This window comes from Scyliorhinus torazame, chromosome 14 (genome assembly GCF_047496885.1).
Source record: "Scyliorhinus torazame isolate Kashiwa2021f chromosome 14, sScyTor2.1, whole genome shotgun sequence".
Classification (NCBI taxonomy): Eukaryota; Metazoa; Chordata; class Chondrichthyes; order Carcharhiniformes; family Scyliorhinidae; genus Scyliorhinus; species Scyliorhinus torazame.
Window position 1 is genome coordinate 127435848 of NC_092720.1, and position 144179 is coordinate 127580026.

The 144179-nt window shown below is 48.0% G+C and overlaps 1 protein-coding gene across 7 annotated transcripts; it reads left to right on the forward strand.

The window, feature by feature from the left end:
* Nucleotides 1–918: 918 nt before the first annotated feature.
* On the forward strand, nucleotides 919–92454 carry LOC140390027 (histone deacetylase complex subunit SAP130-like). 7 transcript variants are annotated; one of them, XM_072474862.1, is made up of 22 exons: nucleotides 919–1026; nucleotides 4160–4289; nucleotides 21285–21359; nucleotides 22376–22635; nucleotides 29188–29355; nucleotides 29482–29614; nucleotides 33107–33234; nucleotides 34816–34940; nucleotides 36266–36410; nucleotides 37450–37540; nucleotides 43885–43989; nucleotides 45731–45872; nucleotides 46586–46716; nucleotides 53324–53629; nucleotides 63173–63347; nucleotides 64198–64302; nucleotides 66804–67165; nucleotides 69150–69404; nucleotides 70395–70520; nucleotides 71703–71806; nucleotides 89331–89444; nucleotides 90631–92454. In XM_072474862.1, the coding sequence occupies exons 1-22, from the start codon at nucleotides 997–999 to the stop codon at nucleotides 90787–90789; spliced, it is 3369 nt and encodes a 1122-aa protein (XP_072330963.1). In that variant the 5' UTR covers nucleotides 919–996; the 3' UTR covers nucleotides 90790–92454. The 7 variants fall into 7 exon arrangements, with proteins under 7 accessions (XP_072330963.1, XP_072330964.1, XP_072330968.1 ...); XM_072474863.1 differs by having other exon boundaries at nucleotides 63176–63347; XM_072474867.1 differs by having other exon boundaries at nucleotides 22376–22497.
* Nucleotides 92455–144179: the final 51725 nt, after the last annotated feature.

The following is a 144179-nucleotide window of genomic DNA, read 5'->3' on the forward strand; positions in this document are numbered from 1 at the left end:
GCGGGACGGCCGGCATTCTCAAAGCCGGTCGCAGCCAGCATTTTAAAAGCCGGCCGTGGCCATTGGTCACTTCCCCCCGCGATCGGGAGTGCCACGACCGATGGCCCCTCGACCCTCTCCACGATCCACCCTGAGTTTGAAAATGACTGTTGTAAATAGTACACGCGGCTGCCACTGTGCATCGGCGTTGAATTTTTGTGGAAGGGATGCCAATCAAGTGGGCTGCTTTGTCCGGGATGGTGTTGAGCTTCTTGAGCCTTGTTGGAGCTGCACTCATCCAGGCAAGTGGAGAGTATTCCATCACACTCCGGACTTGTGTCTTGTAGATGGTGGACAGGTTTGGGGGAGTCAGGAGGTGAGTTACTCAGCACAGTAATTCCTAGCCTCTGACCTGCTCTTGTAGCTACAGTATTAACGTGGGTAGTCCAGTTAACATTCTGATCAATGGTAACCCCCAAGATGCTGATAATAAGTGAGGGATTCAGCTCTGGTAATGCCATTGAATGTCAAGGGGCGATGTTTGTCTCTGCATTGCAATTTCAATCGGTGTCCAGGGTCCTCTTGGCAAAGCCGCATTGGGAAAGACTAAAGCAAACACTGCAAATACTGGAAATCTGAAATAAAACCAGTAATCGTTGGAAGTCCTCAGCATCAGTGAAAACAAAAACTGAATTAACATTTCGGGTTAACGATACTTGATCAAAACAGTTCTTTCTCTAACCTCTGACCTCTAGCGACTGCCCGCCAATTTGCTCAGCAAACGGGAAGACTACAGCTCCCAGACGGCCGCGCGCAGACATGCCTCGTCACTGGCTGTCATGGCAACAGCGGTCAATTCTCACCAATGGGAGCCGCCGACAGTCCAGCCAACTCGTAGCCAATGGGAGCAGGTCGTGCTCGTCGCTGCGTCGCCCTGGCTCGGATTCCCGTCCAATCAGAAGGCGGGGTGCTCCGGGGCTCCGCCAATCAAGGCGGCGGTTGTTTGCACCGTCGTCGATGGCTCTCGGAGTCTGGGGAAGCGAAAAGGTGAGAGAGTGACCTGGAGAGGAGAGTCTGACACAGCAACCCGCCTGCCCGCCCGGGAGAACAAATTGAGGCGAGGATCGGCTCCCGACAGAGGTACAGACATCAGGCCCCGGGCAGTGACAGGGAGACACACAGTGAGCACTGGGCACTGTTAATGTGAGAGGAAGAGAAATGCACTGAGGCCCCGATGAGAGGGAGACAGATCAGCCCTGGGCAGTGGTGGTGGTGGTGGACAGGCAAACATCTCTCACTGCTCCACCATCCGTGACTGCACCCTCACTCGTCGAAGCTTCAAGCTCTGAAGTACTCTATAACCCTGCACCTCTTTTTTTCTCCTTTGGAGTACTCCTTCGAGCTTCTCTCTCTGACCAAGCTCTTGGGCACCCAATACCTCCTCATGTGGCTCGGTGTCAAACTTTCTTTTAAAATACCCATGTGCAGGGCCTTGAGATCTTTAATTAGGTTAAAGTTGCTTTCTGTATGTAAGTTGTCGTGGGTGGCACTAGGAGTCCCCGGCTGGTAAGGGGAGTGCAGGTGGACCGAGTCCCTGGGCAGTGGACAGCTAGATGTGGAGGGAGTCTTCTAGTGTGGAGGGGAGGTGTGAAAAGTGAATCTGTAGTGAAGGACATGTGCCTGTGCTGGATCTTTACCAATTTGACCCCACACCTGAGCCTTTTCCCTGTTATGAACATGCAAATTAGAAGCAGGCCTAGGTCATTCATGCACTGCATATCAGTCCTCTTGGAGTACCTGTCCAATTTTCTTTAAATCTGATTCTGCCACCCTGTTAGGTGTGTTATGCCATCCTGGGCATGTGCCTGGTCAATTCCATCCCCATGTGCCATGGAGTCAAAACACAAGTGAATTAACCAATAATTCTTATAAAAATCCCCGGAGTCTTTGGTCCTTGGCTGCCCAATAATTACAGTAACCAGGTTTGTAAGTTGAAACACAATTACTGTTTATTTAATAATCTTTATTATTGTCACAAGTAGGTTTACATTAACACTGCAATGAAGTTACTGTCAACAGGATTAATGGTGAGATATGCAATGAATGCAATGGAATTCCAACAAGCTAACCAACCCCCTTTAACTGCCCCTCCCTCTACCTACACACACAAGACAGACAAACAGGAGGGAAAAGGGTAAACATAATAAGGATGAAGTGGGTAGCACTGTTGCTTCACAGCTCTGGGGTCCCAGATTCGATTTACGGCTTGTGTCACTGCCTGTGTGGAGTCTGTACGTTCTCCCTGTGTCTGCGTGGGTTTCCTCCGGGTGCTCCGGTTTCCTCCCACAAGTCTCGAAAGATATGCTGTTAGGTAATTTGGTCATTCTGAATTCTCCCTCTGAACCCGAACAGGTGCTGGAATGTGACGACTAGGGGCTTCTCACAGTAATTTAATTGCAATGTTAACGTAAGCCTACTTGTGACAATAAAGATTATTATTATTAAAAGAATGGGGAAATAAGGTAACAAACAGGAAGGACCCTTACAGGTGGTACATCTAGATCTTTACCCTCTGTGTTCCATTCTAGTTTTCTTTGTGCCAACTATTCTAAATCTATGATCTCTGGTTCTTGACTGACTTTACAGAGGAAACAACTTCCCATCTACTCCACTGAAACCCCCCATAATTTTAAACATCCTTATTAATTCTCTTAACCTCATCTTTTTCTAAAGAGAACAATCCCAGCTTCTCAATCTCTCTCATAACTGAAGGCAAACCATACTGGTAAACCTCGTCTGCTCCCTTAGGAAGGCCTTGACATCCTTGAAGTCCAGTGTCTGGAATTGAACACAGTACCCCAGCTGAGGCCTAAAGGTTTGGCATTGTCTAATTTTATCAAAATTCTCAGTGATAGCAGGGATGATGTATTTCTGTTAAGTAGGGAAACTGAGGGTAGCACGGTGGCACAGTGGTTAGCACTGGTGCCTCACGGTGCCAAGGTCCCAGGTTTGATCCTGGCTCTAGGTCACTGTCCGTGTGGAGTTTGCTCATTCTCCCTGGGTTTCGCTCCCACAACCCAAAGATGTGCAGGCTAGGTGGATTGGCCACGCTAAATCGCCCCTTAATTGGAAAAAATGAATTGGGTACTCTAAATTTTTTTTTAAAAGGTGAGGAAACTGAGATTGTTCTCCTTGGAGCAAAAGTGGTTCGAGGGAGATCTATTGATCGACCAGATAGAGAAAACGTTTCCGCTGGCAGGAGGGTTGGTAATTAGATGACACTGGTTTGAAGTTTTTGGCAAATAAGCCACAGTGGAGAGAAAATATGTTTTTACACTGCGATTTGTTGTGATCTGGAATGTGCGGTCTAATAGCTTTTTCAAAGGGGAATTTGAAAAAGATAACATTTTCAGTGTTCCAGGGAAAGAGCGAGGGGAACTAATTGAATTGTTCCTTCAAAGACCCTGCATGGGCACAATGTTTGGTTCAATGAATTGGTCCCTTAGACTTTGGAATGTATTGTGCCCTCACAGAAACGAGGCTTGCCGATGTCCTTGCTCTAAACAGAGATAGCACTGTGTTGAAATCTCAGATTCGGATGAACATTGAAATTTCACCCTTGGATATTTTCCTTATCGATGGAAAATTTTCTGGAAGCTGTACCTTTTGCTGAGTGAGCAGGCCTGCAAAGAGGGAGCCTGCAACATATCACGTGTTCTTTCTGACCAGTGGGCACTGCAAGGGATAGCTTGTCCAGTAGATTCAACCAATAAGGGTACGATTTTGATTGAATTTTTTTCTCAAACTAGCTACATCTAAATTTATTCTATTAATTGGAATCATAGAGTGATGCAGCACAGACTGTCAATCGAACTATAGTGTCTGTGCCAGCTCCTCAACAGAAAAGGGGCATTTGTAGAGTATTTTATTCTGTCGATGAAAATTCTCAGTGATGGCATGGATGACCCTACTTGACAAACAAAGATCAGCTTGCAGCAATTTGCAGTATGATTTGTTTTACGATTTTGAAAGGAATTCTATAGATCTGCCTTTTGGTGGTTCTTTGTAAGTTGTACATTATCAAATGACATACGCATTTCATGACCAATGAAAATGAAACTTAGTTTCTCCCAACCCATTTTTCATTCTGCGTAACTACCTCCCTGATGTTTTATTCCAGGATCCAATGAGTACCCAGCAATTTCCAAGGCCTGGAGTGCCTGTGTCAAGCTTGGGAGTGGGCCTGCCTTCTGTCACCAGTATGCAGAATAGCAGTGGTCCAGGGGCACCGGGCAACAACACCATAACAGGTACGTGGAAACCATCTTTCATTAGTCTCAGCGTACATTAAATGAATATGTAGGAAATGACTTGAAACCAGCATTAGCCTGGCACTTTCTCATGTTACTCAAACATCCCCAAACCAAAATCCCTTTGAAGTGGGATATAGGCATTGCTGTCTAGGGCAGCATTTTTTGCCCATCCCTAGTTGCCCTTCAGAAGGTGGTGGTGGTGAGCTGCTTTCTTGAACAGCTTCAGTCCATGTGTGTAGGTATACACACACTGCTGTCAAGGAGGGAGTCCCAATATTTGGCCCAGCAATAGTGAAGGAATGGCGATATATTTCCAAGTCCAGTTGTGAGTGACTTGATGGGGAACGCCCAGTTGGTGGTGTTCCCACGTATCTGCTGCTCTTGTCCTTCTGGATGTAGCGATCTTGGGTTTGGAGATGACTTCAATGAAAAATGAAAATCGCTTATTGTCACAAGTAGACTTCAAATGAAGTTACTTTGAAAAGCCCCTAGTCGCCACATTCCGGCACCTGTTCGGGGAGGCTGGTACACCCACCCACAGTGGGTGAGCATGACAGCCATTTTGTGCCTAGGAATTCCTCACAAGCAGAAAGAAGATGGATGAACCATTAATCTCTTGCAAATTTGTAGGATTTTTACAATTTTAGTTGAATTGAAGCCTTAAATTTACACATACAAGGTAACATCTGAAACAGGAAAGGGTAACTTGTTAATGTTCTGAACTGAGTGATAAATCTGTACTAACCCTTGATCCAATAATAATCTTTATTAATGCCACAAGTAGGCTTACATTAACACTGCAATGAAGTTACTGTGAAAAGCTGCTAGTCGCCACATTCCGACACCAGTTTGGGTACCCTAAGGGAAAATTCAGAATGTCCAATTCACCAAACAAGCACATCTTTCGAGACTTGTGGGAGGAAACCGGAACACCCGGAGGAAACCTACGCAGACATGGGGAGAACGTGAAGACTCCGCACAGATAGTGAACCAAGCCGGGAATCGAACCTGGGACCCAGGCGCTGTGAAGCAACAGTGCTAACCACTGTGCTACCCCACTAACTTTCCTCTTTCAGATTCTTTAAAAAATATATATTTTAATTCAAATTTTCAATATTTTAACACAGAATAAACACAAACCCAACCCCACCCCCCCCCCCCACCCAACCTTTGATAGCAACCAGATGCCCAAAGTGTAAGATAAACAAACTCCATCTCTTGTGGAACCCCTCATGTGCCTCTCTCAGAGCACATTTCACCGTCTCCAAGTACAGGAATTCCATTAGATCCCGCAACCATGCCGAGACACGGGGAGGAGAAGCTGACCACCACCTCGCAGAACTTGTCTGCGAGTGAGCAATGAGGTGAAGGCTAAGACATTTGCCTCGCACCCGTCTGCAACTGCAGCAGCTCTGACACCCCAATGAGCCCTCCACAGGACCAGTCCAAATCTATGTATAGGACCTAAAAAACGACCCCCAAAATTTCTCCAACTTCGGGCAGGACCAGAACACATGAACATGATTAGCTGCCCCACCCCGCACCGTTTGCAGCTATCCTCCACCCACTCAAACAGCCCACTCATCCTCGCCTTTGTTAAGTGCACCCTGTGCACCACTTTTAATTGAATCAACCCTAGCCTCGAGCACGAGGTTGAGGCATTTATCCTCCACAGCACCTCACGCCATAATCCCACCTCCAATGCCATCCTCCGCTCCTCTTCCCCCTTTGCCTTAATCCCTTCCATGGATACCTTGTCTCCTCCATGATCCTACCATAAATCGCCAAAATGACTCCACCCTCCAGACTCATCGTCGATAGCAGCTCCTCCAGCAACAAAGCGGACGGTGCAACAGGAAAGTTTTTAGAATACCTTTCTTGTGAAGTTCCGCACCAGCATGTATCTGAAGCCCTCTTGCTGGAGCCCATACTTCACCCCCAACTCCAAGCTTGCGAACCGCCCCTCCACAAACAAATCCTTCATCTCCTTCACCGCTCTCTCCTCCCATTCCCGGAAACTCGCATCTATCCTCCCTGGCTCAAACCAATGATTCTCTCTTATTGGCATCACCCTCAAGCCTGCCCTCAACTTAAAGTGCTGCCGGAATTGCCTCCAAATCTTCAGCATGACTACCACCACAGGACTCCCCGAATACTTTCCTGGGCAAACCGTAGCAACCTTTCATACAGGACCTCCCAACTGCTGCCATCTTTGGCGCACTGCTTTCATTATTCTAGCCACCTTCCCTGCCCATACAAACAACGAGACCAGCCTAACCATCCCCTTAAAAAATTACTTCAATAAAAATACCGGCAGAAACTGAAACAAAAAATGCAGCAAAATATTAATCTTCACGTCCAGACTTATACTCAGAGGTCATGGGCTCAAATCCTGCCATGGCAGCTAGTGGAATTTAAATTGAATTACTTGCTAAAGTCTGGAATTGAAAGCTAATCCCAATAATGGTGACCATGAAGCTATCATCAATTGTTATAAGAGCCCAAAAGGTTCACTAATGTCCTTTAGGGAAGAAAATCTATTGTCCTTGCCTGATCTGTTCTCTACAAAACTCACACAAGCAATGTGGTTGAATCTTAAATGAAATGACCAAGCAAGTATGCAGTTCCAGGGCAATTAGGGATGGGTAACAAATGCTAGCCTTCCCAGCATTGTGCTCATTCCGTGAAAGAAAAAAAGTTTCAACAATTTTTGGTGTTTAAAAATACCTTCAGCATTATTTTTTTTTAGAGTACCCAATTCATTTTTTCCAATTAAGGGGCAATTTAGTGTGGCCAATCCACCTAACCTGCACATCTTTGGGTTGTGGGGGCAAAACCCACGCAAACACGGGAAGAATGTGCAAATTCCACACGGACAGTGACCCGGCGCCAGAATCGAACCTGGGACCTCAGCGCCCTGAGGCTGCAGGGCTAACCCACTGTGCCACCGTGCTGCCCTCCGCATAATTTTTTTAATTGAAAATGTTTTTAATGACGTTTTCCATTTTATACAATACAAAATAAACTATTCTGTTTGGACCAGATACAATTTAGAGCTTCAACATTATGTTTCTGTCTATCTATGCTGGATAATGTTTTTTTTTTCATTTTCTTTCTATAAATTTAGAGTACCCAATTCCTTCTTTCTAATTAAGGGGCAATTTAGCGTGATCAATTCACCTACCCTGCACATCGTTTGGGTTGTGGGGGCGAAACCCACGCAAACACGGAGAGTATGCAAACTCCACACGGACAGTGACCGAGAGCCGGGATCGATCCTGGGACCTCGGCACTGTGAGGCAGCAATGCTAACCACTGCGCCACCGTGCTGCCACTGGATAATGTTTTCTTTTAAATTTAGAGTACCCAATTCATTTTTTCCAATTAAGGGGCAATTTAGCATGGCCAATCCACCTACCCTGCACATCTGTGGGTTGTGGGGGTGAAACCCACGCAAACACGGGGAGAATGTGCAAACTCCACACAGACAGTGACCCAGAGCTGGGATCGAACCTGGGACCTCAGCGCCGTGAGACAGCAGTGCTAACTACTGGATAATGTTTAATTAGCATTGAGAATAATGGGGTTACGTATGCACTTGAAGGAGCTTAGTGTATTATGTTGGTTTCGGTTCAGAGTGAAGCAGGGTGAGGATTCCCTTTCGGAGGGCAGCTCACCATAGAACGATCGTGGGGTGTTAGTGACGAACTTTCATTGAATAAGAGTGCAGTTTACATTTATATAGTATCTTGAGTAGTAAAACACCCCAGTGTGCTTCACAGGAATATTGTCAATTTAAAATTTGGGGTGCTTCCAGTGCTTGAATTGGTGAAGTGCATATATCTTGGAGACTTTAGGAGGTTAGCCCATAAGACATTGGAGCAGAATTAGGCATTTGGCCCATTGCCGTTCAATCATGACTGGTATGTTCCTCATCCCCATTCTCCTGCCTTCTCCCTAAAACCCCTGAGCTCCATATTAAGCAAGAAGTCCCTTTATTTATCAAGAACACCAGATTTATGCTCGAGATACTGTTACCTAGAGGGCTACAGACCAAGAGTTGGATGGTGAAATCAGGCAGAGTAGTTCTTTGCACTTAAGAACTAAGAACAGGAGCAGGCAATTTAGCCTCTCGAGCCTGCTCCACCATTTAATATGATCATGGCTGATCTCATCCTTGCATCATCTCCACCGTCCTGCCTGTTCTCAATAACCCTTCAACCCATCGACAATTAAAAATCTGTCTTGCTCCTCCTTAAATTTACTTACTGTCCCAGCATCCCCCGCACCTTGGGGTAGCAAATTTCACAGATTCACAACCCTTTGGGTGAAGTAGTTTCTCCTCTTCCCTGTTTTACATTTGTTGCCCTTATCCTGAGACTATACCTGTCGTTCTAGAATGCCCCATCAGAGAAAGAACAAAGAAAAGCACAGCATAGGAACAGGCCCTTTGGCCCTCCAAGCCTGTGCCGAACATGCTGCCCGTCTAAACTAAAATATTCTACACTTCCTGGGTCCCTCTATTCACATCCTATTCATGTATTTGTCAAGATGCCCCTTAAATGTCACTATCGTCCCTGCTTCCACCACCTCCTCCAGCAGCGAGTTCCAGGCACCCACTACCCTCTGTGTAAAAAAAACTTGCCTCGTACATCTCATCTAAACCTTGCCCCTTAAACCTATGCCCCCTAGTAATTGACCCCTCTACCCTGGGAAAAAGCCTCTGACTATCCACTATGTCTATGCCCCTCATAATTTTGTAGACCTCTATCAGGTCGCCCTCAATCTCCGTCGTTCCAGTGAGAACAAACCGAGTTTATTCAACCCTCCTCATAGCTAATGCCCTCCGTACCAGGCAACATTCTGGTAAATCTCTTCTGCACCCTCGCTAAAGCCTCCACATCCTTCTGGTGGTATGACGACCAGAATTGAACACTATACTCCAAGTGTGGCTTAACTAAGGTTCTATGCAGCTGCAATATAACTTGCCAATTCTTATACTCCATGCCCCGGCCAATGAAGGCAAGCATGCCGTATGCCTTCTTGACTACCTTCTCCACCTGTGTTGCCCCTTTCAGTGACCTGTGGACCTGTACACCTAGATCTCTCTGACTTTCAATACTCTTGAGGGTTCTACCATTCACTGTATATTCCCTACCTGCATTCGACCTTCCAAATGCATTACCTCACATTTGTCCGGATTAAACTCCATCTGCCATCTCTCTGCCCAAGTCTCCAAACGATCTAAACCCTGCAGTATCCTCTGACAGTCCTCATCGCTATCCGCAATTCCACCAACCTTTGTGTCGTCTGAAAACGTACTAATCAGACCAGTTACATATTCCTCCAAATCATTTATATATACTACGAACAGCAAAGGTCCCAGCACTGATCCCTGCAGAACACCACTAGTCACAGCCCTTCAATCAGAAAAGTACCCTTCCATTGCTACTCTCTGCCTTCTATGACCTAGCCAGTTCTGTATCCATCTTGCCAGCTCACCCCTGATCCCGTGTGACTTTTGTACCAGTTTGCCATTAGGGACCTTGTCAAAGGCCTTACTGAAGTCCAGATAGAAAACATCCACTGCCCTACCTGCATCAATCATCTTTGTGACCTCTTCGAAAAACTCTTATCAAGTTAGTGAGACACGGCCTCCCCTTCACAAAACCATGCTGCCTCTCACTAATACGTCCATTTGCTTCCAAATGGGAGTAGATAATGTCTCAAAGAATTCGCTCCAGTAATTTCCCTACCACTGACGTAAGGCTCACCGGCCTGTAGTTCCCTGGATTATCCTTGCTACCCTTCTTAAACAAAGGAACAACATTGGCTATTCTCCAGTCCTCCGAGACATCACCTGAAGACAGTGAGTATCCAAAGGTTTCTGTCAAGGCCTCAGCAATTTCCTCTCTAACCTCCTTCAATATTCTGAGGTAGATCCCATCAGGCCCTGGGGACTTATCTACCTTAATATCTTTCAAGACGCCCAACACCTCGTCTTTTTGGATCTCAATGTGACCCAGGCTATCCTTCTCCAGACTCAACATTCCTTCACCAATTCCTTCTCTTTGGTGAATACTGATGCAAAGTATTCATTTAAGGTGCAAGGGGCAAATCGTGTTTGACTAATTTGCTAGAGTTCTTCGAAGGTGTAACAAGCAAAGTGGATAATGGGGATCCTGTAGATTTAGTATATCTGGACTCCGGGAAGGCATTTGAGAAGGTGCCGCCCAGGTTAATTCACAAGGTTAGATCAAATGGGATTGGGTATTTTATTAGCTTTGATAGAAGAGACAGACGACAGAGAGTCAGGATACTGGGTCGTTTTCTGGATGGAAAGATAGAACTAGCAGGGTGCCATAGGGTTTGGTCCTTGGGCCCCAGCTATTTACAATCTATATTAATGACTTGTATACAGGGATAGAAGTATCTATAGCCAAATTTGCAGTTGACACAAAAATAGGTGGGACAGTAAGTTGCAATGAGGAAATAACAACCATACAAATGGATATAGATAGAGTAGGAGAGTGAGCCAAAATGTAATAGACGGAGTATAACGTGGTTAAGTGTGAGGTCATGCATTTTGGTTGGAAAAATGGGAGGGCAACTTATTAACGAAATGGGGAGAGATTTTGGGGTGCTCCGGTGCAGGGGGATCTGGGTGTCCTCGTACATGAGTCACAGAAAACTAGCATGCAGGTGCAGCAGATAATAAGGAAAGCAAATGGAATGTTGGCATTTATAGCTAAAGGAATAGAGTATAAAAGGTAAGGATAGGATGGGAATAGAGGGATACGGACCCAGGAAGTGTAGAAGATTTTAGTTTAGACGGGCAGCATGGTCAGCACGGGCTTGGAGGGCCGAAGGGCCTGTTCCTGTGCTGTACTTTTCTTTGTTCTTTTGTTCTTTGATTTGCCCTTTATAAAACCATGCTGACTCTGGATTGAGTTTTGACTTTCCAAATGTCCTGATATTACTTATGAGATGGGGAGGGGTGAGGCGATGGGGAGATTTGAAGAAGAGGATGCAAATTTTAAAATCAGGTTGTTGCCGGACTGTGTTGGACTCGATGCAAATTAGGATTGGGAAGCAGAGTTTTGAATGAGCTCTAGGTTATGACGAGTGAGACAATAGATTATGCGTGTTTGTGGAGGAGTGAGAGGTATCTCATTCTAAGCATTCTTGTATTCCTACCTTGACAGCCAGCTCATGAATCTGTAGCAAGCTGATGGGTACATGATGGTAGATATCAATGATGGATGCTAGACTGGTGGTATTCTGGTGATGACACTGAACTGGCCGCTAGGGTAAATTGCAAAATTGGAATTCATTAAATTGGGTAATCTCTTCAATAAACCAGCTGATTCACTACTGTATTTCAGAAAATGGAACCCGCCATACCTCTGCCAGCTGGCTCACAATGTGGTTCGCTCTAAATATCCTTACAGATGAGATACCAAACCACTATTGTCTGAGCAGCCAAAGTGCCCTAGATCCTGAGTAGAAGTATCTGAAATTTTACTTCTTTGATTTCTGCTTGTCCTTATAGTAACATCCTTTGCTGAGCCAGAAGCTAGTGAGCACAAGGGCTCCAGAGCTTGACCTCCTAATCTAGACTGGTATTTCAGTGTACTGCTGAGTGATTGCTGCATTATCAAAGGGGATGTTTTTCATACAAGATGTTAAAAATGTACATTCAGTGGGCGGCACGGTGGCGCAGTGGGTAGCACTGCCGTCTCACGGCGCCGAGGTCCCAGGTTTGATCCTGGCTCTGGGTCACTGTCCGTGTGAAGTTTGCACATTCTCCCCGTGTTTGCGTGGGTTTCTCCCCCACAACCCAAAGATGTGCAGGGTAGGTGGATTGGCCACAATAAATTGCCCCTTAAATGGAAAAAATGAATTGGGCACTCTAAATTTATATTAAATAATGTGAATTCAGGGAAATGCAAGAGATCTGCGTGGCTAATTCTCAGAAGAGCAAGCAGCTCTCAGTTTTCTGGCCAAAGTTCTTCCCCTAAGCACACGAGAAACAGATTAACTGAGACCTTGCTACATGCAAATTGGCTGCCTACATGGTGACTACATTTTAAAGCATAATCCATTATCTGTAAATGTTGAAATATTCTGAAGGCATAAAAGATGCTAAATTAATACATATTTTTAGTTGGGGTATTTCTTTTTTAAAAAAAATGTTTATTAAGAATTTTTCAACAAGATTTTCAACCATACAAACCCTCACCCCCCCCCCCCCCCCCCCCCGTTACAAAAAGAGAAGTCGCCTGGCAATACATAAACATATCAAATCAACATAATACAGAACTTTGTACATTGGACTCCTCCCGCACATATCGACTTTCCCAAACGTTTATGTATTTTCTTGCTCAAGTGCCCCTAGGGAAAAAAAACCTTCCCCGTCCACCCTTCTCCCCCCCCCCCCCCCCCCCAAAAAGAGATGTCCCCCCTTCCCCTGGGTTGCTGCTGCTGCTGACCGAACTTCATCTAACGCTCTGCGAGATAGTCTAGAAACAGTTGCCACCGCCTGGAGAGCCCCTGCACAGACCCTCTCGAGGCAAACTTTATCCTCTCCAACTTGATAAACCTTGCCATGTCATTTATCCAGGCTTCCACACTGGGGGGCTTCGCATCTTTCCACACTAACAAGATCCTTCGCCGGGCTACCAGGGAAGCAAAGGCCAGAATGCCGGCCTCTTTCGCCTCCTGCACTCCCGGCTCGTCCGCCACTCCAAATAGTGCTAGCCCCCAACTTGGCTTGACCTGGACTTTCACCACCTTAGATATAGTTCTCGCAACACCCCTCCAGAACCCATCCAGTGCCGGGCACGACCAGAACATATGGGCGTGGTTTGCCGGGCTTCCTGAGCACCTCCCACACCTGTCCTCCACCCCAAAGAACCTACTCCGCCTCGCCCCCGTCATATGCGCTCTGTGAATAACCTTAAACTGTATCAGGCTAAGCCTGGCACACAAGGAAGAAGAATTAACCCTACTCAGAGCATCAGCCCACAGACCCTCTTCCAGCTCCTCCTCCCATTTACCCTTCAGCTCCTCTACCAAAGCCTCCCCCTCTTCTTTCATTTCCTGGTATATCGCCGACACCTTGCCCTCTCCGACCCATACGCCCAAAATCACCCTGTCTTGAATCCCTTGTGCCGGGAGCAGCGGAAATTCCCTCACCTGCTGCACACAAACGCCCTCACTTGCATGTACTTGAACGCGTTTCCCGGGGGTAGCCCAAACTTCTCCTCCAGCGCCCCTAGGCTCGCAAACGTTCCATCAATGAACAGGTCCCCCATTCTTCTAATCCCTGCCCAATGCCAGCTCTGAAACCCCCCGTCCATCCTTCCTGGGACAAACCGATGGTTACACCTGATCGGGGACCACACCGAGGCTCCCATCGCACCCCTGTGTCGTCTCCACTGGCTCCAGATCTTTAGCGTTGCCGCCACCACCGGACTCGTGGTGTACCTTGTCAGCGAGAGCGGCAGCGGTGCCGTCACCAGCGCCCCCAGGCTCGTTCCTTTGCAGGACGCCATCTCCAGCCTCTTCCATGCCGCCCCCTCTCCCTCCATCACCCACTTACGGATCATCGCCACATTGGCTGCCCAGTAGTAGCCACCCAGATTCGGCAACGCCAGCCCTCCTCTATCTCTCCTACGCTCCAGAAGCCCCCTCCTTACCCTCGGGGTCTTATTCACCCACACAAAACCCATGATGCTCCTGCCTACCCTCTTAAAAAAGGCCTTGGTGATCACAATTACAAGGCACTGGAACACAAAATGAAACCTCGGGAGGACCACCATTTTAATCGACTGTACTCTTCCCACTAGCGAGAGTGGCAACATGTCCCATCGTTTGAAGTCCTCCTCCATCTGCTCCACCAGCCGCGTCAAATTAAGTTTATGCAGGGCCCCCCAACTCATAGCTATTTGGATCCCCAAGTACCGAAAGCCCCTTTCCGCCCTCCTCAACGGTAGATCGTCTATCCCACTTCCCTGGTCCCCTGGATGCACCACAAAGAGCTCACTTTTCCCTACATTGAGCTTATAGCCCGAAAAGTCCCCAAACTCCCTTAGAATCTCCATGACCTCCACCATCCCCTCCACTGGATCCGCCACATACAGCAACAGGTCGTCTGTGTACAGCGACACTCGATGCTCCTCTCCCCCTCGGACCACCCCCTCCATTTCCTGGACTCCCTTAATGCCATGGCCAAAGGTTCAATTGCCAATGCAAACAACGGGGGGGACAGGGGGCACCCCTGCCTTGTCCCTCGATACAGCCGAAAATACTCCGACCTCCGCCGATTCGTAACCACACTTGCCACCGGGGCTCTATATCGGAGCTTAACCCAGAACCCAGCTAATAAACCCTCCCCCGAACCCAGACCTCCGCAACACTTCCCAGAGGTACTCCCACTCTACTCGGTCAAAGGCCTTCTCCGTGTCCATAGCTGCCACTATCTCCGCCTCTCCCTCCACCGATGGCATCATTATCACGTTTAGGAGCCTCCGCACATTGGTGTTTAGCTGCCTGCCCTTTACAAATCCCGTCTGGTCCTCGTGAATCACCCCCGGGACACAGTCCTCGATCCTCGTAGCCAGCACTTTTGCCAGCAACTTAGCATCCACGTTGAGGAGCGAGATCGGCATGTACGACCCACATTGCAGTGGGTCCTTATCCCGCTTCAGGATCAAAGAGATCATCGCCGCCAACATTGTCGGGGGCAGGGCCCCCCCCCCCCCCCCCCCTCCCTTGCCTCATTGAAAGTCCTCACCAGCAATGGGGCTAACAGGTCTACGTACTTCCTATAGAACTCAACCGGGAACCCATCCGGTCCCAGGGCCTTCCCTGCCTGCATGCTCCCCAGTCCTTTAATCAGCTCCTCCAACCCAATTGGCACCCCCAAACCAGCCACCTCCTGCTCCTCCACCCTCGGGAACCTCAGTTGGTCCAAGAATCGTCGCATCCCCTCTTCCCCCGCTGGGGGCTGCATTCTGTACCGCTCCTCATAGAAGGCCTTGAATGTCTCATTTACTTTCAAGCGCACTCCGCACCGTAGTTCCCCTACCATCCTTGACTCCCCCTATCTCCCTCGCTGCCATCCTCTTACGGAGCTGATGTGCCAGCATCCGGCTCGCCTTCTCCCCATACTCATACGTCGCCCCCTGTGCTTTCCTCCACTGTGCCTCTGCCTTCCCTGTGGTCAACAGGTCGAACTCCGTCTGGAGGCTTCGCCTCTCCCTGAGTAGTCCCTCTTCAGGGGCCTCTGCATATCTCCTGTTCACTCTTAAAATCCCCCCCACTAACCTCTCCCTTTCCCTGCCCTCTCTCTTCTCCCTATGAGCCCTCATGGAGATTAACTCTCCCCTGACCACCACCTTCAGCGCCTCCCACACTACCCCCACCTGCACCTCCCTGTTGTCGTTGGCCTCCAAATGCCTTTCAATGCACTCCCGCACACCACCTCATCTGCCAGCAGTCCCACATCCAACCGCCACAGCGGGCGTTGGTCCCTCTCCTCTCCCAACTCCAGTTCCACCCAGTGCGGGGCGTGGTCTGAAATGGCTATGACCGAATACTCCGTTCCCTCCACTTTCGGGATCAGTGCCCTGCCCAGAACAAAAAAATCTATCCGGGAGTAGGCTTTGTGTACATGGGAGAAAAAATAAAATTCTCTGGCCAGAGGCCTAGCAAATCTCCACGGATCCACTCCCCCCATCTGGTCCATAAACCCCCTAAGCACCTTGGCCGCAGCCGGCCTCTTTCCAGTCCTAGATCTGGAGTGATCCAGTGCTGGGTCCAACACCGTGTTGAAATCCCCACCCATTATCAAGCTTCCTACCTCCAGGTCCGGAATGCAGCCCAACATACGTTTCATGAATCCAGCATCGTCCCAGTTCGGGGCGTATACATTTACCAATACCACCCACGTCCCCTGCAACTTCCCGCTCACCATCACGTATCGACCTCCATTGTCCGCTACTATGTTCTTGGCCTCAAACGACACCCGCTTCCCCACCAGTATTGCCACCCCTCTATTCTTCGCATCCAGCCCCGAATGGAACACCTGTCCTACCCATCCCTTTCTTAACCTAACCTGGTCTGCCACCTTCAGATGTGTCTCCTGAAGCATGACCACGCCTGCCTTCAGTCCCTTTAAGTGTGCGAACACTAGGGCCCTCTTAACCGGACGATTTAGGCCCCTCACATTCCACGTTATCAGCCGGATTGGGGGGCTCCCCCCCCACCCACCTGCCGACTAGCCAACTCCTATTTTAGGCCAGTGCCGTGACCGCGCCTCCCGCACCCTCCAGTCCCCCAGACGGGGAACCCCCGTCCCGACCACCTCTTCCGTTTTCAGTTCCCCCTCGGCCAATGCAGCAGCAACCCTATTTCCCCCCCCCCCCCCGCTAGATCCGGATCTAGCTCTTTTGCTTCCCCCATAATACTTCCGTAAGTCAGCTGGCTCCTGCTGACCCCGGCTTCCCCCCCCGCTCCGGTGTGTAAATCCCTCCTCCTCCTTGCGCTCCTCCATCCCCCCCCCCCCTTCCCTAACGCGGGAAAAATCCCGCGCTCTCCTGAGCCAGCCCCGCCCCCTGTGGCGCAGCTCCTGTTGTGGCCTTATCCCAATTCCCCCATCCCCGGGTCTCACCTCCCTCCAGCACCGGCGCCCACATTCCCCACAGTCTCCCCATCAAATCTCTTCCCCCCCCCATCCCCATCCAACGTCCCACCCGTGAAACATTATTGACACATATTTACAACCCTGTATACAGTCAACATCTCCCCCACAACCACAGACCCTCAGTTTGAGTCCCAATTTTTCCGTTTGGATGATGGTCCAAGCCTCTTCTGGCGTTTCAAAATAGTGGTGTCGATCCTTAAATGTGACCCACAGTCGCGCTGGCTGCAGCATTCCGAATCTCACCCACTTTCTGTGCAGCACCGCCTTGGCCCGATTGAAACCAGCTCTCCTCTTTGCCACCTCCGCGCTCCAGTCCTGGTAGACTCGGATCACTGCATTCTCCCATCTACTGCTCCACTCTTTCTTGGCCCATCTCGGGACACTCCTCTCTGTCCGCGAAACGATGGAACCTCACCATTATCGCCCTTGGCGGCTCGCCGGCCTTGGGTCTCCTCGCCAGGACCCGGTGAGCCCCTTCTAGCTCCAGGGGGCTCGGAGAGGCCTCCGCACCCATCAGCGAATGGAGCATCGTGCTCACATACGCCCCGGCATCGGCCCCCTCCGCCCCTTCAGGGAGACCCAGAATCCAGAGATTCTTCCTCCTCGACCTTTCTCCAGGTCCTCGAATCTCTCGGCCCACCTCTTGTGCAGCACCTCGTGCGCCTCCATCTTCACCACCAGGCCCAAGTTCTCGTTGGTTTTGTCCCTCACCTCTCGGAGCTCTATCTTCTGGGTCTTCTTCAGCCCCTCGATCGCCGTCAGCAGTGGCGCCAGCACCTCCTTTTTAAGCTCCTCCACGCAGTGCCTGAGAAACTCCTGCTGATCCGGCCCCCATGCTGCTCGATCTCCGCCCTCCGCCATCTTGTTTTTCCCCCTCGTTTCTGCCGCTGCTCCAAAGCCACTTTTTCATCCACTCCACTTCTGGTCCCCTCCATACACGACGGAAGGGGGACCTTGCTCTCACCTTCCCACATGGGAATCGGTCGAAAAATTTCCGATGGGGCTCCTCTGGAGAGCCCAAAAGTCCGTTCTAGCGGGAGCCGCCGAAATGTGCGGCTTAGCTCCGCATCGCCGCAACCGGAGGTCCATTGGGGTTTTTCTGAACATTGGCCATCATTAGCTGCTCTGAGTCTCTGTAGGGGAGAGAATGGATGGCAGCATGAATGAGATGGCTGAGTGGGCTCCAATTGAATAGTTTGCATTAATTAAGCTATTTTGCTGGTAGGGACAGCTGGTTTTCAAACAGTCGTGCCAGATTGGCTTCAGCAGTCACAGGATGTGGAATTTTACCCTCTTGAAGAGAACGGAGAGGTCACTCTCAGTCTTGCTTTTTGGCTTGAACAGTTTTTCTTGAGGAGCCTCGTCATCTTTTCTTCGAAAAACCTTTGGCGGGTAGGATCAAGGAAAACCCCAAGGCCTTTTACACATATGTGAGAAATATGAGAATGACTAGAGCGAGGGTAGGTCCGATCAAGTACAGTAGTGGGAGATTGTGTATTGAGTCTGAAGAGATAGGAGAGGTCTTGAACGAGTACTTTTCTTCAGTATTTACGAATGAGAGGGGCCATATTGTTGGAGAGGACAGTGTGAAACAGACTGGTAAGCTCGAGGAGATACTTGTTGGGAAGGAAGATGCGTTGGGCATTTTGAAAAACTTGAGGATAGACAAGTCCCCCGGGCCTGACGGGATGCAGCCAAGGATTCTATGGGAAGCAAGAGATGAAATTGCAGGGCCGTTGGCAATGATCTTTTCATCCTCACCGTCAACAGGGGTAGTACCAGGGGATTGGAGAGTGTCGAATGTCATGCCCCTGTTCAAAAAAGGGAATAGGGATAACCCTGAGAATTACAGGCCAGTTAGTTGTACTTCGGTGGTAGGCAAAGTATTGAAAGGGTGCTGAGGGATAGGATTTCTGAGCATCTGGAAAGACACTGCTTGATTAGAGATAGTCAGCATGGATTTGTGAGGGGTAGGTCTTGCCTCACAAGTCTTATTGAATTCTTTGAGGAGGTGACCAGCATGTGGATGAAGGTAAAGCAGTGGCTGTAGTGTACATGGATTTTAGTAAGGCATTTGATAAGGTTCTCCATGGTAGGCTTATGCGGAAAGTAAGGAGGCATGGGATAGTGGGAAATTTGGCCAGTTGGATAACGAACTGGCTAACCGATAGAAGTCCGGGAGTGGTGGTGGATAGCAAATATTCAGCCTGGAGCCCAGTTACCAGTGGCGTACCTCAGGGATCAGTTCTGGATCCTCTGTTGTTTGTGATTTTCATTAATGAATGAGGGAGTTGAAGGATGGGTCAGTAAATTTGCAGACGATACGAAGATTGGTGGAGTTGTGGATAGTGAGGAGGGCTGTTGTCGGCTGCAAAGAGACATAGATAGGATGCAGAGCTGGGCTGAGAAGTGGCAGATTGAGTTTAACCCTGAAAAGTGTGAGGTTGTCCATTTTGGAAGAACAAATATGAATGCGGAATACAAGGTTAACAGCAGAGTTCTTGGCAATGTGGAGGAGCAGAGAGATCTTGGGGTCTATGTTCATTGATCTTTGAAAGTTGCCACTCAAGTGGATAGAGCTGTGAAGAAGGTCTATGGTGTGCTAGCGTTCATTAGCAGAGGAACTGAATTTAAGAGCCGTGAGGTGATGATGTAGCTGTGCAAAACCTTGGTAAGGCCACATTTGGAGTACTGTGTGCAGTTCTGGTCGCCTCATTTTAGGAAGGATGTGTAGGCTTTGGAAAAGGTGCAAAGGAGATTTACCAGGATGTTGCCTGGAATGGAGAGTAGGTCTTACGAGGAAAGGTTGAGGGTGCTAGCCCCTTTTCACGTTAGAACGGAGAAGGATGAGTGGCGACTTGACTGAGGTTTATAAGATGACCAGGGGAATAGATAGAATAGACAGTCAGAGACTTTTTCCCCGGGTGGAACAAACCATTACAAGGGGACTTAAATTTAAGGTGAATGGTGGAAGATATAGGGGGGATGTCAGAGGTAGGTTCTTTACCCAGAGAGTAGTGGGGGCATGGAATGCACTGCCTGTGGAAGTAGTTGAGTCGGAAACATTAGGGACCTTCAAGCGGCTATTGGATAGGTGCATGGATTACGGTAGAATGATGTGGTGTAAATTAATTTGTTCTTAATCTAGGACAAAAGTTTGACACAACATCGTGGGCCGAAGGGCCTGTTCTGTGCTGTATTGTTCTATTTTCTAATGCCATCTCCATTCCTGGACTCAACCAGGCATTGATTGCAATGGCTTATGCAGTGCTTCTCTCTCTAAATTCAGATAATTTCAGAAGCAGCGCCCTCTGGTTTGGGCGCATGAGAATCAAATCGGATATAATTAGTATTTTTGCTTAATTTTAAAGCTCTGCATTTAACGTTTTAGGAATATTTTAATTTCTCTAGTAAATCCTTGCCTTTAGGTGGGCTGACATGGTCACAGGAGGAAACTTTGTCCTAGCCAATGTATTTCCATCAACAACCACAATTAAAACCAATTATCTGTTCATTATCACATTGCTGTTTGTGGGGCTTCTCCTGTGTGCAAATTTGCTGCCCCATCCCCTTTATTATAATTATGACTACACTTCACCAAAAGTTTTCAGTTGGCTGGAAACTACTTTGGGACTTTCCAAAGGCAACTCTTTTTTTTGTTTTGTTTTGGAACTGGTTAGGATAATAGAGGTCGAAGTGTTTGGTTGAGTGAAGATGGGCGGAACGGGGATCCCTATCCTCAGTTAACCTGTAGTAGCTGAAAATAGAGCAGTGAAGTCACACTGCTGATTGATTTCTTCATCTAAATCAGGCCTTTCTAAACTGCTTTCCAATACAATCTAATTTTAACATTTGAAAATTAAGGTGACCTCCAGACTGCAACAAAAACAAAACGGCAAGAAAGTGCATGTATAATAGATCAACATAAAACATCTATAAATGTGAGGAGCTGTGGGAAATCCCAGGCCATCGGTGGCTGACTGTTGCAGGTTGCTAATTCTGCGTCCACCTACATCTCCGCCACTCCCGGAAGCTTTTAATGTATAGTAGATTAATATGTTTATAATCACAGCATGTCTGATCAGGACCGTCACAGTATAGTAGATTAATATGTTTACATCACAGCATGTCTGATCAGAACCGTCACAGCTAATCAAAGTGTCCAACGCTGGGAGTTCATCTTGTGATTGGTTACTTCTAACTGCCAGGGCAATATGAGATTAACATGATTTTATTTCTTGTGACCCCCATTTACTGTTTCTGCGTTCCCACCCACAACTAAGGAGCCGCTGATCTAAAGCCTGGAGACTGGCCAGTGGGGTTATGTTATCGCGTAGCAATCCACCTACCCGGAGAATGTGAGTTCAAATCCTGCCATGGTAGTTTGAGAATTTGAACTCTGCCTAAAACAAAATCTTGAAATAAAAAACTGGTATTGGTGAAAGTGACAATGAAGCTGTTGTATTGTTCGTGGAATCATTGAATCCCTACAGTGCTGAAGGAGGCCATTCAGCCCATCAAGCCTGCACCGACCCTCTGAAAGAGCACTCAACCCAGGTTCACGCCACCGCCCTATCACGTAACCCCATCTAACCTGAACATCCCTAGACACGAAGGGGCAATTTAGCATGGCCAATCCATCTAACCTGCACTTCTTTGTACTGTGGGAGGAAACCGGAGCACCTGGAGGAAACCCACATAGACATGGGGAGAAGAGGGTGGCATGTGGCAGAGTGGTTCGCACTCGGACTGCTGCATTGAGGACCTGGGTTTGAATCCCGGCCCTGGGCCACTGTCTGTGTGGAGATTGCACATTCTCCCCGTGTCTGCGTGGGTTTAACTCCCATAACCCAAAGCTGTGCTGGTTAGCTGGATTGGCCACGCTAAATTGCCCCTCAATTGGAAAAAGAAAAATAATTGGCTACTCTAAATTAAAAAAAAAAAAAGACATGGTGAGAAGGTGCAAACTCCACACAGTCACCCAAGGTTGGAATTGAATCTGGGTCCCTGGTGCTGTGAGGCATCAGTGCTAACCACTGTGCCACCATGCTGTCCCAAATGTCAGCTGTTTTGTTAATATCCTGCAGGATGGAATCTTGCCATCCTTGACTAGTCTGGCCTCAGTGGTTGTTTTTAACTACTGTCTGAGGTGGCTGAGCAGGTTACCTCATTGCTTCAAGAAGACAGTACGCCACACCACTTGGGGCAACTCAAATGGGGCAATAAACGAGTCTTGCAAGCAACCCCTATATTTCAACACAAATAGTTTAAAAACTGGTGCGAGGGGTATTTTCTCAAAAGCGTTGGGGGTCAATAAAGCCACTTGTTGATAGTTTACTATATGGGTTAACCGTTATTTTCTGTTTACTTCCAGCTGGCAGTGAGGAGATGAATCGGGATTTGGAACACTTGCCCCGTGAGCATCCTAACCCTATATCTTCACTGCCATTCCGAGATGAGAAACAGGAGACGGTGGTGGTTAGGCCATACCCACAGGTACAGGTGCAGACGCATTCACAACCATTACCAGCAGCCCAGCACCATATGCAGCCTGGTGTGCCTGTAACTCTGAGTGCTCCTCCCACGCACCTAGCACAGACCACTCAGCTTTCCTTCCCAGAAGGACTAATGAAGGTATGCAGTCATCTTTTAACAGCCATTAACAGAACCCTCTAGGTTTGGATTTGAGATGGAAGGACAACCATGCTCTTGTTTGCTGTCAATGTTCCATTTATCATGTATCAGTGGGTTAGTTTTGAGGATCAGCAGCAGGTTGGTTTGGGATGTGGCAGCTCTCTGGTTGTGTGGCCAGTTCTCTGCAACTGGTTATTGTCTCTCTACATTTTGCTCGGGGCTTAGATGATTAGCTAATCTGGTCGAGTTGGATAAACTTGGCTTGCACTCACTTAAGTTTGGCCCATTAAGGCATGATCTAATCGGAGTGCTTTAAACTAATAAAAGGATTTGTTATGGTGGATACAGGGAAACGGTTTGGGGGAACATCAAGAACAAGCTGGCATCGCCTTCAAATTAGGGCTACTCCATTATGAAGTGAAATTGGGAAACAATCTCTTGCAGAGGGTAGTGGAAAGCTGTAACTCTCAGGGCAAAGCTGCAGATGTTGGAGGACAATTGGAATCTTCCAGACCAAGATTAATAGATTTTTTGGGTTTGTTAAGGAAAGAATATGGAATTAAAGCAGATAAATGGAGATGAAGTACAGATCAGTCCCAAAGTAAATGGTGGAGAAGTCTTAAGGGGCTGAGTGACGACTTCTGTTCCTCATGTCTGCAGACCTGCTCCAAAGTCAACACATTTGGCACCAAGTCATCTTCAAGTTTTAGCATCATCAAGCGTGGCATTGTAGCTGCATGTAATTGTAAATCCTCGTAAGAGTTGTGTGCTTGAAAACGTTGGTTCTTTCCAACCCTTCAGAACACTGTCAGGCTGCCTCAATTATTTCTGAATGACTCGTGCATCTGGCGATGTTGCTCGTGGTGAGTCAAAGAATATGGCAACTCTATTTGAAACATGTTTTTCCTTGAGGAATGATTCCAAGAAAGAGCATGCTTTTTTAATTAACTGTTGTAAAATAATGACTTTTTATTTGTGCTAGGGACACTTAAAGTATTATTCACGCAGTAAATTACTTAATATATTAGAGTTTTCCAGGACCCTGTTTGAATATAATGTAAGATCCAGTAAGGCATAATCCTGGTTGGAATTTGTTAACTTTGGAGTTAAATGCTCCTGGTAGTCGAATCCATGACTTCACTAAGACATGGGAACGGCAGAGGAGTAGGCCATTCAGCCCATCGGGTGACTTTTGCCATTCAATACGATCATGGTGGATCATCCAATTCAATGCCTTTTTCCCCACACAACCCCAGATGTTTCTTGCCTGACAACATTAACGGCGAGCTTTTATTTTAATCCTTGTCTGTGTGTTTCAATAAGTGACACACTCTTATTTTAGTTCTCAACTAGGGCTGACTGATTCTTGGAGCCCAGTGTAACTAAGCCAGCCCTATATTGTTTCCAGTGGTGAGTAAATGAAACTGTTCCCAAAAGTCTGACAAACTGGTTGCCACATAATAAATAACAACAGCCGTGTTTCTGATATGTTCTGTCGTGAGAGGTACTTTAAAAGTTGTATGTAAGCAGCAAATGGTCTGCAATTGGATTGCGCTGATGGTATTTTCCTCCCATGTTTGTCTTGTGGGTAGAGGGAGAGAGATTGGGGTAGATTCGCTGCTAGTTTCCTTTTGCTGTTGGATACAGGTAGAAACTTACTTGCCTTCACTGCGTCCCTTTCAAACCCACCTTCCTGGCACACAATGTGGTCTAAAATGTGTTGCCCACATGCAAATTGGTTTAAAACTGCCCCCTTTTTTGCCTCCTGCTGTCTGCCCTGATTGGGCATTCAGCTCATTTGTTTGTAGCTGAGTGTTCAGCATTCACAGGACTGTGAAAGGTGTCTTGGAGGAAGAATGCTCAAAGGGTCTGTCCTGGCTCTCAGAGGCTGATTATGCACCGGTACCAGCTCAACTGAAATGGAACATGTTTTGCAGAATGCTCAGCAGCTGCTTCCTTTCTCCCACCATGCCAACTCTAAGGGGATTGTGATAACCCTGCTCTACATATCCCATGTAAAAATGACCCCTGCACCAGAATTTCCGTCCAACTGACGATCACCATCTGAATGTTCAGGCTAATGTCACATGCAGAATTCTACCTTCACGATTCAAAGTCTTGAATTACTTCAAAACTCTTTATTAGCTATCTAGCAGGGCAGAAGGAAGCCATTCAGCCCATCGAATCTTCACCGACCCTCTGAAAAAGCACTCTATCTAAGCACAATCCCCCACTTTATACCCGTAACCTCACATAACCTGCACATCTTTTGACACTAAGGGGCAACTTTAGCATGGCCAACCCACCTAACCTGCACTTCCTTGGGCTGCAGAAGGAAGCCGGGGTACCCGGAAGAAACCCACACAGTCATGGGGATATCATGCAAGCTCCACACTTTCATCCAAGGTCAGAATCAAACCCAGGTCTCTGGCGCTTTGAGGCAGCAGTGCTAACCACCGTGTCACTGTGCTACCCACAATAACTCCCTGTAATTAGTTTTGAATTTCATATTAGTCCTCCCTTTCTCTCCTGGAGGCCTCTTTTGATGCCGCATCTGTGCCTCACACTCTGGAACCTTTTATTTTGCTCGAGATTTGCAGCCAATTCTCATTCTAATTTCATCTTGCACCAAACTTTCCAAAAGTAATTATTAATTTGTTATGAATGGAACACCGATCTAATTTCCTCACCCCAGCCCAGTAGAGTTGTGTTAAGGCCAGTTGTAGGCCTCTGCAGCTCTCCTGGCCATAGAGCAAGAACCTGGGATGATCTTCTTTAGCTCCACACATTACCAACTGGGAGGACCCCTCTCCCTTTTTAATATTTAGAACATAAGAACTAGGAGCAGGACTAGGCCATCAGGCCCCTCGAGCCTGCTCCGCCATTCAATGAGATCATGGCTGATCTTTTGTGGACTCGGCTCCACTTTCCGGCCCGAACACCATAACCCTTAATCCCTTTATTCTTCAAAAAACTATCTATCTTTATCTTAAAAACATTTAATGAAGGAGCCTCAACTGCTTCACTGGGCATAGAATTCCATAGATTCACAACCCTTTGGGTGAAGAAGTTCCTCCTAAACTCAGTCCTAAATCTACTTCCCCTTATCTTGAGGCTATGCCCCCTAGTTCTGCTTTCACCCGCCAGTGGAAACAACCTGCCCGCATCTATCCTATCTATTCCCTTCATAATTTTATATGTTTCTATAAGATCCCCCCTCATCCTTCTAAATTCCATTGAGTACAGTCCCAGTCTACTGAACCTCTCCTCGTAATCCAACCCCTTCAGCTCTGGGATTATCCTAGTGAATCTCCTCTGCACACCCTCCAGTGCCAGTACGTCCTTTCTCAAGTAAGGAGACCAAAACTGAACACAATACTCCAGGTGTGGCCTCACTAACACCTTATACAATTGCAGCATAACCTCCCTAGTCTTAAACTCCCTCTAGCAATGAAGGACAAAATTCCATTTGCCTTCTTAATCACCTGTTGCACCTGTAAACCAACATTTTGCGACTCGTGCAATAGCACACCCAGGTCTCTCTGCACAGCAGCATGTTTTAATATTTTATCATTTAAATAATAATCCCTTTTGCTGTTATTCCTACCAAAATGGATAACCTCACATTTGTCAACATTGTATTCCATCCGCCAGACCCTAGCCCATTCACTTAACCTATCCAAATCCCTCTGCAGACTTCCAGTATCCTCTGCACTTTTTGCTTTACCACTCATCTTCGTGTCGTCTGCAAACTTGGACACATTGCCCTTGGTCCCCAACTCCAAATCATCTGTAAATTGTGAACAATTGTGGGCCCAACACTGATCCCTGAGGGACATCACTAGCTACTGATTGCCAACCAGAGAAAACACCCATTAATCCCCACTCTTTGCTTTCTATTCATTAACCAATCCTCTATCCATGCTACAACTTTACCCTTAATGCCATACATCTTTATCTTATGCAGCAACCTTTTGTGTGGCATCTTATCAAAGGCTTTCTGGAAATCCAGATATACCACATCCATTGGCTCCCCGTTATCTACCGCACTGATAATGTCCTCAAAAAATTCCACTAAATTAGTTAGGCATGACCTGCCCTTTATGAATCCATGCTGCATCTGCCCAATGGGACAATTTCCATCCAGATGCCTCTCTATTTCTTCCTTGATGATAGATTCCAGCATCTTCCCTACTACCGACGTTAAGCTCACTGGCCTATAATTACCTGCTTTCTGCCTACCTCCTTTTTTTAAACAGTGGTGTCACGTTTGCTCATTTCCAATCCGCTGGGACTCTTCTCTGTATTAAATTCTATTTCTGCCTGTTTTAATGAGGAAATGCTGACCACATTATTAGGACCTTGGGGGTAGCTGGGCGAAATGACCGAGTGAGTCTGCTGGTGTGAGTGAGTTGAATTAATACCTATAGCATTATGTTAGATTGACCACTGTCAAGCTCTAATTCTTCCAAGTCAGTTCCCACTTGATGCCATCAGCATTTAGATTTATGATTATTTACGGCCCAAACAGGCCAGTCTGCCTGACATGTCCATGATGGCTTTCCGTGAAGCAATCCAGTCAGTTCCACTCCCCTGCTTGATTGCCATAGTCCTGCGGGTTTATTTCCTTCAAGCGCTTATCCAAGTTCCTTTTGAAATCATTGGTCATCTCTACTTCCACCATCCTCATGGGCAGCAAGCTCCAGGTCCTTACCACTCGCATTCTTCGTCAGATTCCCCCGCATCTCTTGCCCAAATCCTTAAATCTGTGTCTGCCTACCTTGTACATCAGCTAATGGGAACAACTTTTCTTTTTCCCTCTTATCCAAATCTGTCATAATGTTGTACATCTCTGACAAATCTCACCTCAATCTCCTTTGCTCCAAGGCGAACAATCCCAGCTTCTCCAACTGTAACCTTGTCGCTAAGATCCCCCATCCATGCAACCACTCTGGTAAATCTCATCTCCACCCTCTCAACCACCCTGACATCTTCCTACAGTGTGGTGACCAGAACTTGGGTACGATATTCTAGTTGGGCCTAACCAGAACTTTATAAAGGTTCAGCATAAATTCCCAGTTTTGTGCTCAATGCCTCTATGAAGCCCAGCATCTCGTATGCTTTGCTAGCCACTCAATATGTCCTGCCATTTTCAAAGATATCTGCACATGCACTCTCGGGTCCCTCTGTTCCTTTTTAAAATTTTTCCAATTAAGGGGCAATTTAGCTTGGCCAATCCACCTACCCTGCACATCCTTGGGTAGTGGGAGGATGTGCAAACTCCACATGGACAGTGACCCGCGGCCGGGACGAACCAGGACCCTCTGCGCCGTGAGGCAGCAGTGCTAAACCAGTGCGCCATCATGCCGCCCCGGGTCCCTCTGTTTATACACACGGTCTAGAATTGTGCTGTTAAGCCCATATTGCTTCTCCTTCCTGCCTTCTGCCAAAGTGCATCACCTGACAGATTTTTAAATTCATTTGAGGGGCCTAGGTGTAACTGGCTAAGCCAACGTTCATTGATATATCCATAATTGCCCTTGAGAAGGTGGTGGTGAGCTGTCATCTTGAACCACTGCAGATCCTGAGGTGTAGGTGCACCCACAGCGCTATTAGGGAGGGAGTTCCAGGATTTTGACCCAACAACAGTGAAGGAACAGCGATATATTTCCAAGTCAGGATGGTGAGTGGCTTGGAGAAGGGCCTCCAGGTGGTGGTGTTCCGTGGCAGAGGGAGTGAATGTTTGTGGAGAGGTGCCAATCAAGTGGGCTGCTTTTTCTGGTTGGTGTCAAGCATCTTGCGTGTTGTTGGAGCTGCACTCATCCCTGCAAGTAGGGAGTATTCCCACACACCCCTGACCTGTGCCTTGTAGATTGTGGACGGGTTTTGGGGAGTCAGGATGTGAGTTACTCACATGCTCTGGTTCTGATCAATGATAACCCCCCCTCGCCCATAGTGGGGGATTTAGTGATGGTAATGTCAAGGGGCGATGGTTAGAAATTTGTATAGCCCCATCCTCCAGTGAGTTGTTTAATTGTCCACCGCCATTCACGACTGCATGTGACAGGACTACGGAGCTTAGATCTGATTTGCTGGTTATGGGATTGCATAGCTCTGTGTATTACTACTTTTGCTTTTTGGCGCACAAGTAGTCCTGTGTTGTAACTCCACCAGGTTGACTCATTTTTAGGTTTGCCTGATGTTGTTCCTGGCATGCCTTCCTGCACTCTTCTCTGTATTAAATTCTATTTGCATCTGCCACTTGCCAGTTCATTCTGTCAGTCTATCTATGTCATTTAGCAGGTGACTCATATAATTCTCACTGTTGTGATTCAAATATATGGTTTGATGATTCTCTGAATTACTGTTAACACAGCTGAGTCACTTCTTGCAGCTGTTCTGAGACACAACACCCATGGTAAGGTCTGTTCTGCCCACAGACACACACAGTGAAAATTTTAAATGAGCAAAAGTCTTCCCGGTTTCTCCCAACCCCAGTATTGTTATTTTTGTTTTTCTGCGCAAAATCAGATTGTTTTTTTATTTTCACAGACAACACTGAAGACGCCCTTGCCCAGTCGACCCATTGCTCCGGCTCCGTCATCTGGCCTAGGACACTTGACTGTTCCTCCGAAGGTTTCAGGACATGTAACTGTTAGCATGGATACTGGTGTACCACAGGCCTCTGCAATCCCTGTAGCTACAATCAGTGGGCAGCAGGTAAGAGCACAAATCTTATATAACATCAATTCACAGGAATGCCCAGCACACTCAACAGGAACAAGCCATTCTGTCAAACTCCCATTTCAGTTACTGCGTCTTGATTCTGAATTATATCCTTCCCAGGGGCATCCGAACATCCCTCATCTGATGGGCACCAATGTGCAAATGTCAATCATCCGAAACTCAGTTCCAGCTTCACTCCATATTGGACCATCCTCAGCACAGACACAGATGTTCTCATCCCATGTGCCTAGAGGTAATATATTGTGTCTTCTGTGTGTGTGGCGTGGCGTGCGTAGTGTGGTGGGAGGGGCGGGGGGCAGGTTTGTTTGAAAAAGGAGTATAGGTGTTGGATTGTTCAAGCTAACTCTGGCCCCCATACTACCCGCATCCTCTGTCTCCCATCAAAGTTCAGTTCTCCCCCGGTTTATGTTCTTTAATAATGCCATTAGCCTATTCTGGGGATTTAAAATAATACTACCGGCCTTCAAATGCCACCTACAGTTTCGCCGGGTACACACCCTGAACCTGTTCGGCCATCGATAAAGCACCGTCTTAGCCCTGTTAAACCCAGCACACCTTTTCGGCAGCTCAACTCAATGTCCTGATTTATTCGGACCTTGTTCCCCTCCCATTCGTAGTTCCATTTCTCCCTGGCCCACCGCAGGATCTTCTCTTTCTCCACAAACTTGTGGAGCCTTACAATCATCGCCTGTGGCGGCTCCCTCACTCTTGGCTTCTGTCTTAGGGACCTGTGTGCTCTATCCACCTCTGGGGACTTGTCCAGCACTGCCTCTGCCACCAGCACCGCCAGCATCATCCAGATGGGGCAGCACGGTGGCACAGTGGTTAACACTGTTGCTTCACAGCTCCAGGGTCCCAGGTTTGATTCCCGGCTTGGGTCACTGTCTGTATGGAGTCTGCACGCTCTCCCTGTGTCTGCGTGGGTTTCCTCCGGGTGCTTCGGTTTCCTCCCACAAGTCCCGAAAGATGCGCTGTTAGGTAATTTGGACATTCTGAATTTTCCCTCTGTGTACCCGAACAGGAGATGGAATGTGGCGACTTGGGGCTTTTCACAGTAACTTCATTGGAGTGTTAATGTAAGCCTACTTGTGACAATAAAGAAATAAAGATAAAGAGATGTATCTCATAGCACTCGTGTCTTCCACACTTTCAGGCAGGCCAGCGATACGCAGGTTCTGCCTTCTAGACCTGTTCTCCTACTCCTCTACTTTTGCTCTTAACAACTTGCAAAGGTCCCCCAGGAGCCCCACCTCCGCCTCCAATGCCACCACCCGATCACTATGGTCAGACATGACCCTCTCCATCTCCCTGATCTGCGACCCCTGTGCCTCCAAGCACTTCCCGACTCTCCATCGAGCCTTTCAAGGGTCCAAGCGCTCCTACATTGGCCTTTGATCGGTCTTCTGCATCTCCTTTCTTTGTTGGCGGTACTCCTCTCTGATGAATTGCTGCTCCATCTGGCGTTTTCCAACATGCGGCGACCCTTCACCCTCTGTCATCTTTCCAATTGTTGCTGCGCCACAGGTCTCTTCCAATTCCTTTGCCAGGTCTTTAACCTTCTGCTGGGCCTGACAACCAACAGACATGCCACTCCCGGGGGGAACTTTTCCTCCACACCTTTCCCATCAGAATTCTCCCGTCTTTGGGTAAAAAGGGCTCAAATCCGCACCTTTGAGCCGGAGCTGCCCTGTGTGCGACCACTTACTCCATGGTCGCCACCGGAAGTCACTCATGAGGCCTCCATAAGGTGTCCACCACCATTAACTCTTGTGCCTCTGTGCCTGAACAGCACTCTCAATGCCAGCCGTCCCATCCTACTACTCCGCCCCCTCTACACCTATCTAGACCAAAGAAAGAAAAGAACTAAAACCCTACCCTCCTCTTTCCATCTCATCACCCACATTTCTTCCGTTTACTAGCTTTCCCGCCTGTATGGTGGCCCCCACATGAGGCCCTCAACCTTCCCTGGACCCGCCACATCACCCACACCCGACCCATCATTAACTCTGTCCCACCCTCCACATCTCCCCAAACCCAGAACAAATAACTCCCAACATTAAAAAGAAAACAGGGAGGAGAAGAATAGAGAAAGGGAAAAGGAGAAACACGAAGAAAAAATAGTCAACAATATCAACAACACGGTTCAAACCCAGTCAAACATATTTGCAAACTCCCGATCCTCTGGTCACGTAAAAACTTGCTTGGTTCCTCTGCAGTGTCCACATAAGACTCCAAATTCCAAAATGTGACCCATAAACGAGCCAGGTACAGAACCCTGGCTTTCACGCCTTCTTTATGTAGGATCGCCTTGACCCTATTGAATCTGCCCTGACGCTTAGCGAGTTCCGTGCCCCAATCAGGGTAGACCCGGATTGCGCTTCCCTCCCACATACTGTTCTTTGTCTGTCTGGCCCACCTCAGAATTTTCTCCTTGTCCAGGAAACTGGTCTGTGATTCTGGCCAGGTCTTCAGAGGTTTCAAACCTCCGTTTTTTAAATTGTAACGTTAGAAAGTCCACCAGCTGATCGGTGGACCATTGGGTCGGAAGCGCTGACTCCAAGTCTGCCGCCATTGCACCTTCGACCATGCTCTCCAAGGCCTCGAGGTCTGCCTGCAGCCGTTTTGTTCCCCTGCTAATCTTGGGAGGGTGAATACTGGACATAGTTTACTGAACATAGTTTAAAATAGAGTCGCTTTCTACCTTTTAGAGTTTGAAAAACAATCCAGCCACGTTCAGCTGCCCGATCGGGGTTACTGGGTTCAAATACAATTCCCCGCGTGGGAGCCACCATGTTCGTGACTGTCTGCAACGTGGCCGCCACAGGAAGTCTTCTTCAAGCCAAAACTGCAAACCCATCTACATATAGAACCTGTTCTTGACTGATCTCTGGAACAGACTGCTGTTTAAATGTTAATCATGCTCGTCAAACTTGACCGCCCTGTTAGTGTTGTCCCCATGGTATGTGTCATGATATTCAAACACACACATCATGATAGACACACCAACAGACAAATCAGAACACACAACACCACAACCAATGACAGAAAGATATAAAAGCACAGACACGACCCCCGGTGGTCAGTATTAGCTGCAGAGGAGAACCAGGACACATCTGTTACCAAACACAGTCAGGGAGACAGCACGTGCAGAGTATCCAGAACGAACTGTATTATAAGAGTTATAATAAAATAGAGTTGTACCACATACAACTGTGTTGGCTCATCTGTGCACCAGAGCACCCAACACCACATGGTAACTATTATAAGAGTTATAATAAAATAGAGTTGTACCACATACAACTGTGTTGGCTCATCTGTGCACCAGAGCACCCAACACCACAGTATGAATGCTGTGGGTTAAAGCCCCACCATGTTGACACTTCAGTGAAGTGGTGAGGCAAGCGCTGCATGTCATCTCTGAATGAAAGGTTAAACTGAGGCCACATCTGCCTGCACAGGTACCCAGGTAAATTGGAAAAATTATTATTATAATTATAAACTCCCAATTTGCAAAGAGAAGCGCATGTATCTCCTGGTGCCTTGATCCACTTGTATTCCTTAACTAATGCATTATATTCATTTGTTTTATCTATTTGCATGACTATTCTGTGTCAACTCTGCAATCAATGCACTTCAAATAATTAATTGCAGGTTCGGTCCCTTTAGATGCATCCAAGTGGCTGATGAGGTGCAGCTTTTTGAAATGACATGTTATCCTTTATAGGTGCAGCAGTCGCAGCAGCAATATCAAGTTCTAAAGTAACTACAGTCCTGCGTCCTGCTCCAGCACCGTTACCAACAGCTGGGAATCCTCAGACTGCTGTGCAGCACTCTCTGCACCTACCTATACAGGTAAACATTCACTTGTAAATAGTGAGTTCCTTTTAAACTAAAATCTTTATCGTGATGGAGCTGCAGTATGATTGAGTGAATCTCACCTTAAAGTTTAACTTTTAAACACTAAAGACTCTTCCTTGGACTGTTGAATGTTAAGTCTGGTATGAGGTGTGATTCTCTCCGACTCTATCTAAAACCACCTTGATAAGCTGTCAGCAGAACACAAGCACCCCGACTGCCTTAGCGTCCCTGGTTGACCATTTCTGAACGGCGTTTTCTGCAGATGCCTGGTTGATGGCCAATTATGTTTTTTCACCCCCTGTTTAAGTGTCCACCTCATCACGTACAGTAGCCTGCAACCCTTCTCTACACCTTCATCAGCTCCAAGGCAGATTCCTGCAGTGACTTCCTTCAGTGGCTTCTCAACTCTACCTTACACGACCGTCAACACATCCACATCTATACCTTCTTGGGCCACGTTCCACCCAACTCGTGGGCAGCACGGTAGCACAGTGGGTAGCACTGTTCCTTCACAGCTCCAGGTTCGATTCCCAGCTTGGGTCACTGTCTGTGTGGAATCTGCATGTTCTCCCCTGGTTTGTGGATTTTCTCCGGGTGCTCCAGTTTCCTCCCACAAGTCCTGAAAGACGTGCTGTTAGGTAATTTGGACATTCTGAATTCTCCCTGTACCGAACAGGCGCCAGAATGTGGCAACTAAGGGTTTTTCACAGTAACTTCATTGCAGTGTTAATGTATGCCTACTTGTGTCAATAAAGATTATTACTTTTATTATTAACCCGTAACACTGTCTGTGTTAAGCACTTCTTTTCTGAGGGTAGTGAATCTATGGAATTCTTTACCGCAGAGGGGTGTAGAGGCTGGATCATAAAGTATGTTGAAGGCTGAGATAGATAGCTTTTTAATAAGTAAGGGAATCCAGAGTTATGATGCTAAGGCAGGAAAGTGGAGTTGAGAATCATCTGATCAGTCATGATCTCATTGGTGGAGCAGACTCGATGGGCCAAATGGCCTACTTCATCTCCTACATCTTATGATCTTATTGCTGGCTTCCTGTGGACTTTCCAGTTTTCAAACATCCACCAAATTGACAAGACTCTTTATGCTGGTTTTATTTTTGGAACCCTCTTTGGGATGTAATTGACAGCAGGGGGAGCAGTGAACACATCTGCCTGGTTGCATTGTGCAGATTGGCCAGCAACTATTAGGGAATTTGTCGCCCATGTGGCTCTTATCTCTCTCACTGAAGGAAGACTTGTGCGCAACAGAATTATGATCTGGAAATCACTATCTGAAAGGGTGGTGGAAGAACGTTCAATGGTAACTTACAAAAGAGAATTAGATGTTTATTTGTAAAGGGAAAAAAAACAGGGCTTTGGGGAAAGCAGGGGAATGGAACTAAATTAACAGTTCTATTAAAGAGCCACCACAAACGCAATGTGTCAAATGGCCTCCTGTGCTTTGAGTCCATGAATGGTTAACCTCCAACTTGTGACCCATTTTGTACAGTTTGACATGTTGTGGCATTGCCTCCGCATTTAAATGAGTTAAATTTGAACCTGGCTTTTTGTTTTGCAGTCTCGTCCTCCTTCCACCACCTCTACAGCAATTCCTCCGGCTGTGGTGGCAACAGTATCTGCGACCCGAGCACAGTCTCCTGTCATTACAACAGCAGCAGCTCATGGGACAGATGTAGCACACAGGTAATTTAAGAAAGAAAATGGAGCCAAGGAAGGATTTCTTATGTAATGACTCTGCATGGCAAAGAGAGAGCTTGGGTTTATAGAGTGCTCTTTACATCTTCAGGGTGTCTGTGCTTGAATTATCTTAACACTGATATGTTACAGTCCTTGTATTCAAATACTGCATTTCAACTTGCTTGAAATGTCACCTTTTGCTTCCAGAAGACTTGTGACTGTTGATGTTGGAGGCTGTCCAACGTTTTTACAACCTCACAAGAGAAATGAGTCTGGGAACATTGATAGGGTTCTCAGGCTCATTCCTTCTCTGGCTGTTGTAACTTGATTCGAGTTGTCATGAACAGTTCTGCACTTCTAACATGTAAATGTGGAGTTTTGGAAATTGACCTGTAACCGGGTCTGTTAATTTGTAATGCTGAATATTGTAATGAGATTCTGAAAAATGCACAGGGCCAGAATTCTGTTCGAATAAAACTGCAAATTGTGGCATTCTTTATGGGTTTGGTGGGGAAGTGTTCCTGCAATCCTTCAAGGGTCGTAAAAAATGCACAGCCCTCTCCTGCCTTCAGGGATTCTGAATGGGAGAGATGTTGAGATATAGATTACTGCTGTCGTGATCTGAAGATTTAACTGCCGTACCAGTAACAGGCATAAATCATTAGGCATTGTTTTTAATACATCAGCAATTTTTCCTGCATTACCTGGTTACTGTGCAGAGCAACATTACAGCTATGCAAACCTCTGATTAGACCCCACCACTTAAAAGTATTGCATTTAGTTCTGGCTGCTGCATCTCAGGAAGGATATGTTGGCCTTGAGGGGCTGCAGCACAGATTTACCAGAATGGTACTGGGCTAAAAGAGTTCAATTGTGAACATCTATTTCTGTAGCATAGACAACATATGCATTCCTTTGAATGTAAAAGATGAAAGGATGGCCTAATTGAAGTGTTTAAATTGATTAAAGAATTTGTTGGGGTCGACAAAAACTATTTCCTCTGCTGGGCCAGTCTTGAACAATGGGACATAACCTTAAAATTAGAGCTGTGTTGTTCAGGGTGATACTGGGAAGCATTTCTCACAAAGTGTAGTGGACTCTCCTCCCATAAAAAAACAATTGAAAATGAGAAAATGAAGTATTACGGGTTACAGAGCCAAGGCGGATAGATGGAGCTTAGATACAGATCAGCTACAATCTAACTGAACAAGCTCCAGAGGCTGCATGACCTCCTCCTGTTCCTATATTCCAAAGCTAGTTATTTGTCAGTAAATATTCAAATAATCTGTTGCCTAATTTGTTATTTTTCTCCATCCCATCCCCTTTTGTAGACCAGCACTGACCATTCAGCCTCACCCATCCGCTGCTACGATTAGCATCCAACGCACTCAGCAAGCCAGAGATACAACAGCTCGAATCACATTACCGTCCCACCCTGCAGTGGCTGCCCAGAAACCACAGCTTCACATAACACAGGTAAAGAGTTCCTTCTATATCGCTTTGTTGCACAAGCTGCTACCAGGAATAATCCCTATCCCCTCTACCCGCACCTTCACACTCGCCCATTTCCCCATGAAACTCTTCCACTTTGACCCAAGTTAGATGTATTGTTCCAGAAATGGGATGTTTTTGTAAAATGGGCAATCACTACTTTAGAGTCAATTCATTTGTAATTTAACCAGAAGTCTGAGAGTGCACTGATTTTAATGCCTTGTCCTCAAATCATTAAGTCACTTAAGTACCTTTAAACCAAGTTCTTGTTTGTTAGCAAGTGAGATGATTATAAATGTTTTAAATTATAAATATTTTAAGACCTCATGCATTTAAGGTATAACTCTTCTGAGAGCTTTGTGCGTTTAATTTGGAGTGGATGCCTAGTTCATTGTGCGTAAGCTGATGACCACTTTCCTGAAACAATTCCCCGATACCTTTCCAAATGGGAAACCTTTGTAGGGCTGTAGTGAAAGAGTAAGAAGCAGAACAAATTGGATAGATCTCTCAAAGAACTGGCACAGGCACAAAGACTGAATGGGTCCCTGCTCTGCTGTGTACGCCTATGAATATTGACTTTAGTTCTCTCAAATACAGGGGTTTCCCTGTGCTTATTTGTAGGGCAGATCCTGCAGCACCAGGGTCGTTCTTAACTTATCATTTGTGGCTCTTCAACCATCATTGATTGCATTCCGAATGGAATGGAAGGCTTATACAGATCAGCAATACTGGAAAACATTGATTTTGCTGTTCGAAGCAGATGTCCTTCAGCCGCACCTGCTGTGGCCAGTGAGCAGCAACAACACTACCTCGATGCTGCAGCTGGCAACAGTCAATCCCTGCAAATGAAAGATGTGGTTGAGCTGGCTTGGAATTCTTGTTTCATAGCTTGTGAAATATTTTGTGTTTATCTCAAGATGACTCCCTTCCTGTTGTTAGTCAGCCAGTGGAAAATAGCAAATTGAAACTGGAGCTTGTAATGTTGTCGGCCTCCAATACCAACCAGGCGCTTCTCTTTCAACAGAAAACAATGTTCAGTACCGGGACACCGGTTGCTGCTGCTACTGTGGCACCCATACTCTCCACAAATTCAATCCCCTCTACCACAGGTCAGGGTGAGTACCTGGTTTCTGAAAAAAATCTCAATGTATTTATGCATTTGCTCTCGATTTAATTTTAGACTGACCAATAGCAGTTGATTGCTCTTTAAAATAAAGGTACCTAAGATAAGATGTGCAGGAGAGTGGTAAGTACTCCACCTCAGTGACAGTCACACCGTGTCTTTTAATAAGTCACGTATTGAGACATTTTAAGGTAGTTACTACCTTTCAAATCAAATCAAGATTCAAACTTTCAAATCTTCACAGGCCCAAAGCAAAGCATCTCTAGGCACATTTTAAAAAGTAACCTCTTGGGTGAGTTGACTAAACAATAAAAGTTCAGCTACTTGCTAATACCTTCCATCACATTTTTTCGGATTGAGTTTCCTTGGCCTCAATTCTATTGAAGTCCTCAACTAGGTTTGTGTGCACTGTTGCAGTACTGAAACAGCTCTTAAGGGCAGCACGGTGGCGCAGTGGGTTAGCCCTGTTGCCTCACGGTGCTGACGCCCCAGGTTCGATCCCAGCTCTGGGTCACTGTCTGTGTGGAGTTTGCACATTCTCCCCGTGTTTGCTCCCACAACCCAAAGATGTGCCGACGAGGTGATTGGCCATGCTAAATTGCCCCTTTATTGGAAAAAGTGGATTGGGTACTCTAAATTTATTTAGAGCTCTTCTCAAAATCACAAATAGCATCCCGTGTGACTGTGACTAAGGTAAATTATCTATCCTCATCCTTCCTGGCCTTTCACCCTTTGAAACGTTTGACCATAGCATCCTCCTCCAATGCCTTTCTGCTGTAGTCCACTTGGGTGGGACTGCACTACCCTGGCTCTATTCATATCTAATTGTAGCCAGAGAGTCATCTGCAATGGTCCTCCTTCAACTTTTGAACCATTACGTCTGGCATCCCCCACAAGTCTATCCTAGGCTCCCCTCCTATTTTCATCAACATTCCTCTTGGCGATATCTTCTGAAAAGTAAGGATCATTTAAAATGAAATGAAAATCACTTATTGTCACAAGTAGGCTTCAAATGAAGTTACTGTGAAAAGCCCCTAGTACATTCCGGCGCCTGTTCAGGGAGGCTGGTACGGGAATTGAACCGTGCTGCTGGCCTGGTCTGCTTTCAAAGCCAGCGATTTTAGCCCTGTGCTAAACAGCCCCTTAGTGCTAAACAGCCCCTTATAATTTTCCAATTATATGCTGACAACCAGCTCCATCTCCCCACCACCCCTCTCGATCCCTCTATTATTTGTAAATCATCAGACTGCTTATCCTGCATTCAGTACTAGATGAGTAGAAATTTCCTCCAATTCAATATTGGGAAGACCAAAGCTTTTGGTTTCGATGTCACTCCAAATTCCATTCTCTTACCACTAACTCAGTCCTTCTCCTTTGCAATTAAAAAAAAAAAAATAAACTTTTTCTTTGTGTTTCATGCTGAGATGAGCTACCTTATTTCTGAGCTACCTTATCTCTGCGCTATCACTAAAATGTCCCATTCCAACCTTGGGTAACATTACCTGACTCTGCCCTGCCTCAACTCATTTGCTGAAGCCTCTTCTATATCGTTGGTACTTCGAGATTTGACTATTCCTAAGCACTCCTGGCTGGTCTACTCATTCTACCCTCTGTAAATTGAGGTTATCTAAACTCTATTGCCCATGCCTTTACTTGGACCCATGAGCTTGCTGATCTACACTGGCTCTGGCTCCCAGTTAAGCAGCACCTTAATTTTAAAATTTCCATCCTTGTTTTAAAATCCCTCTATACCCCTGCTCTCTCCTATCTCTCTATACTGCTCCAACCCATAAACAAGATAACTGCACTCATCTAATTCTGGCCTCTTGAGTCCCCCAGTTCCACTGTTATTGGCTGCGTCTTCAGCTGCCTGGACCTTAAACTCTGAAATTCCCTCCCTACACCTCTCTTTCCCCTAATTCACTCCTTGGAAGCTTGCTACTTTCACAAGGTTTTTGGTAATCTGCCCTAATATCTGTTTACCTGACATGGTGTCAAATTTGCTTTTTAACACACGTGAAGCCCCTTGAGATTGACGTTGTTATATCGATGCAGGTTGTTGTGGTGTTGGGTAATTCGTGACACTGCTTCTCAATAACTATGCAAAGATCATTTATAACCCCCAGGAAAGAATCCCACGTGTCAGTTTTTTTAAATTTTTTTAAGTGTTTTTATTCTCCTTTTTCACATTTTCTTCAAAATTTGCCCTAACCAGTAAACAGTAATGGACACAATGTCAAATCCCTTATTAACAACAACAATTCCATCCTCCCACCAACCCCCTCACAACAGCCCGCATGACAATATAAGCATCAAATAAAGAAAACCCAGAAAAGGGATCAGGAATCGCCCATGGTTAATATTAACCTAGATAGTCCGTCCCCCTGTCCCCCCACCCACTAATATTCAAGGCCATCCAATCCCTGAAAATGTACAATGAATGATACACATGAATTGTAAACACCCCCCCCCAGACTCCTCCCCTCCACTTCCTCTCGAAAACACCTCACCCAGTATCGGTCCCTTGAAAACACAACCCCAGCATAAACACACATGCCCCAAAGAACCATCATTGCAAAGGAAAGTCCCAACTCTTACCTTGTCCAAATAGACAGTGCCGACTCATTTAGTACATACAACAACATGCAGTGAAAAGATAAAGCTACATACTCTCCTACCAACCCCCTAACCTCAGTACAAGACCAGTCCAAAGTCCCATTTCTCAGTTCTGCCACCGCCCTTCTGCCTTCACAAACACCTCCACCGCTTCCACTGTCTCAAAATAAAAGTCTTTGGACTTGTAAGTCACCCTCAACTTAGGTTGTTCCACTATGCCGTACCGCACCTTGCTGTTATACAGTTCCATCTTCACTCGGCTGAAGGCCGCCCGCCTCCTCACCAACTCCACTGTAAAGTCCTGGTATATGCGTATACCAACTCCAGTCCACTGCACCTTCTGCTTTGCCCAGCACAGGACCTTCTCCTTCACGTGGTACCTACAGAAACAAGCAGTCACTACTCTTGGCGGCTCACTCGCCTTTGGTATAGGCCTCCACGACCTATGAGCCCGATCCAGTTCATATTGAGAGGGATCTTCCCCCTCCCCCAATAGCTCCGATAACATCGTGGCAAAATACACCGTCGACCTCGGGCCTTCCACCCCTTCGGGCAGACCCATGATCCTCAGATTCTGCCGCCTGGATCTGTTTTCCACGTCTTCCATTTTGGTTCGCAAATCCTTGTTGGTCTCTATTGCCCTCTGCAGCTCCTTCCCCATCGACGTGAGTTGATAACTGTGTTGCGATAGTGCCTCTTCCACTTCCTTCAATGTCTCACCCTGCTCCCGCAACTCAGCTGCTGCACTCGATACCGCCGCCCTCCCCGGTGCAATTGCCTCCTCCACCAGCACTTTCAATACCGTGCACCATCACCGTCCTCATCGCTTCCATGTGTTTTGTAAACTGTTTTTCAAGTACCACGGCCATCGCCTCGGTCATCCTTTCTGCCGTGAGCAGTGCGGCCTCACCCGGCGCACTAGCCTCCGCCTTCCTTCCAGTTTCTGAGCCGACCTTTCCACCCACCGGTGGACCTCATTAGCCCTCTTTTTCACGGCCGTTTTTCTTTGAGATTTGGACATCTCTCTTCTCTGTGCCTTCCTACCCTTGTTTAATCAAAAGTTGCTTCTGGGACGAGGCATCAAAACTCCGAAAAATCAATTCTCGGGTGGGAGCCCTGCAACCGCCACCGGAAACATCCCACGTGTCAGTTAATGGTATCAATGAGGGGCCCTGCACAAGCTCAATTTGACACGGTTGGTGGAGCAGATGGAGGAGGACTTCAAGAGATGGGATATGCTGCCACTTTCCCTGGCGGATAGGGTGCAGTCGGTTACGGTGACGGTCCTCCCGAGGTTCCTGTTTGTGTTCCAGTGCCTACCCATCCTAATCCCCAAGGCTTTTTTTAAACGGGTAAGCAGGAGTATTATGAGATTCGTATGGGCGAATAAGACCCCGAGGATGAAGAGGGTGTTTTTGGAGCGTAGCAGGGACAGGGGGGTGCTGGAGCTGCCAAATCTATGTGGCTATTATTGGGCAGCTAATGTGGTGGTGATCCGTAAGTGGGTAATGGAGGGAGAGGGGGCGGCGTGTAAGAGGCTAGAGGTGGTGTCTTGTGTGGGTACGTGTCTGGGGGCACTGGTGATGGCACCATTGCCACTTCCACCAACCAGGTACACCACGAGTCCGGTGGTGGCGGCGACTCTGAAGATCTGGGGGCAGTGGAGGCGCCATGGGGGCCTCGGTCTGGTCCCCGATACGAGAGAAACATAGGTTCGTTCCGGGTAGGATGGATGGGGGGTTTCTGAGCTGGCATCGGGCTGGGATTAAAAGAATGGGGGACCTATTCATCGATGGGACTTTTACGAGCCCAGGGGCGCTGGAGGATAAATTTGGGTTACCTCTCAGGAATGCTTTTAGGTACATGCAAGTGAGGGCGTTTGTGAGACGGCATGTGAGTGAATTTCCGCTGCTCCCTGCACGAAGGATTCGGGACAGGGTGATTTCGGGTGTATGGGTGGGAGAAGGCAAGGTCTTGGCGATCTTTCGGGAGCTGCAGGAGGCGGTGGAGGCCTCGGTGGAGGAGTTAAAGGGTAAATGGGAGGAGGAGCTGGATGAAGATCTGTGGCTGATGCCCTGAGTAGGGTTAATTCTTCCTCCTCTTGCGCCAGGCTCAGACTAATACAGTTCAAAGTTGTCCATAGGGCGCATATGACAGGGGCGAGGATGAGTAGGTTTTTGGGGGTGGAGGACAGATGTTTGAGATGTTCGGGGAGCCCAGCAAATCATGCCCATATGTTCTGGATGTGCCTGGTTCTGGAGGTGCTTTGCGAGGGCTATGTCCAAAGTTGTGAGCACCCAGGTCAAGCCAAGCTGGGGGATAGCATTATTTGGGATATCGGACGAGCCGGGCGTGCCTGGGGCCGAAAGAGGCTGGAGTTCTGGCCTTTGCGTCCCTGGTAGCCTGGCGAAGGATCCTACTAATGTGGAGGGATGCGAAGTCCCCAAGCATGGAAGCTTGGATTAACGATATGGCAGGGGTCATCAAGCTGGAAAGGATAAAGTTTGTCATACGAGGGTCTGTGCAGGGGTTCGCCAGGCGGTGTCAGCCGTTCCTGGACTTTCTTGTGGAACGTTAGGTGGAGGTCAACAGCAGCAACCCAGGGGGGGAGGGGCATTTGGTTTATCTGTTTGGCTTAGGTTAGAGTGGGGTGTTTTTCCTTACTGGCGTGTTTATTTGTTAAATGGGGGTTATTGTATTTTGGTGGAAATCTCATGTACAATTTTTGCTTGTTTTGTGCGTTATTCTTTTTTTTTCTGGTTGGGAGTGTTTTGTTGAAAATTGTTGAAAATTTGAATAAATATATATATATTTTTTAAATGGTATCAATGACCTTTTATCAAGTCATGAAGTGGCTAGTGAGGACATAGGTTATTGGAACTTCAAAACATATGCCTGGTTCCAGTATAATGGTCTGCTTCAAGACTTTACAGATGACTTAAAATGGAATGAGTGTTATTTGAACAGTTTCTGATTTCAGTCAGTTCATTTTGGGTTATGGAGCAAATTAAGATTAGTGTAGCCAATTGCCAGTGATAAAATCCAGGTGCAGCCACACAGGTTGTAACCTTGACCTTGAAGCTGTCACAAAGTGCGAATGGAATGCTGACGAGCCTCAAGTTAGACACTAGATAGGAAAGACGATAATCTCAATGAAGGCATTAATTCGACCTAGTGGTTGACTTATTCATATTGAGCATTGTCTATTTTAATTTGATTTTTAGTACTTGCATTCTGTGTTTATGCTGCACATCAATGCTGGATAACTTATCATTAACACTTTTTTTTAAAGTAGCTGGATTTAATTGTGAAAGGAGAGTGTAAGCATTGATTCTTCTCTGATCTTGGGAAAGTCTTTTGTGAAACACAGTTAAATGGCTAGAATAATGTTTAGCTGATTTTCTGCAATGTCTTTACCTTTGCAATGCGTAATATATTTTGAGTTTGCAACAGAAAAAGCAAAGTCTGTGAAATGTTATAATAAGGGGACAATGAATCCAAGAAAATCAAAATCCAGCCCATCGGTATTTTTAAAACCTGACTTCCATACGATAAAACGAAAGTTGGGAAAAGGCTGTCATTTCTCGTGTGTCTACCTTTCAAACTGGATCTAGTCTTTATTGCTCTAAGAGTTTGTCTTATTTGGGAATAGGTGTGATTGGTTGCCTGCTAACTTTCTTAATATTTTCTCGATTCACAATCCCTTCTCTTCCTTTCCAGGTGGTGTTTCCCATGCTCAAGTGACGAGCAGTACAATTGTTAACATGACAATGGCCTCCCACACACCGCATGCCCCTGTAGTCACCACTTCAACTATTCCTGTCGGTGAGTGAAAGCAAGTGGTCCAATTGCCAAATTAAACGCAAAGTGCAATATTGAAGCAAACCCTGACCTCATCGAGCCTGGGTTTGCATGCAGACATATAAACCATTCACATGTAAACTTGAGGTTTCTGTTCAGAATTCTGGGTGCTTTGTATTGACAGAGCTCTGCCTCCAGGGAGAAGTGGAGGAGTAATGTTCTGATGAGCCTCTCGCAATCTTCTCTCACCCATTCAGTAGGAATTGTATTCATTAATTCCCTAGAATAATCCTACTGTATTGGTTTGTGATCCTATAACAGGACCAAGTACAATTGCAGGTTAAAATTGACTACTTCGCATATGAGAAAGGAAGTTTGGAAACATAGAAAGTTTATGGCACCGAAACATACCATTCAGCCATCGTGTCTCTGACGACTGAAAAAGAACCATCAAGTCTATTCCCAAGGGGATATGCTGGAAAATCTCAGCAGGTCTGGCAGCATCTGTAGGGAGAGAAAAGAGCTAACATTTCGAGTCCAGATGACCCTTTGTCAAAGTTAAAAGACTTAGAAAGTGGAAAATATTCATACTGTGGGGTGAGGGAATGAAAGATGAGTCATAGCCACATAAACCAAGGGAACAGGGTGCTAATAGCCACAGAATCCAAGGTTGGTGTAGTTTCCTCTGGTTTCTGTGGCTATTAGCACCCTGTTCCCTTGGTTTATGTGGCTATGACTCATCTTTCATTCCCTCACCCCACAGTATAAATATTTTCCACTTTCTATGTCTTTTAGCTTTGACAAAGGCTCATCTGGACTCGAAACGTTAGCTCTTTTCTCTCCCTACAGATGCTGCTGGACCTGCTGAGATTTTCCAGCATTTTCTTTTTGGTTTCAGATTCCAGCATTTGCAGTAATTTGCTTTTTTTCGCAGTAATTTGCTTTCATCAAGTCTATTCCCACCTTCCAGCTCGTGGTCCATACCCCTGTCTGTTACGGCATATCAAGTGGATAAATATGGGTTTATCTTTCTGCCATCCTTCCAGGCAGTGAGTTCCAGATCATAGAAGCCCTACAGTGCAGCAGGAGTCCATTTGGCCCATTGAGTCTGCACTGACCCTTCAAATGAGTCTCTACCCATGTCCACCTGCTCCATCCTGCCCTATCCCTGCAACCCCATAAATAACCTGCACATCCCTGGACACTAAGGGGCAACTTAGCATGGCCAATCCACATATTCCATATATCTTTGGACTGATCTCCAGCACCCCCTCAATGAAACAAGTTCACAACTCCCCTCTAATCTGTTGTCATTTACTTTAAATCTATACCTCCTAATAATTCCCTCAAAGGGAAAAATGCCCTTCCTATGCACTCTATCTAGACCCTGTATCACTAAATCTCTCCATGGCCTGTCAAGGAAAACAACCCCAGCCTAGCCAATCTTTCCCCATGTCTAGAATTCTCAATTCCTGGCAATATCCTCATAAATCTTCATATTGCTCCAGTGCAAACACATGCTTCCTGTAATGTGATGACCAGAACTGTGCGCAGAATGTTGCACTGAAAATCCCTTTCGAGGTATGTTGAGCAGGAACTCATTGCCATTTCTTAATTTGGATCGAGGGTTGGTTTGATGGGATGCACGTGTAAGTTTGCTTGTTCATCTGCTGTAACTTTGGAAGAGTCGCGGTAACCTTGGAAAACTAGCACAAGCAGAAGGGAATGCAATCTCTAATGTACATCATCTTGTGTTGTGTTGCAGCAAAGGTTGTTCCTCAGCCAATAACGCACACTTCCCCACGGATCCAACCTGACTATACAACAGAAAGGGGCAACCTGATCTCCATACCGGGTCATAGGGCCTCGCCTAACCCTGTTACTATGGAAACACGAACTGAGAACAGGTAAGCTGTCAGGCCGAATGATACTCTTCAGTGTTTCAGTAGGTAGGTTAGAAGCACAAGCAACTATTTTGTGGCTGCATGTCCAGCATTCTCATTGCATTCGACTGTCTAGATTTTCCTCCTTGTTTTCTCCTTCTGTCCCCGATGCCAATCCTCCAGGGTGCTAACTTATTCCCATGCACACGTGTCGGGTGATATCTGACCCGAGTGACACTTCAGTGTAGTACGAAGGGGCAAAAGTCCACCGTGGTTTGCGTTCCTGAATACTATCCAGTGACCCTGTTGTAAAATGTGGCTGAGGGTAGTAGTGAACTCGCCCATCCCACTTCCACCACACCAGACAATACAACAAATCTTTATTGTCTCAGCTGGCAACTTGGATCGGCGACAGATTTGATTTACGAACATCTGAAATAGGAGCTGAAATAGGCCATTCGGCCCCTCGACCCTAGTCTGCCACTTTGATAAGATCATGGCTGAACTGTTTGTGTTTCAAGTTCTGCATTTCCATCTACCCCGATAACCTCTGGTTCCCTTGCCTAACAAGAATCTTATCTACCTCCAAAGTGAAGCAAGTGGAGGTACTGAAACCTATATAGAAGTTCAATTCAAAAGTTCAACGGTCTAGTCCTAGTTTGAATTGTGAAACCTGCTTGGAGTTGCTGCTAATTAAGGTTAATTCACTGTTCTCATTCCTTTTCCCCTGCATCCAGGCAAGTACCTGTGCAGTTCCAGTATTATCTGCCAGCTTACCCACCATCAGCTGCAATCCCTGGCTACCAAACAGTGGCGCACACCTTTACCCCAATAACTAGCACAGTGTCCACTATACGGCAATACCCAGGTATGGATATACTGTATTCATTCATTGGTGTTTTTACTGCAGTGACCAGATAAGAATACATGTAAAACAAAGAGCTGTCGGGGCATTTTGTGAATTTAAACAAAAACAAATGGTTGGAAATATGCAGGTCATGCAGCAACTGTGGAGAGAAAAAACAAAATTAATGTTTCAAGTCGATGACCAGTTCTGATGAAATGTGATAGACCTGAGGGAGTGCAGAGAAGGTTTACTAAATTGATTCCTGGGATGGCTGGACTGATGCATGAGGAGAGACTGAGTCGGTTAGGATTATGTTCGCTGGAGTTCAGAAGAATGAGGGGGGACCTCGTGGGTTATCCATTTTGGACCAAAAAAGGATGGAGCAGAGTACTTTCTAACTGGAAAGAGATTAGGTACAGTGGATGTCCAAAGAGACTGGGGAGGGGGGGGGGGGGGAGGGAGGGGGGGGGGGGGTTGGGGGGGTTGTTCAGGTGCATAGCTCCTTAAAATGCCACGAACAAGTGCAGAAAATAATCCAAAAGTCTAATGGAATCTCTAGAGGATTGGAGTATAAAGAGAGGTTATGCTGCAGCTATGCAAAACACTGGTTAGACCCCACTTTGGGTACTGTGAGCAGTTCTGGGCACCACACCTTAGGAAGGATATTTTGGCCTTGGAGGGAGTGCAATGTAGGTTTACTAAAATGATAACCTGGACTACAGGGGTTAAATTACCAGGAGAGATTACACAAATTAGGCCTGTTTTCGCTAGAATTTAGAAGGTGATCTGACCAAAGTATTTAAGATTTTAACAGAGAAAGAAAGGGTAGATCTCCACTGGTTGGAGATTCTAAAACTAGGGAGCATAGTCTAAAAATTGGGGCTAGATGGTTCAGGAGAGATGTTGGAAGCACTTCTTCACTCAAAGGGTAGTAGAGGTTTAGAACTCACTCCCACAAACAGCAGTTGAAGCTAGATCAGTTGTTAAATTTAAATCCAAGATAGATATATTTTATTAAGCAAAGATATTAAGGGATATGGGCCAGCGGCCGGTATGTGGAGCTAGGCATCAGGGGCGAGATTCTCCGACCCCCCCCCCCCCCCCCCCCCCCCCCCCCCCCCCCCCGGCCAGGTCGGAGCAGGTCGGAGAATCGCCGGGGGCTGGTGTGAATCCTGCCCCCGCCGGTTGCCGAATCCTCCTCCACCGGATATTCGGCAGGGGCGGGAATCGGGCCACGCCGGTTGGCAGGCCCCCCCGCGCGATTCTCCGGCCTGGATGGGCCGAAGTCCCGCTGCTAAAATGCCTGTCCCGCCGGCGTAGATTAAACCACCTACCTTACCGGCGGGACAAGGCGGCGTGGGCGGGCTCCGGGGTCCTGGGGGGGGCGCGGGGCGATCTGGCCCCGGGGGGTGCCCCCACGGTGGCCTGGCCCGAGATCGGGGCCCACCGATCCGCGGGCGGGCCTGTGCAGTGGGGGCACTCTTTTCCTTCCGCCTTCGCCACGGTCTCCACCATGGCAGAGGCGGAAGAGACTCCCTCCACTGCGCATGCGCGGGAATACCGTCAGCGGCCGCTAACGCTCCCGCGCATGCGCTGCGTGGAGATGTCATTTCCGCACCAGCTGGCGGGGCACCAAAGGCCTTTTCCGCCAGCTGTCGGGACGGAAATTCGTCCGGCGCGGGCCTAGCCCCTTAAGGTTGGGGCTCGGCCCCCCAAGATGCGGAGCATTCCGCACGTTTGGGGCGGCGCGATGCCCGACTGATTTGCGCCGTTTTGGGCGCCAGTCGGCGGACATCGAGCCGATACCGGATAATTTCGCCCCAGATCTCATTAAATGGAAGGACAGGCTCAAGGGGCTCAATGGCCTACTCCTGTTCCTATGTTCTATAGAAACCTGTAAAATTCTAACAGGACCAGACAGGGTAGATACGGTAAGGATGTTCCCAATGGTGGGGGTGTCCAGAACCAGGGATCATAGTCTAAGGATATGAGGTAGACCATTTAGGATTGAGATGAGGGGAAATTTCCTCACGCAGAGAGGTGAGTCTGTGGAATTCACTACTTCGTAAGTAGTTGAGGCCAGAACGTTCTATGTTTTCAAGAAGTAGTTAGATATAGGTCTTGGGGCTAAAAGGATCAACGGATATCTGTGTGTGTGGGGGGGGGAATAATGGGAACAGGTTACTGCATTGGATGATCAGCCATGATCATATTGAATGTGGGGAGCAGGCTCGAAGGGCCAAATGGCCTACTACTACTCCTGTTTCATGTTTCTATGTTAACTCTGTTTCTTTCTCAACGGTTGCTGCCTTACTTGCCGAGAATTTCCAGGATTTTCTGTTTATATTTCAGATTTCCAGCATCCCCAGTATTTTGCTTTTGTATTGCTGGAAGTTGATAGCTGGGTAAACGCTTAAGAAAATGCGAGAGTGCGTCATTAAGATTTTAATTCAGTTTTTTCAGTAGTTTTCAATGACATGAATTCCCCTCATAAATGGGCATGCTTGAAGCTATACTGTATTGACCTCACAAAGACAACAAAATCCACTTAAAAAGATAGCAACACTTACTAGATTGTAAATTTACAATATCTTTCAATTTAGAAGCAAGGTTCTTTTTGAAAGTCTGCATGATTGATTTATCTGACCTAGTTTCCTGCAGTAATATATCACTATGGAGAGGTGTTTTATAATTATACAACAATTAGTGTTCATGTGTAATTTCAATTTCACAATAATTAGCTTGTACATCCAACAACTGTTTTGAAGATTTTGCCTGTGATCTTTGCATTATTCTCCTGAAGTGAATAAAACCCCTTCCCACTTGCCATTGTAATGAAACAATATTGTAATTTTTTTTCATAATTATGTGGGAAAATTGCTTGATGTCTTTCGCTGTTTTATAGAAAAGTACAATTGCAATTCAGTATAGATTCAGAGTTGCAGTCGAGATAAGACTGTTGTAATATTTTACGTGTGAGATTCCAGTTTGTGACAAGTGTACTGCCCTTCATGGACAATGTTGCACCCTCCTTGTTAATGGAGATCCTGTTATCTTAAGTTTACAGCATTTCTTTGTAAAGTCATTTTCAGTGTGGGCGAGACTATATACTCATGTTCTTGCATCTCCAGTAAACCCTGGGAAATGACATAAAACTGAATAAATTCTATTGTCAAAAATATATTGTGTATATTTAAATCACAGTTTAAAAATACTGCATGTTAAATAAATTTTTAATTTGCGCAAGTGGCTGTTCACCTTGTCAGGCACGTCATCCCTGAATTTTGTTCTCGCTAGACAGGCAAATCTGCTTGTGATCTAGCTGGGGTGACTGGGGAGTAATCAGGAGAGGTCCCTGAAGGGCAGCTCTGGTGAGTAATCCCCTAACAGATGAAGTGATGTTAAAACTGAGACTAAAACAGAGAAAGCTGAAAAGACTCCGGTTTGGCTGCATTCGTAGGGAGAGTAAAGAGAGTTAATGTTTTGAGTCCACATGACCCTTGTTCAGAACTAGAGAGGGAAAAATGTGCTGGATTATATGCTGTATAAGAGGAGGTGGAATAGTGATTAGCGGGAAATGGAGAGATTGTAACAAAGATGTAGCAAAACTTAAGAAGTGACAGATGGGCAGGAGAGGGAGGGAAGGGTTTTGCAAAGATTGGAATTTTAGAAAAAGCTTAAAATGGAGGTCACAGTCTAGTCCTATGGAGATGTAGTCTTGCTACATCTTTGTTGCATCTCTCCCAGCTCCCACTAATCTCTGTTCCAGCTGTTCCACCCCCTATTGTACAGTATATAATCCTTTAGTTCTGAAGAACAAAAGAACTAGGAGCCAGGAGTAGGCAATTCAGCCCCTCGAGCCTGCTTCAACATTCAATACGATCATGGCCAATCTCTCTTTCTCTCTCTTTCCCCCCCCCCCCCCCCCCCCCGTATTGAATCTGCTAACAGTTTAGTTTTCTCCGAAGGAGTCGATAAACGGTTACCACCTCTGGACGAACAATACCATTGATCCTCTCAGGGTGAACTTAATTTTCTCAAGTCTGAGAAACCCAGCCATGTCGCTAACCCAAACCCCAGATTTTGGGGGCTTCGAGTCCCTCCATGCTAATAAGACATAACCCTTCAACCCTTTATGAATTAAAATTCTGTCTAACTCCTCAAGTTTACTCAATGTCCCGGCATCCCCTGCTCTGTGCAGTAGTGAGTTCCACAGATTCACGATCCTTTGAGAGACGTCATTTCTCCTCATCTCTGTTTTAAATCTGCTACCCCCTTATCCTAAAATGGAGTTCTGTGGACTCAAAACTTTGTAACTCTTTTCTATTTCTGCAAATGCTGCCAGACCTGAGTTTTTCCAGCAGTCTGCTTTTGCTCCAGATTCCAGCATCCGCAGTATTTTGCTTTTATTAAACCCGAGACTGTCTCTTTTCTTTGACTTGTGCTGCTATTCAAAAATATTTCAATGCTTTAAATTAAGGCAATTTTATGTGCATTTTGTATTTTTAAAATATTTGTTTTAGATTGTAATAGCCTAAACATTTTGGATGTGAACTAAGTTTGGCATGTGCTAAATGTTATCTGAAGACCTTGTAAATCAATTAATGTCATCAAAATTATTATTTGAATAACCGTTTAGAGTGTTGCTCATTTTAGCCTTAGTTTATTTGCTCTAATTCTGTCACCTTTGCTCATGAGTCACCAGGTCTCTTTCTGATACCGCCATGTGGTTCAAGTCCGAGTAATGATTAATAATGCAACACGCCGCTTAGTAAGAGTTAAATCAACGCTCATTTATTATATACAGCAATTAATACTTATACAATAATTCTACTTCTAAACTACTACCTACCACTAACAGGCCAATACTTAACTTTGGAAATGGCCCACCAGGTCAGGGAAACGAATGGTCTTTCGAATGGGTTCTGAGCCTGCGGGATTCAAAAGCTGGTACAGGTTGATAGGCAGGAGTGTCTATCTGGTAGCGATCGTTGGAGTAAAACTTACGTTCTTTTTCAGCAAAGGTCTCGAAGGGTGCGGAGAGGAGAAGAAGGGTCGAGTTGAACTTGGCCCCTATTCTTATCGTCCCCAGGGGCTTCCCGCCTCTCGGGGCGGACCTTGTGCCTGGTTCCAAGTGATTGGGCTTGGTCCCAATCACTTGGTTCGATATGCTCCAATACTGGAGCAATTCCTTGATCGAGGGATGGTTGTTTACCTTTCTTTGTGTCAGTCCCTGCTGGCGCCGAAAGGTCTGGGTCGGCTTTGAGTTGCTAATTTGTAGCAATTGTTCCCGGGGATGGCTGATTACTATGCAGATGGCTGGGGTGTTGTGATGTTGATGGCTGCAGGTATCGGTCTGGACTGACTTCCCCAGAGGCGAATACACTGTTTTACGTGCAGCTGTCTGTTTGAGTCCTGTTGGCTGATTTTCCCATCAGCCTCTTCCATTCGCCATTTTAAATCGGGGTTTGACCATTCTAATCGGGAGTCAGCCATTTTATATGGCTACAAGAGTCACTTTACACACAGCGGTTGAAGGAGACCGAGGAAGGATGTGGTAGTTTTACCCAGGCAGGTGTTGTGTCCTTGCACATTTAAGTTTTGAAAACCGACCAAACACTTTTTCTTTGAGGATTGGGAGTTGCTAATTCTGCTTTATTTTCCCTTTCTGTAGCTGAACTTTAACCTGAATTAATACAACGGAAATCCCTTTTAATAAAGCCATCAGCTCTTAACAAGCAAAGATTGAGATAGATTGCTCGCAGGATGTAATGTGGAATTTCTTCCTACTAAATTTAGCAATTGAAAGAAATTCAACCATCATTCCATATTTTCTTGGACACAGTGACAAAAATGACGACTTTGTTTGCCTGTTCAGAACCATCACTCGCCTCGTGACTGGAACCATGGCATAATTTGGTCATTAGTCCCTAGTACCAGTCACAGTTAATCAACATGGCTAATTGCTCCAAAAGGTAAATATAGCAGAGGGACAAATAGCATGTCAAACTTGCTGATTTTAAAATGACTTATTTCTGCAATCTCAAGCTGCCATTTCCTTTCACACTTTAGTGAGTTTTATGCACTCTCTCTGAACTTGTTTACTGGTGTTTATTCATTTCATTTGATTTTACAAGTCCACATCTGTTTGGCAAGTGAGGTGGAAATAAAAGGAAGGTTCCATTGTGTTGGAGGTGTTTATAAACCCATTTTATGCGTCCATAATTGGCACAGTGGGCAGGGTGATGGGGCAGGCAGCTGCATGTTGGGCAATGAAATCATAACTAGTAAAAAAAAAAGCATCTTATAATTGTTGCTGCTTTTGTGCACAAGGGAAAGCTTTGACTTTGTCCATGTTGACAACTAAGAGCAAGGACTGGGCCATTTTTATGATTTTTACATAACTAATTAATATACGCTTACCACGAATTGATTTGCAGCGTTATGGAGAAAAATCATGGTGCAGGACTGAATTGGTGAGTGTTTTCAAAGAGCCAACATAGGCACAACAGGCTGATTGGCCTTCTGCACTGTAGCATTCTATGATTCTACACCTCTTTGTAAAAACACAAGCCTCTGAATAAGTTAGTTGTTTCTTTTTAAGACTAATATTCAATCTCCATCTCAGTTTCAGCACAAGCACCAAGCTCTGTGTCTGCAGCAGCAATCGCAGCTCAGGCAGGTGTGGGTGTGGCCTCCACTGTCCATCTCAACCCCATGCAGCTGATGACTGTGGACACCACACATGCACGTCACATCCAGGGGCTCCAGCCTGCATCGATCAATGCCCAGGGGCTACAGCCTACTTCAATTGGCCCCCAAGGGATTCAGCCAGCTCCACTTGGGACACAGGGAATTCAGTCAGCGTCCATTGGCACCCAAGCTATGCAAACTGCATCACTCGGCCCTCAACAGAATGCTGAGAACAAACCAGGTAAATAGGAAGCTGCGTTTTGAGTTATTAATGGGCTTGACTGCATCACTGTACAGAAAAGGGAAACAATTACTAGCAAACGGACATCTTGAATGTCTGAAAGGATGAAGCAATTATGACTGAATTCTTAACTTTGTAATAACTTGCACTATATTTTGCTCTCCATTAATTTTTAACAGAGGTGCAGGAAAAGTGAGGGCTTTAGTGGGTAGGTGCAGACTCAATGGGTCGAATGGCCTCCTTCTGCACTGTATGTTCTATGACATCTATAAGACCTTTTTTTAACCAAACTTTCGGACGTCTGTCTTTTTAAAACAAAAAAATGTTTATTCAAGGTTTACAATAAATTTTTACAAAACACTCCAAAAAGGAAAGAAAATATACATAAGAAAAATAAAAAGGGAGGCCTTACGCCATCCCCTCCAACAACTTAAACCCCTAAACATTAAACTATCTAACAAACTAAGAACAAAAATGGGGCAAACGCCCCTTACAATAATAAAAACAAGCCACCTCCTCCCTGGGTTGCTGCTGCTCTTGACCTCCACCTAACGTTCCGCGAGAAAGTCTAGGAACGGTTGACGCCGCCTGGAGAACCCCTGCACAGACCCTCGCAAGGCAAACTTTATCCTCTCCAACTTGATGAACCCTGCCATGTCATTAATCCAAGCCTCCACGCTTGGGGGTTTCGCATCCATCCACATTAGTAGGATCCTCCTCCGGGCTACCAAGGACACAAAGGCCTGAACTCCGGCCTCTTTCGGCTCCTGTACTCCCGGCTCATCTGATACCCCGAATATTGCTATCCCCCAGCTCGGTTTTACCTGAGTGTCTAAGACCTTGGACATAGCCTTTGCGAAGCCCCTCCAGAACCCCTCTAGCGCTGGGCACGCCCAGAACATATGGGCGTGATTTGCTGGGCTCCCCGAGCACCTCACTCATCTGTCCTCCACCCCAAAAAACTTGCACATCCTTGCCCCTGTCATATGTGCCCTGTGAACCACTTTGAACTGGACCAGGCTAAGTCTTCCGCAAGATGAGGAGGAGTTAACCTTGCCCAGGGCCTCCGCCCACAAGCCCTCATTCAGTTCCTCGCACAGCTCCTCCTCCCACTTGCCCTTAAGCTCCTCCACCGAGGTTTCCTCCGCCTCTTGCAACCCCTGATAGATCGCCGAGACCTTGCCCTCTCCCACCCATACACCCGAGGTCACCCTGTCCTGAGTCCTCCGTGCGGGATGCAGTGGAAATTCCCTTACCTGCCTTCTCACAAACGCCCTCATCTGCATGTACCTAAAAGCGTTTCCGGGGGGTAGCCCAAATTTCTCCTCCAGCGCCTGCAGGCTAGCAAAAGCCCCGTCGATCAATAGGTCCCCCATCCTTTTAATTCCCGCCCGATGCCAGCTTAGGAATCCGCCACCTATCCTGCCCTGTGCAAACCTATGATTATTCCATATTGGGGACCAAATTGAGGCCCCCAACTCACCCCACTGCCCCCAGATCCTCCGTGTCGCCGCCACCACCGGGCCCGTGGTGTACCACGTTGGCGGTAGCGGCAAAGGTGCCGTCACCAGCGCTCCCAAGCTAGTACCCACGCATGACGCCGCCTCTAATCTTTTCCACGCCACCATCCATCACCCATTTCAGAATCATTGCCACATTGGCTGCCCAGTAATAACTACACAGTTTCGGTAGCGCCAGCCCATCCCTGTCCCGACTACGCTCCAGAAACAGCTTCTTGACCCTCGGGGTCTTTCTTGCCCATACAAACCCCATAATGCTCCTGCTGACTCGCTTAAAAAAGGCCTTGGGGATGAGGATGAGCAGGCACTGGAACACAAACGTCCCGTCCTCAAACAGGTCCTTCAGCTTCCTAATTCCTGCTCGCTGCCAACATTGAAATCCCCCATCCTCCCCGGGACGAACCTGTGGTTATTCCTTATCGGGGACCACACCGAGGCACCCGTCGCTCCCCTGTGTCGTCTCCACTGCCCCCAGATCTTCAAGGTCGCCACCACCACTGGGTTTGTGGTGTACCTTTTCGGGGAGAATGGTAGCGGCGCCGTCGCCAGCGCTTTTAGGCTCGTTCCCTTACAGGACGCCATCTCCAACCTTTTCCACACCGCCCCTTCTTCTTCCCTCATCCACTTACAGACCATCGACACATTGGCGGCCCAATAGTAGTCACTCAGACTCGGCAGTGCCAATCCGCCTCTGTCCCTACTGCGCTGCAGGAACCCCCTCTTTACGCTCGGGGTCTTTCCCGCCCACACAAAGCTCATAATGCTCCTGTCTATTTTTTTTAGAAAGGCCTTTGTAATCAGGATGGGGAGGCACTGAAACACGAAAAGAAACCTTGGGAGGACCACCATTTTAACCGCCTGTATTCTGCCCGCCAATGACAGGGGCACCATACCCCACCTCTTAAAGTCCTCCTCCATCTGCTCTACCAGTCGCGTCAGGTTAAGTTTATGTAGGGTTCCCCAGTTCCTGGCCACTTGAATCCCCAGGTATCGAAAATTCCTTGCTACTCTCCTCAGCGGCAGAGCATCTATCCCCCTGCCCTGTTCCCCGGGGTGCATCACAAACAGTTCGCTCTTTCCCATATTTAATTTGTATCCCGAGAACTCTCCAAAGTCCCTGAGTATCTGCATTACCTCTGGCATCCCCTCTACCGGGTCCGCCACATATAGCAGTAAATAGTCTGCATATAGTGACACTCGATGTTCCTCTCCTCCTCTAAGCACCCCCTCCACTTCTTAGAGTCCCTCAGCGCTATGGCCAATGGTTCAATTGCCAACGGGGACAGGGAGCACCCCTGTCTTGTACCCCTATGTAATCGAAAGTATCCCGATCTTTGCCTGTTTGTAACGACGCTTGCCACCGGGGCCCCGTACAGGAGTCTAACCCATCTAATGAACCCCTCCCCGAACCCAAATCTCTTCAGCACCTCCCACAAATAGTCCCACTCCACCCTATCGAATGCCTTCTCTGCATCCATCGCCACCACTATCTCTGCCTCCCCCTCCGGTGGGGGCATCATCATCACCCCCAGCAACCTTCGTATGTTGGCATTCAATTGCCTCCCTTTAACAAACCCTGTCTGGTTGTCATGTACCACCCCTGGGACACAGTCTTCCTTAGCCTCATTAAAGGTTCTCGCCAAAAGCGGGGCCAGCAGGTCCATATACTTCCTATAAAATTCCACCGGGAACCCATCTGGTCCCGGGGCCTTCCCTGCTTGCATGTTCCCAATTCCTTTGATCACCTCATCCACCTCAATCTGCGCCCCCAGACCTGCCACCTCCTGCTCCTCCACTCTCGGGAACTCTAGCTGGTCCAAAAGGTGTATCATTCCCTCTTTCCCCTCCGGGGGTTGGGACTTATACAGCCTCTCATAAAATGTCTTGAACACCTCGTTCACTTTCCCTGCTCTCTGCTCCATCTTTCCCGTTTCGTCCCGAACTCCTCCAATCTCTCTCGCCGCCCCCCTCTTCCGAAGTTGTTGGGCCAGCAGCCGGCTCGCCTTTTCCCCATATTCATATTGTATCCCCTGTGCCTTCCTCCACTGTGTCTCTGCCTTTCCCGTGGACAGCAGGTCAAACTCCGTCTGTAATCTTCGTCTTTCCCTGTATAGCCCTTCGTCTAGGGCCTCCGCATACTTCCTATCCACCCTCAAAATTTCTCTGTTTCTTTACCCTCTTGTTTCCCCTTGTGGGCTCTGATGGAAATCAGCTCTCCTCTAACCACCGCCTTCAGCGCTTCCCATACTACCCCCACCTGGACCTCCCCGTCGTCATTGACCTCCAGGTATCTTTCGATACATCCCCTCACCCTTCCATATACCCCCTCGTCCGCCAGTAGTCCCATGTCTAATCGCCAGAGTGGGCGCTGCTCCCTTTCCTCTCCTAGCTCCAGATCCACCCAATGCGGGGCGTGATCTGAAACGGCTGTAGCTGAGTACTCCGTTTCTGCCACTTTCGGGATCAGCGCCCTTCCCAAAACAAAAAAGTCTATCCGGGAGTTGACCTTATGGACGTGGGAGAAAAAGGAAAACTCTTTTTACCCATCGGTCTGGCGAATCTCCACGGATCTACTCTTTCCCCCCCCCCCCTTTTGATCCATGAATCCCTTAAGCACCATGGCCGCTGCCGGCCTTCTCCCGGTCCTGGATCGGACCGGTCCAGCCCTGGGTCAAGCACTGTGTTGAAGTTCTTCCCCCCCCCCCCCCCCAATTAACAAGTTTCCCGCCTCCAGGTCTGGGATACGTCCCAGCATTCGCTTCATGAATCCCACGTCATCCCAGTTAGAGGCATATACGTTCACCGGCACAACCGCCTCACCCTGCAATCTGCCACTAACCATCACATACCTGCTCCCACTATCCACCACTATGGTCTTAGCCTCGAACGATACACGTTTCCCCACCAGTATTGCCACCTATCTGTTTTTCGCATCCAACCCTGAGTGGAATACCTGTCCCACCCATCCTTTCCTTAGTCTAACCTGATCCGCCAACTTCAGGTGCGTCTCCTGGAGCATAACTACGTCCGCCTTCAGTCTCTTTAAGTGCGCAAACACCCTTGCCCTCTTAATCGGCCCATTTAAACCTCTCACATTCCACGTGATCAGCCGGGTTGGGGGGCCATTTACCCCCCCCCCCCCCCTCGTCGACTAGCCATCCCCTTTTTTAAGCCATCTCCTCACCCAGGTCTCACGCACCCGCCTGTCCCCCAGACGGCGCCCTCCCGTCCCGACCACCTCGTCTCGTATCAGCTCCCCCTTACCCTCAGCAGCAGCAACCCAGTTAATCCCCCCCCCCCCCCCCCCCCAGATCCCCCTCTAGCTTGATTACTCCCCCCCCCATATTGCTTCCGGAAGTCAGCTAACTCTGGCTGACCTCGGCTTCCCCCGTTCATCCTTTGACCTCCCTGCGTGTGAGGCTCCCTTCCTTCCTGCGCCCTTATTCCCGCCATAATTTCCATAGCGCGGGAAAATACCCGCGCTTTCCTCTCGGCCCCGCCCCTAATGGCGCAGTTCCCTCATTCCCCTTCCCTGTCCCCTTTTCCACCGGCGCCCACATTTCTTCGTGTCTCTCCCCCCCCCCCCCCCCCCCCCCATCCCATCGGGGGGGAGGAAAATTTCCCCGTCCAACATTATTATACATTAGCCCTCCCCTCTCCCCACTTTACATTTCTGTGCCACCACCTCGCTACCTCTCTCCGGACATCAATTTCTCAAGTCTAGTCCAATTTCTCTTCCTGAATGAATGTCCATTCCTCCTCCGCCGTCTCGAAGTAGTGGTGTTTGCCCTGATGTGTGACCCACAATCTCGCCGGCTGCAGCATCCCAAATTTGACTTTCTTCCTATGGAGCACCGCCTTGGCCCGGTTGAAACTCGCCCTCCGCACTCCAGTCTTGATACACGCGTATCACCGCGTTCTCCCACTTGCTCCTCCATGTCTTCTTCGCCCAACTCAGGACCATCTCCCTGTCCCTGTCGCGATGGAACTTCACCACTATTGCTCTTGGTGTTTCCCCTGCCTTTGGTCTTCTCACGAGGACCCGGTACGCTCCCTCCACTTCCAGGGGGCCCGTTGGGGCCTCAGCTCCCATTAGAGTATGGAGCATCGTACTCACATACGCCCTAGCATCAGCTCCCTCTGTTCCTACGGGGAGACCTAAAATCCGTAGGTTCTTCCTCCTCTAGCTGTTCTCCAGGGCTTCCAGCCTTTCTATGCACCTCTTATGTAGTGCCTCGTGCGTCTCCGTTTTTACCACCAGGCCCTGTATCTCATCTTCGTTCTCTGCTGCCTTTGCCTTCACTCCACAGAGCTCCATCGCCTGGACCTTTTGCGTTTCCTTTAGTCCCTCGATTTCCAGTAACATCGGCGCCAGCACCTCTTTCTTGAGCTCCTCCCCACATCGTCGGAGGAACTCCTGCTGTTCCGGGCCCCATACCATCTGGGCTCCCTCGGCTGCCATCTTGCTTCTCCCTTCTCTTCTCTGCCGCTGCTGCAAAGGATCCTCCGCAATCTGGCCACTACTGTCGCTCCTTTCCATCCACACCTGGGGGGGACTCCTTCCTTTGTCACCTCACACTGGGTTTGGCCGCAAAAAATTTCCGTTGGGGCTCCCGATAAGAGCCCAAAAGTCAGTTGAAACGGGAGGTGCCGATACGTGCGGCTTAGCAGTGCATCGCCGCAACCGGAAGTCCAACCGCGCCAAATTAAGCTTATGCAGAGCCCCCCCAACTCTTGACCACCTGGATACCCAAATATCGGAAACTCCTCTCCGCCCTCTTAAGCGGCAGCTCCTCCAGCCCCCTTTCCTGCCCCCTCGCATGCAACACAAAGAGCTCACTCTTCCCCACGTTAAGCTTGTAGCCTGAGAAGTCCCCAAACTCCCTAAGGATCCGCATGACCTCTACCATCCCTTCCACTGGATCTGCGATGTACAAAAGCAGGTCATCAGCATACAACGAGACCCGATGTTCCTCCCCTCCCCGGACCAACCCCCTCCAGTTTCTAGATTCCCTCAACGCCATGGCCAGCGGCTCAATTGCCAAAGCAAACAACAGGGGGCACCCCTATCTCGTCCCAGGGTACAACCTAACATATTCTGATCTCCGCCTGTTCGTAAATACACTCGCCACCGGGGCCTGGTATAACAATTTGACACACCCTATGAACCCCTCCCCAAACCTGCCAAGCACTTCCCATAGGTACTCCCACTCCACCCGATCAAAGGCCTTCTCCGCGTCCATTGCCACCACCACTTCTGCCTCCCCACCCTCCGGGGGCAGCATAATCACATTCAGGAGCCTCCGCACATTTGCATTTAACTGTCTGCCCTTCACAAACCCCATCTGGTCCTCGGCACAATCCAGGGCACAATCCTCAATCCTTGTGGCTAGGACCTTTGCCAGCAACTTGGCATCGACATCAAGGAACGAGATCGGCCTATACGAGCCACACTGCAGCGGGTCCTTGTCCCGCTTAAGGATCAGCGAGATCAGCACCCGAGACATTGTCGGGGGGAGAATCCCTTCCTCCCTCGCCTCGTTAAAGGTTCTCACCAGCAGCGGACCCAGCAGATCCACAAACTTCCTCTGGACGTCTATTTTAATAAGTCTTTATATGACATAATTGTTGACATTTGTTTGATAATGCTCCTGTGAAGTGTGTTGCAAAATTTAAAGATGCTTTGCAACTACAAGTTGTTGTTAGCCCTTTCAAACAGCAGAGACAGTTTGTCAAACAGCTTTCTCCTCTGCTGTTCAATTGTGATTCTTGTAATCTATTGGTTTGTGTAATTTATTCCATGCAGGTATTTGAGCTTGGCCCTGCTAGCTTGGATGCCTCTTATAGTTCAACTGTGTGTTCCGAATGTGATAATTACACTGAAGGTTTAATCAACATGTTGGATATGGCCTGGCAGTGGTTATATTACTGGACTAATATTCCAGAGGAAAAACTTGCTAACAAATAGTGTCTTTATAATAGCAGAATGTCACATATTTCGCAGGTGACTTATCAGACAAAACTTTATATTGAACCAAGAGAAATTAGGACAAGTGAAAAAAAGTTTGGGCACAGAAGTATGTTTAAAAGGGAACTTGAAGGAGGTGAAAGAGGTCGAAAGGTGGAAAGGATGGCACGGTAGCACAGTGGTTAGCACAGTTCGATTCCCGGCTTGGGTTACAGTCTGTGCGGAGTCTGCACGTCCCTGTGTCAGTGTGGGTTTCCTCCCGGTGCTCCGGCTTCCTCCCACAAGTCGTGAAACATGTGCCTGTTTGGTGAATTGGACATTCTGAATTCTAGCTCAGTGTACCCGAACAGGCGCCGCAGTGTAGCGACTAGAGGATTTTCACAGTAACTTCATTGCACTGTTTTTTAAAATAAATTTAGAGTACCCAATTAATTTTGTCCAATTATGGGCAATTTAGCCTGGCCAATCCACCTACCTTGCACATCTTTGGGTTGGGGGGGGGGGGGGGGGGGGCGAAACCCACGCAAACACTGGGAGAATGTGCAAACTCCACACGGGCAGTTAACCAGAGCCGGGACCGAACCTGGGATCTCGGCGCCGTGAGGCACAAGTGCTAACCACTGTGCCGCCATGCTGCCCTTCATTGCAGCGTTAATGTAAGTCTATTTGTGACACTAATAAAGATTATTATTATTCGGGTTAAGGGAGAAAATTGCGACGTTTGGGCCCTAGACTCTACTGGTGATGTGAAGGGAACCAGGATGTTCAAGTGGCCAGAGTTGGAGAAAGATGGGCTGGAGGAGTTTAGTAAATGGGGAGGTGCGGGACGATGGAAAAATTTGAAAACTAGGATGTGAATTTTAAAATCGAGGCATTGGTGGGCTGGGTGCCATTGTAAACCAGAAAACCAAGGATGCTAGGTAAATGGGGCTTGATGCAAATTGGGATATGGGCAACCGAGTTTTGGATGAACACAAATTCAGAGGTGTCAATATAAGGGGCCAGTCAGGACAGCCTTGGAAATAGTGGATGTTACAAAAAACCATGGTTGAAGGATATAAGCAGTAGATAAGCTGAGGCAGTGGGGAAAGCGAATAATTGTACGGAGCTGGAGTTAGATTGACTTGCTGGTGGGGGAGTGTGAAGCTGGAAGCTCACCTTGGGCTCAAATAAGACAGAGGCGCAGAACAATCTGGTTTAGCTGAGACATTGGCTAGAGAGGGGATGGAATCATTGGTGAGGGAACAATATTTGTGGCATAGTCAGAAGGGGGCCTCAATCTTATTGTTTTAACTGAAGGACGTTTTAGTTCATCCGAGACTGGATGTTGGCCAAGCAGTCTGACACAGGCACTCCTGGGGAGGTTGAGAACGGTGGTGATGAACTAAAGCTGGTCATTGTCAGTATGTTGCCAAGTTCTCCCCAGCAGTCACCTAAGAAGTATTTATCTTTCAACCAACATCACCAATGCAGTTTATCCTGTCATTATCAGATTGTGGGATTGTATTGTGCATATATTGGCTGCCATGTTTCCCAAATTACAACAGTATCTGCAATTCAAAAAACACATCATTGGCTCTAATGTGCTTTGGGAAATTGTGCAAACATTTAATTTTATATTGCTTTTCGCCGTGTTGTTGAGGAGGAAACAGATAGGTGAATAGAGGACACTTTGTACTCTCCAAGTATCTCCTGATCATATTCATCAGTTACACTGTGACCTGATTACAAATATCGCCCAGGACATGGTGCTCTAGATCATTTACAAAATAGTGAGAGCTGGAGATGGAGTGGTCTTATCAATTACATAAGCAACAAACTGGATAATAGTAGATCCTTAATAATTGCTGGCTGGGACACTGGTGTAGAACAACTTCAGGGCTCAAATTATGAGAAACCCTGGGCTTCACCCTTTCAATTTGTCTCTTGAATCACCGCACTGAAGGAACTTGGTTGACGTCTGTTGCTTTTTCTTTTTTTTAGTTAAATTGTGTGTTGGATTTACAAGTTAATCAGTGACATCATATCATTGCTTTACCTGTGCCTTTTTCTCAGCAGTGGTGTTAACAGATGGAGCAACGATTGTAGCCAATCCCATAAGCACATTTAGTGCAACGCCCGCTGTTACCACTGTGATCCAGACCCACACTCAGAGCAGCAGTACGACTGCTCCAGCACAGGGATCTTCACCACGACCCAGCATTCTACGCAAGAAGCCAGCCTCTGATGGGTAAGAATGATTAACTGCTGATTGACTGTACCTGGTCTGTTTGACAAGGACAACTGTAACGGAGGGGAGTTAAGACTTGAATTTAGACTGTCGGAAAATTCTTTCAGTTGCTTCGGGATATGCAGTGAAACCTAACTAATGTGCGTTGAGGAAGATCTTTCTGTGATTGTCAATGAGCTTTAGGGAATGTGGGGGAGTGGGGGGACGCGGATTCATGTGGAGGAAAAATAAATCTGATACATCACCCTAGTATAGAAACATTTTAGGGATTCCGGAGGGAATCTTCTGCTTGCTGCCGCAATATAGCAATTGAACTGGCATTCCCAGTGCTGGAAATCCTGTTCGGTCTTGGATAATCTCATCCATATGCTGTCTATAGCTCGGACATCTGAAAGCACTTCATGTGCAAAGGTCTCTAGCCACAACTAATAAATATAAGTTTTTCATAGCCAAAGCAAACTTAACTAAGTGCCATTGTTAGAGTTTTATGATGTAATTGTTTTTAAAAGCTTTGTATCTGACTTGTTAGACAGATCAGTTGTCCTGTAGCAGTGCCAATGAATATTGGATTAGTGCATGTTCACTTGATCCGAGTATGTTGGAGCCAATGATTTAGTTCAGGTTCTTGCACACCTGATCTGGTTGCTTGAGGCAAGACGTTCTACTGAAGACCTCTAACCTTCAACATGTTTGTTCAGCTGAAATGCCCCTAAATTGTGACTGCACTTCTAATCCCTGGGTTATTATCTGGGCCCCTAACGTACGTTGTACAGTATTGTCTGAATAAATGAGCTGTGATTTTGCTCAATACAGTATTTTAACATTTTATTGGTTTTTTTTTTTTTTGCAGTATGGCTGTCCGGAAAAGCCTCATTCCTCCACAACCAACAGAGACTACAAACAATAGATTAGATGGCACAATGCGGAATGCATCAGGATCCCCACGACCAATAGGGTAAGAGCTGTAATTGTTTTGTGTGTGCCTTTTTCTCGGGCTTTTGTATCCTCATGTATGATTGACAGAACAACAAAGACAAACCAAATATAGAAACTGAAAATGCTGTAGTCAGCAGGTCTGGCAGAATCTGACCCTTCACCAAGCTGAAAGGTTCACTCTGTTTCTCTCTCCACAGATGCTGTCAGACCTGCTGAGCTGTCGAGCATTTTCGGTTTCTATCTCAGATTTTCAATATCATTAGACTTTGCTCTTGTCTTTGTTTGAGAGTAGTATAATCTGAGCTGAAGTCCCGGTTAATCCTGCTCCATTACAAATCACCTGGCAATACCCAAGGGCTCAGTGTACATACCCAGTAAGTAGCTGAACCCTTCGGACCAAACATTTCCACAAATTTGTTCTCTGCTTTGTGTTGTGCCAACTTTTGCCACATAATTTATAGTTAGTCATGGTCCCTGGATTCGGGAATGAAAAAGCAATAACCGATTGCTTTGCAGCATCCTCTTCGTGTGTATGTGCTTGTGCACATGCAGCTCTTCTGATTTGTGATGCGACCATGGTTGGTTCATTGGCATTCCTGGTCAAGACTTCAGTCAAGGGATCAATTCCTTTAAGAGATCAGGTTATAAACTGGCGAAACGTAGAGGATATAATAGACATTTTAATGCAGTTTTGCTGCTGGTAACCCCTGATTTTGAGATAATATTAAGGGGAAACCTGGGGTTGTGATCATCTGGTAAGCAATTTAAGTATTTTAGCACCGTGAACGAAGGCATGCTGCAAACCGTCCATTTTGGGAAGATAAAACAGGGTCTGTCTTACTTGCTTACCAGACCCAATATGATTGCTAAATATTTGGCTGTGTAGCATTGTCATGTGTGAGTTGGCCACTTCTACCCATTGCTTTCCTTTGAGCATTTGCTCTGCCGTACTCCAACGGGTTAGGACTGTACCATCCTGGAGACCTGCTGGACATTGTTCAGCTGCACTGGAGGCTGTGCTCCCTGTCTGGCATTGTCATTGCCTGCCCCTTTAACCCTGCAGCAAAACAATAAGGGCAAGCTCTGAATATTTGTTCAGGTCTGGAACTTGCCTCAAATATTTAAGCTGACTTTGGAAATATACAGTGTAGCAGTCCACTAGCCCGTGAGCCACACTCCACCTTACTCTGGTCAGGATTTTGCGCAGATGCCCAATCTGTTATATTCTTTTTTGTGACTAGTTTCACCAGCTTTCCTGATTAATAAAGATGATGGTGAACAAGAACATACTCTAATTGTTTCAGCACTTTGCGGTACATCGTGACCAATAATTTTCCATCACTAAGTAGTTACTGGTCCTCGTTCATTGCTATGACTTACTAGCTGGGTTTTCCTGTTGCCAGGTAGCAAAATAACCAATGTTGCTCACAATGGTGAATACTAATTTTATTTTACAATATCATTTTCTTTGAAACTTACACTTCCAAAATAAGCTCCTCGGGCGAGGTTTCAAATTGCTTGTATTTATATGGCTGCACTCCATATAAATAGAAATTAGCACAGTTAAAGTTTGGACTTTCTCCCAGCATTTTCAACCTGTACCCTTGTGGGATAAGTTACTCTGTGATTATTAATTATTCCTTAACTATGGTGCACTGCACCAGAATCCAGTTGGGATGCCCACTGCATTCTCTTGCCTATTTTGAAAGGTTTTCAATCGTAGTTTCGACTGATAAATCAAATGGAATCGTCAACCACTGAGTGATCCTCACTAGTTCATGGGAAAACGACTAATCAGAATACTCTTCTCAAGCATGGGGATACACTGCTGCTCCCAGTCACTCTGGCAGTCAGTGAGTGAAGTTACTAAATAAGGTGAGATTAATGAATGTGGAGCTGATTTCAACCCATATAGTTCTGACTGAAGCTGGAGAAGGCAACCATCTGCAGACACTACCAGATAATATCTGCAGACCTTTATATAATGCATTAATAGATCATCAATTCTGATTTTTGAACCTTCTGTAAATGGTAACATTGCACCCCTGAGAGATTTTTTTTAAAAGAGGCAACTTGCATCTTTTTAGCACCCGGGAAATTCTAGAGCGCTTTGCAGCCAGTCAAGTATTTTTGAAGTACAATCGCCATTGGAATGTAGAAAATGAAACAACCAATTTGTGCAAAGCAAGCTCCCACAAATAGAAATGTGACCAGACATTTCAGTTAAATGATACTGATTGAGGAGTAAATATTGGCTAGGACACCAGGCAACTTCCCCGGACATCTTTGAAATAGTGCCATGGGATCCCAGAAGGCAAATGAGACCTCAGTTTATCTGAAGGACTGTGATTCCCTTGTTGCTGCACTTGTCTGTCAGTCTAGATTTATGTGTTTGAGTCTTTGGAGTATGTAACCTCCTGATTCATTGCTAGCACTGAGCCACGTTTAACCCATTCTTAACATTTTGAGCAGGCTAATGTGATGTTTTAGTGGATGATTTAATTGCTGCTTTCCTTTTAGTGCCAAATCAAAACCAGAGATCCATGTTTCTATGACTGCACCAATGGCTGTTGCAATGGAAGCCGTAAGCAGCCAGAACATGGAGCAAATACCTGGGCTGGGCCAGTCAAATTCTCAACAGCCTCAGCCACCAATCCCAACCCTCATTGCAGCAGCAGCTCCTCATCCTCAACCTACTGCCTTGTCCACTGTTACAGCGGCCATCTCCGCCACTCCTCCAAGTTCACTCTCCATGGCTACAGTGGTAGCTCCTCCATCACAGCCAGTTGCCATTTCTGTTCCTGTCTCCATGAGCTCAACATTGCCAGAGGTTAAAATCAAGCAAGAGAGCGAACTAGTGGACACACTGCAGCCTGTAGCAGGTAGGTGATGTGTGTTGGCATGAACAGTAGTTGACGTTGAGCGAAATAGTTTCAAAAAAATAAATAAAGCATATGAGCAGTTTACTGGTGCACTGAATTCTTTCTGCATGGCTGTTGTGGTATTAATGTTTCTATTTCTCTGGAGTATAGTGGAGGGAGACAAATTAAACTAGTTGAAGAGGTCAATATTATGGCCTTCTCGGAGCACTATCCTTGTGGAGTGTGTGTCAAAAAGGACTGATTTTTTAAGGGTGACACGGTGGCGCTGTGGTTAGCACTGCTGCCACCATGCACTGAGGACGTGTGGACTTTGCACATTCTCCCCATGTCTGCGTGGGTTTCACCCCCGCAACCCAAAGATGTGCAGGTTAGGTGGATTGGCCACGCTAAATTGCCCCTTAATTGGAAAAAAAATAATCGCGTACTCTAAATTTAAAAAAAAAAAGACCGATTTTCGTGAAAGACTTCAGTTGTTCAAACGTGACAACTGATTTGTCTTTCAGACTTGCAGAAGAACTCTAGGACGCACTGATGCAATATTTGGCATCCATTGGGGACAAATTGATGAATTAGTAGACTGGAATTTTTGAGAAAGAAAATAGTTGCGGGAGCAGAGTATTGTGGCACAGTTGAATTTCAATAGTAAATTTGCTGCTTTTGGTTCTATTGTGGAGAACTGTTGAGTAAAGGGCAGGTGTGTTCCCACAGGAGGGAATAATCAGTCTGCCTGTCCCCATGGGCCACATTGAACCATTTCATACTAGCTAATTGGAAGAACACAAGAAATAGGACCATATGGCCCATTGAACCTTCTCCACCATTTTAATAATAATCTTTTAATTATTGTCACAAGAAGGCTTACATTAACACAGCAATGAAGTTACTGTGAAAAGCCCGTAGTCGCCACATTCTGGCGCCTGTTCGGGTACACTGAGGGAGAATTCAATGTCCAATCACCGAACAAGCATGTCTTTCGGGACTTGCAGGGGGGAAACCCACGCAGTCACGTGAAGAGCGTGCAGACTCCGCACCGCCAGTGACCCAAGCCGGGAATTGAACCCAGGTCCCTGGTGCTGTGAAACAACAGTGCTAACCACTGTGCTATCGTGCCGCTCTTTAATATGATTGTGGCTGATTGGGCTTCAACTCCATTTTTCTGCCCATTCCCCATATCCCTTGACTACCTGAGAAACCAACAATCTATCTATCCCAGCCTATTTTTGAATTTGTCCAATTAAGGGGCAATTTAGCATGGCCAATCCACCTACCCTGCACATCTTTGAGTTGTGGGGGCTATCCCAGCCTTAAATGTATTCAATGATGGAGCAACATAACCTTCTGCGGTAGAGAATTCCAAAGAATCACAATCCTTGAGTGAAGAAAGTTTTCCTCACTTCTGTCATAAATGATCAGTCAGGGCAGCACGGTGGCGCAGTGGTAGCACTGCAGTCTCATGGCGCCGAGGTCCCAGGTTCGATCCCGGCTCTGGGTCACTGTCCGTGTGGAGTTTGCACATTCTCCCCGTGTTTGCGTGGGTTTCGCCCCCACAACCCAAAGATGTGCACAGTAGGTGGATTGAACACGCTAAATTGCCCCTTAATTGGGAAAAAATGAATTGGGTACTCTAAATTTATAAAGAAACAAAAAAAAATTAAAAAATGATCAGTCCCTTTATCCTGAGTGTTCTCCCGTGTTTAGATTCCCCCACGGCACCTACCCTATCAAGCCCCTTTAGAATTTTGTAGAATTCAATGCGATGGCCTCATTCTTTCTAAAATCTTGGGAATATGCAAAGTTTTGAGGTGTAGGAATAGGTACGGTTGGCTGAATCCAAATTTTCATGTATTTTTATCTGAAGTATGGTCTATATTCTTTTTTGAGAGTGTTCATTAATTTTGCTTTTTTTTTTCTCTCTCCCTTTTTCTGCTTCTCCCTCTGTCTCTATTCTTCCCCCCTCCCACCCTATCCGCATCCCCAATTCCAGTTACAATATCATCCCAGTCCATGTCTGTGGCAGCTCCTGCTCTACCTCCAATGGTGAACAACCTTGGCCTTCCTGGTAATGAGCTCCCGCCTGGTGCGTCCCCCCGAAAGAAACCCCGCAAACAGCAGCACATCATCTCAACAGAAGAGAGCGAAATGATGGAAACAAACAGCACGGATGAGGAAAAGAACAGCAGCAGCAAGCCGGTACTCCTAAAGGCAGAAAAAAGGAAATCTCCTCCAAAGGAATATATAGGTAAAATGGTATTGTACCTGAAAGGGGAACTGGAATGGACTGGTGTGCCCTTCGGGGGGAGCGTGGGGGGGGGGTGCTGCAATTTGAGCCTCTGATGATGGCATTTGTCCATGAAAATAATCTGATCTGTGCTCACATATCCAAAACCATAGTCTGACGAACGGTTTACTGCACAAGTAATTGAAATAACCCATTACTGGAGATTACATACAGCTTTGGAGACATTTAGTTTTGATCTGGAGTCCAAGACTTGTATGTAGTATATGATACCATCACAGCTGAAATTAAAAATCCACTTTGGCTGCTTTCTAATTCCCATGCATTTGAGTACAGTGCTGAACGCTTGCTGACTGTACTTTTATCAAAAAATGTTAAAAAAATTAAAGTACCCAATTTTTTTTCAATTAAGGGGCAATTTAGTGTGGCCAATCCACCTACTCTGCACCTTTTTAGGTTATCGGGGTGAGACCCACGCAGACACTGGGAGAATGTGCAAACTCCACACAGACAGTGACCCGGGGCTGGGATCGAACCCGGGTCCTTGGTGCCGTGAGGCAGCAGTGCTAACCACTGTGCCACCTATTGAGGCCTGTACTTAACCATGTACTGATATTTATCATCTTAACTCATCTAAACATTTGACACCATTCAGTAAAATTGATGCAAAATTAAGGCTCCGTGCCAGTTATGAAGAGCTCGTCTCTGTTTGTGAAAGGACAGCTCCCACTTCTCATAGTCATTTAAAAGGTGAAGAACTCTTTAAGGGGCTTTCAACTCCATTGAAGCTGAATGTTTCTCTCTGCACCACTGTCAGTCTGATTTCACTTTTGCACACACTATTGTTACCACATTTGTATGTCATGCGTTGTATAATGTGCGATCACACCAAAGGATAATACAAGGTTAGAGTGGCCTGTTTTTCAGGCATGCTGTTTGTTTGTTGCCTACACTTTTGAAACCCCTTAGTCCAGCTTGATATTTATGTTGCAGATGAAGAGGGTGTACGTTACGTCCCTGTCCGCCCTCGACCCCCAGTCACGCTACTTCGACATTACAGGAACCCCTGGAAGGCGGCTTATCATCATTTTCAAAGATATACTGATGTGAAAGTCAAAGGTCAGTTCTTTTTCTCCCCTCATTTCTGCCGTGTCTGTGCGGGGGGGGGCAATCATGAATAGCGGATCTTTCTAAATCAAATGGCTTTATGTTTGGAACCAGATTCATCAAGCTTTTAACCCTGTGGTGCTCCACTAACTTACTTTCAGAAACATCATGTACTCAATATGTAACGTGCAGTTACTGGGTATCTTGGTGATGGTGTTTACTGAAGGAGAGCTATTTTCCAGGAAATGTATTATAATATGACTTTGAAATTCCCCTGGGCTACTGGAATAGATCAACTGGAACTTGGTTAACATATCATACAAATAATATCACTTTTCCAGCAAGGCAGCACCCATAGGATTGCATTGTAGTGTCAGCTTGGGTTGAAGTCCTAGCTTAAACTCACAACCTTCTGTCTGAGAACACCAACTGATTTAAACCCAATTACTTCACTTCAGCGTAATGTGTTGTGTGTGTAACCTTTTGGGAAATGTAAGGTGCTACAGACTTGCCACATTTTCCTTCAGTCTTACTTTGGGGAGGTGTTGGTGTGGTGGTATTGTCACTGGACTGGTAATCCAGAGACCCAGATTCGAATCCCACCAGGGCAGATGGTGGAATTTGAATTCAATAAAAATCTGAAATTAAGAGTCTAATAATGACCATGAAGCCATTGTGAATTGTTGTAAACACCTATCTGGTTCACTAATGTCAGTTGGGAAAGATATCTGCCACCCTGACCTGGCCTGGCCCACCTATGACTCCAGGTCCACAACAATGTGGTTGACTCTTAAATGCCCAAGCAAGCCACTCAATTCAAGAGCAATTAGGATGGGCAATAAATGCTGGCCCCATTAACGAGGCCCCCAACCCACGAAGAGGTTTTTTTAATGAGTAAAACTGTAAAAATCAGGTTTGGAAGATCAGTGAAAACGGCTTTTGTTTTAGATTTTGCAAGATTGGGGAATGGAGTATATCTGGGGTTTGATATTGCCCTTTTGTGAGATTCAGTTTTGAATCGGCCTTAAAAATCAAAGGGAAGAATCTTTTCCTCTGGCTGTAAAAAAAAAAAAACAAGATCCAAAATAAGTTCAAGAAGTCTCTCTTCCCTTTCAGTTTGACCTTGTTTGCTCCTTGCTACGTTGAAAAGGCATCCGTCATGATAACTAACCTGTCCTCTCTGTTTAATGGCAGAGGAGAAAAAGCCCACACTGCAGGAGATAGCCAATCAAAAAGGAATTGTCTGCAAGGCCCAGGGTTGGAAAGTGCACCTGTGTGCTGCACAACTCATGCAGCTGGTAAGTGAGGTTGGAGCTGTGCATTGGGTGTATATAACACAGCGGGACTGTTGTTGGCCCTTTTTTTAAAAAATAAGATCATTGGTTGACCATGGTGATGTCAGTTCTTTGTTCATAAAACCAGGGGAGCAGTAAACGGCAGCATTTTGTTTCAGAAGTACCAACAATCGTGTTCGCCCTGTATCTTATGAAGCAGGGCTTGGGACTGTGTGTGAGCATGTTCCACAGGGCCTACCCTTCTGTTTTGACATTTTCTGAAGTCTTAAAACCTGCCACCTGTTAGTTGAAAAGGTTTATTTAAGGTGAACAATTTGTATATATCCTATTTAAACAGGATCCTTTAAAATAAATAAAGGGCAGTGGGACTTGTCTTGCCATCTGCAGTAAGTTTTAAAATAACTGTCAAACTTCAAAGTGATTTTTGATAGCTTTACCACTGAAGTTTTAATAGACGTAGTGTTTATGCAGCTGAGATTTCTTTGGGGTTGATTTGTGAGCATCAGCTGCTTGACATCACTGTGACCAGAAGGGATGGTGCTGAGTCTTTGATTTCAAGCTGGAAATCTAGATTCCGAAGTATTGCATCAGTTCTATAGGGAGACGTTATATTGAACTACTTATCATAATACCCCTTCTAGGGCAGCACAGTGGTTAGCATTGCTGCTTCACGGCGCCGAGGTCCTAGGTTCGATCCCGGCTCTGGGTCAATGTCCGTGTGGAGTTTGCACATTCTCCCCGTGTTTGCATGAGTCTCACCCACACAACCCAAAGATGTGCAGGGTAGGTGGATTGGCCACGCTAAATTGCCCCTTAATTGGAAAAAATGAATTGGGTACTCTAAATTTATATTTAAAAAAAATAATATCCCTTCTAATACAAACCAATCACCCACCAGTTTAGGTATATAAGGAAAGTGGTTCAGGTATGTGGTTACATCTCAGCTGAATTATACCAGCCTCTTGCATCACTGCACTATAACAAAGTAGCCTTTGTCATGCGACAGAGCTGAATCCAAGTTTGCTGCTGCTGCTCTGTAAATAGAGTGGCCTTTATATTCAGTTGTCAGCAGTGACCTCCACTAAATGCTGCTAACTGATCATTAGCTGTAATGGTGCAAGATGCATTGTGCACCATTATTTGGTGTTCATGCTGATGTGTGCAAGTGATCAGTGACAGCAAAAAACATTTTACATTTGGAGTATGGGACAAGATACTTGATTGATTGTTGCAAGCGATCACTTACGATTGTGATCCCAAACTAACTTCCTGAAAAGTGAGCTAGCAGGTTGAAAATGTTTTCTAGAAGGATTCATTCTGAAACTTCTACTGGCATCTCAGCTGACTCAGCTCCCTTTCCGGTTGCGTAGTTGCAGCTTTGATTGTCTCTTTTCTGGAACATAAGAACAACATGAGAACTAGGAGCAGGAGTCGGCCATCTGGCCCCTTGAGCCTGCTCTGCCATTCAATAAGATCATGCCTGATCTTTTTTTGGACTCAGCTCCACTTACCTGCCACTCACCATAACCCTTAATTCCTTAATTGTTCAAAAATCTATCTATCTTTGCCTTAATTGCTTCATTGGGCAGTGAATTCCACAGATTCACAACCCTTTTGAGTGAAGCAGTTCCACCTCAACTCAATCCTAAATCTGCTCCTCCTTATTTTGAGACTATGCCCCCTAGTTCTTGTTTCACCCGCCAGTGGAAACAACCTCCCTGCTTCTATTTTAACTATTCCCTTCATAATTGTATATGTTTCTATCAGATCCCCCCCTCATTCTTCTAAATTCCAATGAGTATAATCCTAGTCTACTCGGTCTCTCCTCATAAACCAACCCTCTTAACTCCAGAGTCAACCTAGTGAATATCCTCTGCACCCCCTCCAGTGCCAGTACATCCTTTCTCAAGTGAGGAGACCAAAACAGTACACAGTACTCCAGGCGTGGCTTCACCAATACCCTATACAGCTGTTTTTAAAACTCCATCCCTCTAGCATTGAAGGACAAAATTCAATTTGCCTCCTTAATTACCTGCTGCACCTGCAAACCAACTTATTGCGAGTCATGTACAAGGACATTCAGGTCCTCCTGCACAGCAGCATGCTGCAATCTTTTACCATTTATTAAATAATAGTTCATTTTGGTGTTATTCCAACCAAAGTGGATGACCTCACATTTACCAACATTGTACTCCATCTGCCAGACCCTTGCCCACTCACTTAAACACTCTATATCCCTCTGAAGACTGTGTCCCCTGCACACATCACTCTACCACTCATCTCACTGTCATCTGTGAACTTTGACACATTTTCTTTTTTTAAATACATTTAGAGTACCCAATTCATTTTTTCCAATTAAGGGGTAATTTAGAATGGCCAATCCACCTCCCTGCACATCTTTTGGGTCGTGGGGGCGAAATCCATGCAAACACAGGGAGAATGAAACTCCACACGGACAGTGACCCAGAGCCGGGATTGGACCTTGGTGCCGTGAGGCAGCAGTGCTAATCACTGTGCCACCATGCTGCCCCTTTGACACATTTTCACTTGGTCCTCGATTCCAAATCATCTATGTAAATTGTAAACAGTTGCGGTCCCAAAACTGATCTCTGAGGCACACCACTAGTTCCTGATCGCCAACCAGAAAAACGCCCATTTATCCCACTCTTTGCTTCCTGTTAGTTAACCAATTCTCTATCCATACTAATACATTACCTAGAATGCCGTGCATCCTTGATAGATCCATGCATTTTCCCTTCTACACAAGTTAAGCTAACTGGCCTATAATTACGCGCCATTTGTCTACCTCCTTTTTTTAAACAATGGCGTCACATTTGCTGTTTAATCTACCGGGACCGCCCCAGCGAATTTTGGTAAATTACCACGAGCGCATTTGCTATTTCCCCCACCATCTCTTTTAGTACCTGGATGCACTCAATCAGGGTCAGGAGACTTTTGTACCCTTAATCCCATTAGCTTGCCCAATACTACCTCCTTAGTGATAATTATTGTTTTTAGATCTTCACCTGCCATTGCCTCCTTGCCATCAATTCTTGGCAGTGTCTTCCACTGTGAAATACCTGTTCAATGCCTCGGCCATTTCTTCATTTCCCATTATTAAATCCCCCTTCTCATCCTCTAAAGGACCAATGTTTACCTTAGCCACTCTCTTTCGTTTTACATATTTGTAAAATCTTTTGCTACTTGTTTTTATATTCTGAGCTCTCATAATCTAACTTACTTTTCTTTATAGCTTTTTTCGTGGCTTTCCGTTGACATTTAAAGATTTCCCAATCCTCTAGTTTCCCACTAATCTTTGCCACTTTGTTTGCATTTCCTTTCAATTTGATACCCTCCTTTATTTCCTTAGATATCAATGGCTGATTGGCCCTTTTCCTACAGTCCTTCCTCTTCACTGGTATATGCTTTTGTTGAGCACTGTGAAAAATCACTTTGAAAGTCCTCCACTGTTCCTCAATTGTCCCACCATAAAGTCTTTGCTCCCAGTCTACCTTCACCAACTCCTTCCTCATCCCATTGTAGTCTCCTTTGTTTAAGCACAAGACACTGATATTGGATTTTACCTTCTCACCCTCCATCTGAATTTTAAATTCAACCATACTGTGATCGGTCCTTCCAAAAGGATCCCTTACTACGAATTCATTAATTATTTCTGTCTCGTTGCACAGGACCAGATCTAAGATAGCTTGCTCCCTCGTAGGTTCCATTACGTATTGTTTAAAGAAACTGTTGTGGATACATTCTCTGAACCCCTCCTCATGTCTGTCTTAACTGACCTGGTTTGACCAATCGACATGTAGATTAAAAACCCCATGAAAATTGCCGTACCATTTTGACATCAATTATTTAGTTGTTTATTGCCATCCCAACTGTGATATTATTTGGTGACCTATAGACTACGCCTATCAGCGACCTTTTTTCCTTACTATTTCTAATTTCCACCAAATGGATTCAACCTCTTTTTCCATGGAACCTATATCATCTCTCACTATCGCTCTAATGACATCCTAGCTACACCACCTCCCTTACCTTCCTGTCCATCCTTCCGAATAGTCTGATACCCTTGGATATTTAACTCCCATCCTGACCACCCTGCAACCATGCCTCTGTAGTGGCCACCAAATCATACACATCTGCGATGATTCGTGCCCTCAACTCATTTACCTTGTTTCAAATGCTACAAACATTCAGTATTCAACATTTCTCTCTCAACACGAGACACATTGTGCAACTATTTCAGTCTCCAGAACCCCCAACCACTCCATTGTTCTTTGACCTTCACATGGATCTCTCTAAATGTATAATGGCAGATTATTGAACAATTGTACATCTGCAGCATGTTACACATTGCTGTTGAATTTCTCCATCTGTAACATTGCAAAATAGATTAAAATGAGTACAAAAGCAAATACCGTGGATGGCGGAGTTTTGAAATAAAAACAGAACATGCTGGAAATACTCAGGTCGGACACCATCTGTGTTGAGAGAAAGAGTTAACATTTCAGGCCTGTCTTTTCATCATTGTAGCTTAAATATGTGTCAGCATAAATGTATGTTGTGACCATGCTGTAAATCAAAGTGCCATCACCCAACATGAATATAGATACTAAAATTGAGGATGACACTGTCCTAACCCCTAACACCATATTAAATTATAAACTTGTACATCATAGAATGAGTTTTTTGGCCCATAATAATAATAATCTTTATTGACACAAGTAGGCTTACATTAACACTGCAGTGAAGTTACTGTGAAAAGCCCCTAGTTGCCACATTCCGGCACCTGTTAGGGTACACGGAGAATTCAGAACGTCCAATTCACCTAACACGCACATCTTTCGGAACTTGAGGAAGGTAACCGGAGCACCTGGAGGAAACCCTCGCAGACACAGAGAACGTGCAGACTCCACACAGATAGTGACCCAAGCCTGGAATCTAACCTGGGACCCTGGCGCTGTGAAGCAACAGTGCTAACCACTGTGCCACTCGTGCCGCCCCTATATTCTTTGCTTGGAGTTTTCCTACTCCATGAATCCCTGTCATTTAACCAATTGAGTTATACGGGGTTCATTCCGCATAATCTCCCAAAGTTGGATTACTTTTTCATTTTAAAAACAATTTAGAGTACCAAGTCTTTTTTTTCGAATTAAGGGGCAATTTAACGTGGCCAATCTACCTACCCTGCACATCTTTTGGGTTGTGGGGGTGAGACCCACGCAGATACGGAGAGAATGTGCAAACTCCACACGTACAGTGACCGGGGGCCAGGATCGAACCCGGGTCCTCAGCTCCGTGATGTATTATTTTTTTCAGCACAAAATTACCTGTAAACTAAGTGCTGTACAGTTCACGGACTCTAATTAAACTCTCAAATTGTATCATCTGTGACTAATTGTGATGCATAATTCCCTCATCCTCTCTGCAATCTTTGTCATGGTTGACCACACCATCCTCCTCCAAAGTCTTGGTAAATCAAGTTGTGTTGTCATAACTAAGCTCCAGTCTTACTTATCCAATCCGAGTCAATGCATTTGTAGCAGTGGGTTCTCTTCCCGCCCAGTTATCTGTCAATCTATACATCAATTTCCTCTTTGCTAGCAACAGCTTGCCCCTGTTGATGTCATCTATTTACCAGCTCTGTCTATTTACCAGGTCTTCAGTTTTGCCTCACTGCTTCCACAACATCCAGTTCCGAATAAGCCATTGTTTCCTTCAGTTGGGAAGACTGAAATAATTGCATGTCCCGTCTCTCTCTTTCTCTTTCCCCACAACCCACACGCATTCTATTTTTTTTGGGGGGGGGGAAATCTTTTTATTGGCTTTTCTCGTATTTATAAACTGTTGCTTATATACATTACATTTTTTTTGTCCGCGCTAATTTGCTTTATTTTACAGAGAGGTTTGTTTCGTCCTTCATCTGACTAACTACGTACATTTTTCTTCCGTCTGGATTGATCTATGACATCCCCCCCCTTCCTCCTCCTCCTTCCCCCTCCCCCCTCCCCATTGGTTTCAGCACCCTTCCTCTTCTCTTGTGGTTTCCCCATTCCTCCTCCCCCAGGTTGCGCAGGCCTTTGGTTCTTCATCTCCCCCCCCCCCCCCCCCCGGCTTACTCCGCGTTGCTGGCCTCGAACAGGTTTTGGAACAGGCCGACGAACTGCCCCCAAGTATCCAGGAAGCCTTCCTCTGACCCTCGGATGGCGTACTTAATCTTCTCCAGGTGGAGAAATTCCGAGAGGTCAGCGAGCCAGTCTGCAGCTTTGGGTGGTGCTGCCGATTGCCAGCCGAGCAGGATTCTCCGGCGTGCGGTTAGGGAAGTGAAAGCAAGGGTGTTGGCCCCCTTCCCCATGTGTAGCTCCGATACCCCGAAGATTGCCACTATTGGGCATGGCTTCAGCCGCACCACCACAACCTTGGACATTGCCTCGGAGAAGGCTGTCCAGAACCCAGCAAGGTTGGGACAAGCCCAAAACGTGGGTGTGGTTGGCTGGGTCCCTCTGGCACCGCTCATATTTGTCCTCCACCTCCGGGAAGAACCTGCTCATTCGGGTTCTGGTCAGGTGTGTTCAGTGCACCACTTTGAGCTGCATTAGGCTTAGCCTTCCGCAGGAGGAGGTGGAGTTCACCCTGCTCAGTGCTTCGCTCCAGAGTCCCCATCCTACCTCTGTCCCCAGTTCGTCCTCCCATTTTTGTCTGGTCCCGTCCAGTGGTGTTCGAGCTCTGACCAGTAGATGTCCGTATATTTTCCCACATAGCCTCTTCCCCCCCCCCCCGCTGCTTGTGCCTACCTTTTGGGCAGGACCCTTGCGAGTATTTTCGCGTCCACATTCAGCAGTGAAATGGGTCTGTATGATCCACATTCCGTCAGATCTTTATTTTTTTGGGTATTAGTGAGATTGTGGCCTGCGCTAGCGTTGGGGGCAGGGTGCCCCATGCCAGTGAGTCCACGAACATATCCCTTAGGTGTGGGGCCAGGACTGGTGCAAATTCTTTTGAGAAGTCCGCCAGGAACCCGTCTGGTCCCGGTGCCTTCCCCGCCTGCATGGAACTAATGCTCTCCATGATTTCTCCCAGGTCTATTGGTGCTTCCAGCTCCCCCCTTCTGTCTTCCCCCACCACTGGTAGTTCCAGTCTGTCTAGGAACTGTTTTATTCCCGCATCCCCGTCGGTGTACATGTCCCCGACAGAAGATCTCGAATGCCCGATTGACCTCCTTTGGCTATGTTACCAGTCTCCCTTTGCTATCCTTAACATGCGCTATTTCCCTCGTGGCTGCCTGCTTTCTCAGCTGGTAAGCCAATAGGCGACCAGCCTTGTCTCCGTGTTCGTAGAAGGTCCCCCGTGTCAGGCGGAGTGGGTACACTGCTTTCCTAGTGGATAGCAGGTTAAAGTCCATTTGCAGCTTTTTCCTCTCCGCCAGCAGCCCTACGGCTGGGGACTCGGAGTACTTTCTATCGACTTCCAGAATGGAGTCCACAAGCTGTTGACTGGCCACCTCTCTTCCCTATCTCTTGTCTTGTAGGCTATGATCTCTCCTCTGATCACGGCCTCCAGTGCCTCCCAAAACGTGGAGGGTGAGACCTCCCCGTTTTGGTTGTTACTAATGTACTCGCTTATGGCCTGCGATATTTTTTGGCAGAAAGCCTTGCCGGCCAGGAGGTCCATGTTCAGCCTCCATGTGGGGCTCTGGGCCCGGTCTGTCTCCAACCTCACATCCATATAATGTGGAGCATGGTCGGAGATAACGATCACGGAGTAGTCCGTTCCCGTGATCCCTGGAAGCACCGATTTCCCCACTGCAAAGAAGTCGATACGGGTGTATACCTTGTGCACCTGTGAAAAGAACGAGAACTCCTTTTCTCCCGGGTGCAGAAACCTCCATGGGTCCACCGCCCCCATCTGTTCGATGAATGCCCCTAGCTCCCTAGCCATGCTAGACCTTTTCCCCGTTCTGGGGTTTGATTGGTCGGTCAGTGGGTCCAGCACGCAGTTAAAGTCGCCCGCCATAATCAGTCTGTGTGTGTCAAGGTCGGGGATTTCCGCCATAGTCTTCTTTATGAATTCTGAGACGTCCCAGTTGGGAGCATACACAACTACCAGTACAACAGGTGCCCCTTCCAGGACACCGCTGACCATGACTTACCTTCCCCCTGGGTCCGTAACTGTCTTGGGTCTCATAAACCTCGTCCTTTTGATAATTAATATTGCTACCCCCCCCAGCCCTCGTCCCGCAGCATGAGTGGTATGTCTGTCCCACCCAGCCCTTTCTTACCAGCAGTCGGTCCTTCTCCCTGAGGTGCGTCTCTTGTAGGTAGATTATGTCTGTTTTTAGGCTTCTTAGGTGGGCGAACACTCTGGATCTTTTCACTGGACCGTTGAGTCCTCTTACATTCCAGATAACAATCCTGGTGGGGGGTTTCTGACCCCCGATCCCGTGGGATCGCCCACACTTACCTGGTGGACGCACCCCTGCACTCCGGGGTTTCCCTTTGCTAGTGGGCCGTCCAAAATGGCCAGGGTCGCCACTCTCACCATGGGGCCGGGCCCCAGCGCTCTGGGTGCCCCCTTAGCAAAGGGAAACCCCTATGTGGCCACCAGCTGTGTGTACGCCACGCGGGTGAGCCCCTGCGCTCCGGGGTCTCCATCCGCCCTGATGTCCTCTCAAGTGGCTGTTTGCGGCGCCCTCTTGGTTCCTCGCCCTGCTCCATGCCTGCCGAGGCCTATGTCTGTACTGCTTCACTATCACGCCCTTCTCTTTGCTTCTCTTTTGTTCTGCTTTCTCCCCCAGTCTCCTCTTCTCTCCCCCCTCCCCTCCTTGTGTAGGCGCTCCCCCTCCCCTGAGAAACACGCTACCCTCTGTGTAAAAAAAAAAAAAAAAAAAAAAAACTTGCCTCGTACATCTCTTCTAAACCTTGCCCCTCTCACCTTAAACCTATGCCCCCTAGTAATTGACCCCTCTACCCTGGGGAAAAGCCCCTGACTATCCACTCTGACTATGCCCCTCATAATTTTGTAGATCTCTATCAGGTCGCCCCTCAACCTCTGTCGCTCCAATGAGAACAAACCGAGTTCATTCAACCGCTCCTCATAGCTAATGCCCTCCATACCAGGCAACATCCGTGGTGACCCTCCTCCCAGTATTCGCCCAGTTCTGGCCCTGTTTAACCTGTCTCCTACTGGCCGTTGTCTTGTCCTCCTGTTTACATTTCTCACCCGCATTTCCCTCGCTCCACTCCCCCCACCCCTCCATTGCATTGAGAGAGGAGGCAAGCTCTGAAACAAGACAGCACAGTCCCGCGCATGCATAAAACATGTGCACCGTTCATGAGTCCATTGTCCTTGTTTGCGGTCTGTCCTCCGCTCTTTGTTCTGGTTTTCCCTTTTCCATCCCCATTGCGTCTTTCATTGCGGTTGAGTGTGCTCCTCCCCCAGCTTGTTCGCTCTAACAAACTCATCAGCCGCCGCTGGGATGTTAAAATACAGCTCTTTCCCCTCAAAATGTACCCAGAGTTTGGCCGGGAATAATATCCCAAATTTTACCTTGCTTTTGTGCAGTGCTGATTTTGCCTGGTTGAATTCAGTCCTTTCTTTGGCCAGGTCTGCCCCAATGTCCTGATACACCCTTATGGTCTTCCCTTCCCACGTGCTCTGTTTCATTTGTCGGGCCCACTTCGGGTTTCCTTTTTTTTTGTTGGGGGGAGGGGGCTGTTGGTGTTGGTTCCCTTCTTCCCTTCCTTCCGTTCTCTCTTCCACACACATTCTATAAGCTCTGTATCATATCTATCCCCTTCCCAACTACTGTCTGGTTGAAGGACAGTCAATCAATCACAAGCTGAGCTCCTAATCCCATTTCCAAGCCGTCACAAAGGCTGCCTACTTGTACCATGGTAATATCATTCACCTCGGCCTACCCCATCTGTTGCTGAATCCTTCATCCCTGCCTTTGTCAACTATCCAATTACTCCTCTGGCTGCCCCCCTAACAATCCACCCCCATAATCTTCAACTCATCCTAAACTCTACTGATATCCTACTCCACAACGCACCGTTAATCTGCACCCCATTGTTGCTGCTCCTTTTTGGCACATAATTTCCCTACAATCCATTATTTGAAATTCTTTCTTCAAATTTCTTCTAGATTTCGGTCTTTTCCTCCCAGTGCCAACATGTGTCCTAAATTCTCTGTTCCAAACTCTACCCTCAACTGTATCTGTTCTCATTTGATGCAATGGTTGGCAGTTGTGCTTTCAACTGTCTAGTCTCCACAGTCTGGAGTTCGTTCCTCTGAACATTCATCTCCTTCTCCTCCAAACTTATTGAATATGCGTTTAATCTCTTTTTTTTTAAATAAATATTTTATTGAAAATTTTTGGTCAACCAACACAGTACATTGTGCATCCTTTACACAATATTATAACAACACAAATAACAATGACCTATTTTATAAACAAACAAAAAAAAATAAAAATGAATAAATAATAAATAACAAAAATGAAAACTAACCCTAATTGGCAACTGCCTTATCACAAGTAACACTCTCCAAAAATATAATTTAACAGTCAAAGAACAAAGAAATGTACAGCACAGGAACAGGCCCTTCGGCCCTCCAAGCCCGTGCCGACCATACTGCCCGACTAAACTACAATCTTATACACTTCCTGGGTCCGTATCCTTCTATTCCCATCCTATTCATATATTTGTCAAGATGCCCCTTAAATGTCCCTATCGTCCCTGCTTCCACTACCTCCTCCGGTAGCGAGTTCCAGGTACCCACTACCCTCTGCGTAAAAAACTTGCCTCGTACATCTACTCTAAACCTTGCCCCTCTCACCTTAAACCTATGCCCCCTAGTAATTGACCCCTCTACCCTGGGGAAAAGCCTCTGACTATCCACTCTGTCTATGCCCCTCATAATTTTGTATACCTCTATCAGGTCGCCCCTCAACCTCCTTCGTTCCAGTGAGAACAAACCGAGTTTATTCAACCGCTCCTCATAGCTTATGCCCTCCATACCAGGCAACATTCTGGTAAATCTCTTCTGCACCCTCTCTAAAGCCTCCACATCCTTCTGGTAGTGTGGCGACCAGAATTGAACACTATACTCCAAGTGTGGCCTAACTAAGGTTCTATACAGCTGCAACATGACTTGCCAATTCTTATACTCAATGCCCCGGCCAATGAAGGCAAGCATGCCGTATGCCTTCTTGACTACCTTCTCCACCTGTGTTGCCCCTTTCAATGACCTGTGGACCTGTACACCTAGATCTCTCTGAAATTCAATACTCTTGAGGGTTCTACCATTCACTGTATATTCCCTACCTGCATTAGACCTTCCAAAATGCATTACCTCACATTTGTCCGGATTAAACTCCATCTGCCATCTCTCCGCCCAAAAAATTAATTTAGAGTACCCAATTCAGTTTTTCCAATTAAGGGGCAATTTAGCGTGGCCAATCCACCTAACCTGCACATCTTTGGGTTTTAGGGGCGAAAGCCACGCAAACACGGGGAGAATGTGCAAACTCCACATGGAGGCCTCCACCCAGGGCCGGGATCGAACCTGGGACCTCAGCGCCGTGAGGCAACAGGGCTAACCCACTGCGCCACCGTCCAATATATAATTATCTGTAGCAACGACCTATACATATTATACAGTATATATTAACAACCCTGAGAGTCCTTCTGGTTCCTCCTCCCCCCTCCGATCCTGGGCTGCTGCTCCTTTTTTCCATTCCATCTATCTTTCTGCGAGGTATTCGACGAACGGTTGCCTGGTGAACCCTTGAGCCGACCCCCTGAGAACGAACTTAATCCGCTCTAGCTTTATAAACCCTGCCATGTCATTTATCCAGGTCTCCACCCCCGGGGGCTTGGCTTCTTTCCACATTAACAATATCCTGCGCCGGGCTACTAGGGATGCAAAGGCCAAAACATCGGCCTCTCTCGCCTCCTGCACTCCCGGCTCTTGTGCAACCCCAAATACAGCCAACCCCCAGCTTGGTTCGACCCGGACCCCCACTACTTTTGAAAGCACCTTTGTCACCCCCATCCAAAACCCCTGTAGTGCCGGGCATGACCAAAACATATGGGTATGATTCGCTGGGCTTCTCGAGCACCTCGCACACCTATCCTCCACCCCAAAAAATGTACTGAGCCGTGCTCCAGTCGTATGCGCCCTGTGTAATACCTTAAACTGAATCAGGCTTAGCCTGGCACACGAGGACGACGAGTTTACCCTGCTTAGGGCATCTGCCCACAGCCCCTCCTCGATCTCCTCCCCCAGCTCTTCTTCCCATTTCCCTTTTAGTTCATCTACCATAGCCTCCCCTTCGTCCCTCATTTCCCTATATATATCTGACACCTTACCATCCCCCACCCATGTCTTTGAGATCACTCTGTCCTGCACCTCTTGTGTCGGGAGCTGCGGGAATTCCCTCACCTGTTGCCTCGCAAAAGCCCTCAGTTGCATATACCTGAATGCATTCCCTTGGGGCAACCCATATTTCTCGGTCAGCGCTCCCAGACTCGCGAACTTCCCATCCACAAACAGATCTTTCAGTTGCATTATTCCTGCTCTTTGCCACATTCCATATCCCCCATCCATTCCCCCCGGGGCAAACCTATGGTTGTTTCTTATCGGGGACCCCCCCAAGGCTCCAGTCTTTCCCCTATGCCGTCTCCACTGTCCCCAAATCTTCAGTGTAGCCACCACCACCGGGCTTGTGATGTAGTTCCTCGGTGAGAACGGCAATGGGGCTGTCACCATAGCCTGTAGGCTAGTCCCCCTACAGGACGCCCTCTCCAATCTCTTCCACGCCGCTCCCTCCTCTCCCATCCACCTACTCACCATTGAAATATTAGCGGCCCAATAATACTCACTTAGGCTCGGTAGTGCCAGCCCCCCCCCCTATCCCTGCTACGCTGTAAGAATCCCTTCCTCACTCTCGGGGTCTTCCCGGCCCACACAAAACCCATGATGCTCTTTTCAATCCTTTTTTTTAAAAAAAAGCCTTCGTGATCACCACCGGGAGGCACTGAAACACAAAGAGGAATCTCGGGAGGACCACCATCTTAACCGCCTGCACCCTCCCTGCCAGTGACAGGGATACCATATCCCATCTCTTGAAATCCTCCTCCATTTGTTCCACCAACCGCGTTAAATTTAACCTATGCAATGTGCCCCAATTCTTGGCTATCTGGATCCCCAGGTAACGAAAGTCCCTTGTTACCTTCCTCAACGGTAGGTCCTCTATTTCTCTACTCTGCTCCCCTGGATGCACCACAAACAACTCACTTTTCCCCATGTTCAATTTATACCCTGAAAAATCCCCAAACTCCCCAAGTATCCGCATTATTTCTGGCATCCCCTCCGCCGGGTCTGCAACGTATAGTAGCAAATCGTCCGCATACAAAGATACCCGGTGTTCTTCTCCTCCTCTAAGTACTCCCCTCCACTTCTTGGAACCCCTCAACGCTATCGCCAGGGGCTCAATCGCCAGTGCAAACAATAATGGGGACAGGGGGCATCCCTGCCTTGTCCCTCTATGGAGCCGGAAATATGCAGATCCCCGTCCATTCGTGACCACGCTCGCCATCGGGGCCCTATACAACAGCTGCACCCATCTAACATACCCCTCTCCAAAACCAAATCTCCTCAACACCTCCCACAAATAATCCCGCTCCACTCTATCAAATGCTTTCTCGGCATCCATCGCCACTACTATCTCCGTTTCCCCCTCTGGTGGGGCCATCATCATTACCCCTAACAGCCTCCGTATATTCGTGTTCAGCTGTCTCCCCTTCACAAACCCAGTTTGGTCCTCGTGGACCACCCCCGGGACACATTCCTCTATTCTCATTGCCATTACCTTGGCCAGGATCTTGGCATCTACATTTAGGAGGGAAATAGGTCTATAGGACCCGCATTGTAGCGGGTCCTTTTCCTTCTTTAAGAGAAGCGATATCGTTGCTTCAGACATAGTCGGGGGCAGTTGTCCCCTTTTCTTTGCCTCATTAAAGGTCCTCGTCAATACCGGGGCGAGCAAGTCCACATATTTTCTGTAGAATTCGACTGGGAATCCATCCGGTCCCGGGGTCTTTCCCGCCTGCATGCTCCTAATTCCTTTCACCACTTCTTCTACCTCGATCTGTGCTCCCAGTCCCACCCTTTCCTGCCCTTCCACCTTGGGAAATTCCAGCCGATCCAAGAAGCCCATCATTCTCTCCCTCCCATCCGGGGGTTGAGCTTCATATAATTTTTTATAAAATGTCTTGAACACTCCATTCACTCTCTCCGCTCCCCGCTCCATCTCTCCTTCCTCATCCCTCACTCCCCCTATTTCCCTCGCTGCTCCCCTTTTCCTCAATTGGTGTGCCAGCAACCTGTTCGCCTTCTCCCCATATTCGTACTGTACACCCTGTGCCTTCCTCCATTGTGCCTCTGCAGTGCCCGTAGTCAGCAAGTCAAATTCTACATGTAGCCTTTGCCTTTCCCTGTACAGTCCCTCCTCCGGTGCTTCCGCATATTGTCTGTCCACCCTCAAAAGTTCTTGCAGCAACCGCTCCCGTTCCTTACTCTCCTGCTTCCCTTTATGTGCCCTTATTGATATCAGCTCCCCTCTAACCACCGCCTTCAACGCCTCCCAGACCACTCCCACCTGGACCTCCCCATTATCATTGAGTTCCAAGTACTTTTCAATGCACCCCCTCACCCTTAGACACACACCCTCATCTGCCATTAGTCCCATGTCCATTCTCCAGGGTGGGTGCCCTCCTGTTTCCTCCCCTATCTCCAAGTCTACCCAGTGTGGAGCGTGATCCGAAATGGCTATAGCCGTATACTCCGTTCCCCTCACCTTCGGGATCAACGCCCTTCCCAGCACAAAAAAGTCTATTCGCGAGTAGACTTTATGGACATAGGAGAAAAACGAGAACTCCTTACTCCTAGGTCTGCTGAATCTCCACGGGTCTGCACCTACCATCTGCTCCATAAAATCTTTAAGTACCTTGGCTGCTGCCGTCCTCCTTCCAGTCCTGGACTTCGACCTATCCAGCCCTGGTTCCAACACCGTATTAAAATCTCCCCCCATTATCAGCTTTCCCATCTCTAGGTCCGGAATGCGTCCTAGCATCCGCCTCATAAAATTGGCATCATCCCAGTTCGGGGCATATACGTTTACCAAAACCACCGTCTCCCCCTGTAGTTTGCCACTCACCATCACGTATCTGCCCCCGTTATCCGCCACTATAGTCTTTGCCTCGAACATTACCCGCTTCCCCACTAATATAGCCACCCCCCTGTTTTTTGCATCTAGCCCCGAATGGAACACCTGCCCCACCCATCCTTTGCGTAGCCTAACCTGGTCTATCAGTTTCAGGTGCGTTTCCTGTAACATAACCACATCTGCCTTAAGTTTCTTAAGGTGTGCGAGTACCCGTGCCCTCTTTATCAGCCCGTTCAGCCCTCTCACGTTCCACGTGATCAGCCGGGTTGGGGGGCTTCCTACCCCCCCTTGTCGATTAGCCATCCCCTTTTTCCAGCTCCTCACCCGGTTCCCACGCAGCTGTATCTCCCCAGGCGGTGCCCCCCTGCCCATCCCCTCCCATACCAGCTCCCCCCTCTCCCCAGCAGCAGCAACCCAGTAATTCCCCCCCCCCCCCCCCCCCCCCCCCCGCTAGATCCCCCGCTAGCGTAATTACTCCCCCCATGTTGCTCCCAGAAGTCAGCAAACTCTGGCCGACCTCGGCTTCCCCCCGTGACCTCGGCTCGCACCGTGCGACGCCCCCTCCTTCCTGCTTCTCTATTCCCGCCATGATTATCATAGCGCGGGAACCAAGCCCGCGCTTCTCCCTTGGCCCCGCCCCCAATGGCCAACGCCCCATCTCCTCCACCTCCCCTCCTCCCCCCATCACCACCTGTGGAAGAGAGAAAAGTTACCACATCGCAGGATTAGTACATAAAACTCCTCTTTCCCCCCCTTTTTAACCCCCCTCTTCGCCCCCCACATTCGCCCAACACTTTGTTCAAACGTTCTTTTTAATAGCCCGCTCATTCCAGTTTTTCTTCCACAATAAAAGTCCACGCTTCATCCGCCGTCTCAAAGTAGTGGTGCCTCCCTCGATATGTGACCCACAGTCTTGCCGGTTGCAGCATTCCAAATTTTATCATCTTTTTATGAAGCACCGCCTTGGCCCGATTAAAGCTCGCCCTCCTTCTCGCCACCTCCGCACTCCAGTCTTGATAAACGCGGATCACCGCGTTCTCCCATTTACTGCTCCGAGTTTTCTTTGCCCATCTAAGGACCATTTCTCTATCCTTAAAACGGAGGAATCTCACCACTATGGCTCTGGGAATTTCTCCTGCTCTCGGTCCTCGCGCCATCACTCGGTATGCTCCCTCCACCTCCAACGGACACGCCGGGGCCTCCGCTCCCATTAACGAGTGCAGCATCGTGCTCACATATGCCCCGACGTCCGCTCCCTCCGCACCTTCAGGAAGACCAAGAATCCTCAGGTTGTTCCTCCTTGCGTTGTTCTCCAGTGACTCCAACCTTTCCACACATCGTTTCTGATGTGCCTCCTGCGTCTCCGTCTTCACCACCAGGCCCTGTATATCGTCCTCATTCTCGGCTGCCTTTGCCTTCACGACCCGAAGCTCCCGCTCCTGGGTCTTTTGTTCCTCCTTTAGCCCTTCGATCGCCTGTAGTATCGGGGCCAACAGCTCTTTCTTCATTTCCTTTTTGAGCTCTTCCACACAGCATTTCAAGAACTCTTGTTGTTCAGGGCCCCATGTTAAACTGCCACCTTCCGACGCCATCTTGGTTTTTGCTTGCCTTCCTTGCCGCTGTTCTAAAGGATCCACTGCAATCCGGCCACTTTCTCCTTTTTTCATCTGTATCCAGGGGGGATTCCCTTCTGGTTTACCGCAGTGTTTTTAGCCGTCAAAATTGCCGTTGGGGCTCCTATCAAGAGCCCAAAAATCCGTTTCACCGGGAGCTGCCGAAACGTGCGACTCAGCTGGTCATCGCCGCACCCGGAAGTCTCGCGTTTAATCTCTTAATAGCCAAGGCAAAGGAAAATATATTTTTTGAGCTTCTTTTGTTCTTTGAGATGTTGTTTCTACATTAGGGATGGTATATAACTGCAATTATTGATGCTGTTTCAAGATTAATTTATGAAGATTGGACTCCATATCATGATACGAGAGGTCACCTACCTAGTCTTTATAATTCACTGAGGGGAAGAAGGTTTTTTTTAAATTTAGAGTACCTAATTATTTTTTTTCCAATTAAGGGGTAATTTTAGTGTGGCCAATCCACTTAACCTGCACATCTTTTGGGTTGTGGGGGTGGAGGGGAGAAATTTGAGGAGGAAAAAATCCCTTCTGGTCATTTACCACTTTTGAATATTTTATCCAAAGAGTTACTCAAAATTACTTGTCAGTGTTAGAATTTGAGTTTCCACCTTACACCTTGTCTGTTCCTTCCCCTCTATCCTGAATGGCACAGACTAGTTTGGAACATGATGTGTACAGCCGATTGGCTTCTTTGCAAGAGGGTCTGATTCCAAAGAAAAAAGCAGCTGCAGACGATGACATGCATCGAATCAACGAGCTGATTCAGGTATGTTGCTGATTGATTGGAGGGCATGTAGTCTGGGTTGTCGTCATGAGCAGACTAATTATGCACCGGATCTATATTGTGCACAGGGTTAAGTAAATTCCAGTTTCTCTTCAGTTACCTGGTATGGAAGTGAGTCAAAGCAGCTAAAATAATACATATTATTGTGAGATGGGGAGAAGTTTAAATAATTGGACCTGACAATTGAGTGGGGCAAATGCACCTATACTGGAACTGCTTGATAGACCACAAAGTCTACAGGTCTATGCTGAATTAGGTGAAGGTGAGGAATCAGCAAGAGTCCTTAAGTTGGAGACCTGTTGGAAATGAATGAGGACAGAATAAGAGGACAATCATCTGGATGGGATCCCAAAACACAGCTGTACACCAGCATGATTTATGAACTTCAGAATAATTGGAACGTTTGAAGAAAATGAGAGGAGTGCAGTGACTTTCGGGAAAATGTCAGTTCAGTTTTTTGATAACGGGATTGGAAATGGGATCAAGTAGCTGTTGGATTGTTGTAAAAACCCACTGGTTCACTGAAGTGAATGAAACCTGTCACCCTTACCTGGTCTGTCTTACAACTGTGTGGTTGACTCTTGTCTGCTCTCTGGAATAGCTAGCCATTTACTTGTTTCTATTAAGCTGCTACTCAAGGAGATTCAGCGCCACCTTCAAAGGGGCAACCATGGATGGGAAATAAATGCTAGCCTCGTCAGTGATATACATATCCCAGAATTGGGGGGAAAATGGGTAAAGGCTACCATGTAGCTCAATACAGGATAACCTAGAGTTTGGTGCATGGGTGGCAGTACAATGTTATTTCCAATTGGTCCAATGACTAGTAAAATCATAAATGTGATGGTAATATCAAAGCCTTGCTTTCTGAACTGGATATCTTGAGAGGCTCTGAATTGGACAGCATGAAATGTATCAAATATTAACATTTTTTTTAAAAGTCAAAATTGAAAGTGTGCATTTATCTAGACTTTTGCCACTACTTTCTTATACTGTTAGCCAATGATATTCAGTGGTGTTCTGGACCACTTTTGCTTATGGACGTTGTTTGTGCTATTAAATTTCTTAAAAGGTATTGAGTTCTATATTTGAAGTTACTCTGGAGCTTCTTGTGTTCAAACCTGTTCCTCACCTTCTGTAACACTGCTGTGCTCTATTGTTTTCACAGGGGAACATGCAACGCTGCAAATTGGTTATTGACCAGATCACTGAGGCTAAAGACACAATGATGAAGGTTCTGGATCACAAGGATAGAGTTCTAAAGCTCCTCAACAAAAATGGCACCGTCAAAAAGGTGTCCAAATTAAAGAGGAAAGAGAAGTCCTAAAGCCTGGTATTGGATAGTAACTGTTTAAAAGCCACTGTATAGATGTTTAGTTTGGTATCTGAATAAAGCAGAGGTTCGCAGGTGATGGATAGATTTCACTGAACACAAACACTGCTGCGGTGTCCAGAGATCGCAGCGAAAGAAGCATTCACCTTCTCAATAGCGCTTCCATTGTTGATCAGACAGCATATAGTGAATTTGTAAGTTCCCTGACCCCTTTAAAATTGAGAGAACCTGCAAAAAGGTTTTGATTTTCATCCGACCCGACTTAGATGATTTTATGGTTACACAGGCCATTCTCTGAGCTGAAGCAGCAAGGCTTCCTCCTCCTACACTCTTGGCGTGCATTAACTATTCCAAGATAACAGATTCACATTAGCCAGCGGTTTCTCTGTTAACTTTGTATTTTGGAGTAGTGGATTTTATTCTTATCCATTTACCCTAATTAGTAGCAGCTCATTACTTATGTTCGTATACAAGGCAGAAAGCATGCATATTCTCTAGATGCTCATTACAATTAGCAACCCCAGTCAGCTGCTGAAATTAGAGGGATGGCTATAGATTGGAGGGGAAGATGGTCCCAGTTCAATGCCCACAGTTAGTGGTGATACAAGTGCAATGTAGGAGGAAGAGGTCTCCCAATCAGAGTTTGTGTTATTCCTCTATGGAATGTGTTCTCTTCTACAGGTAATGAGGTAGTCTCTTCGAGTGGATGGATTTAATGGCCATCCTTGGTGCTTGTTGGACATGACTCACGGTCCTAAACGTCTGATGCAGTTAGTGGTCTGCAGTGACTACTGGGAGTTATTCGAGAACTACTTGAATATTTTCTCAATGAGAAAAAGAAAATCTCTACAATTTTCATTTTTTAATACAGGGGAAAAAGTTGAGGTGTTTGTGAATCAAACCCATCTGCTGGTGGACTCTCCATATATCTTGAGATTGGTGTGGCTCCCAAAAGGATGTGCAACAGAATTTAAAATCTGTTACAAAGAATAGCTTTATACTTATGGTCCACAGTGTGCAGAGGAAGTCTGTTCTCTGCATCCCTTGCTCCTCCACTGGTGTGAGTAAAACTGAGCGGTCAATTGTTACAGCGCAGTTCTTGTTTCTCCCCAAACCAGGTTGCTTTGCTGCTGAGGTACAGAATCTAACTATATGATGATAGTTCCATCAGAACTTTTGAAAAGTGGAATAACTAGGTTTTTTTATTAAACAATGAAAAAATGAAAGCTTGCACATTTCTTGTCAGACTTTGAAGCATTTCTTCTCTCTCTCTCTCTCTCTCTCTCTCTCTCTCTCTCTCTCTCTCTCTCTCTCTCTCTCTCTCTCTCTCTCTCTCTCTCTCTCTCTCCCCCTCTCTCTCTCTCTCCCTCTCTCTATCCCCCCTCTCCTCTCCAACCTCATCTCCTCCCCCCGCCCCTCTCAAAAAAAATAATAAATCCACCAACACCCATACACCCACTCTCCTCTTATCCTACAAATAATGTGTTTGGACCAGTAGTGTTTGTAACTGAGATGGCTCAGTATGTAAAGTTCGGGCTGCTCCTGTTGTGTGGTGATCTTGTGTAAAATGTTTGTAGTTTGTGTTGCAGTTTCTTGTATATATATATACACTTGAAGATCATTAATAAACAGTACAAGCTTTTATAACAATCATGCAAACCTGTCTGGAAAATGACATGCTGTATATGAGTGATATGGTTTCTACAATGTGTGTGTGTTGTGTTTGTTACTCAGGCTAGAGCGTGGTCAATTCTAGCCCCCCTTGATTTGGAGTTGCAAAACAATTGAATTAATCAATAAGTATTAGAAAAATACCCGAGGTCTTTCAGCCCTTAACGGCACAATAATTACAGTCACCAGGTTTGCAAACTACGCGCACCATATACTATGTTGCAATTTCTTGATTTCCTCATTCTCTCTGCTGCTTGACTTAAAGATGCATTAAGCAGATCAAAAATGATAATGGCGGAAATAAGGGAATCAACAGGAAGCACCCTTACATATTTTCCCTAGTTGATACCATGTCAAAATGGTGACCGTGTCATCTGTCTTGGCTGTTAGTTCTCAACCATCCATGGCTGAATTGGCCAGTTATTGAATTCCAGGGGCCCTTGCAGCTACCTCAATGAATTTGGACGAAAGAATGGACCAAAATCCTTGACCATTTTGCCAGATTAGACCAGTTCTGACCTCGATTCTTTGTCTGTAATCCCTCCAGTTTTACCAGGGTTTCCATTTTAATTCCTTGGGACTATAATATAGAGTGCTTGAGGCGCCATTCTGTAATCGCTCCTTGAAAAAGTTTGATCTGTTGGACTGAATGCCAGCATGTCTCTGATCAATATAATTGCCACTGGGGTGGTATAATCTTTGGGTTTAAGAGTAGCAAATGTTTCTTCATTTATGTTACATCTTTTCCAATCTCCCTCTCACCTTAAACTCGATTTTTTTAATACCATTTTTGTTTTTAGGAATGAAGGCTTAAGCTATGATATTAATATACTTTTTTTTAACATTTAAAACAAGTCTTTTATATATTGCCTTTCATTTTTTGGTAATTTATTTACGGGTTTGGTTTCCTGATGGGCAACATCAGTGACTTTAACCTGCATATAGATTGGGTGAGTCAAATTAGTCACAGTATAATAGAGGAGGAATGGATTGTATATGGGATGGTTTTCTGGACCAATATATTGAGGAACCAACAAGGGAACAGGCCATCTTGGCTTGGGTCTTGTACAATGAGAAATAATTAGTTGGCAATCTAGTTGAGAGAGAACCCTTGGGGATGAGTGACCATAATATGATCGAATTTTTTATCAAGGTGGATAGTAAGGTAGTTGATTCTGAGACCATGGTTCAAAACCTCAATAAAGGTAACTATGATGGTATGAGACGTGAACTGGCTATGATAGACTGGGAAGGGACAGCACGATGGTGCAGTAGTTAACACTGCTGCCTCATGGTGCCAAGGTCCCAGGTTCGATCCCGGCCCCAGATCCCTGTCTGTGTGGAGTTTGTACATTCTCCCCATGTTTGCGTGGACCTCACTGACACAACCCAAAGATGTGTAGGGTTGCTGGATTGGCCACTCTAAATTTCCCCTTAATTGGAAACAAATGATGGCCTGGGAAACATTACTGAAAGGAAGGATAGTGGATAGGCAATGGCAGGCATTCGAGGAAGGAATAGGTGAACTCCAAAGGTTGTTTATTCCCATTTGGCGCATGAGTAGAAAAGGAACTGTGGCCAAACCATGGCTTATAAGGGAAATTACATATAATATTAGATTCAAAGACTAGTCATACAAATTAGTACAAAAACCAATCGACCTGAGGATTGGGAACAGTTTAAAATTAACAAAGGCAGACCAAGGGATTGATTAAGAAAGGGAAAATACAATATGAAGGTAAGATAGTTACGGAACATAAAAACTGACTAAAAGATTCTATAGGAATGTAAAGAGAAAAAGATCGATAAAACTAATGTAGGGCCCTTAGTCAGGAGCGGGGGAATTCATAACTAGGAACAAAGAAATAGCTGAGGAACTAAATTCGTACTTTGCGTCTGTCTTCACAATGGAATATATGAATATGTACCGGGGCGTTCTGAGAAACACAAGTTTTAGTGAGGAACTGCAGGAAATTAGTATTAGTAGATAAATGGTTTTGGGGAAATTAATGGGATTGAAGGCAGATAAATCTCCAGGGCGTGATGATCTTTATTCCAGAGTACTTGAGGAAGAAGCTCTTGAAAAAGTAGATCCATTGGTGGTCATTTTCCAAAACTCTTTGGACTCTGGAATGGTTCCTACAGATTGGAGGGTAGCTAAAGCAGTGGTATAATCAGACAAAGTCAGCATGTATTTCCCAAAGGGAAATCTTGCTTGACAATCTACTAGAATTCTTTGAAGATGTAACTAGCAGTTGACCAGGGAGAACCAATAGATGTGGTTTATTTAGACTTTCAGAAGGCTTTTGACAAGGTTTTTGTCAAGAAACTCACTCCCAGTGAGTTCTCCCAGTGAGCCAGAGAAAAGACAGCCAGAGTAAGACAGAACCAAGAGTGAGTTTGGGAATTTGAATCTAGGTGGGAATTGAATCAAATCAGTAAGGCAGCTCCTTTTAAATCTATGGAGTTTAAATCAATTTAAATTAATCTAGAATTGTGCAGTGTAGGTTAACAAGGGTGCCCCATTCACTCACATAACTGGTTGGCAGTTAAGTGTCAGTCACTTAAATCTACCTTGATCTAAAAGCAGGTGGGGAGGGGAGTCAGTTCAGGACAATTTAAAAAGAGCAACTTGTAAACTCACTCCCAGTGAGTTCTCCCAGTGAGCCAGAGAAGACACAGCCAAGAGTGAGACAGAACCAAGAGTGAGTTTGGGAATTTGAATCTAGGTGGGAATTCGAAGCTTGGGGGGGGGGGGAGTGTTTTTTATCCCTGGTAAGTAGTGTTTCTGTTTTCTTTTTCTTTTCATTGGTATATTTATGTATTTTTTTCTTCGTTGTTTATTTATTTTTGGGGGAGAAATTGTAATTGTTGAAGTTAACCGAAGGTTTAAGACATGGCAGGAGATCTCAGACCCGTGTCATGCTCCTCGTGTGCAATGTGGGAGCTCAGGGACACGTCCACTGTCCCTGGGTCCTTCACGTGCAAGAAGTGTGTCCAGTTGCAGCTCCTATTAGACCGCTTGACGGCTCTGGAGCTGCGGATGGACTCACTTTGGAGCATCCGCGATGCTGAGGATGTCATGGATAGCACGTTTAGCGAGTTGGTCACACCGCAGGTGAAAGGTACTGAAGGAGATAGAAAATGGGTGACCAAAAGACAGCAAGAGTAGGAAGGCAGTGCAGGTGTCCTCTGCGGTCATCTCCCTGCAAAACAGATATACCGCTTTGGATACTGTTGAGGCTCACCAGGGGAAGGCAGCAGCAGCCAGGTTCATGGCACCGTGGCTGGCTCTGCTGCACAGCTGGGCAGGAAGAAGAATGGCAGGGCTATAGTGATAGGGGACTCAATTGTAAGGGAAATAGACAGGCGGTTCTGCGGACGCAATCGAGACTCCAGGATGGTATGTTGCCTCCCTGGTGCAAGGGTCAAGGATGTCGCGGAGCGGCTGCAGGACATTCTGGGGGGGGGAGGGTGAACAGCCAGCTGTCGTGGTGCACATAGGCACCAACGATATAGATAAAAAATGGGACGAGGTCCTACAAGCTGAATTCAAGGAGTTAGGTGTTAAACTGAAAAGTAGGACCTCAAACATAGTAATCTCAGGATTGCTACCAGTGCCACGAGCTAGTCAGAGTAGGAATGTCAGGATAGATTGGATGAATGCGTGGCTCGAGAGATGGTGCAAGAGGGAGGGATTCAAATTCCTGGGGCATTGGAACCGGTTCTGGGGGAGGTGGGACCAGTACAAACCGGACAATCTGCACCTGGGCAGGACTGGAACCGATGTCCTAGGGGGGGTGTTTGCTAGAGCTGTTGGGGAGAGTTTAAACTAATGTGGCAGGGGGATGGGAACCGATGCAGGAAGTTGGGAGGTAGTAAAACGGACAGAAACCAAAGGCAGTAAGGGGGAAAGTGTAAGGCAGAGAAGCCATAGTCAAAAAGGGCGACAGTACAAGGTACAATGACTTGAGGGGAGCTCAGTGAATAGGACCAGGAATACTAAAAGGAATAAAACGGGAAGTGAAAACATTAATGGTAAGCGACGCGGCAGGTTGTTACATGAAGATATGGGTTCAACGACAAGGAAAATTAGGAGAAAGGTTAAGAGGAAATATAACTTAGGAGAGGTTACTGATCGAGGTGTTAAGATTCAGAACAGAGGTTAAAAAAAAAAAGCCAACATAAGCGTACTTTACCTGAATGCTCGTAGTATTCGGAATAAGGTAAATGAGTTGATGGCGCAAATCATCGTGAATGACTATGATTTAGTGGCCATTACTGAAACATGGTTAAAGGATGGTCACGACTGGGAGTTAAATATTCACCGGTATCAAACTATTCGGAAGGACAGAGTGGATGGTAAGGGAGGAGGTGTAGCTCTGTTATTTAAGGATGACATCCGGGCAATAGTAAGGGATGACATCGGTGCTATGGAGGATAAGGTTGAATCCATTTGGGTGGAAATCAGGAATAGTAAGGCGGAAAAGTCACTGATGGGAGTAGTCTATAGGCCACCAAATAGTAACATTATGGTGGGGCAGGCAATAAACAAAGAAATAACTGATGCATGTAGAAATGGTACAGCAGTTATCATGAGGGATTTTAATCTACATGTCGATTGGTTTAACCAGGTCGGTCAAGGCAGCCTTTTTTTAAAAAAATTTTATTCAAGGTTTTCATAAAATATCAATAACAAAATGAGAAAGAAAAAAGAACCCAACAGGGTTAAGTACAAAACACAATCTAAAAAAGCAACCCCCTCAAACCCCCCCCCCCCCCCCGGTACATAAATAATAAATTAACATTAATACCCTGACTTAACACAACAGGTGTATACACCCCCTCAGACCCTCCAGTGTAAATAACATAAACAAAAATAAAGTAAACCCCCCCCCGAGCTGCTGCTTCGACCAATGTCTATCATTCTGCCAGAAAGTCTAAGAATGGTTGCCACTGCCTAAAGAACCCTTGTACCGACCCTCTCAAGGCGGATTTCACCCTCCAATTTAATGAACCCTGCCATATCGCTGATCCAGGATTCCACGCTTGGGGGCCTCTCATCTTTCCACTCAAGGAGAATCCTTCGCCGGGCTACCAGGGACACCAAGGCCAGAATTCCGGCCTCTTTCGCCTCCTGCACTCCCGGCTCCTCTGCCACCCCAAATATTGCGAGCCCCCAGCCCGGTCTGACCCTGGATCCTACCACCCTCGACACCGTCCTCGCTACGCCCTTCCAAAATTCCTCCAGCGCTGGGCATGCCCAGAACATATGGGTGTGATTTACTGGGCTCCCTGAGCACCTAACACACCTCTCCTCACCCCCAAAGAACCGGCTCATCCTTGTCCCAGTCATGTGTGCCCTGTGCAGCACCTTAAACTGTATGAGGCTGAGCCTCGCGCACAAAGAGGAAGAATTCACCCTCCCTAGGGTATCTGCCCACGTTCCCTCTTCGATCTCTCCCAACTCCTCCTCCCACTTATCTTTCAACTCCGCCACCGAGGCCTCCTCCTCCTGCATCACCTGGTAAGTTTCTGAGATCTTCCCCACTCTTCCCCCCCCCCCCCCCCCCCCCCCCCGGAGAGCACCCTGTCCTGTACTGTGTGTGGCAGTAGCCGTGGGAATTCCACCACCTGCCGTCTGGCAAATGCCCTTACCTGAAGGTGTTCCCCGGGGGGGAGCCCATACTTCTCCTCCAGCTCACCCAAGCTTGCGAACTTCCCGTCCACAAACAGGTCCCCCAACTTTCGTATCCCTGCCCTGTGCCACCTCGAAAACCCTCCACCTGTTCTTCCTGGGGTGAACCGGCGGGTCCCCCATAATGGGGACCACGCCGAGGCCCCAACTTCCCCCCTATGCCGCCTCCACTGCCCCCAAATTTTGAATATTGGTCCTTTAGAGGATGAGAAGGGAGATTTAATAATGGGAGATGAGGAAATGGCTGAGGAACTGAACAAGTTTTTTGGGTCGGTCTTCACAGTGGAAGACACAAATAACATGCCAGTGACTGATGGGAATGAGGCTATGACAGGTGGGGACCTTGAGAGGATTGTTATCACCAAGGAGGTAGTGATGGGCAAGCTAATGGGGCTAAAGGTAGACAAGTCTCCTGGCCCTGATAGAATGCATCCCAGAGTGTTAAAAGAGATGGCTAGGGAAATTGCAAATGCACTGGTGATAATTTACCAAAATTCACTAGACTCTGGGATGAACCCGACGGATTGGAAATTAGCAAACGTGACACCACTGTTTAAAAAAGGAGGTAGGCACAAAGCGGGTAATTATAGGCCAGTGAGCTTAACTTCGGTAGTAGGGAAGATGCTGGAATCTATCATCAAGGAATAAATAGCGAGGCATCTGGATGGAAATTGTCCCATTGGGCAGACGCAGCATGGGTTCAGAAAGGGCAGGTCGTGCCTAACTAATTTAGTGGAATTTTTTGAGGACATTACCAGTGCGGTAGATAACGGGGAGCCAATGGATGTGGTATATCTGGATTTCCAGAAAGCCTTTGATAAGGTGCCACACAAAAGGTTGCTGTATAAGATAAAGATGTATGGCATTAAGGGTAAAGTTGTAGCATGGATAGAGGATTGGTTAATTAATAGAAAGCAAAGAGTGGGGATTAATGGGTGTTTTCTCTGGTTGGCAATCAGTAGCTAGTGGTGTCCCTCAGGGATCAGTGTTGGGCCCACAACTGTTCACAATTTACATAGATGATTTGGAGTTGGGGACCAAGGGCAATGTGTCCAAGTTTGCAGACGACACTAAGATAAGTGGTAAAGCAAAAAGTGCAGAGGATACTGGAAGTCTGCAGAGGGATTTGGATAGGCTAAGTGAATAGGCTAGGGTCTGGCAGATGGAATACAATGTTGACAAATGTGAGGTTATCCATTTTGGTAGGAATAACAGCAAAAGGGATTATTATTTAAATGATAAAATATTAAAACATGCTGCTGTGCAGAGAGACCTGGGTGTGATAGTGCATGAGTTGCAAAAAGTTGGTTTACAGGTGCAACAGGTGATTAAGAAGGCAAATGGAATTTTGTCCTTCATTGCTAGAGGGATAGAGTTTAAGACTAGGGAGGTTATACTGCAATTGTATAAGGTGTTAGTGAGGCTACACCTGGAGTATTGTGTTCAGTTTTGGTCTCCTTACTTGAGAAAGGACGTACTGGCACTGGAGGGTGTACAGAGGAGATTCACTAGGTTAATCCCAGAGCTGAAGGGGTTGGATTACAAGGAGAGGTTGAGTAGACTGGGACTCGTTGCAACTTAGAAGGATGAGGGGGGATCTTATAGAAACATATAAAATTATGAAGGGAATAGATAGGATAGATGCGGGCAGGATGTTTCCACTGGTGGGTGAAAGCAGAACTAGGGGGCATAGCCTCAAAATAAGGGGAAGTAGATATAGGACTGAGTTTAGGAGGAACTTCTTCACCCAAAGGGTTGTGAATCTATGGAATTCCTTGCCCAATGAAGCAGTTGAGGCTCCTTCATTAAATGTTTTTAAGATAAAGATAGATAGTTTTTTGAAGAATAAAGGGATTAAGGGTTATGGTGTTCGGGCCGGAAAGTGGAGCTGAGTCCACAAAAGATCAGCCATGATCTCATTGAATGGTGGAGCAGGCTCGAGGGGCCAGATGGCCTACTCCTGCTCCTAGTTCTTATGTTCTTATGTTTCACATAGCAGACTACTATGTAAAAGTGCATTGGATTGTGGGTAATGTCTTGAGATGGATAGAAAGCAGGTTAGCGGACATAAAGTTAGAATAAATGGGTCTCTTTCTGATTGGCAGACGGTGACCAGTGGGGTACCACAGGGATCCGTGCTTGGACCCCAACCTGTGTGCAGGATGTGTCTCTACCTACAAGCCCTGGTTTCAGAACTGGAGCAGCAGTTGGGGACACTGGAGTATACGCAAGGCAGAGTATTGTGGATAGCAAGTATACAGAGGTGGTCACACCGCAGGCTCAGACTCCACAGTCAGGAACGGAATGGGTGGCTAACCGGCAGCACGGTAGCACAGTGGTTTGCACTGTTGCTTCACAGCTCCAGAGTCCCAGGTTCGATTCCAGCTTGGGTCACTGTCTGTGTGGAGTCTGCACGTTCTCCCTGTGTCTGCACGTTCTCCCCGTGTCTGCGTGGGTTTCCTCCAGGTGCTCCGGTTTTCTCTCCCAAGGTCCCCAAAAACGTGCTGTTGGGGAATTTGAACATTCTGAATTCTTCCTCTGTGTACCTGAACAGGCGCTGGAAATGGTGACTAGGGGCTTTAACTTGTGACAAAGATTATTATTATATAACAGAGCTAGGCAGGCAGTGCAGGAATCTCCTGTGGCCATTCCCCTGCAAAAGTGATATACCGTTTATCGATACTGTTGAGGGAATGATTTCTCGGGGGGTTGGGGGTGGGGGGAGCAGCAAGTCTAATTTGTCGCACCATGGTTGGTTCTGCCGCAGAGGGGAGGAGTAAAACGTGCGGGAATGCATTAGTTATAGGGGATTTGATTGCGAGGGGAATAGATTGGTGTTACTGTGGCCACAAACAAAACACCAGGATGGTATGTTGCCTCCCTGGTGCTAGGGTCAAGGATATCTCGGAGTGGTTACAGGACATTCTTGGGGCGGGGAGATTGAACAGCCAGTGGACATAGTACACATTGGTACCAACGGTGGCATGTAGCACAGTGGTTAGCACTGTTTCTTCACAGCACCAGAGACCCGGGTTCGATTCCCAGCTTGGGTCACTGCCTGTGTGGAGTCTGCACATTCTCTACGTGGGTTTCCTCCGGGTGCTCCGGTTTCGCCCCACAAATTGTGAAAAACATGCTTGTTAGGTGACTTGGACATTCTGAATTCTGCCTCAAGTGTACCCGAACAGGCACCGGAGTGTGGTGACTAGGGCATTTTCACAGTAACTTCATTGCAAACTCCTCACTGACAGTGACCCAGGGCCGGGCTCGAACCTGGGACCTCGGTGCCATGAGGCAGCAGTGCTAACCACTGCACCACATGCCACCTGACATTTTTCTAAATTAAAGGTACTTTATAAATGCTAGTTCTGTTTGTCATTGAATAGTCTAACTTGACCGTGAGATCTCAAGAGTAGAATTATAGGGTAGAATCTACGTTGTGTCAGTCCACGTTACTGCCTACCAAAAACCTTCATGTCTACGAACAAATTAATTGGGAGCAGGAGGAGACCATCGGCCCTTCAAGCCTGCTCCGCCATTCAATAAGATCGTGGCTGATCCAATTGTAACTTCAACCCTACATTCCTGGCTACTCCGGTAAACTTTCACCCCCTTGCTTCTCAAGGATCTATCTACCTGCCTTAAAAGTATTCAGATTCTGATTCCACCTCCTTTTGTGGAAGAGAGTTCCAATGACTCACGACTCTCAGAGAAAAGAAATTCTCATCTCTGCCTTAAGTGGGTGAACTCTTATTTTTAAACAGTAACCCTTAGTCACCCACCAGAGAAAACGTGCTCTCCATATGGACACTGAGCCAAGTTAACCCATTTAATTCTGCTTTGCAAACAGCTGCCTTTGACAATGACTAAACTGTTTTATTTTGCTCTCTTGCTAGAGTTGTATCCATTTCAATACATACGAAAGAGCTAGTCTATCTTCATAAACGTTGTCAAAATTTGTAAACCTGCCTTGACAACGTCAGTATGAATTCAATAGGCTAGAAGTCATTTCTGGTTAAAGCTCTGCCTCTTGTGACTATCAATTGGAAATTATGGAAAAATCAATCCTAACTGACTGTAAGACATTGGCAATTATCAGGGGTCAGCTCTGGTTAGATATGTTCACGCAGCTGTCAACCTGGATCTTCCGAGTGTTGGCAATGATCGTCAGATTGCCACTGTGCTCGTAAATAGTCCGCTGCTCATTTCTACCAGAGTCTTCCTAGCTTGGCTTTCACAGAAATGCACAGCACAGCTTCCATCAGGGAGCTCTGTTGGACCAGAGTAGAGGCAGGAGAAGTCAAGGCAGGAACCTTTTCTTCCAGAATAGCTGCAGTATGGTAACTTTAAAGGCCCGGTTTGAATATTCGTAAATGGGGAAGTGGGTGAGATGGGTAGGGAGGTTGGTCGCTGTCTGTGAGGCTGGGGTAGTCTGATTGGGTCAGGGGCTAGTCGGGCAGTTGTGTTGGGAGGTAGTCATGGGGTTGGAAGGGGTAGCCAAGTTGAAGGGTAGGAGGATTAGTCAGGTCAGCAGGTGGTTCTGTGGGTGTTTGGTTAGTCGTGAGGGGTAGTCAGGTCGGAGGATAATCGGGCAGGATGATTTGGGGGGGGGGGTCAGTTGTGAAGTTACGCAAGTGTTATACTAGGTATTTATCTAACATTTCCTGGATAACAATCAAGGTAAGTCCCATGAAAATCTTAAATTCTGACTCTAATTCAAAGTTGGAGAAATTTGTGCAGGTCCAGGGGAACAGGGGAATTGCTGATCGCAAGTTAAAACTTCCCGGGAAAGTCCCACATGAGTTTGCACGTCTGGACTTCCACAGGGTTCTACATGCATCTTCGGTCGTACGTCTGGTCTTCAACCATCTGGAGACCAGAGGATTTGATCCCATTTACCCAATTACTCTGCGCCCACATCCCTTGTGTGATGTTGCAGGAAGATTAGCGAGGTTACTTATTATTTGGAAGGTGTGAATTTTGATGAGGTAGAGTTGTGTTTTTAAAACTTTTTTTCCTGGGAGCCATTTTTGCTAACCAGCTGACCTTTGGGACCCACACCGATCGACCTTTGCGACCCCTGCCGGCCAATCTTCGCTTACCTGTAATGTGACAGGTGAGTCTGCTTGGTCCTCACAATCTCACTAGAATCAGGTTCACATCATTAAGCTGGAGAGGATAAAGTTTGCCTTGAGAGGGTCTGCGCAGGGGTTCTACAGGCGGTGCCAACCGTTCCGAGACTATCTCGCGGAGCGTTAGAGGAAGGTCGATCAGCAGCAGCAGCAACCCAGGGGAGGAAAGGGGGGGAAGGAGAAGGGAGGGGGGGGGAAGGGAAGGGAAGGGGGGGAAGGGGAAGGGAAGGGGGGGAAGGGGAAGGGAGGGGGGGAAGGGGAAGGGGGGGGAAGGGGAAGGGGGGGGAAGGGAAGGGGGGAAGGGGGAGGGGGGGAAGGGGGGATAGGAGGGGGAGAAGGGGGGTCTGCCTAGGGGGTATTTGAGCAAGAGAACACATGAAAGATCTGGAAAACTGGCATGTATGGGAGGAATCCAGTGTTCAAAGCTCTGTAATGTATCGTTTTACCATGTTTATATCTTGCTATGTGCGTTTTCTTTCTATTTTGTTACGAGGGGGGTGTTTTTTTTTATTTGTAAGGGTGAAAAATTGTGTTAAAAAACTTTAATAAATATATATATTTTTTAAAAGAATCAGGTTCACAGGAGGAGAGGGCAATGCACATAAGGATGCAGAGTTCAGTCAGCTCCTATGTGCCATCTTCATCTTTGTGAGAATGGAAAATTCAACCTCGCATATGGAGGTCGTTGTGAAGGGCAATTAGCAACAAAATGCTTGTTTTACTCTGCACTGTATATTCCTGGGAGATGCTGCTCCAGAATGCTGACAACCTCATGAGTGGTGTATTTTTAAAAATTTAATGTACCCAATTCTTTTTTTTTCAATTAAAAGGCAATTTAGCATAGCCTATCCACCTATCCTGCACATCTTTGGCTTGTGTGCGTGAGACCCACGCAGACATGGGGAGAATGTACAAACTCCACACGGACAGTGACCCGGGGCCGGGATTGAATCCGGGCCCTCGGTGCCATGAGGCAGCAGTGCTAATCACGGCGCCACCGTTCTGCCCTCTTGAGGTGTATTATGTGCTGTCACAGGTCTGGACAACATGGTAGCACAGTGACTAGCACTGTTGCTTCACAGTGGCAGGGACCTGGGTTCGATTCCTGGCTTGAGTCACTCTGTGCGGAGTCTGCACGTTCTCCCCGTGTCTGTGGGTTTCCTCTGGGTGCTCCGGTTTCCTTCCACAAGTCCCAAAAGACGTACTTTTTAGGTAAATTGGGCATTCTGAATTCTCCCTCAGTGTACCCGAACAGGCACCGGAATATGGCGATAGTGGATTTTCACAGTAACTTCATTGCAGTGTTATTGTAAGCCTACTTGTGACACCAATAAAGATTACTATTATTAGCTGTGCAGCAACTCAGATGACTTTGTTGGAGTCGGCTGTAAGTTAATAACTGACACTGGTCTCAAACTCAAAGGGATTTTCACCCACCTCTTCTCTTTAAAAATCAAAAACCTCTCTGGAAAGTAGTGACAAAAACTGTTGATCAGCGCAGCCGCATGCGACTGAATAAAGCTAGCCAGTCTATTGATAGTTCCCTTACTAACACTTTTATGTGCAATAGCAGTGTGAGGAAAATGTATTAGTTTTGGTTTTGTACTCACACTTGCCAAACTTTCAATTACTTTTGGAAAGCATCTGTTTCTTCACAGTGCCGAAAGCAATCATCATCCTTCCCTTGCAAATTTGGGGTTCAGTTCATTTAGAATTGCAAAGATGTCTGCAAGATAGCAAAGTTAGCATCCGACTTTCAACATCAAATTAATCAGCCAGAGGGGTCAATTTCTCAAAGAGGAAAGCATGGATTTCATTCCTCAGTTTGTAAATTTTGCTAAGCACCCAGTCCCTTGACAGCCAATGTACCTCTGTGCGGAACAATAAATGTATGTGCTCGGCCCCATATCCAAACACACCCTCAAAAAGCCTGGTCTTGAATGCACTGCGGTTAATGAAATTCACGACTTTCACAATAACTTTGAACACCAGTTCAAGATCGGATGGAATTTCTTTTGATGCCCATGCCTCATGGTGAATAAAGCAATGATTCCAAACAATGTCCCGACCAGCTAGACTCCTTAATCCTTATTATAACTCTGCTCCAGTCGTGTTGGGTGCACCATCACTTGTGATTTTTTTTTTGTTCGTTCTTGGGATGTGGGTGTCGCTGGGCTGAACCAGCATTTGTTGCCCATCCTTAATTGCCCTTGAACTGAGTGGCTTGCTAGGCCATTTCAGTAAGGGCAGTTAAGAGTTAACCGCACCACTGTGTGGGTCTGGAGTCACATGTAGGCCAGACCGGGTTAGGACAGCAGAATTCCTTCCCTGAAGGACATTAGTGAACCAGATGGGTTTTTATGACAATCGGCAATGGTTTCATGGTCATCATTAGACTTTTAATTCCAGATTTTTTATTGAATTCAAATGTCACCATCGGCCATGGTGGGATTCGAACCTGGGACCCCAGAACATTACCCTGGGTGTCTGGATTACTAGTCTAGTGACAATACCACCACGTCACCGCCTCCCCTCAGCAATGAACCCAGTCGAGCCCGCACTTTGCAACCACCTAACTGTTCGATACTTCAAAGATCTGTGCGGCAGTCGTAATGTCAAGCAGCACGTTAAATCTTCAACAAATTCTTCGTGTCAAACATACCCTACGTAAACGAGCAAGGTTGCACAATCTGAATCACCTGTACTTTCATCCAGTTGTATTGAGGAAACCTGTGCTGACTTCTAAATTCTCAGCAATATCACAAATTCGGCGAGTCACTGCGTTATCACAAAGCGGGATACATTTTGGTGTTTCAGTTGACCTCTCATGTGAGCCATGGCTAATGCTGGAGGGAGAATTAATCTCTGCTGTAGTGTGGGGCATTTTCTCTTTAGCTATGTGTTAAGCTACCATGAGCTTTGTCATTCAATGTTGCATTTCTACTCAGGACTTCAGCTGATGATTTCAGTTCTCACTGCATCCTTTGAAAAACAATCAAGAGGTTTGTTCTCCAGCTCCCCATGCTTAGTCTTCAGATGCCTTTGCAGTTTAGAGAGTTTTAAACTTTCATTCGCCAGTACTTCCCTGAATATAACACATGGGTTTTCCATCCTGATTTGCATTGGCAAGGTTTAATTAATCTTATCTGGCACTGTGACTAGCCTACCCTTCCTGTCATTCATCGGTACTATCTCGCTCGTACTTGCCTGCTTTCTCAGCTGATGAGCCAGCAGGCGGAGTTAGGGCGTATATATTCACTAGTACCACCTGTGCCACTTCCAGGAGACCACTGACCATTACATACCATTCCCCCAAGTCCATCATCCTATTCGTCACGGTAAAGGTCGTCCTTTTGCTGAACAGTATGGCCAGCCCCCTCGCTCTCAGCTCGTAGCACGCTTGGTAGGTCTGTCCTACCCTGAACGCCGGGGTTTCTCTTTGTTTGTGGGCCATCCAAGATGGCAACCATTGTCTTCTCTTTGTTCCAGCTATCTCCAGATGCGACCTGTTGTAACCAGCATTTTACCCTCGCCCTCACCTATTCCCGACACCCTTGTCATTCCCTCTTCTTGCTCCCTGTACCCGTGTTGCTCCCCCCCCCATTACCCTTCTCCGCCCCTCCCTTCCCCTCCGTTCATTGTTTTGTCCCCCCTTTCTACCAGTTGCTCCCTCCCTTTCTGGACCTGTGCCACATGCCCCCCCCCCCCCCCCCCCCCGCCACCCTCACACACTTATTACTTCCGTGCACTAGCATACTTGCTAGCGTGGTGGCTCCCTCCTTGGAGTAGCTCCCTCTTCCCTCAGCCCATTTTGTACAACCCCACCTCGCTTTTCGCTTTGGTGTTCCTCTGCTTTTGCGCCCCCCCATCCAGATCGTGCAAATGTTCAGCCAGAAAACAAAAGATGACAATTAATAGTTCTTAGATGTCCACTGCTCTGTCTTCCCAGCCCGTTTCTCTGGATGAACTTATCTGTGTCCTCTGGTGTGTTAAAATAATGTTCTTTGTTGCCATAGGTTACCCAGAGTCTTGCCGGGTACAGCATTCCAAACCACACCTTACTTTTGAATAGAGCCGCTTTGGCCCCAATAAACCCAGCCTGGCGCTTGGTCAGGTCAGCCCCAATGTCTTGGTAGATGCGTACTGTATGTCCCTCCCATCGACACAACCACACGCTCCTTTCTCAGTTCAGCACCTGCTATTTGTCTTGAACATTATGGAGGTTTTCTATGATCGCCCACGGTAGTTCTCCTGCTTTGGGCCTTTTCTGGAGCGACCTGTGGGCCCGGTCTACTTCTGGGGGTTTGGCGAAGCCTACGCCTCCGACCAGCTTTCCGAGCATCTGCACGACGTACTCCATCGGGTTCTTCCCTCTATGCCCTCAGGTAGCCCAACAATTCTTAGGTTCTGGCGCCGGGAAACCCATGCGCCATCGGTGGGACCGGCCAATAGATTCCGCCCTTTGTCTCCAGAGCTGGATCACAAAAATCAAGGATGACGTTCCAGTGCAATATTGAGGGAGTGCTGCACTGACAGAGGTGCTGTCTTTCGGATGAGAAGATAAACCGAGGATGTATTTGCCTGCTCAGGTGGGTGTAACAGATCCTTTGCATTATTTTCAAGTAGAGCATTGGATCCCCCCAGTGTCCTGGCCAATATTTAGCCCCCAATCCACATCACAACAAACAGATTATCTGCTCATCATCATTGCTGTTTGTGGGAAATTTCTGTGTGCAAATTGGCTGCCACTCATTGTACATTCCAATAGTGACTACACTTCAAAAATACTTAATTTGCTGTAAAGTGCTTTGAAACATTCGCTAATCGTGAAAGTTGCTTGATAACCCAAGTTCTTCAAGTAAAAATAAATATCCTTAGTCTTTAAGCCATCTGTACCTCCTACAATCATGACTGATTCTATATTTTCTGATGGACTATCATTAACTCCAGGGTGAGCTGCACGTCATTCAGCTAAATTTTGCAAGGCCAAAACCAACACATTTGGACTGCACGAGCATCTACAAGCCTCTGTCCCCAAATCCCTCAACAGGTTAAATAAGGTGATGCACAAACTAAGCTGAACTTCCACCCTGGGCCATCATAAAGTCACATTCTTCCCCACCAGAAATGCTTTTGTCCATGTTTGCATCTTTATTGCTGCTGAAGCCCTATCCTTATTTGCATCACCTTGAGGTTTCACACCTCTGTCACTCTCCCCATCGATATCTCTGTCTACATCCTTCACAAACCCTTCAAAAGCCTGAACTCCAGTCACTTGTCTTCTCTTATGCCCATCTTCCTCTCCTTAATTATCAAGTTCCCCAGCTCCCTGTGCCTAGTGACCGGTCTTCAGAATCTTTGTCCTGGTCATCTTATCCCTACTTGAATAATGCACACAGCAGCACCCTCCATCAGGCCAAGCCTGTTTGACATGGAAGTTCATTATTCCTGCACTTGATTGGAGAAACTGATAAAAACTGGAGTGCCACAATTTCTCACCAATCGTAGCTACAGTTGGCAAGCCTCCAGGATTGCTCTGAAGTCTACAGGATTTTTTTTTTTTAGAAATATTTATATTCAATTTTTTAACATATTTTCAAGAAACCCCCCCCTTACAGAAAAAAGAAAAACAAAGAACACATAAATAACCATCTTACAACTACATCACGAATTCCCCCAATATACAAACCCCCCATTAAACAATAATAAACACAGTAGAAAACACAAAGTACACCCCCCCCCCCCCCCCCTCTGGGGTGCTGCTGCTGCTGACCACCTCCTAACGCTCCGCTAGAAAGTCTAGGAACGGTTGCCACCGCCTGAAGAACCCTTGCACAGACCCTCTCAAGGCAAATTTCACCCTCTCCAATTTAATGAACCCTGCCATGTGGCTGATCCAGGCTTCCACACTTGGGGGCATCGCATCCTTCCACTGTAGCAGAATCCTCCGCCGGGCGACCAGGGACGCAAAGGCCAGAATACCGGCCTCTTTCGCCTCCTGCACTCCCGGCTCGTCCGATACCCCAAATAGTGCTAACCCCCAGCTCGGCTTAACCCGGGTGTTCACCACCTTGGACATAGTCCTCGCAAAACCCCTCCAGAACCCATCCAGCGCCGGGCACGCCCAGAACATATGGGTGTGATTTGCTGGGCTCCCCGAGCACCTCCCACACCTGCCTTCCACCCCAAAGAACCTGCTCAGCCTCGCCCCTGTCTTATGCGCTCTGTGAAGAACCTTAAATTGTATCAGGCTGAGCCTGGCGCAAGAGGAGGAAGAATTAACTCTACCCAGGGCGTCCGCCCATGCACCCTCGTCTATCTCCTCCCCAAGCTCCTCCTCCCATTACCCTTTAGCTCCTCCACCGAGCTCTCCTCCTCCTCCTGCATCTCCTCGTAGATCGCCCAGACCCTGCCCTCTCCAACTCATCCCCCCCCGAGAGCACCCTATCCTGGATCCTGAGTGCTGGAAGCAGCGGGAACTCCCTCACCTGCCGTCTTACAAACGCCCTTACCTGCATGTAACTGAAGGCATTTCCGGGGGGGAAGCCCGAATTTTTCCTCCAGGGCCCCAAGGCTCGCAAACGTCCCACCTAAAAACAAGTCCCCCATCCTTCTAATTCCTGCCCTGTGCCAGCTCAGGAACCCTCCATCCATTTTCCCCGGGACGAACCGATGGTTCTCCCAGATCGGGGACCAAACCGAAGCCTCTACCTCACCCCTGTGGCGCCTCCACTGCCCCCAAATTTTCAAAGTCGCCGCCACCACCGGACTCGTGGTGTACCTAGTCGGCAGGAACGGCAGCGGTGCTGTCACCAGCGCTCCCAGACTCGTGCCCACACAGGACGCCATCTCCAGCCTCTTCCACGCCGCCCCCTCCCCCTCCTTTACCCACTTGCGTACCATCGCCACATTGATAGCCCAGTAATACCCACACAGATTAGGTAATGCTAATCCTCCTCTGTCCCTACTCCGCTCCAGAAACACCCTTCTCATCCTCGGGGTCTTTTTCGCCCACACGAATCCCATGATGCTCCTACTGACCCGCTTAAAAAAGGCCTTAGGGATCAGGATGGGGAGGAACTGGAATATAAAAAGGATCCTTGGGAGCACCGTCATCTTCACCGACTGTACCCTACCCACCAAGGAGAATGGCAGCATATCCCACCTTTTAAACTCCTCCTCTATGTGGCACCATCGATACACACGAGGCGAAACGTAGAGAACTCAATCGAGGCTTTATTGAGCAGACTTGTTCCCCAGCAGCTCAGTTACAGAATGCAGCTGCTGGGAGAAATCGGGTTCTTATACCCCGCCTTTCTGGGTGGAGCCCAGTAGGCGGCAGATCCAATCAGGACCCAGTATCTGTCCACCAATAGCCCCTCGGCATCATGGTGTACCGTATTACCCCTAATACATACCACCACATTCACCCCTTGTTAAAAAGGAACCCGGCGGGGTGGTGGATGGTATGGTGGTAGGGGTTTACAGGGTCGGTATGGTGCCTTAACCATTAACTATATACAACAATGCCGCTTTTACTGGGCCACTAAATTATTTACATCTTAAACCGATTCGATGAGTTGAGAGGGTGCCCTGGTCGCCCTTTCCGATCGTCTCAGCCCGGGTGGTGGTGGTGCTGGCTCGGGTCCGGTCGACTCTGGGAGCATCGCGCTGTTCATCCCTGTTTCTTACTCCTGGGCGGGCCTGGGAGGAGAACCGATCCCCCCGGGAAGGGGGTGGCTGTGGGGTGCACTGGCGGGAGTGAGGGGGTGGTGATTTGTGTTGGGGGGTGTGGGGAGCTCCGGCGGGCGCCAGGTCCCGCAGAGAGACCGTGTCCTGTCGGCCGTCTGGGTACGCCACGTAGGCGTACTGCGGGTTGGCGTGGAGGAGATGTACCTTTTCCATCAGCGGGCCTGATTTGTGCGCCCGCACATGTTTCCGGAGCAGGATGGGTCCCGGGGCTACCAGCCAGGTCGGAAGTGATGTTCCAGAGGCGGACTTCCTAGGGAAGACAAGGAGGCGCTCGTGGGGCGTTTGGTTAGTGGTGGTGCACAGCAGGGACCGGATAGAGTGAAGGGCATCCTGGAGGACTTCCTGCCAGCGGGAGGTTGGGAGACTCCTAGACCGTAGGGCCAGTAGGACGGTCTTCCAGACCGTTCCGTTCTCCCTCTCTACCTGCCCGTTCCCCCGGGGGTTGTAGCTGGTCGTCCTGCTCGAGGCTATGCCCTTGCTGAGCAGGAATTGACGCAGTTCGTCACTCATGAAGGAGGAACCCCTATCGCTATGGATGTAAGCGGGGAAACCGAACAGGGTAAAGATGGTGCAGAGGGCTTTAATGACCGTGGCCACAGTCATGTCGGGGCAGGGGATGGCGAAGGGGAAACGGGAGTATTCGTCAACGACGTTAAGAAAGTACATGTTGCGATCGGTGGAGGGGAGGGGGCCTTTGAAATCCAAACTGAGGCATTCAAAGGGACGGGAAGCCTTTATCAGGTGCGCTCTATCTGGCCTGAAAAAATGCGGTTTGCATTCTGCGCAGATTTGGCAGTTCCTGGTGACTGTTCGGACCTCCCCGATGGAGTACGGGAGGTTGCGGGCCTTTATAAAGTGGTAGAAACGAGTGACCCCCGGGTGGCAGAGGTCCTCGTGGAGGGCTTGGAGACGGTCCACCTGTGCGTTGGCATCGGACAGCTCGTTCAGTTTTCCGGGACGGTACAAGATCTCATAATTGTAGGTGGAGAGTTCGATCCTCCACCGCAGGATCTTGTCGTTTTTTATCTTGCCCCGCTGTGCATTATCAAACATGAAGGCAACCGACCGTTGGTCAGTGAGGAGAGTGAATCTCCTACCGGCCAGGTAATGCCTCCAATGTCGCACAGCTTCCACTATGGCTTGGGCCTCCTTTTCTACTGAGGAGTGGCGAATTTCTGAAGCGTGGAGGGTCCGGGAGAAAAAGGCCACGGGTCTGCCCGCTTGGTTGAGAGTGGCCGCCAGAGCTATGTCGGATGCGTTGCTCTCGACTTGGAAGGGGAGGGACTCGTCGATGGCGCGCATCGTGGCCTTTGCGATATCCGCTTTGATGCGGCTGAAGGCCTGGTGGGCCTCTGTCGACAGGGGAAAAGTAGTGGACTGGATTAGTGGGCGGGCCTTGTCTGCGTATTGGGGAACCCACTGGGCGTAATAAGAAAAGAAGCCCAGGCAGCGTTTCAGGGCTTTGGCACAGTGGGGGAGAGGGAACTCCATGAGGGGGCGCATGCGTTCGGGGTCGGGGCCTATCACTCCATTACGCACTACGTAGCCCAGGATGACTAGACGGTCGGTGCTAAACACACATTTTTCCTCGTTGTTGGTGAGGTTGAGGGCGTTAGCGGTCTGGAGGAATTTTCGGAGGTTGGCGTCGTGGTCCTGCTGGTCGTGGCCGCAGATGGTGACGTTGTCGAGGTACGGGAACGTGGCCCGTAAACTGTGCTGGTCAACCATTCGGTCCATCTCCCGTTGGAAGACCGAGACTCCGTTCGTGACGCCGAATGGAACCCTTAAAAAGTGATATAGCCGCCCGTCTACTTCAAAGGCAGTGTACTTACGGTCACCGGGGCGAATGTGGAGCTGGTGGTAGGCGGACTTAAGGTCCACGGTGGAGAAGACCTTGTACTGTGCAATCCGATTGACCATGTTGGATATGCGGGGAAGAGGGTACGCATCTAGCTACGTGTACCTGTTGATGGTCTGACTGTAGTCTACGACCATCCTCTGTTTCTCCCCGGTCTTCACAACTACCACCTGGGCTCTCCAGGGACTATTGCTGGCCTGGATTATGCCTTCCTGCAGCAACCGCTGGACTTCGGACCTGATAAACGTCCAGTCCTGGGTGCTGTATCGTCTGCTCCTAGTGGCGACGGGCTTGCAATCCGGGGTGAGGTTCGCAAACAAGGAAGGCAGTTCAACCTTGAGGGTCGCGAGGCTGCAGATAGTCAGTGGGGGTATAGGGCTGCCAAATTTGAATGTTACGCTCTGGAGGTTGCATTGGAAATCCAACCCCAGGAGGGTGGGATCGCAGAGGTGGGGGAGGACATACAGCCGGTAATTTTTGAACTCTCTCCCCTGCACCGTTAGGTTTGCGATGCAGAACCCTTTGATTTCAACGGAGTGGGACCCCGCCGGCAGGAAAATTTTTTGGGTGCTTGGACGAATTACAAGGGAACAGCGTCTTACCGTGTCCGGATGAATAAAACTCTCCGTGCTCCCCGAGTCGATCAAACACAGCGTCTCGTGCCCGTTCACCAGCACCTTCGTCGTTGCCGTCTGGAGCGTCCTGAGCCGTGACTGGTCCAGGGTCACCGATGCCAAACGTGGTTGCTGCATCTGGTCATTGTCTTCAGGCAGCGTGGAGCCGTCCACGCTGGGGTCCTTGCCTGTCAGCCAAGTTGGCGGCGTCCATGGATCCCCCGCGGCCAGGGGTGGACAAAATGGCCGCTCCCATGGATCGCACGCGGCCCGCGGATAACAAGATGGCGGCGCCCGTCCCCCCCTCTTGGCGTCCGGGGTCCAAAATGGCGGCGCCCGTTAGCCGCACATGGGTCGCTGGGGGGGGGTGAGTCCGTGGTCCCGTTTCTTCCCCGGAGATAGCGGCGACCCCACGGGACTGGCACACCGCTGCGTAGTGCCCCTTTTTGCCGCAGCTTTTACAGGTGGCCGAGCGGGCCGGGCAGCGCTGGCGGGGGTGTTTCGGTTGCCCGCAAAAATAGCAGCGGGGCCCCCCCAGGTGGTCTGGGATTCTGGCCGCGCACGTTTGCGGGGGCGGTCGGGGGTGCCGGGGGGGTCGATCGCAGCGGGGGTCCACGGAGCCCAAGGGGCTGTCGGGGGAGTAGGCGCGGGCGTTTTGGGAGGCCACATCGAGGGAGGCCGCATGGGCCCGTGCCTCTGTGAGTCCGAGAGAGTCTTTTTCTAAAAGTCTCTGGTGAATTTGCGATGATGCCAAACCTGCTACGTAAGCGTCTCTGATCAGGAGCTCCGTGTGCTCATTCGCCGTTACAGCTGAGCAGTTGCAGTTTCTTCCCAGGATCAGTAGAGCATTGTAGAATTCGTCTAGCGATTCCCCGGGGATTTGTCGTCGCGTCGCGAGCTGGTAGTGTGCGTAGACCTGGTTGACGGGCCAAATGTAGGTCTCTTTCAGCAAGTTGATCGCCGCTGGGAAATCATCCGCGCCCTCGATGAGTGAGTAGATTTCGGGACTCACCCTGGAATGCAGGACCTGTATCTTCTGGTCTTCTGTTGGTCTGCCGGGGGCCGTTCGGAGGTATCCCTCAAAGCACGCCAGCCAGTGCTTAAACGCCGATGCTGAGTTAGCTCCTTGGGGCCGATTCGCAGGCACTCCGGGGCGATCCGGAGCTCCATATTCCTTTTTAAGTCTGCTCAATAAATTGTGGCACCATCGATAACACACGAGGCGAAACGTAGAGAACTCAATCGAGGCTTTATTGAGCAGACCTGTTCCCCAGCAGCTCAGTCACAGAATGCAGCTACTGGGAGAAACTGGGTTCTTATACCCCGCCTATCTGGGTGGAGCCCAGTAGGCGACAGATCCAATCAGGACCCAGTATCTGTCCACCAATAGCCCCTCGGCATCATGGTGTATTGTATTACCCCTAATACATACCACCACACTCTATCTGCTCCACCAGCCTCGTCAAGTTGAGCTTGTGTAGGGCCCCCCAGCTCCTGGCCACCTGGTTCCCCAGACACCGAAAACTCCTTTCCGCCCTCTTCAGTGGAAGCTCGTCTATCCCCTTCCCTGGTCCCCTGGGTGTATCACGAAGAGCTCACTCTTCCCCACGTTGAGCTTATACCCGGAAAAGTCCCCAAACACCCTGAGGATCCGCATCACCTCCAGCATCACCCCACTGGGTCCGCCACATACTATGAAGTGAAGCATTGGGGGGTTCTGTTTTTCTTTCAAGGTTGCTGTTACTTAGAGTGAGGTATGTATATATGATCTATATCCATTGCCTGTTTTCTCAGGTCTCACGTTTTGGTGACATACCCTGAGGAAATTCTCAGTATTTGTCATATCTTGTTGCTTTACTTCATACTTTTTATCCCTCTTTGGGTTTTTGTAAACTTTTATTCCAGATGTTTTTTCTCAAGATTGGTGAATCCAGTTCTAGTCACCGCAACTTTGTGATGCACGATCAATTGCACAAAGACTAAAGTTGGGTACAACTGTGGCTTTATTAGTCAGATGTGTGGCCTCCTACTGCAGCTGGTGAAATGGCAGGGCACTGGAGGTCATGCATATTTATACAGTTCTCTGTGGGCGGAGCCAGCCGGCAGGAGCTACCGGCGAACCTGTAGTGCAGGTCCTACCTTACATCTCCTATTACAGTGGTTCACCACATTCACCCCCTGTTAAAAATGAGTCCGGTGGGGGTCACGTGAAACTATATACAATTAGTGCAATTATGTACAGTGGTAGGGAAGGAAAAGTCCATGTTGATGGTCCGGAGTCCGTCAAAGGTTCAGCCGGTCCGGTGCTTTGGTGCTTCGTTGGGAGCGGCGTAACGGTGGCAGCGAAGTCGGTGCTGGCGGTGGTGGAGGTGGCACCGATGGCGGTGGTGGCGGTGCTGATGCTGACCAGTCATCAGGGAACTCCGGGAGCTTGCAGAAGTCCTCTTCGTCCTCTTGTGCAGAAAAGGGGAGGGGGGGCGGTCTGGTGGGGTCAATATTGGCGGCGCGGTGGGAGGTGGGGGTGTGTGTTGGGGTGGAACCTGACGGTGCCAGGTCCCTGAGTGAGACAGTATCTTGGCAGCCGTCGGGGAACTCAACGTAGGCATATTGAGGGTTGGCGTGGAGCAGGTGAACCCTGTCCACCAAGGGGTCCGCCTTGTGGAGTCGGACGTGCCTATGGAGAAGGACCGGTCCTGGAGCAGCGAGCCAAGTCGGGAGCGACACCCCAGATGTGGACTTCCTGGGGAAGGTGAAAACACGTTCATGGGGTGTGTTATTAGTGGCGGTGCACAATAGTGACCGGATGGAGTGTAGAGCGTCAGGAAGGACCTCCTGCCAGCGAGAGGCTGGGAGGTTCCTGGACCGTAGGGCCAGCTGGACGGCCCCCAAACCGTCCCATTCTCCCGTTCTACTTGCCCGTTTCCCCGGGGGTTGTAGCTGGTCGTCCTGCTGGAGGCTGTGCCCCTGCTGAGCAGGAACTGACGCAGCTCATTGCTCATGAATGAGGATCCCCTGTCACTGTGGATGTAGGCGGGGAAACCGAACGGGGCGAAGATGGTGCTGAGGGCCTTGATGACGTTGGCAGACGTCATATCGGGGCATGGGATGGCGAATGGGAATCTGGAGTACTCGTCGACCACACTGAGAATGTACGTGTTACGGTCAGTGGAGGGGAGGGCCCTTTGAAATCCACGCTGAGGCGTTCAAAGGGGTGGGAAGCCTTCACCAGGCGGGCACGGTCCGGCCAGTATGTAGCACCATCAATCACACATGAGGTGAGACGTAGAGAACTTCAATCGAGGATTTATTGAGCAGACTTGTTCCCCAGCAGCTCAGTCACAGAATGCAGCTGCTGGGAGCAAACCGGGTTCTTATACCCCGCCTATCTGGGTGGAGCCCAGTAGGCGGCAGATCCAATCAGGACCCAGCATCTGTCCTCCAATAGCTCCTCGGCATTCATGGTGTACCGTATTACCCCTAATACATACCACCACACAGTAGAAGTGCGGCTTGCACTCCGCACAGGCCTGGCAGTCCCTGGTGACTGTCCTTACTTCCTCGACGGAGTAGGGCAGATTGTGAGCTTTGACCAGATGGTACAATCGAGTGACCCACGGGTGACAAAGGCTGTCGTGTAGGGCCCGGAGTTGGTCCACATGTACCTCGGGAGAGGGAGTCTGGGGGCTCATTGAGTTTACCGGGGCGCTACAAGATCTCGTAATTATAGGTGGAGAGCTCAATTCTCCACCGCAAGATTTTATCATTTTTGATCTTGCCCCGCTGTGTGTTATTGAACATGAAGGCTACCGACTGTTGGTCCGTAAGGAGAGTGAATCTCTTACCGGCCAGGTAATGCCTCCAATGCTGCACAGCTTCAACGATAGCTTGGGCCTTCTTTTTGATGGATGAGTGTCGAATTTCAGAGGCATGAAGGGTGCGGGAAAAGAATGCCACGGGTCTGCCTGCCTGGTTTAGAGTGGTGGCAAGGGCGACGTCTGAAGCATTGCTTTCTACTTGGAAAGGCAGTGACTCGTCCACTGCGCGCATCCCGGCCTTGGCAATGTCTGCTCTGATGCGGGCGAAAGCATGTTGTGCCTCGGCCGCATGGGGGAATTGGGTGGACTGAATGAGTGGGCGGGCCTTGTCCGCATAGTTTGGGACCCACTGAGCGTAGTAGGAAAAGAGCCCCAGGCAGCGTTTGAGGGCCCTGGGGCAGTGGGGGGCGGGGAAGTTCCACGAGGGGGCGCATGCGGTTGGGGTCGGGCCCGAGAAGCCCGTTTTGGACTAGATAGCCGAGAATGGCTAACCGGGTCGTGCTGAACACACACTTCTCTTTGTTGTAGGTCAGGTTGAGAAGAGTGGCAGTACGGAGGAATCTATCGAGGTTGGCATCGTGGTCCTGCTGGTCATGGCCGCAGATGGTGACATTATCTAAGTACGGAAAGGTGGCCCGCAAACCGTACTGGTCAACCATTCGGTCCATCTCTCTTTGGAAGACCAAGACCCCATTTGTGACAGCGAAAGGGACCCTAGAGGCGACCGTCTGCCTCGAAGGCAGTGTATTGCCGATCCGACTTCCGGATGGGGAGTTGGTGGTAGGCGGATTTCAGGTCAATTGTTGAGAAGACCCGATACTGCGCAATCTGATTGACCATATCAGATATGTGTGGGAGGGGGTACGCGTCGAGTTGCGTGTACCGATTGATGGTCTGGCTGTAGTCCACGACCATCCTGTGTTTCTCCCCAGTTTTAACCACTACCACTTGGGCTCTCCAGGGGCTGTTGCTGGCCTCGATAATACCCTCCTTAAGCAGCCGCTGCACTTCGGACCTGATGAAGGTCTTGTCCTGGGTGCTGTACCGTCTGCTCCTAGTGGCAACGGGCTTGCAATCCGCAGTTAGATTGGCAAAAAGGGAGGGGGGAAGATCGACCTTGAGGGTCGCGAGGCCGCAAACGGTAAGGGGGGGGTAAGGACCCGCCGACTTTGAGGGTGAGGCTCTGGAGGTTGCACTTGAAGTCCAGGCCCAACAGGGGTGCAGCACAGAGATTAGGAAGGACATAGAGGCGGAAGTTACTAAATACTACGCACTGGACCGTGAGGGTGACTGTACAAAAGCCTTGGATCGGGATGGAGTGGGATCCGGAGGCTAGGGAGATCCTTTTATTGGCAGGGTGGACCGCGAGGGAGCAGCGCCCTACCGTATCTGGGTGAACAAAGCTTTCGGTGCTCCCGGAGTCCAGCAGGCGCGGTGGCCAGGTTGTGCGGGCGAGATTGGTCCGGCGCCATCGAAGCGAGCTGCGGGTAGCCATCGGATGCTTCGGGTGGCGAGTGTGTGCGGTTCCGATGTCTGGATGTCCGGGAACCTGTGGGGAACAAGATGGCGGTGTTAATGGTGCGCACATTGCGGGGTTGGGACAAGATGGCGGCGCCCATTGCGGGGTCGGGACAAGATGGCGGCCCCCATGGCCGAAGGGGGGCAAGATGGCAGCACCCATTGGTCGCACATGGACCCGGGAGGAGAAGATGGCAGCTCCCATTGTGCATCTGGAGTGGGGGAGGGGGCGATAGCGGGCGCGATCGCAGCGACTGCGCGGGCCTGGCACACAGCCGCAAAGTGGCCCTTTTTACTGCAGGCTTTACAAACTGCAGTGCGGGCCGGGCAATGTTGGCGGGGATGATTATGCTGACCACAGAAGTAGCAGCGGGGTGTTGCTCGTTTTAGCCTTAGTTTACTTTATTCTAATTCTGTCACCTTTGCTCATGAGTCGCCAGGTATCTTTCTGATACCGTCACGTGGTTCAAGTCCAAGTAATGATTAATAATGCAACACACCGCTTAGTAAGAGTTAAATCGACGCTCATTTATAATATACAGCAATAAATACTTATACAATAATCCTACTTCTAGACTGCTACCTACCACTAAAGGTCAATACTTAACTTTGGAAATGGCCCACCGGGCCAGGGAAACAAATGGTCTTTCGAATTGGTTCTGGCCTGCGGGATTCAAAAGCTGGTACAAGTCGATAGTCAGGAGCGCCTATCTGGTAGCGATTGCTGGAGTAAGACTTATGGTTTTCTTTGTCGAAGGGTCTCGAAGGCTGCGAGCAGGAAGAAAAGGGTCGATCTGAACTTGGCCCCTATTCTTATAGTCCCCAGGGGCTTCCCGCCTCTCGGGGCGGACCTCGTACCTGGTTCCAAGTGATTGGACTTGGTCCCAATCACTTGGTTTGATATGCTCCAATAATGGGGCGATTCCTTGATCGGGGGGTGGTTGTCTACCTTCCTTTGTGTCAGCCCCTGCTGGCGCCGAAAGGTCTGGGTCGGCTTTATGTTGCTAATGTGTAGCAATTGTTCCTGGGGATGGCTGCTTAATATGCAGATGGCTGGGTTGTTGTGATGTTGATGGCTGCAGGTATCGGTCTGGGCTGACTTCCCCAGAGCCGAATACACTGTTTCACCTGCAGCCGTCCGTTTGAGTCCTGTTGGCTGATTTTCCCATCAGCCTCTCTCGTTTGCCATTTTAGATCGGGGTTTGACCATTCTAATCGGGAATCAGCCATTTTAGGTGGCTACAATCCCTCCTTGTGATCCTAACGCGAAGTGTGAAGGATCACATAAATTTTGTTCTTTCCATTCCCTGACCGGGAGGGACACCTCCTACATGGCCTCTGCTCTGACCCTAGCTATGGACAAAAATTTTTACCTAACAATTCTAAGGGCGCTCTGTCAGACAGGGACATGCATTACAAAATAACAAACTTGGAACCTCTAATTTATCCTTATCACACTATACTCACGAAACATTGCATTATCCTATCTTCCTAAAACATACAACAAACAATCACAACATTTCATAGTCTTTCCTGGCTTGGCAGTCAAGCTCAGGATCATACAGTGTTTTTCATGAAAAATTTGTACATTTCTTTATTCACAGTAATAACGCAAGTTTTGTTATAGATCGCGGGGGTCGGGGGTCTGGTCGTAACCGAATATAGGGGATCTGATCCGATATACAATTGGTCACTATGTGTGACTCCCTCATTTTTTTTTTCCAAAACCAAATTTTAGGACACGGCACACTTCCCAATGAGGGACCAGTGCTGATTTACCATCCGAATGTTCCAGGATGTAAATAGCAGATGGCAGCAACCTAAAGGTCGCCTAAACAAATAAAAACTTTTTGAAATGAAAGAATGTCAAATGAGGTGCGTATGGGCAGCGACGGGTAAGATTTGGATGGAGTCCCCGGGTAGGACGGCTACCAATGCCGTATCTCCCCTACCCGGGCGTGTTTGACCAACGGGGGGGTCCCCAGGCAGGGCGGGTCTCACGCCGTTTCTCCACTGCCTGAGCAACCGACAAGAACGGGCAAAAATGTAGTCATCGTGGTGGGGCTGCTATAGTGATTCTATCCTTGAATCAGAAGAGCAGTTACGATCGGGCGTCTGGTACCCGAACCGGTGTCAGCTGAAGTGTCTACAGACAAGCGAGTTCCATTGAACAAGCGTCTGGTCTGTTGACCAGGTATCTGCAGATAAGTTGGTACCGCTGAACAAGCGGCTGGAAAAGAAATTCTCCTGTCGGACGAACAACACAAAACAAACGTACGAACAACATAAAACATCCTGCAGGTTCCATCAGGAAGGACAACACTTCTCCCAAGCGTTTCCTTTAAACATCATGTGGACACCTCAGTTCACTGTTGCGAACAGGGTCGCAAAGGGGTTGGCGGCTTGGGAGTCAGACTCGAGGTTGTCCCCTTCTCCCGAGTGCCAAACTCTGGAGTGGATTATGGCTGAAAGGGCTGCTTGGTGTGAGTTGGGGTTGCTTTCGTCGTTGCGGACGAGTCTGTAGGAGTTGTCGCGGTGCCAATGGGTTGTGTCGAGTTGTGTGGGGACAAAGTCGGGGTCGTCCGTGTGGTTCGGTGGTGGGATTTATTTAGAAAAGTGACCAGGAAGGGATCACTGGGATCGTAATCGGAGTCGCTGGGTGTGGGTCCGGTTGCATGAGGATAGTAGGGAGGCGTGCTGTGGCTATCGTCCGAGTCACAGTCGCTGTCTCTGCTGCTGCAGTCTGTGGGCGTTCCGGGGCGGAGTGTATATTTCGGGGGTGGAGTCGAGGTCGAGTCCGTGGCTGGGCTGGACGTGGTGGGGGTTGGTCTGGTTACGTTGGCTGTAGGCGGGGTGTGGTCTGCTGCGTCAAGCATGACGTGGTGTGTGTGGTTTGACTGTGCTGCATAAACCTTCAACTGGTTTATATGAAACCACGCAGTCTTACCATTTGGGTATTTTATTTTGTATACTGATGGGCTTACTTTATCCGCAATGGAGTACGGACCCGAGTATTTTGGAGACAGGAATGTGCTGGGGTTATATACAGACAACATCACTTGCTGTCCTATATCATACTCCGTTGCATGCACTGCCTTATCGAAACAGGCCTTGCTCTGTTTCTTTTTGGTGCCCAATTTAACTGCGGCTGCTAACTGAGCCGTTTTTACATTAGCAACTAATTGCTCCACGGCTTTCTCGTGGGTGAGGGCCGTTACTTCAGGGCTGGTTAGGTCTAAACCTAACAAGTATTCTGTCCCTTTCATGGGGCGTCCGGTCATAAGAATGTGTGGGGTGTAACCTGTGGAGGTGGAAACAGTGTTACGCAAAAACATCAGCGCAAAAAGGAGGACTGAGTCCCAAGTGGTGTTGTTCTGCTGGACCATTTTTGTGAGTGTGGTTTTTAGGGTCCAATTCATGCGCTCCACTATACCACTCGATTGAGGGTGGTACGCAATGTGGAATTTTTGGTTGATGCCAAATATCGTGAGGACGTTCTGCATGACCCGTCCCGTAAAGTGAGAACCTTGGTCCGATTCAATACTGCGGGGGAGTCCCCACCTTGTAAAGATGTGGTGGATTAGGATCTTGGCTGTGGTTTTCATGGTGTTGGTGCGGGCTGGAAACGCTTCCACCCACTTGGTAAAAGTGTCTATGACCACCAGAACATATTTATAGCCATTCCTGCAAGGGGGCAATGGACCTATAAAATCAATCTGGAGGTTAGTCCAGGGGCCGTTAACGGGTCGGGTGTGGCTGAGTTGGGCCTTTTTGGCATATCTATCGGGGTTGTTCTGCGCACAGATAAGGCAATTCTCAATGTAATTGCTTACATCTTCCTTGAGATTTGGCCACCAACAAAGCTGTTTGAGGTGGGCTGTAGTGGGATCGATTCCCTGGTGTCCATGACCATCATGGAATAAACAAATCAATCGGTTCCTATCCTGCTCTGGAACTACATAAAGGGTGTCCTTTAAGACCACACTGCCATGTGTGGTCAGTGTATTTCTGTACCTCTTGTATGAGGCTGGAAACTTCCCTTTCGCAATCTCAGTGAGAGCGCTATCCTGCTTCTGGGCCTCTACTAGTTCCTCGATCTGTGGTTGAATTGCCTGCCAGCACTCACTATCTATGCTCATGCCTGAGGAATGGCTCTTCTTCCTGTCTACTATATATATTTTTTAAATTTAGAGTACCCAATTCTTTTTTTCCAATTAAGGGGCAATTTAGCGTGGCCAATCCACCTACTTTGCACATCTTTGGGTTGTGGGGGTGAGACCCACCCAGACACAGGAAGAATGTGCAAATTCCACACGGACTGTGATCCAGGGCCGGGATCGAACCTGGGTCCTCGGCTCCGTGAAGCAGCAGTGCTAACCACTGCGCCACCATGCTGCCCTCTGTCTACCAATATTTTGCCAAGTAATTAATCGTGCAACAACATTGTGAGTTGTTGAAACATTATCACAGTAATTTGGAATCATTACTTTTTCACTTTGGTGAATTTGGCAAATTTTAATGGGAAAGCCCCATTAAATCCATATCCCACCATACCAGTGAGGGAATTGCTGGAAAATACCAGGTTGCAAAGATGTCCAGTGTAGGAGTTCAATCACAAAGTTGCACACCCATAAAAAGTTATGAGCCAACGGGATCCCCAAGGGTTGGAGGTTCAAATGTTGTGCTGAAACCTAAAAGATGACTCTGAGGTTCATTATAATATCCCAACAATTTGCTGGCCACTTTGTTGAAGCTACACTAGTGATGCAGAGGCTGTGAACTTTTCACTCATCAAGGATGGGTACTGCCAGCACATAGGCATGATTAAAGGATTGAACATAAGATAGAACTAAGTGGTTTCAAGACTGTAATCTAATCTGATGGCTCAGCTGACTCAACCTGCTGGGTCTTCATATCTGTGATTGATGACAATCTCCGAACACCATTAAATTACTGGATTGGAATCACTCCAAGGTATGCATTATGCTGCAATAATAAATATTGTTTTGCTTAATTTATTATATAAGATGGCTTGAATTACTTGCGAGATTCTGTTGCGACGTGGTTTGAGGCATTTACCTTGTAAACTTGAGAAGAAAAGGGTTCAGCGTGTAGCAACACTGCCAAAAACAGATATCCCTCAACTGGTGGTTGCTGCAAATATATGTCGCTCCCAGTACAGGCAAATGTGCCACTCTGTGAGCTCGACTGTCAATCTTTTTAAAATAAATTTACAGTACCCAATTAATTTTTTCCAATTAAGGGGCAATTTAGCATGGCCAGTCCACCTAGCCTGCACATCTTTGGGTTGTGGGGGCGAAACCCACACAAACACGGGGCGAATGTGCAAACTCCACACGGACAGTGACCCAGAGCCGGGATCGAACCTGGGACCTTGGCGCCGTGAGGCAGCATTGCTAACCACTGTGCCATGGGTTGCCCTCGACCGTCAATCTTAAATTGGTTGTCAGCAGAATTCGTGGCAAGCTGAGGATCATTTAGCAAATGTTGTCTAATCGCGGAGTCACACCTGATGTTGGACACTGTTTTTTGGTTGGATATGGTCTATACCTTGCACATTTTTTAAAATTCATTTTTATGGAATGTGGGTATCTCTAGAGCAGCATTTATTACCCATCCCCCAATTGACCTTGAACAACCATTTCAGAGGTAGTTAAGAAACAAACACGTTGCCGTGAGTCTGGAGTGACATGTAGGGTGACAGATGTTTTATTTTTTAATGACAATCAATGCTTTTAATTCCAGATTTTTTATTGAATTTAAATTCCACCATCTGCTGTGGTGAGATTTGAACCCGGATCCTCAGAACATTACCCTGAATCTCTGGATTACTAGTCTAGAGACATCACTACACCACTGCATTCCCTAGTCCACACACTCATAAATAGGGGGCGGGTTTCTCAATTTTAGCGGCAGAGTGTTAATGCCGACGTAAACGCCGGAGCATTTTACGACGGCGTCATCTGGCCGCTCGGACAGCAATCTCCCAACCCACAGGGGGCCAGCATGGCACTGAAGAGCTTCACGCAGCTCCAGCTGCCGATACGGGCCCCAGCACAGCCAGCACGGGTCTGCACATGCGCGCCACGGCCGGTGCGGGTCCGCGCATGCGCATGGTTGCCGTCTCCGCGCCGGCCCCCACGCCACATGGCGGAGCCCTACACGGGCCCGGCGCGGAGGAACATAGGCCCCCCCCCCCGGACTGAGTCCACCGGCTGATCGGCAGCCCCCGATCGCGGGCCTGGCCACTGTGGAGTCGGATCCCCCCTCCCCCCAACCAGGACGGCCCCCGCAGCCAGAATGCCGAGGTCCCGCCGGGTAGGACCACACACGAACGACGGCGGTGGGACTCGGCGGGCACTCGGCCTGTCGAGCGTGGAGAAGCACGGGGGGGAGGCGCGTTCTGTGGCCCCCGACCGGCGCTGCCGCGACCGCGCGATTGCCGCCGATTCTCCGGTCGCCGGAGAATCAGCGGCCCGGCATCGGAACAGCGTGGCGGGATTTGCACCCCCCCCAGGTGATTCTCCGACCCGGAGCGGGATCGGAGAATCCTGCACAGGGTCTTAGCCATTTGCTAACTATGCGAGCTGGATGCTGAAATATGGTCGCATAAAAGACACACTGTGGATGGCTGCACGGTGGCGCAGTGGTTAGCACTGTGGGCTCACGGCGTCGAGGTCCCAGGTTCGATCCCGGCTCTGGGTCACTGTCCGTGTGGAGTTTGCACATTCTCCCCGTGTTTGCGTGGGTTTCGCCCCCACAACCCAAAAGATGTGCAGGGTAGGTGTATTGGCCACGCTAAATTGCCCCGTAATTGGAAAAAAAATTAATTGGGTATTCTAAACTTATAAAACAAAAAGAAACACTGTGGGATAATGACTACCCTGATCAGACCATTTTGTGCTGTGTTTCACGCTAACTCCTGACCAGGCCTAAACTTTGGGCCCTGAAAATTGCCCAGTCTACCTCAGATTATTCTGGAAGGAAAAGGTCTCTCAAAACTCTGAGCAGCTCGTGAAGGCAGTTGCTTCGTGCTGCTACTATGCAATCGCAACACGGGTGGCATTCAACACTAACAGGATGCTGCCACAAGCCACTAATGAGCAATATGGGTTATGAATTTCAGTGTCTGTGTGATAATCAGTATGTAGGCCGTACATCCCAAAGACTAGTGGATGTTATCAATCAACATGTCCCTTCCCTGTTCACTGTGTGCTGGGTGCTATTCACACGTGATTATTGTAATTAATCATGAAAATCAGGAAAAGAAGTTGTGCATTGCTCAGATCCCGGTTGGAATACTGCATCTAAGGAGGGATATTTTGACGTTAGAGGGGTCAGCCATTGGCTGCCCTGTGGCTGACCCTCCATCCCCTTCAGGGGAACAGGTTGTCCCGTCTAGACTCTATCGCGTCCAACAATCTGGCCAGGTTGGCATCACCAAAACGTGGGCTGCTCTGTATGGTGGCATGGCTGCGTGCTGTCTGCGGTTTGCTCTGCGGGATGGGGTTAAGAGCTGCTCTCCCTCGTTAGCAAGGGGCCGCCGGGCGTAGTCCAGGCGAATCAGCTGGCGAGGATGTGATTCCCAACGTGAAGCCCTTGGGGCATCATTACCGACCTTAATGGACATTAAATACGGGTAGGGGCCTTGCCACGTCGGCCGTTGGGTAACACTCGGCAATTCCCATTCGCTGCCTACTTAAGGAATTTTTCCATTAGATCGCGCCCTCTATTGGGCAAAGCACGGTAGCACAATAGTTAGCATTGTTGCTTCACAGCATCAGGGTCCCAGGTTCGATTCCTGCATGGGTCACTGTGTGTGCGGCGTGTAGCGCACAATGACTTACGAGAGAGACGAGTAGAGATGAAGTCGATGAGGCGTTATTAAGCGAGACTTGTCCCCAGCAGTTCAGCAACAGAATGGAGCGGCGGGGAGAAGCTCGGGTTCTTATACTCTGCCTTCAGGGCGGAGCCAGGAGTCAATAGCCAACCAGGACCCGGGATCTGTCAGCCAATAGCATCAGGGCTTCACAGTCCCACATGACCCCTAATACATACTACCACATTCACCCCTTGTTAAAAATGAACCCGGCGGGGTGGTGGTTCGCATGGTGGTAGGGGTTTACAAGGCTGGTCCTGGGAGGAAAAACTTTGGGCATGTCATTACAGTTTTAGCCCTACACTGGGCTATGTACAAGGTTTGTGAAACTATTTACAATATTAGTAAGAGAAAACTTTTTTTGTTACAGTCCAACAACATTCTTGATGTCATGCCGATGCCACGAGTTGAGCGGGCGGTCTGGTCTTCCTCGTCGATCGCCTCAGCCCCGGTGGTGGTGCAGGTGCTTGTTCCGGCGTTGTCGTCTCCGGGAGCTTTCGGTGTTTGTTCCTGTTTCACTCCTGGGCGAACATGGGAGGAGGACCGATCCTCCCGGGAAGGGGGCGGTCGCGGGGTGCGCCGGTGGCAGGGAGGGGATGATCGGTGTCGGGGGGGTGTGTGTGTTGCCGGCGGGCGCCAGGTCTCGCAGAGAGACCGTGTCCTGTCGGCCGTCGGGGTACGCCTAGGCGTACTGCGGGTTCGCGTGGAGGAGGTGAACCCTCTCGACCAACGGGTCCGACTTGTGCGCCCGCACATGTTTCCGGAGCAAGATGGGTCCTGGGGCCGCCAGCCAGGTCGGCAGCGACGTTCCGGAGGAGGACTTCCTGGGGAAGACAAGGAGGCGCTCATGAGGCGTTTGGTTAGTGGCGGTACACAGCAGCGACCGGATGGAGTGGAGAGCGTCCGGGAGGGCTTGGAGACGGTCTATTTGTGCGTTGGCACATGTGCCGCGGGATAGGGCATCGGACGGCTCATTCAGCTTTCCGGGACGGTACAAGATCTCATAGTTGAAGGTGGAGAGCTCAATCCTCCACCTTAAGATCTTGTCATTTTTAATTTTGCCCCGCTGTGCATTATCGAACATGAAGGCTACCGACCGTTGGTCGGTGAGGAGAGTGAATCTCCTGCCGGCCAGGTAATGCTTCCAATGTCGCACAGCTTCCACTATGGCTTGGGCTTCCTTTTCCACTGAGGAGTGGCGGATTTCTGAGGCGTGGAGGGTTCGGGAGAAAAAGACCACGGGTCTGCCCGCTTGGTTAAGGGTGGCCGCCAGAGCTACGTCGGAGGCGTCGCTCTCGACCTGGAAGGGGAGGGACTTGTCGATGGCGCGCATCGTGGCCTTTGCGATATCCGCTTTGATGCGGCTGAAGGCCTGGCGAGCCTCTGTCGACAGGGGGAAGGTAGTGGTCTGTATTAGCGGGCGGGCCTTGTCTGCATACTGGGGGACCCACTGGGCGTAATATGAAAAGAACCCCAGGCAACGTTTCAGGGCTTTGGAGCAGTGGGGGAGGGGAAATTCCATGAGGGGGCGCATGCGTTCGGGGTCGGGGCCTATTATCCCATTGCGCACTACGTATCCCAGGATGGCCAACCGGTTTGTGCTAAAAACGCACTTTTCCTCGTTGTATGTGAGGTTCAAGGCGTTAGCGGTCTGGAGGAATTTTTGGAGGTTGGCGTCGTGGTCCTGCTGATCGTGGCCGCAGATGGTTACGTTGTCGAGATACGGGAACGTGGCCTGCAACCCGTGCTGGTCAACCATTCGGTCCATCTCCCGTTGGAAGACCGAGACCCCGTTCGTGACACCAAATGGGACCCTTAGGAAGTGGTATAGACGCCCGTCTGCTTCGAAGGCTGTGTACTTGCGGTCACCTGGGCGGATGGGGAGCTGGTGGTAGGCGGACTTGAGGTCCACGGTGGAGAAAACCTTATACTGGGCAATCCGATTTACCATGTCGGATATACGGGGGAGAGGGTACGCATCTAGCTGTGTGTACCTGTTGATGGTCTGGCTATAGTCTATGACCATCCTTTGCTTTTCCCCGGTCTTTACTACTACCACCTGGGCTCTCCAGGGACTATTGCTGGCCTGGATTATGCCTTCCTTCAGCAACCGCTGGACTTCAGACCGAATAAATATCCGGTCCTGGGCGCTGTACCGTCTGCTCCTAGTGGCGACGGGTTTCCAATCCGGGGTGAGGTTTGCAAACAAGGACGGCGGTTCAACCTTGAGAGTTGCGAGGCCGCAGATAGTGAGTGGGGGTATTGGGCCACCGAATTGAAATGTTAGGCTCTGCAGATTACACTGGAAATCTAATCCCAGTAATGTGGGCGTGCAGAGTTGGGGAAGGACGCAGTTTTTAAACTCCCTCCCTTGCACCGTTAGGTTCGCGATGCAGAACCCTTTGATCTCTACGGAGTGGGATCCTGCAGCTAGGGAAATCTTTTGCGTACTTGGATGGATGGTCAGAAAACATTGTCTTACCGTTTCGGGGTGAATGAAACTTTCGGTGCTCCCGGAGTCGATCAGGCATGATGTCTCGTGTCCGTTGATCAGCACCGTTGTTGTCGTAGTCTGGAGCGTCCGGGGCCATGATTGATCCAGCGTCACCGAAGCCAGTCGTGGTCGTAGTGTCTCGGCGTCTTCTTCGGACCCCGTGGAGCCGTCGATGCTGGGGTCCTTTGTTGTCATCCAAGATGGCGGCGTCCATGAATCGCACGTGGCCGGGGGTGGACAAAATGGCCGTCCCCATGGATCGCACGTGGTCGGGGGTGGACAAAATGGCCGCCCCCATGAATCGCACGTGGCCTGGGAGTCACAAGATGGCGGCGCCCATCCCCCCCTCGTGGTGGCCGGGACCCAAAATGGCGGCGCCCGCGGGTTGCACATGGGGCGCTGGGGAGGTTGGGGAGTGTTTGGGATGCGCTGGGCTCGTTCTTCTCCGGGGATTGCGGCGACCCCCCGGGACCGGCACACAGCCGCGTAATGGCCCTTCTTGCCGCAGCTTTTGCAAATAGCTGCGCGGGCCGGGCAGCGCTGCCGGGGGTGTTTCGCTTGCCCACAGAAATAGCAGCGGGCCCCCCCGGGATGATCTGGCGCTTTAACTGCGCAAGCCTGTGAGGGGGGGGGGGGGGGGTTTGTCGCGACGGGGGTCCACGGAGCCCAAGGGGCTGCCGTGCGGTCGGGGCCGTAGGCGCGGGTGTTTTGCGAGGCCACATCTAGGGAAGCTGCAATGGCCCATGCCTTTGAGAGTCCTAGCGACTCTTTTTCTAAAAGTCTTTGGCGGATTTGGGGAGAGTTCATACCTGCCACAAACGCATCGCGAATTAGCATGTCCTTGTGTTCAATCGCGTTCACCGGCGGGCAGCTGCAGCCCCATCTCAAAATTAGCAGCGTGGCGTAGAATTCCTCTAACGATTCTCCGGGACTTTGCCGTCTCGTTGCGAGTTGGTAGCATGCGTAGACCTGGTTCACGGGGCGAACGTAGATGCTCTTCAGTGCTGCGAGCGCCGTCGGGAAATCCTCTGCGTCTTCTATGAGAGGGTAAATTTCCGGGCTTACCCTCGAATGCAGGACCTGCATTTTCTGGTCTTCTGTGATCCGGCCGGGGGCCGTTCGGAGGTAGCCTTCAAAACAAGCTTGCCAGTGTTTAAAGACTGCTGCCGAGTTCGCTGTGTGGGGGCTGATCCGCAGGCATTCCGGGGCGATCCGGAGCTCCATAGTCCTTTAAACTCGCTTAATAAATTGTAGCGCACAATGACTTACGAGAGAGACGAGTAGAGATGAAGTCGATGAGGCTTTATTAAGCGAGACTTGTCCCCAGCAGTTCAGCAACAGAATGGAGCGGCGGGGAGAAGCTCGGGTTCTTATACTCCGCCTTCAGGGCGGAGCCAGGAGTCAACAGCCAACCAGGACCCGGGATCTGTCAGCCAATAGCATCACGGCTTCACAGTCCCACATGACCCCTAATACATACTACCACACGGCGTCTGCACGTTCTCCCCGTCTCTGCGTGTGTTTCCTGAAAGACGTGCTGTTAGGTGAATTGGACATTCTGAATTCCCCCTCTGTGTACCCGAATGGGCGCCGGAATGTGGCGGCCAGGGGATTTCCACAGTAACTTCATTGCAGTGTTAATGTAAACCTACTTGTGGCAATAATAAAGATTATTATTCTCTCTCCACAGATGTTGCCAGCCCTGATGAGTATTTCCAGCATCTTCTGTTGTTTTACAACAGTGTGGAACCTGTGTCACAGACACAGAAAAAGAGAGAAAAGGTGAAACACAAACACAGAGGGGATGACACAAGAAAGTTACTTTGAATACAAGCAGAACGGTGCGGTGATTTAGTGCAATCTGTGAGCAATGCCATAGGTCCTTATTATGCAATATTATTATGCATTACATGTTGGATTCGCTACTATAACATCTGTGAGATTATAAACTGCAGTAACTTCACCAGAAAAATAATCCCATTAGCGATATGTATTCAGGTAATCAAATTTGTTATAACTACATGCAGTTCCTATGTCACACATCCTTATTTCCTAGCTTTGTCACAGATTGTGACACTCCGAACACTAGTTAGAGCCTGAGGTTACAGGCATCACATTGTCACCTGTCAATATTCCCGATACACTAACCCGTCACTGCCTTTCAGTACTCCTGTCACTGGTTGTCCTATCGTGACTCTATAATTCTCCCTCTTGGTTGTGTGGCTATATGTAAAGGGATGGGGACAGCTTCCGGTGCCAACTTTATTTAATAACTGGTTTTTATTGATTCACTTTCTTGATCTTGTGCCCCATTGCCAATTTTATTTATCTTCTTTCAATTCATCGATCCACACATTTTACTTGATTTCTTCCAATTCTGTGTAACCCCATTTTCCTGGGAGCATTACCAAGTTTATTAGAATTTCCCCAGGATACTTTCCATTTGTGAATTCTAAATATTTATTCCATTATTTACCCAACTTGCTGCCAACCGATGACGTGATTCAATTAAGTAATTTCCTGTCCATCTTTATTTAATTCACATTTCCAATTGTCAACTTTAATTTCTTTCCTGCAGTTCCTTTGCACTGTCCCGAGGGCTGTTTTCCAATTGTGAAGCACAAGCAGTTATTGACTTAATTTCCTCAATTCTATTGCAAAACAAACAACTTCATTCAATAAATGTAATTCTGCTGTTTTTCCCTCAAATTGCTTCCATTGTCACATATTTAGTTTTAGTGTGAGCAGACATTTCTCAGTTTAAAATAACATCCTGCTACATCATTCCTGACGTTCCTGTAATATTGCTACCCTCACTCTGCCTCAGGTAACCTCACACCTGCACCCTGAAACCTCTGCTGCCCGTTGTCCAATTTTCTACTCCCGCTGCTCCGTCACAAAATCTGAGACTAGCTAGCGAATGCCTTTAGTTAATGACTATTCCATGATAACATGAGTTCCTATACTACATATTTAGCCATTCAGGTATCACACTTTCTTCCTTCAAAAAGTTTCCGGAGTCTTGATAACATGCCTGATATAAAACAGATTCCCATCAGCCACACCTGGAAGATCAGCGACTTTGTGAGGAACACCATTCAGTGAAGACATTTTCTTCATTTCCCTATTGGATTGATTAGTAACCATCTTGTATTTTTGGTCCCTAGTTTTGGATTCTCTCACAAGTAGAAACATTGGGGTGAATTCTCTGCCTCCCAAGCCGCGTGCTGCTCAGTGGCGCTCCGTCGCTGGCAGCGGGATTCTCCGTTCCGGCCAATGGCATTCCCCATTGTGACCACCCCACGCCACCAGGAAACCCGCGGGCAGGGATGCACTGCCAGTCGAAAGGAGAATCCCGCCAATGGAGAATTCACCCCATTCTCTCCTAATTCATATTAGGCGGGATTCTCCATCCCGCCAGCCGCGTTTTCCGGCGTGTGCGCCCACGCCAGCAGTGGGATTCTACGTTCCCGCAGCTGGCCAATGGGGTTTCCCATTGTGGCCACCCCACGCCGTCGGGAAACCTGTGGGCGTGGGTGCGCTGCCGGCAGACCGGAGGATCCCGCCAATGGGGAATTCCGCTGATTGTTCAAAAATATTGGGTAACCGCTAAAGCTTCTTGTTTCCCCTGATAGCTGTACTCTCTTAGTTCTGGCACCATCCTTGTAAAACCTGTTTGCATTTTCTCTGGTGCTTCTATCTCCTTTTTAATAGAACTGTGCACAGTGCTCTAAATCAGGGATCCAATACTAGTTTCAGTTTTTAAACAGTACAGAGGAAATGAACAAGAGGAAACCTCTGCGCTGTAAAGATTCTGTGAAATGATGGATTAAGGGGAGCTGTAAATTGTTACAGAACGTTCGCGAGGAAATGGAAGCGACAGTTAAGATCCAAAGTTGTTAAACTCAATGTTGAGTCCGGAAGGATATAAAGTGCCTTGTAGAAGGATTGTACCTCAAGCCAAGCCATTGAGCTTCATTGGACATTGCCAGAGGCTGAGGGCAGAGAGAAGAGAGTGGGAGCGGGGAGGTGAATTAAAACGACAGGCGATCAGGATCTCTGGGTCATGCTTGTGGACACACGTGTTCTGCAAAGCGGTTACCCAATTTGCATTTTGTCTCCCCAATGTAAAGGAGGTCACATTCAGAGCAGCAAATACAATAAATGGAAAAATAACACCGTTTCAGCCTGAAGCAGAGTTGGGACCTGAACAGTGCGAGAGAAAAAGAGGATGAAAGTTCCAAGTACTTTCTGATCAGCAATTTTCTGACCATTTTCCTCATTGGTTCTGCCTTGCTGCATTTTTACTTGAAGCTAATCAAATGGTTGACAGTCAACTTCTGCTGGTGACAGGGTGACTCTGACAAAAGAACAATCGTAGGAAGAAAAGCGGCAGGGATGTAAGAATTGTAATACTCTAACGTTACACATATTTCCTGTAACCCTTTCCTGTTATACCTTTTATATCATAATATCTATCGTACCAGTTTGTCACACTGTTGGGTTGATAATACAGCTAGTCAGTTTACTTTGCCTCTGAGTCCTCTAAATTGGTTTGTAGGATAGATGGTTCACTTATTTTTGGGAGCTCCCATCTCCATCTCTAAGATGGATGCACCATGCTCACCATGCTTAGGAATGTTAAAATCAAGCTCGTGACCCGATGCTCCCTGCAACCACAATTCTGTAAAATGGATGTTGCTGAGTCTCTCCCCACTGGCCATATCTGGCCATGAAACCCAAATCTAGTGTAACCTGAATTGTGAGGCATGAATTCAACCACCTCCCCCAACCTCACAACATAACTCCAATCTGATGCAGTCATCCAATCCTCTCTCTCTCTCTCTTCCGAGCCAGAGCATCTCTGGAAGAGCCAGACATACGCCTGACCTTGGCTCCAAAGCCCACTTGGAATTGCAAGAACTGCTCCTGTTATAGGTCATTCAGGAACTCCCTTTGAAGTTGATTAAGTGCACTTTCAATGTTAATCAGCAAAGACCTCCCAAACTATGTTATTAATCCAGATTAAAAATTGAAAAAAAGTTATTTCTACAGATTTGCAGATAGTATATTTTGGGGTTCAAACACCATGATGATGTGCATATTTTATGGTCACTGAAACAGTTGCCTTGATGCCCGTTAAAATATTTACTTAAGGGGGCAGCACGGTGGAGCAGTGGGTTAGCCCTGCTGCCTCACGACGCCAAGATCCCAGGTTCGATCCCGGCTCTGGGTCACTGTCCTTGTGGAGTTTGCACATTCTCCCCGTGTTTGCGTGGGTTTCGCCCCCACAACCCAAAAATGTGCAGGCGAGGTGGATTGGCCACGCTAAATTGGCCCTTAATTGGAAAAAATTAATTGGGTACTGTAAATTTTTTTTAAAAATGTGCTTAACTTTGCAATTAATGGGCGGCACAGTGGCTGAGTGGTTAGCGCTGTTGCCTCACAGTGCCGAGGACCCGGGTTCGAATCCGGCCCTGGGTCACTGTTCATGTGGAGTTTGCACATTCTCCCTGTGTCTGGGTGGGTTTCACCCCCACAACCCAAAGACGTGCAGGGTAGGTGGATTGGCCATGCTAAATTGCCCCATAATTGGAATTAAAAAAAAAAAAAGTTGCAATCAATGTTATTTACTTGCTTAAGAGAGACATGTTAAGACAATGTCATAGACAAAGACAGAAAGATCTTGAATTTAACACAGGACCTTTCATGTCTTGAAGATCCCATACCAAAAGAACAGGGGAGTCCTTCTGATTTTCTTGGACAATATTTATCCCTCAATCAATATTACAAAAACAGATTATCTGGTTATTATCACATTACTATTGTGGTATCTTGTTATGCACAAATTAGCAGCCTTGTTTCCTAGATTGTAACAGAGACAACACTTCAAAAGTAATTCACTGACTGCCAAGTGCTTTGGGACATCCTGTGGTTGTGAAAGGTGCTATATAAATGCAAGTCCTCCTTTTATTTATTCAGCACATCCCGAAGCAGTTTGACTCACCATAAGCAATGCCATAGGAGATCAGCTAAAATATATTCTTGCGTTCAGGATATATCCGTTGCACTCCAGCCAATACACTATGAAGTGTCACATTTCATTTCTAGTTGAAAATAGGAGTAATCTCTGAACGTTTTCTGACCTGGAACAGTTACAATTAAACAGTCGCCTGGTAGTACAGAACTTGAATATTGTTGAAAAGAGCGTCATGTTGCTGAAGTTTTATGTCTTGCGCTCATCAGGACAAATGAAAGAATGCCAACTTTCAAATGCTCACAAACAATTTTTACTACAGGAGGAAAGTATGCGGAATCTCTGAAATGTGGCATTCTTGCATTTGTCCTGATGAATACAAGACAAAAAGCTATGGCAACATTTATTTTCAGCAATACTCAAGTTACAATTAACAAATCATTGATCCCAGGAAATTAATAGGTGTTTGCGTGGTAGCCTTACAGACATAAGCCAAGGTAGTAGCTAAACATTAGAACTGGATCCTAGGTCTCACACCACTGCTGTTGCTACAGGAGCTTCTTTAATAATAATAATCTTTCTTGTCACAAGTAGGCTTACATTAACACTGCAATGAAGTTACCGTGAAAAGCCCTTAATCGCCACATTCCGGTGCCTGATCGGGCACACGGAGGGAGAATTCAGAATGTCCAATTCACCTAACAGCACGTCTTTCAGGACTTGTGGGAGGAAACCGGAGCACCCGGAGGAAACCCACGCAGACACTGGGAGAGTGTGCAGACATCTCACAGACAATGACCCAAGCCGGGAATCAAACCTGAGACCCTGCCGCTGTGAAGCAATAGTGCTAACCACTGTGCTACCCATTCATCACACTTAAAATAGGTTGTTCAATGTATTCTTCAGTGTATGATGTTTTTTCCTTAAATGCATAACCCTAAGAATTCCAAACATTTCTGCATGGGGGCCTTTGCAGATATCAATGTAACTCTAAACACGTTCCTCTTAATTTACAAAAGGTAGTTACCGGCCTGAAACAGACTCTATTTCCTTTGCCACAGGTGGAGCCTTACTTGCTGATGTTTCCATCATTTTCTCATCTTATTACGAAGGGCAGCATTTGCTCCCTTCAGGAAACCAGCATTATTATAACATTAATAAAAAAACAGAAAGTGTTATAAAAACTCAGCAGGCCTGGCAGCATCTGTGGAGAGAGAAACAGAGTTAATGTTTTGAGTTCCACGTGAGTCTCCGGAACTGTTCCGAAGAGTCATTGGACTCAAAATGTTAACTGTGTTTTTCCAGCACTTTCTATTTTTATTTCAGATCCCCAGCATCCTCAGTAATTTGTTTTTATTTTACACTCAGAACTGTCATGATATGCAAACATGCAACCAATGAACACTCAGAATAGGACACAACCAATGGGCAGTCAGGACACTCAGAGGTGGCATCACCACAAGGGGGCATGACATAAACACTATAAAAGGGATGAGGCACTCACACCCTGCCTCTTTCCGCAGACAGACATCTAGAGAGTTAGACAGGGTTGATCAGCAGCATCACACCCCAGCACGTGGCTTAGAGCAAGCTGATACAGTTAGACTGAGTTACTACAGTTAGATTAGCAGAGAGTCAAACTAATTTGAGAACTATGTTAATAGTTCAATAAACACGTTGAACTCATTTCAGAGTCTGGAGCATCCTTTAGTGAAGACTGCATCAAGTAGCAGCCTGTGTTATCCGAAGCAGCATAACACAACAAGTACATTGTGGTTTGGTTTGCCAATAGCTGAATACCATATGCCAGTAAGTCAAATACAGAAAAGGCAAGGCTAAAAATCCTTGAGACATTTCAGTACACTTTGACACTTCAGTGTGTCACTGTGAAGCTTGCAATTATTTACACAATTAGTCTTCCTACACAGTAATTCCTTATGAGCTAGCACAGAGCTCTGCTCGATGTTCAGATAGTGTGTTTTGACTTTGTACAAACTACAGCAGAGAATGGTTGTGGTAGAGACTGAGAGATCATAGTAATCACTCACTCTCACTGAATTGAGATTGAAACTCTCGCCGCTCCTGTAACAACTTTGATTTGTTTCGACTAAGATTTATGGGGTTCACTTGTTTGCAATAACGCCGCCCTCCCCCCCCCGCCCTCCCCCCCCCGCCCGCCCCCCCCCCCCCCCGCCCCCCCCACTGTGAATTCTAGCAAGAAGGAACACTTTAAATGGTGAATTCAGTAAATTGATTATGTATTAAAAAGATAACAAATTAGAAACATGAAAAGTAAGCTTGGCAACATCTGTGGAGAGAGAAATAGTTACTGTTGAGTCAATATGGACTCGAAGCATTAACTTTATTTCTCAGGACTTCCGGTTGCGGCGATGCGGAGCTAAGCCTCACATTTCGGCAGCTCCCGCGATAACGGACTTTTGGGCTCTCCAGCGAAGTCCCAACGGAACTTGTTTGATTTAATCCCGTGTGGGAAGGTGAAGGAAGGTCCCCCCCTTACGTTGATGGCCGAGATTAATGGTGGAGCATCGGAGAAAGAGGCTCTGGAGCAGCGGCAAAAACGAGGGGGAACAAACAAGATGGCGGAGGGCGGAGATCGAGCAGCATGGGGGCCGGACCAGCAGGAGTTCCTTAAGCGCTATGTGGAGGAGCTTAAAAAGGAGGTGCTGGCGCCAATGCTGTTGGCGATCGAGGGGCTGAAGGAGACCCAGAAGGCCCAGGCGGTGGAGCTTCGCAAGGTGAGAGATCAAACGAATGAGAACGAGGACGAGATCCTGGGCCTGGCGATAAAAATGGAGGCTCACGAGGCGGTGCACAGGAGGTGGGCCGAGAGACTCGAGGTCCTGGAGAACAGGTCGAGGAGGAAAAATCTCCGGATTCTGGGTCGCCCCGAAGGAGTGGAGGGAGCTGATGCCGGGGCGTATGTGAGCACGATGCTCCATTCGCTGATGGGTGCGGAGGCCTCTCCGAGCCCCCTGGAGCTGGAAGGGGCTCACCGGGTCCTGGCGAGGAGACCTAAGGCTGATGAGCCGCCAAGGGCGATAGTGGCAAGGACCCATCGCTTCGCGGACAAAGAAAGTGTTCTGAGATGGGCCAAGAAGGTGCGGAGCAGTAGATGGGAGAATGCGGTGATCCGAGTTTACCAGGATTGGAGCACGGAGGTGGCAAGGAGGAGAGCGGGCTTCAACCGAGCAAGGCGGTGCTGCACAAAAAAAGAGTCAGGTTCGGCATGCTGCAGTCTGCGCGACTGTGGGTCACTTATCAGGACCGACACCATTATTTTGAAACGCCAGAAGAGGCTTGGACCTTCATTCAAACGGAAAAATTGGACTCAAATTGAGGGGCTGTGGTTGTGGGGGGAGATGTTGGCTGTATACGGGGTTGTAAATATGTGTAAAGATTACTTCATGGGTGGGATGATGGATGGGGATGTGGGTAGAGTTCTGGTTAAAATTCCTTTTTTTCTTTTCTGTAGACGGGATGATGGGGAATGTGGGCGTCGGTGCTGGAGGGAGGCGAGACGCGGGGATGAGGGAACTGGGATAATGGGCGCAACAGGAGCTGCGCCACAGGGGCGGGGCTGGCTCAGGAAAGCGCGGGCTTTTTCCCGCGCTAAAGGGGGGGGGATGGAGGAAAGTAAGGAGGAGGAGAGATTCCCACACGGGGAGATCAACGGCAAAGCGGGGGAAGCCGGGGTAAGCAGAAGTCAGCTGACTTACGGGAGTAATATGAGGGGAGCAAAAGTGCTAGATGCGGATCTAGCGGGGAGGGGGGGGGGGGGGGAGGGAAGGGGGGGAGACATTAGGGTTGCTGCTGCACTGTCTGAGGGGGAACCGAAAATGGAAGAGGTGGTCGGGGCGGGGGTTCCCCGTCTGGGGGACTGGAGGGTGCGGGAGGCGCGGGCACGGGACTGGCCCTAAGATAGGAGATGGCTAGTCGGCGGGAGGTGTGGGGGGGGGGGGGGTAGCCCCCCAATCCGGCTGATCACGTGGAATGTGAGAGGCCTAAATGGGACGGTTAAGAGGGCCCGAGTGTTCGCGCACCTAAAGGGACTGAAGGCAGACGTGGTCATGCTTCAGGAGACACATCTGAAGGTGGCAGATCAGGTCAGGTTAAGGAAGGGATGGGTAGGACAGGTGTTCCATTCGGGGCTGGATGCGAAGAATAGAGGGGTGGCAATACTGGTGGGGAAGCGGGTGTTGTTTGAGGCCAAGAACATAGTAGCAGAAAGGGAGGCCGATACGTGATGGTGAGCGGTAAGTTGCAGGGGACAGAGGTGGTACTGGTGAATGTATATGCCCCGAACTGGGACGATGCTGGATTCATGAAACGGATGTTGGGGCATATTCCAGATTTGGAGGTAGGGAGCTTGATAATGGGTGGGGATTTTAACACGGTGCTGGACTCAGCATTAGATCGTTCCAGATCTAGGACGGGGAAGAGGCCGGCTGCGGCCAAGGTGCTTAGGGGGTTTATGGATCAGATGGGGGGAGTAGATCCGTGGAGATTTGCCAGGCCTTTGGCCAGGGAATTTTCTTTTTTCTCCCACGTACATAAGGCCTACTCCCGGATTGATTTTTTTGTTCTGGGCAGGGCATTGATCCCGCAAGTGGAGGGAACGGAGTATTCGGCCATAGCCATTTCAGACCATGCCCCGCATTGGGTGGAGCTAGAGCTGGGGGAGGCGAGGGACCAACGCCCGTTGTGGCGGTTGGATGTGGGACTACTGGCAGACGAGGAAGTGTGTGGGAGGGTGCGGGAGTGCATCGAAAGGTATCTGGAGGCCAACGACAACGGGGAGGTGCAGGTGGGAGTAGTATGGGAGGCGCTGAAGGCAGTGGTCAGGGGAGAGTTAATCTCCATCAGGGCTCATAGGGTGAAGAGAGAGGGCAGGGAAAGGGAGAGGTTAGTGGGGGAGATTTTAAGGGTGGAGATATGTAGAGGCTCCTGATGAGGGACTACTCAGGGAAAGACGAAGTCTCCAGACGGAGTTCGACCTGTTGACCACAGGGAAGGCAGAGGCACAGTGGAGGAAGGCACAGGGGGCGATATATGAATATGGGGAGAAGGCGAGTCAGATGCTGGCACATCAGCTCCGCAAGTGGATGGCAGCAAGGGAAATAGGTGGAGTCAAGGATGGTAGGGGAATTACAGTGCGGAGTGTGGGGAAAGTGAATGAGGCATTCGAGGCCTTTTACGAGGAGCTGTATAGGTCCCAGCCCCCAGGGGGAAAAGAGGGGATGTGACGATTCTTGGACCAACTGAGGTTCCCGAGGGTGGAGGAGCAGGAGGTGGCTGGTTTAGGGGCATCAATTGGGGTGGAGGAGCTGGTTAAAGGACTGGGGAGCATGCAGGCATGGAAGGCCCCGGGGCCGGATGGGTTCCCGGTGGAGTTTTATAGGAAGTATGTAGACCTGTTAGCCCCGTTGCTGGTAACGACCTTCAATGAAGCAAGGGAGGGGGGGACCCTGCCCCCGACAATGTCGGAGGCGACGATCTCTTGGATCTTGAAGCGGGATAAGGACCCACTGCAATGTGGGTCGTATAGACCGATCTCGCTCCTCAACGTAGATGCTAAGTTGCTGGCAAAAATGTTGGCTACGAGGATTGAGGACTGTGTCCCGGGGGTGATTCACGAGGACCAGACGGGATTCGTAAAGGGTAGGCAGCTAAATACCAATGTGTGAAGGCTCCTAAACGTGATAATGATGCCATCGGTGGAGGGAGAGGCGGAGATAGTGGCAGCCATGGACGCGGAGAAGGCCTTTGACCGAGTAGAGTGGGAGTATCTCTGGGAAGTGTTGAGGAGGGTTGGGTTCGGGGGAGGGTTTATTAGTTGGGTTAAGCTACTGTATAGAGCCCCAGTGGCGAGTGTGGTCACGAACCGGCGGAGGTCGGAGTATTTCTGGCTGTATCGAGGGACGAGGCAGGGGTGCCCCCTGTCCCCTCTGCTGTTTGCATTAGCAATTGAACCTTTGGCCATGGCGTTAAGGGAGTCGGGGAAATGGAAGGGGGTGGTTCGAGGGGGAGAGGAACATCGGGTGTCGCTGTATGCAGACGACCTGTTGCTGTATGTGGCGGATCCAGTGGAGGGAATGGTTGAGGTCATGCAGATCCTAAGGGAGTTTGGAGACTTTTCAGGCTATAAGCTCAATGTGGGAAAGAGGTGGTGACGGCACCTCTGCCGCTCTCGCCGACAAGATGCACCACGAGCCCGGTGGTGGCGGCAACGCTAAGGATCTGGGGGCAGTGGAGACGGCACAGGGGTGCAATGGGAGCCTCGGTGTGGTCGCCGATCAGAGATAACCATCGGTTAGTCCCAGGAAGGATGGATGGGGGGTTTCAGAGCTGGCATCGGGCAGGGATTAGAAGAATGGGGGACCTGTTCATCGACGGGACGTTTGCGAGCTTAGGGGCGCTGGAGGAGAAATTTGGACTACCCCCGGGAAATACCTTCAGGTACATGCAAGTGAGGGCGTTTGTGAGGCGGCAGGTGAGGGAATTCCTGCTGCTCCCGGCACAGGGGATTCAAGACAGGGTGATTTTTGGCGTATGGGTCGGAGAGGGCAAGGTGTCGGCGATATACCAGGCGATGAAAGAAGAGGGGGAGGCTTTGGTAGAGGAGCTGAAGGGTAAATGGGAAGAGGAGTTGGGGGAGGAGAGTGAGGAGGGGCTATGGGCTGATGCCCTAAGTAGGGTTAATTCCTCTTCCTTGTGTGCCAGGCTTAGCCTGATACAATTCAAGGTGGTTCATAAAGCGCATATGACAGGGGCGAGGCTGAGTAGGTTCTTTGGGGTAGAGGACAGATGTGGGAGGTGCTCAGGAAGTCCGGCGAACCATGTCCATATGTTTTGGTCATGCCCGGCACTGGAGGGGTTCTGGAGGGGAGTTGCGGGAACAGTATCTAAGGTGGTGAAAGTCCGGGTCAAGTCAAGCTGGGGGCTAGCACTATTTGGAGTAGTGGACGAGCCAGGAGTGCAGGAGGCGAAAGAGGCCGGCATTCTGGCCTTTGCATCCCTAGTAGCCCGACGAAGGATCTTGTTAATGTGGAAAGAGGCGAAGCCTCCCAGTGTGGAAGCCTGGATAAATGATATGACAGGGTTTATCAAGTTGGAGAGGGTAAAGTTTGCCTTGAGAGGGTCTGCGCAGGGGTTCTACAGGCGGTGGCAACTGTTCCTAGACTATCTCGCGGAGCGTTAGAGGAAGGTCGGACAGCAGCAACAGCAACCCACGGGGGGGTGGGGAGAACATCTTTCGTGGGGGGGGGGGGGAGGGGGGGGAGGCTTTTCTGGGGGGCATTTGAGCAAGAAAACACATGAATGATCCGGAAAACTGACATGTACGGGAGGAATCCATTGTACAAAGTTCTGTATCACATTGACTTGCCATGTTCATGTCTTGCTTTGCGAGCTTTCTTTCTTTTTTGTTACGGGGGTGGTTTGTTTGTATGGTTGAAAATTTTGTTGACAAATTCTTAATAAACATATTTAAAAAAAAAAAACTTTATTTCTCTCTCCACAGATGCTGCCAAACCAGCTGAGTTTATCCAGCATTTTCTGTTTTTATTTCAGATATTCAGCATCCACAGTATTTTGCTTTTAAAATCAAAAGCAGTGTCAATTAACAGCAATTAACATTAAGAGGAGGCAGTTTAACTTTAACAATTGAACAGATCTCTCACCACGCTTCTCAGACCTGGACGTGAAGTGACGGTTTCGAAAACGTAGAAAACCAACAACCCTCAACACCTCTCTGTAAACATATCACTTTCCATCACCTTCTCAACATTTCTCTCGACCAAAATGGCTTCTCTTTTTTTTATACCTTAAAAATGTTGAAATCTGGGGCGGCACAGTAATGCAGTGGTTAGCACTGCTGCCTCACGCCGCTGAGGACCCGGGTTCGATCCCGGCCCCGAGTCACTGTCTGTGTGGAGTTTGCACATTCTCCCCGTGACTGCATGGGTTTCACCCCCACAATCCAAAGATGTGCAGGTTAGGTGGATTGGTCATGCTAAATTGCCCCTTAATTGGAAAAATTTAAAAATTAAAATGTTGAAAGCCCACCTTAATCAATTGTTGGAAAGTAGCCAATTGGTCCATAACTTCGAATTTACAGTGCAGAAGGAGGCCATTCGGCCCATCGAGTCTGCACCAGCTCTTGGAAAGAGCACCCTACCCAAGGTCAACACCGCCACCCTATCCCCACAACCCAGCAACCCCACCCAACACTAAGGGCAATTTTGGACACTAAGGGCAATTTAGCATGGCCAATCCACCTAACCTGCACATCTTTGGACTGTGGGAGGAAACCGGAGCACCCGGAGGAAACCCACGCACACATGGGGAGGATGTGCAGACTCCGCACAGACAGTGACCCAAGCTGGAATCGAACCTGGGACCCTGGAGCTGTGAAGCAATTGTGCTATCCACAAGGCTACCGTGCTGCCCTTGTCAACTTGTCAACAATGAAATAGGAATTACCCCATTAGTTTTTAGCTAATTATGCCCGTTGCCTCAACTTAAAAAAAAAGTTTATTAAAATGTTTTCATATTAATCAAAACAACCCGCAACAATCAAACAGAAATACACAATAGGAGAGAAACAAAGGCAAAAATACACACAACTCCTAATTAACTTTAATACAAAAACTAACTAAACCTCCTAACAACTGATGATGATTGACTCCTTAATAAAGGAACTGAATGCTTGCCATCTTAGGTATAAACCTCTCCACCGACCCCATGATGGTGTACTTGACCTTCTCCAAATGCAGAAAAGACATGAGGTCACGCAGACATGCCGAGGCACTGGGCGGAGTTAGAGATCTCCATCCAAGTAGAATTCACCTCCTGGCTATCAATGAGGCAAAGCCGAGGACATCCGCCTTCACTCCAGACTGAAGCACTGATGATCTGACACCCCAAATATGGCCA

Bases quoted from the DNA above. Each gene is read 5' to 3' on its own strand.
- LOC140390027 (XM_072474862.1), top strand. From the start codon at position 997: ATGGCTCTCGGAGTCTGGGGAAGCGAAAAG. The intron at 29,615-33,106 runs GTAATATATTGT...TATCCTTTATAG, and splicing joins CTCATCCCATGTGCCTAGAG to GTGCAGCAGTCGCAGCAGCA. The intron at 33,235-34,815 runs GTAAACATTCAC...TTTGTTTTGCAG, and splicing joins CTCTGCACCTACCTATACAG to TCTCGTCCTCCTTCCACCAC.